The sequence below is a fragment of the Ruditapes philippinarum genome, unplaced genomic scaffold (genome assembly GCF_026571515.1).
Source record: "Ruditapes philippinarum isolate M1 unplaced genomic scaffold, ASM2657151v2 ctg6618_1_1_1_1, whole genome shotgun sequence".
Taxonomy (NCBI): Eukaryota; Metazoa; Mollusca; class Bivalvia; order Venerida; family Veneridae; genus Ruditapes; species Ruditapes philippinarum.
The window spans coordinates 1-122,918 of NW_026861810.1; the positions used below are offsets into that span (position 1 = coordinate 1).

Here is a 122,918-nt window from a genome sequence, read left to right on the forward strand (position 1 = left end):
TCTCTAAAGATTGAGTTTTCAGAACATTATCTGTTCATAATTTCAGAAAGTGTCGGGGTGAATGTTTAATGTTTGTTTGTTCTTTTTTTCTGTTTTAAGTCGTGAACATTGACTATGAACTGGCTACAGGTATGTTCAATAACACTATCATATATATTATTGAAGACATTTTATGGCATGCAATACAAAATATTCTTTACAATCTGAAATGCTTGCATCTTAGTGACAGATTTCTTTATGATCATGATGATCAATTCTGAAGCCATTGCAGTATTGTTTATAATTTAATTACACTCATTTGTAGAATTTATATTTTTACAACAAAAAATATCAAGCTAACTTCAGTCAGAAAGTATAAAAAAAAACGTTCTTTAGGGGAAAATATCAAAATTAAAGTGACATCATGCTCGGTAAGAATAGCTGAATATATCTGACTATTTATTTAAACGATTAACAATTATTATGCAGATTGACCAATATTTGTAAAAAATAATTGGGATAAAGTATAAATCTGCCTCAAAAATAAAAAGACTGCCCACGCTTTTCATGAGTTTTACATAATATGTAAATTCCGATGGATATCTATAGAAAATTCTTTACAGTATGTGAGTTATACTTTTCATGCGAAGTAAATTATAGAATAGATGAGAATTAAGTCAAATGTAATTTTTGAATGACTTTCACCTTTTCATTCACTATATACCCTTGGATGGGCATAATCTCACTTTATTTAAGAGGAGAATAATCTCACTTGTCATAGAATTAATGCTTTATTTCTGATAACTAGGATTTAATAGATAAATAAAAATAATATATGTAATAGAGGTAAACAGAATCCCTAAAGAAAGCCCAACACCGCAAAATTGAAAATATGCAGGCTCGATTTGATTGAGCCTGTTCATGGACGGTACTGGAAAGTGCAAGTTACCGTCCACGCCCCAAGTTAAACCTTTTAATTCCTGACATTCACATTAAAATAGTTGCTGCGTTTGTCTGTATTAAATTTCAGTTCTCCCTTGCCTTAAGGAGAATAACATTTTCAAAGACAAAAATATTATAAGATGATTATGTTAACACCCATAAATCGGTTGCGAGTAGAATAGCTCATTACGGTAAAATGAGCTGTGCGCTATTTTTGACAGGATTCACCTTCAGTAAGTTTTTCGTTATTCATGCAATCGATTGCTGCATAAAAGTATCTCTTTAAATAATGGCATCAAAGAATGTACCTTGTGCATCCAGTTTGAAACAAGCATACGTTGTGGCGCGTTCAATGTTTAGTTTTGGGGTTTGGGAAAAACACAATTGCAATGAAGCTATTTCACACGGAACAAAATGTTTCCTCCTAGCTTGCCAATGCCGCAACCATTTTGTTCAATCTTACCAAATATGAATATTTATAGCTCTAAGAACATTGTATTTTATTGGTAAGTATGTTGGCACAACTAAGACAAACATTATATTTTACACAATTGATGTGTTAATGTAATAAATCGCATTTAATACGTTTTTGTGTTATTTTCCATAAAAGTATATATTCAAATCAGCACGATATACAAGAGGAACGTCATCACAAGATACTTCCTTATTTCATGTCACTTTTTCAATACATAACTTTTTTTGATATCTTTAGCAACCGACTGTTGCAAGAATAACAAATATGGAACGCCTGGACTGTCGTATGTGTAGAATAACTCATATCGTTCTATTGAGTTTGAGAAACAATATGCTCCGTCGAAATCCCAATATGCTGGGTTGAAATTCCAATGTGCTCAGTTATTGAAGTGATTTGTTGTGTGCTTATTACATTTTCTTCAGCCAAGTCTATGTATTGTCGGGTTCATAAGTCGTTATGTTCAGTTCTCAAAACAAACAGGCATGTGGTAACACAATTATGTTGAGTTAAAAAGATGTGTTGTAGTGTGTAAGACTTATAATTCGGTTATAATCATGCTTATCTTTATGTTTAACCATAAAAATTTACAGTTGAGTGGTATAACATGTATCATTTTGTTTGGCTACGACAGTGTATTTTTTGGTGATAATTTCATAATTTTCAGTTGCAATGACATGCTGTCTGGTGCTTTATTCATTTTGTTTAGTCGTGATAAAGGACTGTTGAATGGTACTATCATTATGTTCAGTTAAGATGATATACTGTTCGGTGCAGAGGTCATTATGTTCAGTGGTGAACATAAACTGTTGTGTGATACCGTTGACTCATTATTTCACTACTGAACATAACGACCTCTGTACCGAACAGTATATCATCTTAACTGAACATAATGATAGTACCATTCAACAGTCCTAATAATCTTAACTGAACATAATAAAAGCAACAAGAAACTGTTTTACAGTTCTTTTTCATAACTGAATATAATGACCTTTGTACCGAACGATACGAAGGATTGACTTGACTGAAGACGATATAATCAGCACACAAGAAAATGATGGTACAATTTAACAATATTATTTCACAACTGAACATAATGAATAAAGCACCCAACAGCATGTCATTGCACTTGAAAATAATGAAGGTATCACCCAAAAATACACTGCCTCAACCAAACAAAATGATAAACTACTCAACTGTTTATGTTCATGTTTGAACATAAACAGAAGCGCACCAAATAGCATATTATTATAACCAAACATAATAACTGTAACACCTTACAACATATCTTTTAACTTAATATAATTGTGTTACCACATGCCTGTTTGTTTTAAGAACTGAACATAACGACTAATGCACCCGACAATACATTGTCTTGACTGAATAAAATACAGTCAGCACACAACATAACACTTCAATAACTGAGCACATTAAGATTTCCACCCAGCATATTGGGATTGCCACCAAGCACATTGTATCTCGGAGTCAACAGAATGACCTTTAACCAGGTATATCAGTCATTCTACATTTAAGGCAGTCCAGGCGTTCCATACAAAAACTTACGTTAGTGCAAATCTTGTCAACAAATAACGCATGTAATGAGCTGTTTTACACGCAACCGGTTTACAGTCGTGATATGATGTGTTATTTATAAATGTATTGCTAATCTTTCCTGTTTGTGCGAATTTCAGAATTGATTCTTAACCATACTGAACAAAACCTGCGTAAAGGTAGGATTTAGCATATTGTCTTGAACATCTATACCACACATGTTTGCACGGTTGAAAATGTAAAAGAGTAATAGTGCATATTTGCATTTTACACCTGATAACCTCACATAACACCCGAGGCGAAACTAGGAGTGCTTTTTCAGTTCAAGGGTTGCTTATATGCACTATTGCCCTGATCGTCGTGTTATTTTTTATTATACCGAACAAATATTTTAATGTAATTTTTCATCGCTATGCATATTTACATCGAAAGCCATTCATTAGATATTGATATTGTCTGGGGAGAGAACTAGAATATTACGTTTTCTCAAGTCTATATAGATAAACACCCCTGGGGAATATTGAAAAAAAATGACGGGTTATACAATAGATCGAAATAACACATTGTGGCGTCACATTAGGCTAAAAAAAGTGCTGGAATGCAGCCATTAAATTAACATTTTAAGATATTGTAGACAAATTTATATATTGAAAATGTAAAAACACATATACATGCACTTTTTGATAGAAAGGTGTATAGTTCTTATTTGTAATCGATCATTTTGGGTTAAATCCCTGACATGAACTAAATGCGTTGTCATATTATACGAGTTATTATTTCATTTCAGACTCATACGGATATTATCTGGACTGTCAGCAATTACTGGAAGTTGTAATAATTGAGCTGGATACTTCAAGTTTAGTAAGTATGATTATGCAAATTCTCATCCTTGGTAACCCAGGCTATTTACCGTAAACCATAACATTGAATGTGGTAAATATTGGACACGTACCGTGGGTTCCGACGATGACAAGTACTAAACATTTTTTTCTACCCTGCTATGGCCAAGCATGCAACGTTTTATGAGATACCCGTCTGAACATCTGAGCAGTCTGACCAGGCCTGTACTGTTTGAATCGAATTAATCATTTTTGGAGTGGCGGTGTGGTCTAGTAAATAACGCGTCGGACAAGTAATCGAAACATCAAAGCCCGCATGTGTTCTAGCCCCGTTAGTGGTAAGAGCAGCATGCTTTACATCCATTGATTAGTACTGGTTGATTCTAGGAATGGAATAGACAGTGTTTCAATAAGCTTTTACCTTTTAACACAATCGATCTAACATAAATTTGAATAAACTAAATCATATTGCATTAATTGACCTTCAAAACATTTGAAGAACCTGAAGTTGAAGGTTATATATATCATTATAAACTTTGCTTGTTTTAAATGATTTCACCTTATTCATGGAGAGTGGGACAGCTTCATCATGCATTGCTTAAATAATCGCATTTTACTTTCAATACATCATAAAGCAAATTTTACAATGGCAACAAATAATTTAATTTGAAAGGATGGATTACAGCAGGTTATCAACTTTTTCTGACATAAATATGTCATTCAGTGTGTTATAACCTATTTGTTAACTTTTAAAAAACTAGCGTGTATATATATATTTTGCAAAAAAAGTCTGCGCCTGCTAAACTCATTAGACTTTTATTACTTTATTGAAGAAACGGGTTAACTCCTAGTAATTTTAGAAAGACTTAACTCATTACTGTACTAATTTGACGATATCTCTATAACCCAATACATATACATCTTGTTCCGAGCTGCATGCGGCTATTTAGAAGCTAGCGTTTAATAGCCGCAAAAAACGAAAACATATTTGAAGAATGGTGGTATTGTATACAAAAGTTGTACCTTAAATATTAATTTAATCAATAACATAATTTAAGGATTTTGCTATCGAACATTCACAATCTTTTCTTGTAGCAAGCTACTATTGTCGAGTGTTATGTCAGTGATGTACCACGAGCGACCTCATTGGGGATGTCTAGCTGTAACATTGATAGCGTCACAAAAACCCGTATTCCTGGCAAAATATACCTCAGGTAATAATAACAATAATAATAATTATAACGCCAAAACTGAAATAAGAAAAGGAATCCTTTTAATAATTTGTATGAAATATACTTTTCAGAACAAGATCTTTATGAGCGATTGAACGTAAATTATGTAATTCATTGTGAGAGGAAGCTAAAGATTACACTCATATATAACGGTGTCACGTTGTTAAAGGATTTACACACCATAATTGCTGTGTGGTATTTCACTCTGAAATTGAATTTCAGCCTTAATGTTAATAAAAAAGATCAAATGTTGGTGAACGTATCGGTCTATTTAGTATAATTTGTCCAGTTCTTTTTTGAATTGAGTTTACTTTCTTGATGTATGAGTATGTGTCCTTTCCCCACACCGTATAACAATTATCAAGCACAGGAAGGTTGTAAGCGTTGTAATATATCGTTTTTACTTCATCAGTAAGGTTAAAAATGATATGTTTGAAGATAGCATTTTTTTTTGTATTTACTTTTTTTGCAAACAAAGTCTATTTGATAATGCTAGTTTTATGTATTATCTACATAAATGCCCAATAACTTTTGAACTGTAGCATTTTCAAGAGTTGTATCTTTTACTTTCAGAAGGAGTTTATTACATTTCTTCACCTTTTTTGAAGAAACAATTATCATGCATTTTGTTTTAATTGGGTGCAAAGACATATTCTTAAGGATACACCAATCATTTATATAATTTAAATCTTTTTGTAAATTAGCTTGTATTTCAAGTAAACAGTCACCGGATTGGTAAAGTGTAGAGTCATCCGCATACAAGTCTGTATTAAGATCATTTCGGAGTATAGCTATATCATTTATATAAATCAAAAAAGTAAGGGCCCAAGAATGGATCCTTGGGGAACTACTTGTTTTACCAGTAAAATGTCAGATTTTTAAAAATCTACTTGAACTGTCTGTTTTCTGTTTGATTAATAGGTACGAAAGACAGTTACAGCTTTTTCAGATCAAAATTTCATGATTGACAAGATCAAACGCTTTTCTGAATTCAAGGAAAATAGCACCTTTCATTTTACCATTATCAATATCTTTGATTTAGGCATCAATTGATCTAAGTAATGCTGTATTGCAAGAATTGTTTTTCAAAACCCTGATTGTCTGTCATGTATAATTTTTGTATTTTGAAAAAAATGTCTGAAAACGTGACGCAATATGTCGTTCAAATATTTTTGAGATGGTTGGTTGAATTGAAATTCGGCGATAATTCACAGAAAAGTCTCTACTTCCTTATTTAAACAATTGCAAGACACAAGCTTCCTTAAGTTTATCAGGAAAAATACCAAAATGAATGCTATTATTTATAATAGATGTTATGAAAAAAATAATAGTATCCCCAGAGCTTTTTAAAATTGCGGGGCCAATACCATCAAGGCCTGTAGATTTATTTGTGTTCAATTTTGAAATAATTTGCTTTACTTCCATGGTCTTTATATAAGGAATAGTTATGTATCAATCTTTTATTTTAAAGTGGAAAAAATTGTTTTCAGAAAAAACTGGTTATGGTAATGATATTTGAAATATTGATCAAATATTCGTCTATCCAAAAACCCTAAATTTCTAAATCATTTTCAAAAACTCCATCATTTGTTGTTTTTTTTTATTTTAGACTGAAGTGTTTTTCGTTTAGTTTGATTGATGTTAAAAGCTTCTTTCAAGTTTTTCCATACATACTTTGAGTCCTTATTCTCTTCAGTGGCATTATTAAAGAAATATTTTTCTTAGCCTTTCTAATTAACTCAGTAACTTTGTTTCTTAAAATTTTGTACTGATCGAAATCTCCTTTATTATGGCACTTATTGCGCAAATTTATCGTTTTTTTTAAATTTCATCCGTAAACCAACTAGGTTGGTGCTCCCGTTTTACGCGTTTCGTTTGCGCATGTTTTGCTTATATTAAAACAGAGTAAAAGAAAGTTAAAGAGTTATTTGATTTTGTAATTATTTCAGTATTATCTATACCAGATGTTAAACGATCACGTTGAAAATTTTCTTCACAAAAAGTCAATCTTTATTTTATCACCTTTTGCAACCCATTTTTTGTCAGGTTTAGTTGAATAAACCATGCATAAATGATCAATCTTAGATAGAGATGAGACGAAAGTGTCCTTCATGTTCTAAGTATTATTTGCATATACATTGTATATGATTAATTATAGATGAATTTTTTTGTTGTTCTCGGCGGATGTATTATTAATTGTATTAAACCGATCTTAGTCATTGTGTTCTTCCATTTTGTGTTTCTAAATATATCGTTTCCTGTCCTGGTAAATAAGGGATATTTAAATCGTCCATTATAAAATATTCAATTAGTGAAGTATCGACCATTTCACATTGCTTTTCGTACAAATCAATCCAGGACTGAGGACGATAAATAAAATTTAAAAGGAAGAATTTGCAGTTTGGAACCAGATTGACTCAATATCATTTATTTCAAAGTCTTTTCGACGTTTATATGTAATATCTTTAGAAATGGAAGAAATGATTCCACCACCCTTCCTATTTGATCTATCTCGTCTCTCGCAGTTATTATTTCGTATGTAAACGTAATTATTATTAATATTATCATTTACGGATGTCTCACATAAGCCAATGCTCTTTGGTGATTTTGAATTGTTTAATATTTGTTCAATTTCATCTAACTTTGGTAATAAATGCTGTCTATTGAGATTAGCAATAAAAATGTCTGATTCCATCAAAAAGTAATAAGCTGTCAACTGCATTTTGTATTACTGTTGTTTAGTTGTTTTACATACGTGTGTGTGTTTACTTATTAATAAATTGTTTTTCAGATGCTTCTCAGAACGATTGCGCCCCTGATTAGTGAATTTAGTACATGGCGTTTCTAACAATAGCTCGGAATTATTTATAATATTTGATGTTTTATCTTTATAATTCATATTTTCATCTAAAACATTTGTTGTATATAAGAAGAGTTTGTGATATTGAAAGATCGATTTGCACAAAAGCATTTATCAAATACTATTTCGCATTTAATACATGTCCTATTTTAAATATTAAGTGAGATTTGAGTTTTCAAAATAGTTTCATTAGAACCGATAGATATATTAGTTTGAAAATCGCCATAAAGATCTTGTTTCAATATAGATTTATAAGTATTTACCTCATTATAAATACAGTTGTATGTTTCAAATTGTTGATTTTCAAAATTTCAGTTCCTGTCGGATATTTCCTAATTCCTATTTATTCTAACGCTATTCTGTCCATAATAATAATTTTCACTTCCGGGTCTTCTGTCGTTTGCAAATACACTTCAGGGTCTGGTGTGGCGAACAATATTATTAAGTGAAGTTTCACTCCAAGTTTGGTCATAGAACCTACGTCTAGAAAAGTTGTCAACCTTTTCATGTCTGTTTAAATTATATTGTCTGTATCTCGGACTGCCTGCACATAAGTTTTCTTTTCCATAGTATCTCGACCGCATTTCTCCATTAGCATGATTCCATTTCCTTTTTACGATGTATACGCACCGATTTTTTGCTGCTACGAGTGCCTTGGATCAATATATATTGTGATGTATCCCATATCTAGCTAAATAGTGATTCACTATTTTACCGTCTCCATAAACGAACGATGAATATGTGTCTATAAGTTCAGCACCTGTTTTAATACAGATGTCCCGCACAATTTGTTTTGTATAACGTAAAATCAGCGTCGAGCCGCGGCAAAATCGTGCAGAGATGCACTTTGCATTTGTGATGTTGAATAGAGCGAGCGAGTTCTTAGAGTTTTGCATGTGACGTATCAGGGCGTTTTTCTGAATTGACGTCATTTTCCCAACAAAAATAATGATGTGTTTGTATCGAAAGTGTTTTTATTTACAACATTTCAGCTACTGATTCTATTTAATAAAATTATTGTATGAAAGCTGCATCGCATTTATGTATAATTATAGGTAAATGTTTTGTGTTTGTTTAAATTATGATAATATGAGATTAACATGCAAAGCTGAGGACAATACTGAATTATTTTGAACGAGTACACATCTGTCAAACTATAATTGAAGAGGCGTAAGCCGAGTGTGACTTAGTGTGACTTAGGTTTTGCAGCTGTGTATGAGTCCAATACAATCAATACTTTTCTTAACAATGTATAATGATCCCTTCACGTCACCCCACCTTTTCTGATACGTTGACATAAAATATTTACTATAGTTACAACAATGGTTTGATTTGGAGTTTTTTTACTATAACAATGAAAACATGAGTAGAAAGGGGTTGATGTTGATTTGATGAACCTTTTGAACTCTGGAAATTGAAGAAAACAAGGCTATATGGGTGTTTGTTTTTTTGTGATAAATTTACATATATTTCATATAGAACAGAACGAATATGACAGCTATTTCATGTCCGTTTTTTGTGTTGACAAACACTTTATAGGTGTAGCAAAGGCACACTGAATATTAAGTTAATGAGTGCCACCGCGAGAGCTAAATACCGATGCACGAGTCGATGCATTTGGCCCTCTGTCTCAGTATGCCACACTCTTTTTCCTTAGAAGACGTCATTAGCAATAAATTACCGAAACCAAACTATTTTGCAAGTTTGTTAAACAGGCGAGACGACCAGATGACTGTAAATGTGTATTGTTTAGCCCTTATACATACTAAACACTCTAATACTCTGAAGTAAAGGGGACACTTTATAACAAACAACAACAACAACAACAAATTTTATTAGCAAATATCGAAAAAAATTTGCCTTTGGCTTATGAACAGAAAAAATACTTCAAATATTGATCATATATACAAACATATACATCAATTTTACATGAAGCTATATTTATCAACAAATATACATAATTATATATTCATAGTGATCAGAAAAAGTGTACAATTATAAGACATCATATCTAACAGTATATGCTTCTTTAAGATATTTACACATATTCAATACAGTTTTTTAACCCATCATACGGTTGAATAAATTAAGATTTGGCCACGAAATATGAGGCATGTATTTGGTACGAATATTTGAATATATTTGACAGGTCATTAGAAAGTGGTACTCTCTTCCAATTACATTACAATTGCAATAATCGACAAATTCTATATATTCTATCAGTTCCTATGTGTCTCCCAGTTTCGATAGCTAGCGAGTGCGCTGTTAACCTGAAACAAGTAAATAGTTTCCTCAAAATTTAATAGTCATTTTCAATAAAATCAAGATATTTTTCATAACCAAATACTTTTTTGAATTTCACATAATAATCGAGTTTATACATACTACGAAAAGAACCACTCCATTCTTGCTTAAACTGATATCTTAATCTGCGTTTTAAGAAAGTCATAGAAAATTGTACCAAATATAGCCGTACCCGAGAGAATCAAGAAGCGATTTAACATGTTTTGCCCAAAATTTGCAATTTTGATTGTATGATTCTTGATATTGCAGTTGAAAAATAAATAAGCGAACTTTTATTTCTGTTTTGTCTTTCTTCCAAAGATTCAAAACTCTCTCTTTACATAAAATCGATATCGGATATCTTCTCCAAGTACTAGACATTTTAACACCTAGAATCTTTGTACAGAACTTCATTTGAATTCTATCCAGAACTTATGTCTTGTAAATACCAAAAACATCAGCACAATATAGTTGTATTGGTTCTACCATCCTGTCAAAGATCAATAGATTAGTCTTAACATCAAACTTTATTCTTGGGAAGATTGAATAAAGGCTGTTTACAGCTTTTAATGTGTGCTCTGATAAAGATTTCATTGCATCAGTCAAAGACCCATTTTACTTAAAGTTAACTCCAAGGTCACTGACCCTATAGTCTGTACCTTTCATTTTGTCATACATTGATTGTTTAATGAAACGTGTGTCAGGATGAAAGTTGAACTTCGCAACTATAGGATATTTTTGCATGCAGTATGTTTGTCTAAGCGATGTGCTCTATCAAATGTAATGGTTTCTGGCGCATTCTTAATTTGAAGCTTTGTTTGACGAACATTTCCTACCCTTCGGTCTTCAATTGTATTTTCCTCCGGGAATCCAAAGTATAGCAAATTGTCTCTCATTGACGTTGCTTGCAAATCGTCCTCTTCCTCATAAATCCACTGATTTTCATATTTAAGAGTGTCAACGTTTTTACGAACGCTGTCATTTTGGATTTTGCTCCCTCTTATCGTTTTGTCAATTTGGTCTTATTTTTGCTTAAGGGTGTCACAGAAGATTGAATCATATTAACGACTTGCTTCTGTTTCATTTAACTTGCGCCGTTGCTCAACCAAATCGGATTCAAAGCTAGATATTCGTCTTTACAAAGAACCTTCTTTTTCGTCAATGCGCGTCACCCGTTTTTCAGAATTGTCTAATTTTCTCGTTGATCCATTGATTCCAGCTTATCCATTATCATTTTGGTTATAATTAGAACTAGGGGTACTGGTGTATTGTGTATTGGCTGTTGAGCAGGTGTTGTAAACGAATAATGAGAAGACACTTGATACGACTGGTTTTGAAGACTACTGTTCATCCTCGGGATATTGTTCATTGCATACCCATTGTTCATGTTTCGATTTTGGGGACTACAGTTAATATTTGCCTGATGTGTATAAGCGTTCATAAGTACATATATCCCTGTTGAAACATTTTAGTATTGGGTGAAACTTCACACTTAGCAAATATTTTACCTCGTGAGTTTCGCTCAGTTGGGTTGGTGATATTTGCGAAACAGATCTCTTTTGTGATCTTGGACGTCCAGCATTCCTCTTCTCTGACTTTTCACCAATTTAAATCTTACACATAATATAATTCCATGTGCTCTCTTGCTTATTGACTATAACAATCCCTATTTTAATCCATCATAAATATAATAATTTCAGTTTATTTATATTTATTAACAGTTTTCTGACCACTATTTTCACGCATGCGCACTTACAACATTACACTAAAATTCAAAATTCTGAAAAGTTTAAAGAACTTTTGCGATAGCATCCAAAATACATATGTACACTTTCTTTAATCTTAAAGAAATTATGCATAACATCGTTAAATAACTACTTTATATAATATATTTATTTAAAACGGAAAAAAACCACATTACATCAATTGTTCTCTGATTGTTCTCCGTAATTAATAAATATTGAACATGTCAGACGTTTATCGTCGTTTTTTAATCATTGATATTTACCATATAATTTTGTACAAAAGTGACCGATATCAGATCTATATTCATGTTTTTCATCGCATAATATATTTGTATTGTTGATATATCGTGATGTGACAAATTGTAGATATAAACATGCAAGACTCATTTTAATATTCGAAATTCCGAACAATTGCAGATAAAACATTCGATTCGTCTTTCTTAGTTTTAACAAATATAATAAAGATATACATAATGTTTTAAATGAAAAGGGTCATGTTATTGAAGCCTAACTATAATTATGTTTGAATTATTATACATTTTCTTAGAGTTCAACAAATTCAGATTCATGACACATGTTTCAGAAAAGTCTATGTTATTAGGAATTGTTCCTTATTCCTTTAATTAAACAAAAACCATCCACACATCAAACAATTCGTATAAGCGCCCATCAGCTTTTATTTTTTGTTGGAAAAACAATTGTGTGTTGTTCAAACTAAGTATTTCAGTAACTTAATCTTTGGCAAGTGCATTATATCACTATGGAGAACGGAGGTATATAGAGATTTACCACCTTAATTCCTAACATGAAATGATTAATCTAAGAATAACATATTTTAACTTAAGAAAAGGTGAAGGCTGCTTAAACGTAACCATGTAGCATTTCAGCCAAAAATAAGACCCAACCTCAAACGAAGTCCTTCAAAAAAAGACATTTGCATATTTGTTAACTATTATATATTTGTTGCTACAGGAAAAAAGGTCCTAAAAATTGTATAAAATGTTTTAAAATTTCACGTATTGAAATCATGTGAGTTTTAACTTACTCTACGCAAATATGGTCATTAAAAAGTAACACATAATTACACAAGCATGCTTTATTTAATCTAAAACACTTAAACAAAAGTTCATTACATTAAAAAGCCGCAACACTACATAATTTATACATTATCATTCAGACTGGTATTAAACATTAATAATAAATTAATAATTTCCTCGCAAAGGGTAAATATACAATGTATGTACAAAATTTATTATAAAAAGACATTTTAAAATAAAATGAATCTTCTTCACGTTAATACACTGTAAACATACTATGTCATTACATCATATTCATAAAGTCGGACAACACTAGACATGTGCATATTGTCCTGCTTATATACAATGCTAAATTTATGTCTCAACTGTTGCGGTTGGTGCTATTGATCCCTTTTCACAGAGACACGTTGTATTGCATCTTTAAAAGTTGTTACAACATAAGATGATAATTAAAATAAGCGAACTTTCCAATCTGCCTTTTTAATGAAACAATTTTATGTCAAACTGAAAATGTAGGTACTATAGTGTAAAGTAAGCTAGGGTTGTATATTTAGATTAATACTTCTACATGTATATTTAATTATCTACAAATAAATCATACATAATTGAGGCACGTTAAGCCTTTGCAATGAATATATTTTTTCTTTAGTAATCATATATCATGTAATATTGTCATAACGGAATTAAAGCATGTAAATAATCACGTAAAAGAAGCACTGTGAGACATTATAATGTGCCAAATAGTTAGGAAAAACTGAACAAAATGGCACCTTGGCTTCCATACAAAAACTAAATCGGCAGTTTGGGTCGAGTGTTTAAGGTCCCTGACTTCAAAACACTTTCTTCTTACCACTGTAGTTTCGAGTACTGGCTAGATTTTGGAGTTTATTATGTGGCAAAGCTATCACCAACCAGTTTATTGAATATTGGTGGTTGTAGGCGCTTAAAATAACATATAAGAGACAGTTAACGTATTCCATGACACCAGTAAAGCTTGAAATGACATGAAAGCAAACAAAAAAACTGTTATCATTTTACTAATTCCTAGAATGTAAAAGTTAAAGATGAGTCATATTTCAGTCAATGAGAAATGCACTGCTTTGGGAAATTTTAAGGGTACATTAAACATAAAACACTTTTAAAAGAAAAATATTTAGCCTGTACACATGTGGATTCCTTGTAGAAAGGTTATCTATGCAGCAGCACACGAAACTGAATCTGTTACAGCAACAGTGTATCTAAAATATAAACAGTTTTCTTTGATTTACCTGTTAAAGTTTTTTAAAAAATGATAGACATTTTCAAAAAGGGTATATTTAGCTTCTCTCAACTTGGATATGGAAAACTCATGCCACATCCAATCAGCGTATCAATTTATGTTCGACAAAACGTATAAGCCCGGCATCAGGCTGTTACCTCTCGCTTATTATTGATTTCTTTGATATCAATATTCCCATATATTAATTAATCTTTAACCCTTCCTCTGAAAATAAAATATATAAAAATCCAAAAACATTATCAAAAAAAAGTATTAAAATGATATAATAGGAAACGCCTTGCCTTAGATAATGTTTGTATGAGTAAACCCTTTTGTATGTGCATCTAGTATATCGTTAATAATGCTGTGAGATAATGATGTAAATTTATGTTGGTATATCACTTTCTGTTGTATTTACCTACCTGAAAGACACCAGATTGGTTTTTTCACATTCATTTAAAAGATATAATTAAAATGCCATTTTCCTCTCAAAATCCACCCCCTTTGTGAATTAGTCACGTGCACATCCATCTTCTAACTCATTACGCAACAACTCCTCTATAAATGCTGAAAACCACATGGAAACCATTAATTAAATATATATACAACTGGCTATGGTATCATAAGGGTAGATTAAGTCCAAGAAGAGAGGTCCAAGCTAAACAGCATTCGGAAGAAAACATTTTAAACTAATTTAATATGTTTAAAAAAGAACTAAATGTTTTAAAATGGGAATGCAATTTTTAAGTCTGGTTTGTTAACACCTCATTTTATTTTTTCTCCGAATATGTCATCCTAGTATTTTAGTAAATTTTGTTTTTAAAACATTTTAGTAAGTGAAATCTATTGCATTTTGACAATAGAATTAGATTATAATACTTATCCAAATTGTCCAGATTGACTGAATAACACATAGTTACAAACATAAGATATTAAACTTTCTTAAGAAGTAAAAGTAATGTATAAAGTACCAGTCACAACCTCCTCATTAATAGGCAATATTTTTAGCTTGATAACACCATGTTTGGATACGCTTTCTATTTTCATGTAAATTACTGAAATATAAACATTTCGTTTAGAAATGCATTATGTATTACAAAATACGTTTTATTTACACGAAGTGAACATATTATTTGATTTCATTATGATTTCCACAATTCATAAAACATGACAACTCTTTGAAAAAAGTCAAATTTAACATTTCAAAAAAACCTTAGACGTTCGTGATTTTGGTCACAATATGCTTCCATAGAACAATGTAGGAAAGAAAAAAAAATAACTTGTGCATATACATACTAAAATATATGGTCATTTCTGCGTCATTTTAGATAACTGCACAAAAGGAAACAAAGTATAACAATGAGTTAAAGATAAACACTCTTTTAATCATAATCTCTGTTACAGATTGTGTTTAAAATCACAAAATCATATGATACATTTTGTCATTTGCATAATCGACTGCTTGGTGGACAATTATATTTATCCACAAACATATTTTCCCATAACATTTATAAAGCAGAATATAAAAATGTCTAAAATAACTCACCTTTGCCGGTCTAATCTTTATGATTGATTTTTCAGAACTTGGCAAGAGGAGGACCTTTTTTCTCAAAATGTTAATAATTTATCTAATCGAGAAAACATTTTTGAAGAAATAAGTTTTACCACATTTTTATTACGACTGGTCTGTATCATATAAACATCTTGAAAAAAATCGCTCTTAAACGATATTTAGTATTATATTATTAAATCGTTAAATTTCAGGAGGACACGAGGTCGATTTTTCAGGTTTAACTTCGATAAAAAGATATACGGGAACGTGTCGTATAAGATATTTATATCAAGTATAGACGCACGTACGTATACTATCTAAAATTATAAAAAGAAAAACTCAAATGTATAGAGTCTTTTGTGTAGAGTGATGTATTTAAGTACTATACCATGATTTTGCATGCTAGAACATAAGTATTAAAGTCTAATTAAAGTGGATTGGTCTGCAATGGGAACATCTTCCATAAGTACATTGGGGGAAAATATTGAAAGTGTAAGTGATATTTAGTATATAAACAGTGATACTGCTGAGATTTATTATTTGCTATGATATGTAAAATCCGATCACCAAGTGCCAGATAAACTTACCAACAACATAAATATATAATGTGTTCGTGGTTTGTTATCACGTACAATATTTTATACTATTTAAATGATTGTTTATGTTATTACATACCTTCCTTTGTTGACCAATTCACTTAAAGGCCGTTATGACTCAGAAATTATTTTAGTTTATTTTTCAAAAGTTTTGTAATATCGGTGTACTTTCATAGTATCCTAAAAGTTATTAATTGGACCATTACCTTAACCGTCTTTTTCATCTGAAGCTGTTTAGGCAATAAGTACAGTTACAGTGAATGAGTATTCTGTATTGAAGTCCAAATACTACTTTGTTCATGACACAATGATTCACATTTATTGCTATTTTCTTCAAATTTAAAGTATGTAGCATTCTCTAAACGGTTATATAGACATTATAAAATTCACGTGAATCCTTTCTAAATTAGTAAACAAATATTTGTTTCTTAAGCATAATGTGTCTTTAATACTGCTAACTGAATCACAGGGATAAACAAATGTAACCTGATTTACTTATTAGATGTTAACAACCTTTTTGCGCAATTTCTTAATGGTTTTATGTCATAAATCTGATGCTTAAATGAAAACTTATCAACATTGTATGTTTCGAAAAGCATTATTTGTTAAGACATTACCGACTAAATTATTTCATGTAAATAATAATAAAATCTAAGCCAGTTTTTCTTTTCAATAAAAAATAAATGCTTAGTTTACCATTTAATTATAATGTATAGAAACATTTGCTGTAATAATAATAATAGTAATAATGGATGTGATGAAATTGTTTAAGAAGTATAATTATAAACATATACAAAACTTCACTTAAATCCATGTTACATCCTTAATTACATCATACAGGGCACACTCGTCTGCTTCATGTTACAAACGTTTACAATCAAGTAATATGTATAAAAGAAGTTATTTCTATAAAATGGATATATTGCTTCAATAAACCATTATTATGTGATGTGACATTCTTATGGTGACAGGTGACATTTGCAGTATTATTTCATCTTGTGGCCACGACTTATTATCTTGTGTTGACAACTTACTATCTTATGGCAACGACTTATTATATTGTGTTCACCACTTATTATCTTGTTGCCTCAAGGTATTATCTCGTGGTCACGACATATAATGGTGTGACCACTACTTATTAGCACATAAAAAATTGTGGCCAAAAGGTAAAATAATACTGCAAATGTAACATCTGTGCTACCATACATTCGGATATAATCTAGTTAAGTCTATTATTCAAGTATATTTGTGAAATTGTTGTTTTTCTGATTCAGTTAATTCTTATATTTATTTCTCTAACATTTAGAAAACGGTGAGCCATGTTTTGAAAGTATTGATGTACAAGAGACCCAGGTATCCGGCAGTTATGTTTCATATTCTCGAGTGAAACGTCTATTTGTTAAGAATCATAAATCGAGGTACACGATCAGACCCACGATCAGACCCCCGATCAGGCCCACGATCACGATCAGGCCCACGATCAGGCCCACGGTCAAGCCTATAGATGAGGTCCAAGATAAGGTCCAAGATGAGGTCCAAGAGGTGGTCCAAGATGAGAGGTCAAAGATTATTTGTTGGGTTCAGGACTTAACAGACCTGACACCTTGGATACTGGTTTGTTGAATTCATTCTGTATACTTAAACAACTGAGAACAATGATAATGTATTCATAGATTAATGATTATTCATGATTTAACTTAAAAAAGTATGTCGATGTATATTTTTATCAACATAATAACTATATAAAGAAATGTTCTCAATGGCTAATTATTAGTTAATATATATTCGTAAAAGTTATGCCAGGTTGATATAATGCTTTCTAAATAAAATAACTGGATAAATTAATGTTTTCAATAATGAAATTCTCTGTGTTAGGTGACTTAAAATAAAGATATTTTCTTAAATTTTGTTGTCTGTATGAAACATGTATTTCAGAATCTATAAACTGACCGACAATTTGCTCATAATATAGCAATGCAAAAATATGTAGGTAGAATTCAACATCACCTCTTTTTAAGTTTCAAATACAAATTCATATACCATGTAGACGAATCTTTCGTTTCTTGACAATAATGTACAAACAATTCGAGCCAACTGGCGGATAATGATATGAATATGATTCCAACTTTCGTCACACGATTGTATAACTAAACAATATATTTCACAGTTAATAATTTCACAGGAATATTAACTATTTCAATGACATTCTTGCACTATTTTTTGTTAGTTGATAATACATGTAGCATATATGATTAAGGTAACGTTTCTTTTAAGTGCATTGCTCATAATTAGCACATTTTCGGTACGTGTTTTGAATATTGATTGTAAAATTTGAATAATTTCATGAATTACTTCTGGAAAATAAAATGTCGTTCTTAAGTGATTTCTCATAAATAAATGTTATGAATAATAATATTTTGTTGTAGAAATGTCAATTATCTGCTACAAATTTCCCCTCGGATCATGTATCTTACACTGACAAACAACATCCATATATAAGTATCTTGTTTTTCTCACATGCGATGCAAAATATTTTAAACATAATTATTTTATGGTATTAGATATCTTATATCATTGACCAAATTCCTTTTAAATTGAGATACATCAGCAATATTCAACACACTAATTCCAGTAAATATTATCTTAATTCATCTAGGTGGATCTTATTTCATTAACAAAAATAGAAGGAGTTGGTGTATCCTTATCCAAAGATTTTGATGGATGGAGCACTTTCAGTTTATATTTTGGCGCGGATAAGGATCGCCTCAAGGAATACAAGGACAGGGTAATCTCATATTCTTTCTAATATTCAATGTGACATGCATGTATGAATAATTTATAAAACATACTTGTACATACAATGATTTTTTTAATGAATACGTTTGCAAGGATCGTTATTTCTTGCTGCGTCCCAATTTCATAACGGGAAATTTAATTTGTGCATTGAATCGAATATGGTGAATTCAGATATTTTCTTACAAGTTATGGATGGATTTAAAGAAATAATATGCATACAAATAAAGATTCAGAAGTGTGTATTGAAGAAGAGTTGAGTTGGATAATAATTATCTACTTTTTAGTCTTAAATGAGTGAAAGTAGGTAGTGCCACAAATTAAATTGTTAAAATCCCCAACTCAAGATAAGATGGTAAACTTAATTTTGCACAAATGATAAGAACTGTTTCTGAAGCTATGACAATGTCCCAATTGATAGATAATATAGATTAAGTTAAATGATGCTTTTTGTGACTATTGACACATTGTCAATTAGATATCTAATACCTAAATTAAAAGTAGTATAAAGATATTTTTGTGTTATGCTGCACTTACCGTTTCTCACTAGCATAATTATAAAAAGACTTATTTTACCCAAAATTTTGCTTTCATTGTTAAACAGCATTTGTTTTTTGGGTTTTTCTTTCGGTGTCCTGTTATAATGTTTTGTTTCTGTTACAATTTGTCAGTTAGTATGTAAGTATTGTAAGAGTGTTCAAGTGTATTGTATGCCAATCAAAACACCGCTTTGCTTTTATTTGTGTTACTTTTATAACAAATAAGTTCACATTCACTTGACTGAGGTGATAATCACCTGACATGCTTTAAAAGCATTAATTAAGTTTATAAAAGTAATGTTGGCTTTTTCTAAAAAATAAACATTTACTTGTATCTGAGTCAAAATGTGTCGTTATGCACACAAAACAGACCACTAGTACCACAAAAAATCGACGAAGGGGAATGTTAGCAATAAAAACATGAAATAGAGATTATTTAGTTTTTTTACAATGTAACGTTACCATAAGGTTTCTCTATATGGTCATTATTCAAGTTGTTTGACAATCATGATTGTATCATTTTATTTTATTTTCAGTTAAGGGTATTTACCATCTTGTCAACTGTTTGTTTTTTAACATCAATAAAATAACAATAGCAATACTCTGTGATGAATTTGAGGAATACAATTACTGTCACTTGTGTCTCTCACCTCATTTTCTATTATAATAGGAGTATAGGGATATTTTGTCGCGTCTTGTCTATACATTTTATCCCAAATTTCTGTCTATCGTTCTGTCAGTAAGTGTATATCTATGTATTAAGTGATGGGTTGTTGACTCTAATGAATGTGCATTCAACACGACATATTGAAATCTTATCAAGTAATGACCTCACAGTGGACAATTTCCTCTTACATGAAAAAATGTACTAAATATAGGTCTCATAAACTGCCAAAAGAACGCGTGAGTAGTTCCCGGTTATTCCGATACCATCCGACATAAGTCGATGCTAAACGATTTATTAAAGTCCGTATTTTCACATTTAATTGATTAGTAATAGAAACAGCACCGAAACACGAGGCTATCTGATTTGTACGAGGGGGCGTAGCCGAGTGTTTTGGTGTTTTTTCTCTTTTGTATCATAGTCAAACATAAAAACACGTTCCCTGTTGTCACAATTTTAAACCCCGGGAAAAAGTAACCAATGATCGAGCATCTGAATATGATAGTTCTGCCGCTTTCCCTTTCTCTGCCGTCACAATATGTAAACCCCAGCAAAAATGAACCAATCAACTGGCATTATCGGGAGTGCGGGTAACTGATACCTGCACTCCAGTTACCGCACTGTGCATGTATATGTATACGATTTAACTCTGACACTTTTTCAACAGAAAGGTCCCCAAACTATGATACAATCAACATTTAGTGATCACTCCCGTATGAACAAATCAATCTATGGATGCAAATTATTTGATCGTGCTTGTCTTAAACTTAAACTTAATCGGCAAAATAACAGGTTATATGCGTTGGATTTATTGAGAATGGATCAAAACAGGGAAGTGTGAAATTACCTCTAAAATTATGAAAGAGTATCATATACCATGCACTTTGGGTTAGAGGTGAACTTGACATACATTTGACAAACAATTCACATATCATTTACAATAAGCTAGATAATCTATAAATATCATGAGATAATACATCAATAAGATTTTTTGCTTTATTATAAACAATTTCTCCAAAGTAGATAATATCTGCTCTATTTTTGCTTATAAGAATGAAATGAATATGTGGAAGTATCTGTAATTCATAAAGTATCTGTAATTCATTATTTTCAGGAATTTCGAATTTTCCCCCGAAGTTTAAATACAACAGAACAGACATTTACTTTTCCTAGTCCAATTAAAGCCAGATACGTAAAATTCAATGAAATACTTGCAAATCCAACACATAAACAACGATGCTTAAGTTTTATGTTTTACGGTTGTAAATTGACAAGTAAGTATAAAGTTTAATGGATCATTTTCTTTTGACTAATAATGTCTCCAAAGATTTGGAATTAAGCTAAAATTTAATTATAAAGATGGCCACTTTTTCAATTTTCTTGTTGTTATTTACAACGTTACTTTTTCATTTAGTTTTGGTATCTTTATGATAGATGTATATTACTGAGAACTGCTCTGTTTTGTAAACAGGTATCATTGACCAAACCAGCAGCAGTTCATCTGAAATGCTCCCTCTTGATCAAGAATTGCGATCCGGAAACTCATCTTTCATTAGCAATACAGGTGTTGAGGGATGTAAACATCTTTGTAAATCTAAAAAAGGTTGTAGTGTTGCCAGTATCAATGAAAAGGGACTTTGTTATCACTATATGGGTAGTAAACTTGGAATATGGAAAAGTCATAAAATTACAAAAGGCAGTCAGTGGTTTGTCAAGCTACAAAACAATGGTATGTCATTATTTCGTCATGAAATAATTTATCATTTTTTTAACTGTGCAATATAAGTTTTTGATATGTCTGTGGCAGTATCACTTCTCATGTGCGTGTATTGGATTTTCGTATGATGATTAATGAATTTATTTTTAATCACTTTCAGTTATTTTTCGAACGAAAGCCTCAAACAAAAATGTTTGTAAAAGAGATTATAAATATTATTTTTCTTTAAGCATGTAGTATACAAATTGACTATGATAAATTGAATAAAAAAAAGAAAAAGAAATAAAAATGACTTGGTCAGAAAGGTTAGTTTGATTATTTCTAGGTGAAGTTCGATTGTTAGTCACCTGGGTTCAAAAATTAAGTCATGAAAGAAAAAAACCTTGTCAACACTTTACAGTTTACTGTTTGATCCAAATATCCTAGAAATAGATCAGAAATGTTGTTTTGATGTTTTCAAGGTCAAATTATATGGTTTACCTAGTGAAAAACTAGGTCATACAACCTCTATATGGAGAAAGTTTAACTCTTTAGAGGCAAAGAGGGGTGTTCAAATATGGATGCAACTAGGACAATATGTCGCTTTAGACCATGTTTGCACGAACAATGTATATGTATTGCATTGATGGTTGTGTAAGCTCTCAATTGATACAATACATGTGTACATCAGTTCAGTCTAGCTTTAACAATTGCATGATTTATATTAGATGAATATTATATATTATATTATATATTAAATGAAATATGTCGTGTTCATAACAACTTTCTTTTTCTTCTGAAACACTGTGATGTTAGAAATGTAAAAGTTGTCTGGATTCAGTAAAATATGCACCCTATGCACACAGGCCTATTACTGCTAATTCGCCGAAACCAGTTGAGATAGTAAAGGATTTGATTGCTTCTTATGTAAAATTTACTAATAAGACTTTGTATATATCTTAATGCGTTGGTTTCTAAGCCGCTTATACAATTCTCCGGTGTGATTTAGAATAAGAAGGAAATGTGTCAGATGGTTACTCCATCTCCTTACAAAAGACCAAAAACTTGCTCGGGTAAGAATCTACAAACAATTGTTGAAACACTTCCCTAATACAACAACCGATCTTTGGCAATTATCATCACTGGCGATGAGACATGGGCTCACGTTTATGAGCCAAGAAAACGATACGTAACAAAATATGAGTAACCTAAAGAAGTCGAAGACCCTTTGAAGCAAAACACACCATGAACGTTCAAATGTCATGTGTGTAATTTTCTTTACCAATCAAGGTTTTGCTTTTCTATTTGCCGTACCAAATGGTAAATCTGTAAATGCCAAGTTTTACTAAGGCAAGGCAAGGTCCTTCATAAAATTAAAAAAAAAAAAAACGTCACCAGCGACTGGTCTCCGTGTTGCCAAGTTGTTGCATGACAATGCTTCGTCAAACAAAGCGGCCATTGTGCGGAAAAATCTAAAACAGGAAAGATTGTCGGTATTCCTCACCCTCCTTATTCGCAATTAATTGCCCATTGTATCTCGTTTCTATTTCCGAGGCTCACAAAACATCTTGTTAGAAGAAAATAGCAAAAGGGAATTAATCTCGGTTAGGCTATATTTCAGTGTCTGAAATTTTGGCACATTTTGTTAAGCACTACTGAAAATGGACTCAGCTGTATTCATATTTGAATAACCCTCATACTGTTTTTTATCCAAATATCCCAGACATTTGTTAGAAATGTTGTTTTTCTTCTAGGTCAAGTATGAATTTGGGTATTTTATGGGAAGTACAAGGTTGTTCAAAAGGTGACATGACTAAGGGTCTTGCATCTTCATATTCCATTTAATTAGAATAGATGCATGTGTACCGCAATCATAAAATTGTTTCTACAATTTGAGCATCTGTTTATCAAATCGTTGTCCTAAACGCCTGTTCCCTGTGATAGTAACATGCACACGATTCAGCAAATAAAAATAAAACGTATTGAAGCTAATTTGTACTTCTAATTTATTCATGTTTTATTATCTGTTGTTTTTTATCCAATATATTCCACCAACTTGTTTCATCATCTTTAAGTGAAATTATATTCAAATTTGACGTCAATCAGACATTAAAGATATGAAATGGCTAACTTATCAAGTTTTTGTCAGCAGTTGTCATCATAACGTTTTATGTAGAAATACGACGCTCGTGAAAAAGTGAAAGTTTGTGTAATTGTATTCCAAATATTATTTACCCTTGCAGGAATTACCTCACTGGTTCCAAGCATTGAATATTAAGATAGTATTTAAGTTCAACGTGGGCTGTATAATAAGTTCATAGGCACTGGCTATAATTCCCTTATTTTTAATAGGATCTTTCTAATAATGCATCGTTATGAAGCTGCATACTTAAAAAAAACAAATATGTATGGTAAAGGTATTTACAAAAATAACAATGATCAGTTAACATGTATATCTAACCGAAAACATTTCTTTTTTCTTGATTGTTCCAATTTTGAACCATAAAACGTTCTTTCTGCAATAATATTTGAAAACTCCAAGAAGTAGCGTCATTCGGAACACTCCGTTTTAAACATAATATTTTGTTAACGTTAACGTAAAATAACAGGATAGTGTTATGGCTTTGACATAAGTACTTTGACGTTCTTTTCGAATAATTTGAACGCTGTATGCTGTGAATTTAAGTTGTTGTTACAGAAACAGTAAGTAGAAGTATAGTCATGGTATCAGACACTTATTTGAAAATACGCCCAAACATTAAACTTTGTACAAAACTTGACTAAGTTTAGGTCTCACACGTGTCATTTTACACTAGGTAAACGCGCCTGCTCAATGAGCCCATTCAGCAATGTTTGAGATCAGTGTTCTTGAATTTGAATCTCTAGTTCACTCTCTTTATGATCAAGCCTCGAGTGTTTCCATTTCTAAAGCGTCAACAAAAAGGACAACGATTTAGATTTAAATGTGTTCCAGCTCATTGTTGCTATATTTTCTAAGTAAACCTTCTAGAAGTGAATCTCCAAGCAGAAAATGCATGTCCTTTTGGCTTCATCGAAATGTATTCGCAGCTTAAATGATATGACATTAGCTTGGCCTGTTATATAACGTCGTGTTACGGGGTACGTTGATGCACTGTATTTAAACTACATTAATACGGAACATGTCTGATTGATTTTTATTTTCTTTTTGTACTTAGTCATAAAAAGAACTTCATTTGTTTGAACATAAATTAATTTGAGACGGTACTACGTCGTAACTAATTCCCATTTAACCAGTCTGCTAACTTATCTTACAGCCTTCGTATGTTTAGATAACCCAACAAAAGCATTGCGGATTGGATTCCCCTGTAGGCACCCTCCTTCAGAGTTTTTGTCATTCATCTTTTTTCTTTCTTTTGGTATTAAATTCTCTATTCTGATTGCTTAGGACAGGCAATATACGGATATAAATGGCCTAATCAATTAAATAGTATATATGTAATCGAATGCGACAATAGTATAGCTATGCTTTTCTGATATATTTAATCGCAATCGATGATTTTGTGAAGTTGCATTTCTACTCGGCTCAAACCATACAAAAGATGAGAGGATTTTTTCTTTGATTCTTTGAAAATTTGTTTACTCAATAAGGGTGCGTTAACTGGAGATTTTAAGGGAAATAATGCTTTTACTTGAAATTGCGCACTACAAGTTTACTTAAGAATAGAAAAATAAAATTGAAATAAATTTTAGTAATTCATGGAAGAGTTTGAATAAAACAAATTTTTGAATTTCCATTGCTACTTTTTTCAACGGTTCATTTACGTTTCCATATCAATACTACAACTACGTAACTCAAGGCATATAAAGGTTGTATAAGGATTTCGAATGTTGCATATCATCACGATAGGAGAATTATTATAAGCTAGAAATAATTAAAACAAAATATATAAAAACTCCCAGAATGGTCGTACGCAAGGTCTTACAACCCTCGAGTACGACAAATAACCTCGTGATTTAGTGCTCAAAACCTCTCGCTTATAATTCGCTCTATATTGCATTCAATTCAAGTAAAAAGATTTAAAATATTTTAAGTGAATTGATGGCATCATTTTAACGTGTGTGCTTCATGCAATTTTGCAGTTCAATGCGGTTCTGATTGTGGAAATCCTACCAGGATTTTGAATTTGTTTTTGTTCTTTTTTATCATTTTACCAAATGTATTATCTTCTTGTTATCAACACAGTATTTACGGTATCCTTTCCGAGGGCTTACCAAAAAGAGTCGTTTTTTCGAAGCGTACAGTACATAGATAGAGCCTCTATAGTAACATCTCTCAGTTACCCTCTAACGGCAATGTTAGACTATGACATACTATGGATTGTTAATTTTGTACCAGGACGGTTTGCCAAATTTGTTTTCACAAATGTTTCACTATCTGAGGTATGCATTCGATTTTTTTATCACTGAAACCTTAAGTTCTATAATCGTTCCAATGTAAGTTAGTAAATTCATCTTTTTATAATTTGTAAGATTTACGTTTTTGAATTAATGGTTGCCTGACACATATCTTGTAATGGGGATTCTTAAATAATTTTGAGCTTGTATCACTTTGAAGTCAATTTTGTTCTATAAGTTAACATAGAAATACAACTAATTTGTTATAAATTTAATATGGGGAAATGTTTCAATTACAATTGTTGTAACGTAAATGACTTCACGTTAACAAGGTGTTGTTCTTACAAAATTATGCTGTTTTGTAGCCAAATGTCTTTTTTTTAGTTTTAAAGTTTCTCAAGTCCTACTATAAATGAAAATTTGATCATGATTTGTTAGTTCACTTTAGATTATTTTTTACTTTATGCCTTGATGTTTGTATATGTACTTAATGATAATTAACTGGTATTTTAGTTAAGTTATTTTGTTTATGAATTGCTACGTTATATATTTTATTTTTACGCAGTGTGAACTCATTGTTAAAACATCGAAAGATAGTTATAAAGGATTTAGCATTGACGCGCAGTACAACGATAGGGTATTTGTATTAGAAACAGATAAAAACTTGTTGTTCTTATCAGCAATGCCAAAAACAACGATGTCGACACCAAAGATAAAATTCCGGGCAATTGTAACTGCTGAGGGTAAATTGAATGTTACTAATTTTCTTTTTAAAAACAACTTGCACTATTATATATACGATTTGTACCCTAATTAAAAACATGGTCTATTGAGTGCTACCCTACAAGTTGATATTTGTTTTAATACTTTAGTTTAATTTAAGTTAATTTCTTTTAGTCATTAATATTTTTTTCTTTTCTGTTTGCGCTTTTATGAATTAATTTAAATTAGTTTTACGCTTTTGTATCAGCTTATCTAATCCTTAAATGCTGTCCGTTCAGTTTCGAAATATAATTCTGGTACTTTGGAACGGAAAGGACAGTAATCTCGTTCTTCATTATTCTTTTTTTAGCTCACCTGAGCTTGCTCAGGGTGAGCTTTTAGGATCGGTGAATGTCCGTCGTCCGTCGTCCGTCGTACGTCCACAATTGCTTGTGAACACTCTAGCGGTCGCATTTTTGCCTCAATCATCATCAAACTTGATCAGGATGCTTATCTAGTTAAAAGCTCGGATGAGTTCGAACATGGCTTATCTCGGATGAAAAACTAGGTCACAATAGCTAAAAATAGAAAAACCTTGTGAACACTCTAGAAGTCACATTTTTGACCCAATCATCATCAAACTTGGTCAGGATGTTTGTCTAGGTGATAGCTCGGACGAGTTCGAACATGGGTCATTTCGGATGAAAAAGTAGGTCACAGGAGCTAAAAATAGAAAAACCTTGTGAACACTCTAGTGGTCACATTTTTGAACCAATCTTCATCAAACTTGGTCAGATTGCTTGTCTAGTCAATTGCTTGGATGAGTTCGAACATGGGTCATCTCTGATGAAAAACTAGGTCACAGGAGCTAAAAATAGAAAAACCTTGTGAAACTCTAGTGGTCACATTTTTGACCCAATCATCATCAAACTTTGTCAGGATGCTTGTTTAGATAATAGCTCGGATGAGTTCGAATATGGGTCATCTCGGATGAAAAACTAGGTCACTGAAGCTATAAATAGAAAAACCTTGTTAACACTCTAGCGGTCACATTTTTGCATCAATAATCATCAAACTTAGTCAGGATGCTTATCTAGTTGATAGTTTGGATGAGTTTGAACATGGGTCATCTCGGATGAAAAAGTAGGTCACCCGAGCTAAAAATAGAAAAACCTTGTAAACACTCTAGCGGTCACATTTTTGCATCAATCATCATCAAACTTGGTCAAGATGCTTGTCTAGGTGATAGCTCGGATGAGTTTGAACATGGGTCATCTTGGATGAAAAAGTAGGTCACCGGAGCTAGAAATAGAAAAACCTTGTTAACACTCTAGTGGTCACATTTTTGCATCAGTCATCATCAAATTTTGTCAAGATGTTTGTCTAGGTGACAGCTTGGATGAGTTTGAACATGGGTCATCTCGGATGAAAAAGTAGGTCACAGGAGCTAAAAACAGAAAAACCTTGTTAACACTCTAGCGGTCACATTTTTGCATCAATCATCATCAAACTTGATCAAGATGCTTGTCTAGGTGATATCTCGAATGAGTTCGAACATGGGTCATCTCGGATGAAAAAGTAGGTCACCAGAGCTAAAAATAGTAAAACCTTGTTAACACTCTAGTGGTCACAATTTTGACTCAATTGCCATTAAACTTGGTCAGGAAACTTGTCTAGGTCATTGCTGGGAATAAATCGAACATGGGACATCTCGGATGAAAAACTAGGTCACAGGAGCTAAAAATAGAAAAATCTTGTTAACACTCTAGTGGCTACTGTTGTGATCCAAATATTCTGTTAATTGGTCTGAAAGTTTGTTTTGATGATTTCTAAGTCAGGATCGAACATTGCGTCATTACATAGTGTTGAAGTTTTCTTTCATATAATATTTATCATTAAGGATTATCATATTTAGCCAAACTATGCGAAGGATATTGGGCGTTGGCGTAACACTTTAGATTTATAGTGGACAATTTTATTTTTCAATTCTTAAATGACCAGCCATAATACATAATAGTTTGTATATTTTCAAAGTGTCACCTAAGGATCATTACGGTGAAATTTGATTAAAATGTTAAACACAGCTAAAACTGGGATGTAGTTTTAAGACATAGTAAATCACAACGTATGAATGACAATGCACATCTTACTTTCACAAAAACTTAACTTTAGTCACTTTTTGCTTAGGTGATCTAAAAGTGAAAGTAACTTTCCTTAGATTATTACAGGTTTAAATACAGTTAATAATACATGTATTTCATACATACATGTTTGGCACAAATAATTGTTCCAATTACGGACATGCACGACTTTTTCCCCATTTTGCCTAGTGCATTGGTTCATCACTATGAATAGTTTGAATAGTTTGTTCATAGATGCTTTACAACTGAGATAGCCACACTATAATGAAATATACATACTATAACGCTACAATGAACTGTCATTGAGGCAAATGAAAATATGATAAAGTGACCGGGTTTTGTTTTCTTAATTTTATTTGACTTGAAAACAATTTAGCAAAGAATTTGTTTGATGACACAAAGTGTGTTGTTTATGTGTCTAAAGAGTTTGTACCATAGTTTGACATAAATAATTATACATTTTCAAGGAGATAAATAACTGTAAGATATTCTTTTGCAACTCAAATGTTCTTATATGAATCAATCATACGTGACCAAAGTTCAACAAAACATTTAAATCTCATTGCTGCTTAAAGAAATGTGAATTGAACGAGTGGTGAAGATTAATCTAAACTACAATGTATAAGATTAGATAAGATAAGATAAGATAAAATAGGATAACATAAGTAAATTTTATTACAGTGACATTGTGTTATGTTCATACATAATGAGGATATATATTTATTTTTACAACATCCAGCAACGTTGGACCTACAAGTCACTAAATGATTTAACATTTCTTAAAATAAACAATTTTAAAATCATTTACATATTTATTAATCATATACATTCATGAAGTTATATAGATTTAAATGTTCTAGGACATACTAACAGCATCTGCGTATGTGAAATAGGAATTATACGAGCTAACACTTTTATCTAATAACTTTAGGAATTAAATCACATATATGTATATTTATAAAAATAAAAAATAAACAACAGATATGTGAAGAATTACACACATGACCATGGCTGTGCTATTTGAATATTTGCCGACAAAATCCAATGACGCTTAGATTCTATTCGCCTTTATAAACTTTTGTTAAAGGCAAGATTTAAACTAGCGCAGATCCTTTCTTTTTACATTGAATGACTATCGATCAAGTCACGACAACTAAGCGGTCAATATATTACTTAACTAAATCTGCAAATGAATGTGAGTTAAAAGCATCTCATGCAAGTTACGAAATGCGTTTCAAATACTTATTTAATTTATCAAGAACAGGTTACTAAAAAGGCGTGCCAAACAAACTTATTAAATTGCAATTTTTCAGTTTGTTTCATTTTCAATAATTTTACAAACTTTAAGACAATTTGTTTCCGACGACCATTTTGCATTGTTTTAATGAGTAGACAGACTGTATTTTTCGTAAAATAATTTGGCATAACTGGAACTAAATTTCTATCATTTCATAGCATATACAAAGTAAAATAACATCATGTCATTAAGAATGAAATAAAAAGTTTGTACCCCGACAGGGAATAAAGAAACAAATATTGATTTAATTTCAAAACAAACGAGGCGTTGCTAGCTACAGCTTTTTATCATCTGCTTTAAAGCAGCATGCCTCCAGATTCATGTTAATTTTCATAAAAAAATAAAAAATGTATTTAAAAGAAAAATATTGTGAGGTGAACAAACAAAGTAATTTACATATTGCAATCGACACTTACAATCAAAGAAAACTACCAAAAAGTGGTCAGCATATGCAAAAACATCCCGTACCGCTTTAGTAACGTAGTAGAAATATGGTGATAAAATACCTCAAAATCTTAAACCGCATGTAACCTGTGAAATTTAATGTGGATTTAAATGATTTTACCTTTCTTAAAATATTATTACATTTTTCTCAATATTGATTTTCTTGAAGTATTGTGGCTCATCTGGAGGCGTGCAGCTTTAAAATTTGACACAAAGAGCACAAGGCAAGCAAGATAGACCTAAAAGAATCATAGCTGTGTCAATTACACTTTTCTTTCATAATGCAAAGTTAAAGAAAAGTTGCTGCTCTAGTTTTAATTTTCATTCATTGTCGTAATAAATCTTGCTGTACTGTATGCCTTGTGAAATTTTGAATTTTTATACAGCGGATGTCTGCCTTTGAAACAGTATCTTATTTTACATGTCTGTGCTAGAATTATTGATTTCGATAATCTACAAAAAAAGTCTTAAATCTACCACAACTAGGCCTAATAAAACTGAACCTGCAACATTTTCAATTTTCCCGTTTGGAGTTCTTTGTCTAGGAACTTTCTTCTATTTTAGGTGATCTTGATATGTTGTCTTTATTTACTCACTCCTTTGCTGAGGAAAACTAAAAAGAGGTTATAAGTCACCTATTAGGATTCTGACTACTTGTACAAATATCAGAAGACTGACATAGTAATGATCTCATTTGCCAATACCGAGCATGGTCATTTAGTGGCTTAATTAAACAGTCTGCAAAATTGTAGACTTTGAAATTTCACATTTGAAATGATTTAAACAGTACGAATCGTATATATAAATAATTTCTTGATAGATCAAATTAATGTATTGAACCCAGTGAATTATTTCTTTACATTGCAATTCATTATGGTGGTTGATTTGTGCCAGGTCCTATTTTCGGTCCGCAGAGCGCAAGAGAAAAACACGCAAATATGAGTATGTGAACACTTTGTCGTAATATACCAACGATAACTTTGTCTATATTTCGTGCTTTCGCATTTTGCTTCCAGGTGGCGCCATATGAAATAACGAAATCACAAAAACGCAAAAAACGACAAACTGATCACTGTGTCATAATTTCGTGTTTTCGCCTTTTCAATTTAGTTCATATTAACATATAACGACGAAAATCAGAGCTTGCATTCACAACTGCGTAGAATCCTACCAAATAAAAACAAACGCCGCCATCTTGGAACTCAAGAAGAATTTTTTGTGTGTGTATTACTCTTTTTGTTGGAAATGACTGAACATCAGATATATATGTTTTAAGACGCTCCACAATTTTCGCTTTTTTCTGGTAGTTGTTCCTTGCACAACTGTTTTTGTAAAACAAAAGTTTTAAGCGAACTTGCAACTCGAAGTGGGTCAGAATTTTTATGAAGTTTTGTGGGTACGGCGCAGTTCAAATTACTAGTACTTGATCCATCGGTTTCACCTTCAAATCAATTATATACCTGTTTCAGAGATTACTTTAAACTTCGAAATATAATTTTTCATCATTTACTCAAATTTCATTATTTTTTATTTTCCAAGAAAATAATGATTTGAACGAAATGATACAGCGCAGTTGAAAAGAAAAATTGAATATGATACAACGCATTTGTAAATTCGGTGTTAGCTAAATATTGGTTCAGCTGTTAAATCATGCGCTTAATATGCTATTTACAACATTTCTTGTTTGCGAATTGTTGATCATTATGAATGCGCACATGTAATCTTGTATAATAATAATAATAATAATATAATATATAATCTTGTAATCTTTAAGCAATAGCAGTGTCCACAAAAATTGAAAATGTACTAACAACTGTATTAAGTCTTCCTTTTCGGTTCCTTTTTAAGCACCTATGATAAGCATCTACAAAGTCCAAAAAGTTTATCTAATGTTAAATATATCGAAACACTTGATCGCACACCTTTATGTTCAAATGTTGCCTTACCATGCTTGTAAGTTCCAAACATTATTTTGTCAAGTAGGTGTCAGTTTTGCAAAGGCACTTTACGCTTGGCAACGATAAACTTGATACGGGTATATGCGCGACATGCTGTTTCAATAGTATTGTAGAGTCTTTTCAAAGAGTTAGGTCAGATTATCGCATTGAGTCTTCCATAGACTTAAAACATGACATACATAAAATTTGAGCTATTATACTTTAGTACGATTTTTCTATGATAATGAATTACCTGACATATAAACAATATTCTTTTCTTCAGAAAATAATTTCAAAGGAGATAACCCTCTGTTAATATTGAAATTTCTTCTGCTCTTCACAGCACTGATACGTTTATATATTTTTTATTATTTTTTTTAAAATGTAAATATCAAATCAAAAAGTGATCTTAGAGAGCAAGGCAATATTTTATTTCAACAAAAAAAGTTATTCTTTTTCTTATAAATTCACATTTTTTTAATCTTAAAATTGTATACCAAAATTTTATAAAAAATGCTTATTTGTACAGCTGACATTATACAATAGTTCACAAATTGTGTTGAAAACAATTCTAACCCGAGGCTAAGTTTTATCTACGCTGAACTACTGTGAATTGTAAAACCACAAGGGACTTTTGATTCTTTTTTTGTGGAAAACCTAGCTAGCTTCAAAGCGTCGATGGGTCTCTGCAGGTGCAATATTTGAGGTCCTTGCCTCAAGTAGAGAATAAAGAGTGCAAAAATAAAACCACACATTACCTTGTAGAACTACAGTTTACTAAGAGTGTAGCTAGCCAAACCGAATTTTGCGATTCGAGTTCATAGAAATTTATATCTTTGCTAACAAATATAGGATGATATTTAAGATACAGGACAATAAAATAAAATTATATGAGATATTATGATGAATTGATTAAAAGGTTCATGTTTATCTGAAAAGTATCTTCTGCAATGTAAACTTTCAAAACAAGTATTATATTAGAAATGAAACATAGCACTAAGTATTCTTTATACTCAAAAGATACAAAACATTGCTTTAAACTGTGAATGATCTTTTTCATCAAGCACAAGTGATTATTCATTAAAATAGACTTATATATTGCCACAATTAACCCTGTTGAAAACACTGCCAAAACTCAACTGCTGATTATCATATTTTCTATTCAACTACGTCGTATCATATCGTACAAATCATTATTTCCTTGGAAAATACATATCTCTTTTTAATGAATGTGAGTAAATGATGCAAAATTATATTTTGAAATTTATAGTAAACTTGGAAACGAGTATATAATAGTTGGAAGGAAAAAACGATGGAAAAAAGCAATATGAACTGCGTCGTATCCACAAACTTCATAACATTTCTGGCCGGCGTCGAGTTGAAAGTTCGCAATAACTTTTGTTTTACAAAATTATTTGTGCAAGCAACATACACCGAATGAAGCGGAATAATGTGGAAAGTGTTAATACATATATCTGGATTTCAATCATTTCCAACAGAAAGAGGAATAAACCAAAACATTTTTTTTTGTTCTAAGCTTGCGCCGTTAGTTTACATTTGATAGGATTCCACGCAGTTCTGAATCCCAGACTTGAAAAACTTTACAGTTTAAGCTATCTAAATAGGTACAAAATGATCCGTTCAATTGTTTCCTCGTCGGAACCTATTAAACAGTATAAATATATTCATTTAATTAAAAATGTAATGGAAATATGACATTATTAAATTTCACCATACAAACTAAACAAAAACATAGCTTTTTATTTATTATGTTCCAGACACTCCAGCCTGCTTTTCACTAGATTTAAATGGACTCTCTAATATTAGACAAGAACTGTGCAATACACCAAGTATGTTTCTTACATCCCTTTCTTATTTGAATCACCTGTTAAAGTCGGAAGAGTTCGCAATTCAAGCCGGAAAACATCAAAACATTGAAATCACCTTCATCGATTTCTGCATTGCGTGTTTTAGATATATAGGCTTAGGTAAGTTAATTATAATATACAAATATATATTGTTGTTTTTTTTGTTTTTTTTTTTTTTTTTTTTTAATTTTGTGTAAATGAATATAGATGGATGCTTGTGTAAAGTAAATGCATATTGGTAACACAGTAACTTTTGATGTTCAATTTGTCTTTATTTTTAACTTAACGCAACAATATTTACATGTTTAAATATGTTTAAGTATTCTTTTCAGACTTTATAGTCCGTCCGTCGGTCCATCCATCCATCGATCCATCTATCCAATCCATCTATCCTATTCAATTTTCATAAAAGCAAAAACAGTATTTTTTTAAGTAATTTTGCACTTTAGGAAAAAAAATCTACATCCTTATTTCCATATTTCTATATATAAGTTTCATAAAGATGTTTTGAAAACTTTTTGAGTTAATACGGGATCCATACGGACGTACAAATAGACGTACGGAATACTTATAAATCTAATTATCAAATTTGACCAGGAATCTTTCCCTTTCCTTGGAACTGTGTCTGCTTTTCTATAGTACAACTAAGAATTAATTCACTATGAGCTACTCTTTTTTTTTTTCATTCCTATATTCTGAACATAGAATATATCTGAGAAAGTGTCTTCACCGAATACATTTCTGGATAGTTAAGCCCTCCGTCCGAGCCCCAACCTCCATGCTGATGTCAGAAAATATAGTATGTGCATGTGTTTTTTTTTTAGTTCTATTAAACAAGTATCTCAAAAAACACAAATATATGATTTTACACATGTTTCGTGTCGCTTACACAATCAAAACAAATATACGGGTGACTTTTCTAACTATGGGATAATCTTAAATGGTTATCTAGTACTTGAACAGGAATCTTAATGTCAATGTGACCTTTGAAAATGCATTTTCGCCAAAGTAAGAGGGCCTTTTCCGATAAGGGATATAATTTTATCAATATTATAGGCTACTGGTTGAATTGTTCTTTTACATTTAAGGTCATTGGGACATTGGCTTTTATGCATCGACGCCGCCTAAAACAAAAGTGGCTATTTACATAATAAAGTGATAACTGTATGAATATTGAGACTCTTGGTCGGAGGGGTTTTTGGGTATAAAGCATAAATGTTTTTTTTTACATTCAAGATGCTCACCTTAAGGCTTGCTTTTATATGTCATCGCTTATAAACAAAAAAGGGTATGTTTCTTAATAATGGTGATCATCTTATTCATAGCCTCTTTCCTAATTGTGAGGATTTTGTTACTATAGTAACCATAATAATTTTTAGAATTTGCTCATTTTATTTATACTATAGGAACACGTTGGTTCTAAAAGTGAGATTTTGGTGCACCATTAAGCGGTTCAACCCGCCGCCTATGTTCCTAAGATGTTTTACTTGTATATTGCTATCTATGACGGCACTTTTGTTTCCCTCTTTGTTTTTGGTAAGTTTAAGTCCCTTTTCCCTAGTTTTCTTTTATTCGATTCTGCCCCATCCAACCGTCTCCCCGGCCCTCTGTTCCCTTCAACTACGTAATTGTCATTTTGTTGACCTTTAAATCAAGTATTTTTATTTCGATTTCTATGATATCTTAAACTTTTAATTATAACACCCTGTCCGTGGGTTGCCATTGTATCCTGCTGCATTTCTGCCGGTGGTCCTTTGTTTCTATGTTGTGTTTCGGGATGAGTTCATTGAATGCCACTCGTCCTCGTTATCTTTGGCTTCATATTGTGACATCATTGAACTCGCCCAATAGAATTCAGTTATTGATTTAACAATGTATAGTCACTTCATATTATATAACAGTGTTGCTTTTTCTAATTAACCTGCTTTAAAACTGATTTAAAAGTATACTAGGAAGCAATTTAAGATGCTAAATATTGATGTAATCTTTTGTCTCTGTAACCGAGTTGTTTTATATAATTATATCTGCTTATGACAGATACAGGTGAACTTAATCAACATTGATTTATAATTATCAGCATATTCAATATTTTATAAATACCAATTGGCTGTCGGGTTGATAGAAGATATTGTCAACCCGAGAACTGGTAATATACCAGTTCAAAGGTTGGCAATATTCTCTATCATCCCGATAACCATGTGTAACTTATTTTGTTATATACTTACAAATGATATATTGAAAAATATTGATGAAATAAAATGCGTATTTTCATTTTCCGTATTTTCACTGTTAAATTGTTTTTTCACTGCAGTGAAACTCATTTTCCGTATTTTCACTGGTGTCTTGTCGGACTACTTTCTTTTAAATTATGCCAATACACAAAATTTAAGGGAAAGTCTTTCAAATTTTAATGTCAAAAAAAAAAAAGAAAAAGTGTATATAATACACAGAAAATTCAAGTTTTTTTTATAAATACAAGATTTATTTTCATTTTGTGGCATGAAAATTACCATATTTCACTCGTGGCTACCGCCACTCATGAAATATTTATTTTCATACCACTCGATGAAAATAAATCATGTATTTATAGACAAAATTGAATATCCTCTATATATTATACCGTACGATATTGTAACAAAGTCTAGTGGAACTTTAAAAAAATGCTAAACATGGAGTGATGCAAGAGTTATGTGCCAAAGGTGATATAAGAAATGTTCCCCGGGGTACATATCCTAGGAGGATGATATTGTAACAAACTCTAGTTAAGGTGACAACAGAAACTTTCCGTGGTACTACCATAAATGTCATTTAAACCAACATATTTAAGTAATAATTGCTATTTATTTAAATCTTGTTCTTTAAATGTCTTTGATCTTCATAAGAATTAACATATTTGAAAGCATGCCTTTGTAAATATTAAATTTTGAACAAAAATCCTATTATTTTGAATCGTCCTATCAAAGTCATTCTTTACTTTTTTGTCATCAAACATTTGCAAAATAAGCATAATTATGATATCTAGGGAAATGTGTCTCAGATTATTTCTGTCTTTTTTCAAAACAATATTACGTATCGTCAAACATATTACGTAATTAAAGATAAGTAAGTCACTGATTAAGCTAACAGAAATCCTATTCAAAGTAAGTCCGACTCGCATCAAACGAAGTGTCATAAATCGGCTGTTCTCTCTCACGCTAAATTATTGCATGACACGCAAATATCGCACCAAAGGGGGTCACAAGTTGCTCTTACATGCTCTAACAACTTTTTTATTACCCAGTCACATCTGACCAATTAAAATGTGTTTGATAAATATTATTTTAAAGCAGAAATTTCTTACAATCTTAACGTGATATACTGTCCCATCTTGTATCTGTCTCAGATGTCACGAGACTATTGGTAAAATTTGAGGCACTCTGTGGGAGAAAATGGAACGCATGTAACCAGCGCCCGCCAGCGGGATAATTTATTTGTTTCACTAACGAAGTTTATAATTATCATCATCATTACATGTATTATATTATATCAGTGTCCCGCTGCCTGTGTATTCGTGTATGGAATTACGATAGATATAAATTCATTTAATAATTAAACTTACGAATAACTGAGCTTAATTAAGAATGGGATATTATATTTTTTTGTCCGACCAATTCAAATAAATGCCTGACATATTTTAATACAAATAAAAGACATCACTCGATCAATATGATCTGACCTTGACTTTTATTATCATGAATATTCATCTATGAACGGCATAGATCTCAATTCAGTTTCTTCTGGGAAATACACTTAATAAATTTCATTCTTTGTCACACGTTTATTAGTACTGTGTTAGATTTACTGGCGAACATAATATTCAAAACATTCACTAAAAATATATTGCAATATCTGTCCGATATATTTTTCTATCGAATCATAGAGAAATATCATCCGCATATTATCTTAAAATATTTTAGAAATTTGTCATCACCAGTCATATCTATAAACGTTTACATAAAAATGTTGTTTGTTTCTTTTTATACTGTAAGAAAACTAGATTGAATGTAAAGCAAGCTATTGGATCCGTACAATTGTCCATAAACTCAATGTAATGTCTATCAGATTACTTGACAAACAAATTATTATTTCACACATTATTGATATAATAGGCAGCTACATTGTTTTAACCACCCCCATGGTCGTGCGATTTGCCGCTATTCTAAAGTGTTTATGTTACATCTTGGCCAACTATTTCTTAATTTATTAAAAGGCTAAATAAAAGGAAGACGATTAATGTCGAGATATTCATAAAAGATGTACAGTATTTGTACTATACATGTATTACGAGTAGTATTGTCCGGTATTCACGGATATAAGGCACTGCCGATTTCCCTCATTGATGCCTTAACAGGGGGCGGAGCGTCATCGATAGTTGACAGGTTGCGCGAATAGCAGATAAAAATGGTAAAGGTACCGTTTTAAAACATTTAAAACACATTTTGGGGCTAAATTCTTCCAAAATTAAATTACGAATGTGTTCATAAAAGGTTGATAAATATACTAAGCAAAACATTCTCATGTTAGGTATTTTTAGTGATAATTCACTTCGTTGTCACCTTTAACTTAAAAATATGCTGAATATGGAGTTATGCAAGTGTTATGTGCCCCAGGATTAAATAAGAAATATTACCCGAGAAATATATCCAATGAGGGTGATATTCAATCTGAACACATAATAGGCATATCGGATTAGTACATTGAAAGATATACATGTATTAAATATAATTATTTAAAATATTGAGATCTTTGTGCAGACTAACGGTTTTTAATTTTCATCAGCCGAACTTGTAAAATGTTATACCCCTGTAGTGAACATCATTTAAAGTGTCTCTATTTGCTTTCATCGACTTCTTGGATCCGTTTTATACCTTTCTATGAATTATATGAGAGAAATGTCCTGAAAGTTCAATAAGATAGACGAAGTTAAATGTGTTATGATTTAAAATTGGTTTCAAACAGTTAAGTTCAATAACCCTATGCGAATGGGTTTGCATTTTTGTCGTTCTTTGTAACCAGTCCAGATCATGAGATTCATTCAAATTCTTTGAACAACGTCTTGTATACTTTCATTAAAAATGAAATTCTTTTAAATTTATGTTTGCAAAGTTAATCATTTTATTACCCCCTTGTGACTGAGGGGTTACCTTTATCTAATTATATTTGTTTGCAAATATAGATATACATCAATTAATTTACTTCTACAAAATTACACAACATATATAAGGATCGGGCCAAAAGTTTTTACAACATTATTGTGGGATCTTCCCTATTATTGTTTAACATCAGTTCTATAAAGTAAAGATAGTTTTACAGTGACAGGCTTGCCTTTTAAGTGTTGAGGCATCAGAATTGTAGCCATCAGAATTTGTAACTTTTATCCCTGTGGGATGGTAAGAAAGGAATAAATGGGTTCGATTTCCTGGAGTCTATGCATCTCTTAGCCGCAGAACGTTAGGTGGTCTTGACCCATGGTGTTGCTTAAAGATTGTTACACCCGAGGTTTGCCAAACTCATGTTTCCATATCTAAGTTGTGTTGGTTCGCCGTAAAACAAAATTCTTTTAGATAGTATAATATTGTATTAAAACAGACGAATCAAGATCATACTTCTGGATAGAAGACCTTGGTGAAAACGTCGAAATTTGCTCTACGTATCAACCACCACAGACATACAAATCAAGAGGTTCAAAAATTTATTTGCATTACAAACCCGTTGAAGATCCAAAAATAAGTTATATTGGCAAAAGGGTAGAGGGCATTGAAGGATTTCGGCTGCAATATAAAATATCAGAGCATTCGTTTGAAAAGTATACTACTGAGGTGAAAGGAATTGATTCAGCAGGTTTAGCAGGTACATATTTCAATATATAGCGAATATAAAGCAACGAACATTGTTTCCACTGTAAACGAACTATTCTATCAAAAGCCATTTATATGTGACGAATGCGCATTTTTTTCGTTGGACTGAATTAACTATTTTATATGTATTGAAATGTCATTTATGAAAACTGCCTAAAATATTTTTCTTTATAAATTAAACTCTGTGAGTCACTTGGGTTGTTGATTATGCACATAGACTTAGAATATATAATTGAATTCAAGTGCTGTAAAAATCTTAACTTATTTGGACCTGTATGCCTTTGATTTACACTTGGATGCCACTTCAATGACAAATATAATTTTGAAAAAGGATTCTATTATTTCCTTCTTAAGTAGAGTATACGATATTTTAAGGAGAACGCTTTTTTAACAGGTAATTATTCATAATTTATTCAGGAAACAGCGTTAATTGCATGATACATATTTTCCAAGGAAAGAATGAATGAATTCTACTGTTTCTATCTTTAGCTTGTGCAAGGTTTTTCAAAAAGTGCTACTTCATATTATCTGAAAAAGTTTCATGGAATTATGCCAGCAATAAATGTCTTGAGCGCAATGAACATCTTGTCACTATAACATCAAAAAAAGAAATGAATTACATCCAGTACTTACTTCGCAGTCTACTATACAAACAACGTGCGATGCTGATGCATGGAGTAAATGAACATATTAATCCTGGAGCATTTATTGGTAAATCTTTATTCAAAATATGTAATGTTTTCAGAATAATTTAAGCATTATTTTAATTTTGATTTAAAGTTACATGCTTGAAATTTCACAACGCGGGTGATTTAGAGTTAATGACCTGTTACATGTTCACAAGTTTTTACAATTTACTTTATTCTCAACATATTCTCTTGATTTGTTTAAAACCACAAAGAAGGATTTTTTTAATCACCCAGAATAGTAATAAATGTACTTAAACGACACTGAAAGACTCTCAAGCCGACTATCACTATATCACTATAGGTATAGTATTTTCAAAAGAATTTATTTCACTTTATTATCCCCGTATTGTTGTCTGTCCGTGTGGCTGTTCTTTCAAACAAGTTTTATGTCCCTCCATCACAAAATTTTCATCACGGAATTAAATTGGGGATACAGATTAAACTTTTGAAAGCAAAAGTGATTTCTTATTGGAATTCTGTTGCTGTGTTTTTTCCTTTTATCTGTAGCATTACTGTATCTTGAAGTCATGTCTTTTTTAGTACTGCTTATATTGACATAAAGGAGACTTCCCAAACGGTTACACCGGCACTTTTACGGGGGAATAACTGTTACACGAGTGATGGAGTTCTTATAATAACTTGTTAGGAGTTCTTGTGAAAGCTGTCACGGAGTTCGTCGGAAAACTTTTGCATAAACTACAAAAACGCTCGTCAAAATGACAATTTTCATCTTTTTAAAGCGAGTTTTAGGTGTTAAATTAAACTTTAATGATTAAGCTTGCCATACATTTTGTATCATGTGTCAAAAACTTATTCATATGCCATTTTTCATCGTCCCTTGCTAAAAACCTTGTCGTCCCTTGCTAAAAACCTGATAGTTTTGAGTTAAATTTCCATATAATTTGCAAATACGCACCTATTGACTTGTTTATTTCTGGTCTTCATCCTTGCCATACATAATTACTAAATTATAATGCAAAATTGAAAACATGAAGCCACAGCTAACAAATTTATACCTCATTTATTAATTGTCCTGGAGTTATGATAACTTCCCAGCAGGCACATCAACGTTGTTTCAACGTTGAATTATGGTCAGATTTCAACGTTGAAATAAAGTTGGATTTATATTCGGATTTGAAAGTTGAAACAACGTTGAAATTTCAACGTTGATACAACGTTGCAGCTTCAACGTTGGTACAACGTTGAAGTTTCAATGTCATTTCAACGTTGAAAACCCACCATACTTTAATTTTTGGATATAAAGCAAAGTTACCAAGTTTAACAAAATATCAAGACAATATTAAATACTTCAGATATTTTATTTAAAAAATACAGTTCAAGTGCAGCTTAAATTCACTTAAATAGTTTTAATAATTAAGCTACAATCTGTTCCAATCTTTTTTCTAGATCTTTCTGGGTTTGTCAAGTGTTTGAGTACTTCTTTGGCTCTGCAAATAAAAATAAGAAGTTGTTGACTTGGTCAATCTCAAATTATACATATAATTACTCAAGTTAGTGATTTGTTAAATCTTAAAATGCTTTTCTCTAAGATTTACATCATAAAACAGCATAGAAATTGAAACATAGCTAAGTTTCATATTGACAGCAAATACTGTATATAAGACAACAAAATCTTTTTAAAAAGAAGCTATTCAAAAGTCTCACCTATGATTGGTAAGAAAAACTGCTCCCCGTCAGTTTCCTTGCATCATATTCACAAGAAATTAACATTCTAGGATCTAGCTAAGACCATTTTATGCAGCATCCTGAAATCAACAAACATGTAATTTTTTTATTAATTATGTTACAGGAATATTAAAAAATAATATATTTTAAGACAAGATAAATATCCAGTAGTTGAAAAATTTATACTTTGTATTGTAAATAAATTCAAATTTATAAATTAATAAGAATTAATTACAATTTAACAAACCTGACAGTCCTTTTCATGTTGAGTGTAAGGTACACAGGCTACAATTGCAATACTCTAAATTTCAGCCAGGACCAGGATATAAAAATATATATAATAAAATAGAAATAGATTTATTATTCCCTATAAATTTACGACTATTCAACTTTAAAGTTAAACACTCAACTTTGTTATTTAACTTAATAATATTTTTTTTCAAACTAATTAACACTGTATTATACTATCACTAAAATATAAACGTAGACATTGTTATAAATATTGTCTTGGGACGAACATTATGTGGGCCGAACTACTTAATAGGTTTCAATTTTATAATTGATTAAATTCTAATTAGGATAAAGTAGAGACAAATGTATAATATGAAAAATAAATTAAAGAAAGACAAGATTTGTAAAATCATAAATTGCCAAGGACATCAATAACTTCATGCTTACAAGGCCTACCGAACCCAAATCATTCAATTAGGTCGCGAAAACGTGTCAAATCAACTCAATCGTGTGTTTTCATCTCTCATTTATTTCATAAAGTAAATTAAAGTAGAATTTTAAGAATAAATAATAATATGTTAGAAAATAATCAGTAAACTAAAGTAAAACATTATGAATACCTTCGAAATCCAAATAAATTGCCAATCGTGTTGTTTTCAAATTTTGCACACAGCGCCACCATTTCCACGAACGATACTCATAGACAAGAAACAAAATCATAGACCGCAACAATTACTTCCCCTGACCAGCGGTATTTTATAAACGGGGGTTTGACAAATAACAATTTATTAATTAATATTATTCATAAAGAACTAAAAAATATAACAACAAACAACAAAACATATTAACTAACATTTAAAGCGTTAATATAAAGTGAAAAATTATTTCCAACTTTATTTGTTTAAGCGCTAATTTTGAATATACGGAAAAAGATTGTAACACAAATTTTCCTGACAAAAATCACTTACAGACTAATTCAATAAAGGAATAATAACATAAAATTAGTGGTATAAAGGTTTATATAATGATTAAACTAAATGTAAAACTTCGACCATAAACAACGTTGAATCAACGTTGTATATACATTGGCAATATATCCGTATGGTCGTCCATAGTTGAATATTGGTTGAACAACGTCTCGACCATATTTCAACGTTGTTTCAACGTTGAAACAACGTCAAGTGCCTGCTTGGTTTAGATACTGCCAGTGTGTTTCTTGTGCTTAATCACGACACGTTTTAGCGTTTTATATTATTCAATAAGGTTTAAAATCATTATAAAATATAGTACGCTCATCCTTTGCACAAACATATGGATGAAATGTTGGTCTATAGTGTCTGCAAAAGACATCTTTATCATCTCTAGTAAATATTGTACAAGGTAAGCTTTTAAAAAGGCTAGTAGCGACTAGTAGTGACCTCTTTTTCGGCCCCCAACCAAAAGATACATCAGGGGGTTGCCAGAAGGGGGGTGTTCCGTATTCTTTTTAGGGTTTTTGAAAGGGTCGGCAGTCTCCCTCATCGCCAAAACATTTTTGGACTTGTCACAGGCTAAAAATGACCCCAGATCGATCATAAGGTAACGTGTAACAAACGCTGAAAGCATTTGACTCTATCTCAATCCATTAAGAAGTTGCAGCACTTTGAAATCAGTTTTGATGGAACAAATCTTTTTTGTTATCAATTATGTTAAGTATATCTTATGATCTTTTCTAAAAATATATTTAAATACATGAACATAAAATTTATCCAAATATTATATAAACAAAAACTTTGATTTTTTTTCCCTATTAGGCATATAATTACTTCCTCATTTTAATTTTGTTAATAAATAGCTCTAAATATATTTAAATCTTAAGTTAATTTACCATTCATTTCATATAATAAAAAATAAAAAAGTTATCGTTCAATTGCCTTTCACTACGACAATAATCAACACAAATATAGTATAGTTTATTCCTTTTCCCTATATATCTTATACTATCACGGATCCCGGGCGTCCCGGATCCCGGGATTTCCACCGCCATGGTAAAATGACCGGAAAAAAAGAAAAAGAAAAAAAATGCACAGAACTAGATGAACACTTATGTTAATTAACCAAACGAAAACTTACTACAGAGAAAACAGGTGAAATCGCTAAATCAAAAGTCAGTGTAAATATGATTTATTAAAAAGAACTCATGAAAACAAACCTTTTAATCATTATTATGATGTATACAAATTGATAATCTCCTGTATGTTTTTACATTTATGTATTTTAATAGTTTAAATATGTTAAATTTATATTGTTCCTTGTTGAGGGCCTCATTGAAGATTGATATGTTTGTTCAAATGATTTCTCTCGTTAAATAAAATCTTTATTATTAGTATAATTATTATTATTATATCTTTGCGCTCAAAGCAATGTTTGCTGCTTTTTAAAAATAGCGTGAAATTGAAGGTTTTTGACGCTATGTAAGATTAAATTTGATTGGCTAAATAATTTTTGATTCCATCCCTGACAGATACATTTTGTAGAAAGCTGGAAGCCAAGCTTCGATTAAATTTTTGGGTGGATTTGGAGTTTGAGGTTGTTTCTCAGTAAAATCCTAACGTAATACCGGCTCGCCGTGGCGAGCCGGCATAAGCGGTCACCGATATTCAGCAGTATCAAGGCTTAAACCGCAAAACAAAACATTCTCAAAACGTACACGTTGTTTTCAGTTACCCATGTTTTAAGCAACCACCTTTCTTAAGCAGTCAATATATAGTTGTGCTTCCCTTATCTAAGGGCTTAGTATAAGCAAGTATTTAACTAGGATAATATCCATACCTATGTTTCAAAAAAAGTAAAGTGCGATACATAATAAAAACTCAACTGCGGTTAGCTCTAACTACCGATCTCTCGAACAAAATTTGCACGCCCCTCGTGTTCGAGCGAACTAAGTTTGACTAAATATTTTTGTTACCAATACAGCAAAAGTAGCAGAGTTTCATCCACTTAGATTACAAAGGGGAGATATCCATCACACATCGACAACAAATTGTATGTTAATGTTAAAATATAAGAAACGTACATGGTCTTACTCCCGCACATCTGGATAAGTATTTAAAGCAAGCCATGCTCACTCAGTTTGAAGTAGAGTAATTCTAAAGATATTGCATCCAATTTCTAGTTTACTTTGATTATGTTTAGCAAATATCTTCCGCAAGATGGAGAGTCCTGTAAGTCAAGTGATGCTACAGTGGATATTACAAAGACAGAAAAAAGTTCGATCAACAGCATGACTCCTTAGATGACTCACATCTTAAATTAAATATTTACTTTGTATTGTCATATAATTTGAGACGTGTATAATTTTCATAGAATTGTCTACGTCTTTATGGCAACAGTTGATACATTTTAGAAATTTAATTTAGAACGTAAAATACATGAAGATGACCCAGCCCATTATATTTGATATAAGTAGTGCATACTACTTCATTTTTTTGCTGCAAACTATTTTAATTTGTTTTGCTACTGCAGACCGATAGGATGGTTACTTAATGTTCTCTAAAATGCCAGGAATAATAATATATAATTTTTTAGAAGGTAACACATGGAAATATGTATTTAATCGTAGAAAACAAATAACATATCTTAATTTTAAATGTGGCCTTTTTCACAATATATAAAAACACAGAACATCATAAAACAATATTAACTATTCCATTTAGATTTGATTTTGCCCTATAACTTTGTTTCACAAACGCTCCTTTAAATCATTAAATATCATTTATACAATTTCAATTTACATATTTTTTTAACATGATCAAGTATTAAGTATCACGTAAGTTATCACGTATGCTATACATCAATCTTTTTCCCAATCAACGAAAACTGCGAAAACTGTGTCTGCAAAAATACTATAAAATGAAACATTGCACAAGAAACAGGGGTACGAACTAATATCTCTTGAACTAAAATACACTTATTGAACCGACATTGTATATCCTATTTTTGTGCAAAGGATGGGCGTATTGCATTTCATAATGATTTACAACCTTATTGAATAATAAAAAAACGCTAAAACGTGCCGTAACTTACCGCAAGAAGTACACTGGTCGTAACAAAATTATGATTAGAACTCAAGGACATGTTCAGAGTTATCACCAGAACTTAAGGACATTTGAAAAATCGGGTATGAATTTGTTAGCATGGGCTTTATGTTTAAAATTTTGCATTATAATTAATTCTGTATGGCAAAGATGAATACAAACAGGCCAATAGGTGCGTATTGGCAAATAATTTGGAAATTTTACTCAAAACTACCAGGTTTTTTCAAAAGGCGATACAAATGGTCTATGAATTAGTTTTTGACACATGATACAAGATGTGCGTCAAATTTTATCATTAAAGTTTAATTAAGCACCTAAAACTTGCTATTTTTAAAGACAAACAATTACGAGTTTTCCGACGAACTACGTGACAGTTGTCACAAAAACTCCTGACAAGTAACTATAAGAACTCCATTCTTCGTGTAACAGGTCCTCCCCGTTCATTTGGAAACCAGATTTAATCACTGCGTAGGTCACGACAGGCTCCGGAAAATGGTGCTTTTAATAAAGATGTTAAAAAGTACCGCTTCGACTAGCGCCCATATATTTTTAGTTGTACCTTACATTGCAGCAGAGGGCAAAATACAAAGCAATTGATCCGGCCCATCTACAACGAAGTCAGACAAATGAATACCTGACTTTGGCCTCCTGACGATGTAAAATTTAAATATTCAAAGAAATTGTCACACGTGAAAAATCATTCATAAATCTTTGACCTTTGTCCGTCTGTTAGTCCAGCGGCCGTCTGGATACAGTACGTCAGGGAGTTGAATCGATAATAAAACTAATACCATTTTATTTTGGAACCTAAAATTTTTATGTGGAAACATCTCAATTAGAAAAAAGATCCTTCCTTAACACTTATTACTCTGTTCCGCAAATTTGGAAAACTTTTTTGAATAGTAACTTAATTAAAATAATGTTTAAAATAATGTTTAAAAGAAAATTTGACATTGCTCTTCTGTACATAAAGTTTGACATTTAAGAATGAAGGTTCCAAACTTTTGTCAGCACTGATTATTCATGCTTTGAACAGTGACTGAAATTTACAAAGGAATGTTTTAGCTAAATCCAAGTGAAAATATTTTGACATCTAAAACAAGGTTCCGAGAATGTTTGATCTGGTTCAACGTCAAAACCATAAACTAACATTTCTTTGGTGACAATTTAGGTAACAATGTAAACATGAAGCAAATTGTAAATAAAGACCTTGATCAACAGATTAATGTAAGGGTATTAAAATGACAGGAAGTGTCAAGTTTGAAAAAGTAAATCACGTATGTATCATTTCACCGTCACTTGGGTTTACACTACGCCATATAAAGGTGCTGCAACTGAAATTGAAACTGATTGGTCAAATTTTACACCTTGTTCATATCAACTTCTTTCTGTTGAATCATGGTAAAAACGGTCAAATTAATTTCTTTTAATGCCAATCATTTAATAACAAAGGATTCTACAATTGGTAGGAATGTACCTTAGTTGGTCTTCGTCTTATTATGGAGTTTAAAATCATTAGGTTCAATGTTAAAGACATAATATTGATAAAATGGTAATAAACTATGACTTATGAATTATTTTCATGAAATTAAAAAACGTTAAAACTGTGTTGTTTCACTCAATTTATAGTTGATGATCGAAAGAGTTTCTTTTTAAAACCCTTTTTATAATGCCTATGAAAAAGAATTAAAATGTTTTGCCACTATATATTATATTGTAATTTAAATTAATTCTTTACAAATTAGCAATAATTTAAAAGATGCATTTGTACAACTTCATATTTTCCCGCACAGGCGCTTTTGAAATTACATGTATCCCTTTTCAAATTTCAAACCAAACATTTGTTTAGCGCAGGCAGCATAGATATGTACATTTGAAATTGAAGGGGTTGATGACTTCGACAATAAGAGCAAATCTTGAATATCTTGATAAAGTGTGATCCCTCGGAAATATTACTTAAAATTTGCTAACTCGGTTTAGCTGCGTCTGTACATGAGGGATTATATCCATCACGCCTATATCTAAGGCCATACATTCTATCCGAAAAATATTACATTCTAATAAACTATTTAATATTAAAGATGCCTCTGTTAATCAAAGATGTGGCCACATGATTGAATAATATAGGAGCATTGAAACAACTAAAGAGTGTTTGCTTTCGCTTCAATTTCAAATTTCCAAATAAAATTAGCTCTAAAGAAATATATTAAGTAATTAACCACAAACACACACGAATAGTATATTAAAACATTTGAAAACATTATTGTATTATAACAGTTTACTATATTTACATATAAAATTGAAATATATAATATTTTACTCTTAAATAATGCCTATTTCTAATTTCTTAAGGTTTACGGCGAGTAAAAGAGAAAAGAAGGAGGACGAGTTTTAACTGGATTAATGATCTCAACGTTACTTTCAGTGCTTGGTAATTATCTATTGTTATACTAAAAACAATTGTTGAACCAAATAATATCAAACTGTTTATAAATTGCTTCAACCCAGACATGCAAAGCATAAGCTAAATGACGTACGCTTGCAATGACAATCGTTTACCGACTGGATAAATACACGTTGTTTACGTATGGCAAAAAAACAGTGAACAATTCAAGAAATTATTCCATAACTAGAAAGGGAAGATATTCTTTTTTGTCACAGGGTGAGAAAATGTGCAGCCTAACCGGGACTTGAACCCGGGACCATCGGAATACCGTACCGCGGCTCTACTGACTGAGCTATCCGGTCACTTACACATCTTCTTCCCCTGACTAATGAATAGTTCTGAACCGTGACATACTCCCCTTCTTTATTGAAATTCGTCCTCGAATTTCAAAAAGGTACAGAGCAATGTGAATTAAACTCTGAGCTATTTTCAGTCACTGTTCCCCGTTGGGCGCCAAATGTCACAGGGTGAGATAGTTGTGCAGCCTGACTAGGACTCGCACCCTGGACTCTCGGAATACCGTACCGCGTTTCTACTGACAGAGCTTTCCAGTTGCTTCTACATCTTCTCTCCTAATTAGTGAACATTTCTAAACCGTGACGTGTTTGTTTTCAATGCTATTTTATCACTGACATATTGTTTTAAAAACTGTCTTCTGATAAAATGTACGGAGAATTCTGTGACAGTAAGATGTTTTGTGTTTGTGTGTGTGCAAGTGTATGCGAGAATTTGCGCGTGTGTGTGTGTGTGTGTGTGTGGGTTGGTGCGTGTGTGCGTGCGTGCGTGCGTGTGTGTATGTGACAGTTTCACTTAGTAGTAATTTAAAATGCTAGTTTTTATTACAAGGTTTGATATATGTGATAATTGCCAGATTTTATTTCGATGAATTGCTGATATGATATGATAATATTGAGTGAGGTTTGATTTTGATTTTGTAGGGGAATTGGACAACCTGCAACTGGAGATTGTACTTATATGTCATTCGAGCTTTTCAACACTGAAAAACTTTGGTCGACAGTAGATTGTTTTGATGACTTTGTCGATTTTTTCATCTGCGAGAAACCATTTTCTGAAGATGCGCTTCACACAAAAAGTATAATTTATAACATTTTATTAAATATGAAAGTTCAACAAGTCATACCAAGTATTTATTTTTTTAAAGAGACTAAATAAATTATAGTGTAATAAAATTCTAAACAATTAAATGTCTAGAACCGTTTTGTAGTTATATTGTTTTTGTGGATATTATAATATTTTCAAATTATGTTTTCGCTTCTTGCAAGTTTAAAATTGTTTTCTCATATGAAAACATTGCTTTGATAAGACATTCAAGTCATTAATTGTCATTGCAACAAACATGTTTATGACAAAATCTCTTTCAACATGTTCAAATTCATGTAAATCGTCCATTGTACAAGTGATTTAGAATTGGTGATATGGTGAATTGAAGTTTTTTGAAAAGTATATATCCGTTAAACATAAAAGTTTCATATCAATTGAATATAATTGGAAATATAATTTCTGAATAATTTTACTTCGCACATTAGGATTTTAAAACCCAATTTCGTGAAATTGATTGATTCTTTCTTCTACTGAGAACAACACACGGCTATCGGATTTCTCAGTGCGTGTCAGATAATCTTAAGTTCCAATGCTGTTCTGATGGATTTTAAATGCATTTAATAATTATTCATTTTAGCCGTTATCATGGAAAATGAATGTACAAGTATATATAGGAAAGAAGATTTCATTGTCTCACCATACTCTGGTAAAACTTGTAAAAGTTGGGAAAACCTGTCCGGCGAAGCTAAAATTGATTTTGACAAGAAGTTTTCTTCTTTGAAAACTTCTTTAAACGATTCGACATTGTGTAAAGATTTATCTTCAAATGGTATTCCTTGGTGTTATGTGAATGACCCGGGCAGATCTTTGCGGGAGCCGTGCTTCTTGAATGGCAAGTTATTTCTGTTTTGATTAGCATAAAAAGACAAAGGTAAACAGAGTTGATATTTTTTCTGACAAAATAGATTATTGCATGACATGAGTAGGGATTTTTTTCATTTCGATTCGGAAATATACAAATAATATTCACCTGAATATTAAAAAGCAACAAAAAAGAAAAAGAAAAATAATTTCAATTTAGCGGCACTACAATAGTTCCATGCCGATATGAAATTTCTTTTCTTTCACTTTTTTTTCGAAGACCATCAGATATACTAATTTACGTAGTGTTATTATCCAAATGTTAAATTAATCTTCAATTCGGCTACATAGAATGCCTGTATTTCACTTTTTTTTAATTGAATTTAGACACAAGTTACATCATTTTGCCCGAAAAGGAGTTGTCTAGCATGAATTGCTCCGATGGATCGTCAATACCGAAAGTGAACTGGTGTGATAGGAATTTTGACTGCACAGACTATACAGATGAACTGTCATGCCACATTGATATTATAGGTTAGTATATTATTGAATATAATCTACGTATTTATGAAATATTTCTTCATGTTAACATGTGGCCGCTTTTGCAAGATGGAGTCAATAAAATATAAGTTAAAGTATATTAAAGCAGTTGAGGCATTCTAAAATGTCAAAGAGTTAAACCACTTACATTTTGCCAATATTACATCGGTAAATGCTACTTTCGTTGACAATTTTTAGTGTATTGTGTTCTCATTTTTAATGACAGACCAATCCTGAACGAGCTTACATTTCACCATTTCTTTGAAGTCTCTTTTCTTTTAATCAACAAATACATTGACACTAGGGGCTGTTGTAGTTTAATTTGTCATTTATACAACATGACTTCTAAATAATACAATTTTCTATAATTTTGAGAAATACCTTATAATATAACTTTATATTTTCAATTTGTTCTTGTACAAAATGTTTTTTTCACGGGCTGTATAATTTCATTAAGAATATAACAATTACCATTGTGAGGAGAATTGCTAGTATTTTACTTCACAATTGCTTTTAGAATGTTCACAAAATATATCCAAAGTTTTGATAATTGTTTTGCGCCAACAGTCGGTGACTAATTTTCAACTTTCTTATATCCATTTTGAGAGTTGTAAATACGTATGAAGCATAACAAGTTCAGTTTCGATTTAATTCGAGGAATTGCTAATAATTTTCTACAAACAAAGAAGAAAGCATTACAACATAGATATATCGGAGGTTTACAGTTCCTTCAGAAAACCTTGTCTGTGGTATTTAAAAATATTTTTCACGGTAGCAATAGTTCGAATATGTCCTGTAATAAGTTAATGCTTGATTTCTTGATAAAGATTATTCAGATAAAGCATATAAATGTTGGATGGCGAAAAACATTTGAATGTCTCATTATACCAGAACTACACCCTATGTATTTGAAGTAACATAGTGGAACTACTTTCAATCTGTATTATCTCTAAGATGATTATAAATAATCAGTGAGATGATACAAACAGGTAACTACTACGCTAGTGATGAAGATGACTTCACAAAATAAGTTCAAAATAACCAAAATTTAAAAGGCACAAAAAATTCGACACTCAGTTTTTCCTTTTTTGGTTCCTCTTAGTGTATTTAAACATGAACGGTATTGTATCGGTCTATTCAATACATCAGATATATGCTTTATTGATATATATTTGGTTTTTAAAAACCACACGTCCCTTTAGTGAAAAAGCAAATATGTTATCGAATAAATGTTATTTATTAAGATGGAAGCATACAGAGAGAACACCCTAAAATGTTATTATTATTTTCATGATTGTGTCTGAAAATATTTTTATGGTCATTATTTAGATCACACTCTAACGAATACGGGAAAAACAATGATAAACACTCATTTACCAAACCGACTCAAACACGAGGCGTTTTACCGCTGTGAAAAAAGCAAGGAGTGGATATCTACATTAGCTAAATGTGATGACGTCATCGACTGTCTTGATGCCTCGGATGAAGTCATGTGTTTGCCGAGCAATAGTGATATTTCTTTGTCTTCCTATTTAGTCACTAAAGCACTAATCTTACTATTCATTTTGTCAATTGTCTGTAATTTGTAATTCGTTTAATGTTATTTAAAGTATATTATTCAAATTAACGAAAATATGTCAACACGATATGCCTTTATTATATTTGTTGATAAGTATTTATCATATTTGTTGATAAGTATTTGATGGTTCAACTGCTATTTATTATGATACTGAACTGTTACAGTACCGTAAACATTGTTTTATTGTTTTATGATTATTATCTGCTTTCGGAAAACGCAGTTGGATCTGCAATGAAATTATAAAGAACAAAACAAAACAATTCTTGTTTTACAATAACCTTATAATTCTGTAGCATGTGGTGACTATAAATTATCATGTGATGATGGACATTGTATACATCCGAATCAAGGCTGTGACTTCATAACAGACTGTTTGGACGGTACGGATGAAATCTGCGGTAAGAAAATTCAATTCAGTTATAAACATTATATAATATATAATTATGCTATATGTATTGATGGTACATATGTATCCAAACCCAAAACGAGCATTGTTGACACGGTGAAAGTTTTCAAAATATATTGTAGTAAGGCATATGGGGGTTGACTTTAAGTAATTTGCCCCTTAATTCAATGGGTTCATGTCCAGGGACGCTAAGGTGCCCGCTCATGCCTGTAGTAAACGGAAGGGCACTTGAGCTGCAACTCTCCTTTTAAAAGTAAAATGTTTCGACTTGTTCTGAAACCCCAACTAATCAATATTAAAGTATTTGAACAGTGCAGCCAAATATTCTTCCAACCAGTATGAGATAGACGGCCTCCGAAAGATTCTCAAAAATTCGCAAAAGATTAGCTTAAACCCTTGTCACACTTGGCTGCAAATTTGAGCGACACACTTTCGAACGGCATTCACCAGATAGCATGCCGTCGTTTTCTTGTCGCATGACTTTTCAACATTTTGAAAAAAGTCGTTTGACTTAATTTCTCAATGTATTCACAGAATCATAGATTGCAAACCTATCTCGTTGTGGTTTCCAGGAAATAAAGCAGCAGATGATATGAAGTTGGACACTTTAAGGCCTTTTAGAATACCGAAACTTGAATAAAGCCCTGTCCCATACGAGCCAAGTTCCTTAAAAGTTTTACAAGCTAAAGCCATTAAAAATAGACTCTTTCTTTCTTTACAAGCCCATTTGAGACATTTTCTTAAGAATGTGGACGGCACTTGGTCACAAAATTTCAAATACAGTAATATGAGCCTACCTTAATTTATCTGTGAAGAATGACTTAGAATGGCGACAAGCCCCCGTTTGATTCAAGTTACCTTCAATGGAAAGGCAAAACAAAATATAATCTTATGTTCTATATCATATGCTCACTCTTACCATGTTTTATAAGATTATTCATATTTCAACGGTGAGGAGTATCTTTATTAATTATATACAAAATTTATAAAGGGAACCTGTCAACAATTTCATTCAAAAATCGTCTGCGAAAAATTGGAAAGAGTGTCAATTATGCTTACCAAGTACATGTGTCGGGTACCAGTCCTGTCAAATTTCCTTCTTAATCTTTGTATTTCAACTCCGCTTAGGTCAAATTTTGACTTACCGAGACTCCTGTTTAGTCGAAAAGAAAATTTGGTCCCGACATATTTTTATTTCAATCAGTTGAAGTGTGAAAACAGCCGACTGATCAAAGGTCTGTGAAGTATGATATATAATGAAGATATTTAATGATGACAAGTCCCGTTTGACTAAAGCTACCTTCAATGAAAAAACAAAACAAAATAAAATAATCTATATCATTTTCTGACTCTTACTATTTATAATAGTATCATTCATATTTCACGGGTTTGCAAAACCTTATCAGTCAGTCAAGATCAAGAAATGATCATTATTTAATAAAATAATCTATATCATTATCTGACTCTTACTATGTATAATAGTATCATTCATATTTCACAGGTTTGCAAAACCTTATCAGTCAGTCAAGATCAAGAAATGATCATTTATTTTGGCAGCAACACCTTATTGTTCATCATAAATCATAATGATCTGATTGTCCTCCCATGCATCAAAATAAATATCATAAAATAGACTGCCGTACATATTTAGTATATTATTCAATAAATTAATAACTCAAGATAAATAGGTTACACAATGCAGATTATAACCTAAACGGACATTAATGGCGACATGTCCCAGATCTTAACTCTTAGTGCCTGTAACGGTAGTACGCAGTGGCGTTTTTAAAAGCAGTCAGTTTATTTCAGCGCTACCTCAACCTTCCATACAGTCTCGGGTAACTGTACATTTAGGTGTTCATTGACCACTGTACATAGTCTCTACTGTCTGCGCCTAATTAATCTGTTTGGCTATTACTCTGTGGAAATACCACGGAGTACTTCAAAATAACACTTATAAGGGATGACTGGTGACATCTACAGCCCTCCTTGCCCCAAAGTATAAAAAGAAAATTATTTTTGCGCGACCGCACACACTCAACGAAAATTAAAGGTTCGTCAATTTTCAACATTCACAGCAAATACTGTTCGTTAATTTCAGCTTATATTGTAAGTTTTTCAAACATATGTCTGTCAAAGTACGCCAAAATAACAACTGAGTCCACATTTATTTTGTTTGCTTAAGCGTGGGGAAGCTTTAACTTGTGTTACTAATTGTGTGACATGTTTATTTTTCTCTTTCAACTGATCATTAAAATGATTGTTTTATCAACACTTTCAGAGTACCGCAAATGCGATATCAATGAATTTCGCTGTAAAAATGGACAATGCATTACATTAGGCAATCGATGTAACGCTGTATATGACTGCATTGATAATAGCGATGAAACAAATTGTGGTTTGTATATGACTTCGTGGTACAGTATCGTTACATTTTTTTTAATAATGATTTGTACCTGTGCACTCAAAGCTCTGAAGTATAATTTTAATATTGATATCTATAAGATGTAAACAGCTGTATTTAATGTAATTTATGTCTGCGAGTGAGAAAAATGTGCAGACCGACCGAAAATTGAACTCCTGACACTTGGAATACCGTTCCGCACCCCTACTGGCTGAGCTATCCGGCTTCTTCCACATCTTCTCCCCTTGATAGTGCACAATTCTGAATCTTGACACTGTCATGCTATAATTAAACTCATCCTCGAACTTAAAGGGGTGCAGAGAACATTGTGAAATTAGACTAGGCATTTTATACCATCACGGTTCCAAATGTGTGCCAAAAGTGCCAAATGTCACAGGATAGGCTGAGAAATTTAGCAACCTGACCGGAAGTCGAAACCGGAACCCTCGGAATAACGTATTGTGGCTCTACCGACAGAGCTATCTAGACACCTACACATCTTTTTCCCTATATATAAACCCTGACATTTATTGAATACTTACATCGGTTATAATTATAACCAAATGTCATATGGATCTCGTAGTTGAGATTACCTGTACTATCATGCTGTAAAAACAAACATTTGCATTAATTTTACTTTTATTTAAGTTTTAAATTACATATATTATCCATTATCTAAGCCATAAACCTCTTGCCAGTGAATTTTTGCAGGCTTGATGAAAATTGGACAAACAAAATCAAAACAAAAACGTTAATGAAAACTGAGCAAAATAAGTATATTGACGTCTATGCCATTTTCGTGAAAATTTATGAAATTTTCTGGTGAAATTTATATTGAAATGAAAATCGTTCTATCTAACAGCTCATATAATTTGCAATGTGGAATGGCCTCGTGGTTACTTACTTGCTTAATTTATGTTTTTTTCACTTTGATTTCAATCAGGTGTAGGAATTATACGTGCATAATGTCCATATATAACAAAAATATACTAGATAGAAATTTGTAGTTTTTAATAAACTGTGTCTTAATATATTCAATGAAAACGTCTTTTTACTACTGCATGCATTAAAAATAAATGTTTAAGCTTTATGTATCTTACACTTCCAGACTCCTGCCGAAATTCATTTCTCTGTGTTGATGATTACAAATGTATTCCTAATCGACTGACGTGTGATAATTATCCTGACTGTAGGGATAATAGTGATGAACAGAATTGCGTAGGTTCAATTCCAACGACCGATGATTTCAATATTGAATACCTATCAGTGAAACTCTCTGATCGTAAGTAGATGTCTTCGATTAATAAGTTTTATCTATATTTAATATCTTCATAAATTCTTTATTGAGTGTTTGAAATACAAATGTTAATTAACAGCGCGAAATAAATTAAATCAGTATCAACTTGGCATAGATACTTGGGGTTATGTGCAAGGCTCCCCTTCTTGATCCGCACTTGAATACACCATGTCTATTTTATCATGCGAATCGTAAGTCAAAATAATTTTGCATATTATTATGACCTGGTCACATGTCTTGAACATAAAACTTGTTTTCCGCTATTTTTGCAACGTTTAAAACAGTCCCTAAAATATCATAATTTCATAAAGATGACAACGTACAATTTCCTTTGATGTGAGGCGACTGGAATGAGTTTCAGCACTGTTTGCGCTTTCATTTTAATGCCGAGAACCAGACATAATTCTCTAAGGATTAAAACATTTCATCCAGCCAGTTTGATAACCACGAGAAATTATAAAGAAACATAATTCAAGTAAAATGATAATTAAATAATGAATGTAAAAGTCTTAAAGTAAAAAGAAATTGGATTGTTCTATATTTATTAATGTTTACCTTTATTTTCGCTCCCGAAAATATAGGCAAAGCGCACGTGTGTAAGACGATAACAACGTACATTTTAGGTGTGGGAAACATTCCAGTCGTCATGAGTTCGCAAACAAAAATGTGACACGGTTAAGAAAGTTTAACTAAATGTACAAAGCTTAAAAGAAAGGCACGATCGGATAGTAACATATATTCATTTATTAGAAGAATATATACCTCGACTGATTTACACAATAAATAAAATGGCATGCGATAACATTAATGCTTGACATTCATGTAGGCCAATTGTGTTTACATTTCGAAGCTTGGTATCTTTAGGAAATTGAAGCTTTGGTAAGAAATTGACTTTTTTTAAAACGTTATGAGATTCGGTTCAAACTTGTTCACGTATTAGACACTTAACCGTCTCATACTAATATAAGCAAAAATTTAAAACTTATTCTTATAATAAGTAATATCTTTAGTTTTAAATATTCAGGGGCAGAGGAGGGCGGGGTCTATACTCCAAGTGTCTGTGTAACTTTGGTTGTAGATTTGTTGCATTTGGAATTTCTCTTTCCTTTATTTAAAAAAAAGATGTTCCTTTAAATGACTCATATGATTTATAAATCATTTGGTGAAAATGGGCAAGAGGAATTTTATTATTTGCACTTTTGCATTTTATTATTGGGAAACAGGTATACTTGTAAAGTTGTGGAAGACCATTTATCATCTCTTAGTGACTACTTCTAGTATTTACACAACAAAACTACTAAGTCGATAACTTGCCTTAGTAAACAATAAGGTTAAACTAACTTTTTTCTTTAGAGTCTTGTACATGGGTTTTCGTCCAGAAAGGAAACGAATCTGGTAGAATAATGTATTCTAGACAGTGTTTATTTCAATGGGATTCAGCTTATTTTTCTGGTGATTTAAATGCGAGCTATTCTTGTTTTGTTGAGGTAAGTGCATTTTAAATATGAATCCTTGTGCACTTTTTATTTTCAAATGTAGAGTGTTAAATACGAGAGTTGTTCGAAAAGTTAATATAATTGTGCGGTTTCTCTAGTAAAAGTCATTTAATATCTTTGATATTTGGTGTGTAAGAGTACTGTTATTAAAAGAAATCTAACATATAAGTTTATTTTTAAACAACATTGAAAACAGTTCAATATTTCAAAACAGTTTTATAATCAATCCGTGCTGCCAAGGCGTCCTCAATGAAATGATTTTAATTTATGTCAGGGATATAGATAAAACAGGTTTGCTTGTATGCAATATGAGTATTTATATGTGTGAAATATAGTAATTACCTCATCTCAGGTACGAAAAGATTGCAAGTTCAGATTTCGTGAAGCAGCTCTTATTGACAATAACAATAGTGATTTCGCATTCCCGTTCTGTCATTGCACAATTGGAACATTCCGCAAAGGAAAACCTTTAATAAAGTATATTCTAATTATTTCATTTTACTCAAACCTTGTAAACGTAAAAGAATAGTTTATACATGTGTTTTCACTTAAAGTATTTACCTTAATTTAAAAATTCATCATTTATTTTATTTTATTTTTTTTATCTAATAAACTCTTGTAAATTTTCAATTATAATACTATTTGGTTAAAGAAATGATCATTTCTTGCGTCGTACAATTATATATAATTATAGATAATAAGTTTGCATTATTAATAATACAGTTCATATTTTAAGATTACAATTAAACTGAGTTTCGTTAGCTGCCATTTTTATTCTTAACTCATAATTTTGAACATTCTATTAATTATCATTCTATAACTTTTTATTATAAAAGTATATATCGATCTTTAAGTATAATGCTTTCAGATCACATCAATATATTTTTTGAGAAGGCATTTAGAAACTGAAAAATAGATAACGGATAAAGTCAGTAATATGAATAGGCGTTTACAATATGTTGCAAACTCATTTTTGGCTCTTATAATTGAAATCCTAATATTTTCCTAAATGTATACACGTTCATATTCTTATTTAACGAATCCTTGATTCCTTGAGCAAGAAACTTTACATTCATTGCTTAGTACTGGTTGGTTCCAGAAACGGATTCGAGAGTGTTTCTTTAAGCTTATAGCTTCCAACACAATCGAACTAAAATAAATTTGAATAAAGTAAACGATAAGTAAATATAAAATAAGAATAATATTTCTCGAACAGTAATTCTTCGAATATAATTCTTTTAACATACGAACGGTTATTTTATATTTTTATATTTAAAAATGGGATAGGAATATTAATATTTGTTGATTTAAAATCGTTGCTGTAATATTTAAATTTTCAGATATTGTAACCCTTATCATGAGCTGGATATTGATTCGATAACCGACTGCGATGGAAGTGAAATCGCAGAATTGCATAGTTCTGATGATAGGAATGTTTATAATAATATAAAGAATACTAGTGATATAGTGACATTTATTTGGCCAAAGGTTTTTTCAGACATGGACATGACGGTTGGCCTTCCTTATTGTACTTACGGTATGGGTAAATCTTATAAATAATAAGGGCAATTGAAAAACTGCTTTCAAGATCCAAAACACTTTATTCTTAACTTTATAACTTAACTCATTGTTCACTCGGTTTATTGATCAAAATAGTCACCCTTGTGCGTTTAATCAATTTATAATTAAAGTGAGATTGTTTTATATGTTATTTTTGTCTCGATCATATCTTTACTCGGGACATTCTTTAGTATGATGAATTTTATCCACATGAAACTGCATTTTACCATGTAACCAAAGCTGCAAAGAATAGTCCTGTTAGCTCAATAAGTTATGCGTTTAACTGTATGTCGGGCGATCCTTTTTATGGTCAGGCACACTGTACCGTTTTGACTTACGAAATGTTCTTTTATTGGCGTCCGCGCCGAAGCGCGGCGCCCTTATGGAATGAAATCAGATTTTGTGAAAGGGCGACAGCAACTTCTCAAGCCTTATAGTCGGTCATAATAAAAGCCGATCATTCCGATCGGTATGAGGGTGCTTGATTAAAAAAAATTGTTCGATATGTACAATGAATAGCGAACTGGAGAATTTCGCAATGCATGAAATAACCTTTTCCGTCTCTTCGGGGTTTTTTTTTATTTATCATTTTGTAGTACACAGTGGGTTATCATGGTATGTTAAAAATAGAATGATGAGTTGATGACTTAAACATTCCGAAAATCTATTTATAGAGGGATGTACTCCTATCGGTAATTCCCGGTCTCTCCCGGTCTATTTTGACCGGGATTTACTAGTGACCGGCGAATAGTATCACAAGTTTATTGTCCGGTCTCTCCCGGGTTTGGAGTAGATGTTTGATATCGTTACAGAACTGAACAGATATTTTACAGATAAATAAGCTTTTTTTCCAAAATGAATGATTGTCACTTAGTTTGGTTACAATAATTAATAAACATAGATCAACTCTCAAATTTATTGATTATTATTATACATAAACGTACAATTCGAAAACAAAACCAACAACAACAACAAGAGCATGTTTCATTTTATCTATATGAGATAAAAACAATAAATTTGTACAATAATTGAGAAAAAGGTACATTTTTATGGTATAAATATGACACTATCAACTTTGAAACATTTTATTTATTTTGTTATTCGTGTTTAGTAAAGATGTCCAGGAATAATTCAAAGTTACAAATTAGAATGTTACAAATTTATGAATTATTCAATTGATTGATAATTTAAAAAAATGATAATGAAAAATACAAATGTACATGTACATGGTTTAAGAATAAGCAATATTATATATTGAAAGATTAAGCATAATTTACTGATTTCCAGTAAAGTTTTGACTTATAATCGTCTGTCAATATGACAATTAAATTCTTAAAAATTATTTTACAATTTTAATAAAAAAAGGAGAAGTAAACGTAAAAACTCAGTATTAAAATAGCACATAAAACACAAAAAAGAGAGGAAAACAATATTCATAAGATCTGTATTTTTTATATTAAAATAGATATTACAATTATTGTATAATAAACAATTATGCTCAACATGATCAACATGGTCATATAACCAGTGTCATATTTTTACTAAGTGTGAACAGATACCTTAAGAGGGGGTCTTCGCTTATAGCGATAACATAATAAGAGACAATTCCACAAGTGTGGTGTTGATCATGCGTTACACATATGGATTATAAATGATTGTATACATGTATATCCGTTGCTATTAATAATCACGATCATAAAGAAATAACAAGTAATATTCTAATCTCTAGCATGCCAATCAAAGTTCATAATGAACAATGTCTTTCGTCCGTTCATTCTGGTAAAAAACCAATTAACCATTGAAACGTTTATAAGAATATCTTGTCATCATATGTCTACTAGTTCATCTTCATTTTCTGCATTTCTTGCTTGGACGCCCTTTGATGCTTTGCATCAATGCTTTTCTTGTTTAATGAGTTATAATTCTACATAAATAAAATGCATATAGCTAAGTTGTCGTCTTGATTTCTTTTTTACTATTAAAGATAGATTTTGGATTTATTTTATCAAAGATTACAATGCAAGCGTGTTCGGGGATTGGTTTAAATGTGAAAGAGATAACAAGTTTATACCAGAGTCGATGGTCTGTATTTATTCCGTAGATGCAAACGGTTACATGACTGGATGTAGATCTGGGGACCATTTACAAAATTGTGGTAATTCAAATAAATATCAAATCTTTAGTTATCATATGATTCTATTTCTAAATTTTCAAAACACAATCTTTATGACGATGTAATTAAGTAAGAGTAGGAATAAGAGTATAGTCAGTTATCATCTTCTGTGTCCGTTTGTCATAGATTGAACTAAAATAAAATAAAAGAGGGTGACACAGCAAGAAATCATTCAATTAAAGCAAGCACTAATGAAATCGTTGACAGTCAGTAAAAGACAAAATTCAAAATTATATTTAAAATTGAAAACGGATTTAAGGTTTAAGATAATCTTACTTTAAAGATATTAATAATTGAAAACATTAAGAAAAAAAAAATAATTACATTAATTTCATTAAAACATGAAAAGAAATAAAAATCATCTGCACGTCTTCCGAAAAATAATCTTCCATTTAGACAATTCTATACTGTAACCGGAAAGCTCGATACTGTAACACGGTGGAATTGCAAGCATGCAGTTTCCATTCAGGTATGTTCTTGACCGCATGGTATATGGGCTATATCTAAAACTAGGTTAATAGTAATTTCATTGTTAGTACTTTCCTTTCTCGCTCGGCGATTATCATTTGTATGCACGGATCAAAAGGGGATTTAGAGGGACATGACGCCGCCATCCCTCTGAGATTTGGATAGCAAGGTTCGTTTGATAACAAACAATGACGCTAAAATAGAAAAATTAATCAAACGTTTGACTCATGAGCTATTGTGGTAAACAAGAAAAATATCATCTTTCGTGCATCGCATTCCCGCACCCCTTAAAATATGCATTATCTCTCGTCGACTTATTGCGACCTCTTTTAAAAATCCTTACGATTCTCGAGTTGTATGCGAAAAACACACACTGAATCTTTCTGAAATTGCTTATCAGTTTAAGCCTTTCAAGCAAGAAGTTGCTTTTTAAAGTTAAAAGTGCAATAGGTTCAAGCATATAAATCAAGGCATTTTGAGTGCTCATCAAATATTGTCTTGTGCGAGATAGATGTTTAATGTACTGAATTTATTGAACGAACTGAATATCATTATATTACGAGAGCCTGTGGCGAGCATAATATTGTGTTATTCATAACATTTAGTATTGAATGTACATGAATATTATATTCTATTTAACACATATTCGAATATGAAAGATTAACAATTACAAATAGTGATTTTTCATTGACGCGCCTATAGTGTAACCATAGCATAAGCGTGCTTTAACGCTACGTCAAGGTGTTATTTAACTAGAGTAATATCGTTTTACTTAAATTGCCTTTTTACATTCCTGCGCTTTATTACATTCCTGCGTCGTGGTGTATGTGATAGATATCATAACTATTCTATCCATTATTTTTCTGAAGCCATTCGCAATTTTTACATTTTGATAGTTGATTCAACCGAGTTATCTTCATTTCATTCATGGTATCTTTAGGGAAAGCGTAAGCATTATAAATTGCTTTCCTCGGCTGCTTTTAAATTACTGGCAAATTACTCCCTTAATTTATATCTGTGTTTGATAACTAAAACTTTTTTTGATATTAAGGTATAAATATTATCATGTATAACATTTTTCATAGTCTAAATGCAATCTGTCGTGTTTTCATTTCACATGTAAGAAAGATTGACAAAAATATATGTCATTTACAACTTTAATAAATAGTACGATCAAAGGTAATTGCTTAAGATTTTATCACAAAATCTCGTTTTCAGAAAAATTCCTCTGCCCTGAAAATACAGTCAAATGTCCAGACAGTTACTGCATTGAACAGAGATTACTCTGTGATGGACATATTGAATGTCCTGGAAGAGAAGATGAACAAGATTGTAGTAAGTGATCAAGATTTATAATTACTAAATTCAACATCATTTTTGTTTTTTCTGTTAAATGGCTTTTTATACGGTCGAAATAATTTCGGACGTATAATATCATACCCCTGGTTATCCGTTCGTTCGTTCGCTAATTATTTTGTATCCGCTGTGTATTTTTAAGAAATTAAAAGAAATGGAAACTACATTGCAAGAATTTAAATAATAATGAGAAGACGTTTTAAAAACCGGTTTTGGGGCTTCCTCAGATATATGTTAACTATTAAGTTCGCATAATGTCATTAGTCATTTCAATATATTTCAAAGGAATGGAGGCTATTTGTTGATAAACATCCGGCCTTTGAAACTTGGCAATGCATACTTCGGAACTACTAAACAGATTAGTAAAAATCTAATTGTCGATTCGATAGTTACATACTGTACTGGTATTAAGCGTAATGATTATCTTGATTTGACAAAATGGAAGCTGGTAACATGCAACTTAGATAAATTGCAAACTGTATTTAGGAATGTACAACTTCAAATTTGCGAAATGTTGGCGATAGAACGTACACAACACGTTTTATGCCGTACATGATGACGCTAAGAGTGTAACTGCACCAGTTATCACTCTAAAGTTGACAAAACCACACTTTCCTTTTTTATTTTTAAGCGATTAACATTTGTAGACGATTTTGCAACTTCCATATATGTTAATATCACGGATAAAGACGAAGATAAAAAGGCGGAGCCAATTTTCACGAGAGCAGAATATAAAGAGAGGCAACTGTTACTGTGCAGTAATAATGAGTACAAGATATTTCAAAATAAATGAAACTGTTATATATGTCACATGCATCAAATGTATTAAAGTTGACTTTGCATTTAAAACGTATTATAGCACATGATATTCAAGTAATACAAAAGTGGTTAAAATATAATGTAACAATGTAACGAAGTTGGTAGAACGTCATAATACTGATTGTAAGCGTAATAATATGCAGGGAATGTTTCCCATCTATAAGGAAGCAAACCACTCCTTAAAGTATAAATTGTTGAATTCTTTTACAGTATCCATTTGCTTTACATTCAGCAGTCAGTACTAGAATGCGATACATGGATTTTACTTTTGGCAAACTTAATAAAGACAACTGAACAGTAAGCATAGGCCTCCTTTTCTTGAAGGACTGTATTTGGTTGTAAAAAACCCAAATTATTAAGTGTATGCAACGGAACTATACATTAAGTAGAGAAAGCAAGAATCGCTTAAGAAGGCCCAACACGGCAATATAGAAAATGTTGCAGGCTCGGTTTGATTGATCACATTCGTGGACGGTACTGTCAAGTGCAAACTACCGTCCACGCCCCTAACACCGGCTTAAGCAGATTTAAACATTTAAACATGAAATGGTAAAATTTTGAATTTAGAAACACCCACAGATGTGTTCATACGGCGGTTATAATGGAACCTTCAATGTGACATAGTAGTGCCATTCCATTAGAAGCGGCGTATGGTCCCCAAGTAAAAAAAAGCTTGTGCCCTAAACGAGAAAACAATGGGCGGGACTAAACAAAATCGAATTTTGAAAGGGGATCAGAGGTTATGAAGCCTGCATATCACAGATAACACGCCAAAAGACAAAGTTAAGGAGCAGACAACATATCCTAAGGGTGATTCAATATTATTCAATTAGGAATAATGGAACCACCCAACTAGAAAATGCCAAATAGTTAAAACTAGAAATACCACAAACACAACAATAATGTCGTGCTGAACGATCTTTAAGGCTCGGATATATAACATCTCTGATTGAATATACGGGCGACTTTTTACCGCCTCCACACGGCACAAACAACGCTGATGTGGCGAAAAAATAGAGAAAATAAGAATCCCAACACGTCACAATTAAAAATGTTGCAGGCTCGGTTTGATTGATTCTGTTCATGGACGTACTGCCAAGTGCAAAGTACTGTCCACGCCCCCTAGCACCGGCTCAAGCAGAATTGAACATTTAAAATTTTGAAAGTTTACTATTGATAATTCCACTATATAACCAAAAACTTGTGAATTTGTCCCATTTTAATGTTGAAATATATATTCAGTGTATCCTAGCATCTATGTTTACCTCCATTTCGAGATATTTTGAGTCACAGGATTTGTTAAGTCTCTATGGAAGCTGACGTTGGCGAACCTCTTTTATGCATTTTAATAAATCAATGACAGTTCAAAATCTGTGTATGCATGCTGCAAATAGCTGTTACCTAGACTTGCTGTCTTTCTGATCAAAAGCAGAGAACTATCTTTATGTACAGGAAATACTACAAAGAATACGTAACTATGTATTAAGTTTGAAAAGTGATGGCCTTGTTAGAAATAGAATAAAAAAGGGTATACATAAATCAATAACTAGCATAACTTACATTTTGACTCATTTAAATAATATTATTGAAAACAATATATAGTGAAAATGGTAAAAATCTATACAGTATGGTAAAAAAAAGATATGTTCCAAGGGGTACATACAACTTTGGCTTTTTTTTTCTATTGTAAAAAAGCTTTTTTCTTGTCAAGTCATAAGCTAGTATTAAGGATATTAATGTAAAACTAGGAAAGACAGACAGCCGGAACTTTGTCTGTCTTAGTATTGGGTCATAGCAAAATCTCTGTCGGATATTGACTCGACAATTTGAAAGTGGTAAGGAAGCAGCTTAACTGGCAATGTTACGCAATAAAATGTTCTATGCAAATTGGAATTCTTACAGTAAAATTTATTTATCTTTAATAAGAACATGTTGAATATATTCTTAACAATAATTTCAAGTTCCGTTCCTTGAAAAATATTTACCATCCAACAACCCCATTAAATGTTTGATTGAGACGGTTACCTGGTGCGCTTTTCTAGTTGCTTTTTCTAGGACATGGGCTATCTACAACATTTCAAAACTATTAGACCTCTAATCATTTCAAGTCCGCTGATGTTGACTGAATAAAGACATAGAATGGTGTTCATGAATGAATTATGTTTGGTGAATAACTGTCATGATTTGCAAACACATAAAAGGCTCCAAAATGTTTTAACTTGAAATGTGTGATTAATTTATACTACGCCTGTGTGTGTTCTTGTTTCCTTGCTTCCTTGTGATCTCAGATCGCAGAAGGAGAACCAGGCGCTGACGGTAAATACCTAAAATGAGCGAATACATATGTTTATCTACGATGATGTAGTGGGCGTGAAAAGGGGCGAAGATTATTTTATATCCTATAGCAAAACGTGTTCAGCTGGATTATGCTGATTCGATTAATGATGATTTGACAATGTGAAATCTGTTATTGTCGGCGTATACACGACCAATGAATATCCCGCATGTTATGATGAACATTTGGTAATGCTACTCTCAGAAAACCAGTTAATGTTTTGTCATTTGACAAAATGTATTTTGTTGAAATACATATTTACAATGTCAAACTCAATCCGAGAATGCAACATTGGAGTTTACAAACAAAGAAATACAATTGTATTTTATCCGTAAACAAACAGTTCAATTCAGATCAACTAGGCTGGATCTTTGGCAACGAATAGCCTCCATACAAAAGAAGGTTTCTCTGTTATTACCATTTATCTAATATGTATTTTAACTGAAAGTATTATATGTCTTTTTAGAAGATGAAAAACGTTCCCATAAAAACTATTTACTTGTATATATTATAATTTGTCTTTAAATTCTTCGAAAACTTTTTTATTTTAAGTAAATATAAGTCAGGGTCGTTGTATTATACTTATTATAAAATCACAGGTACAAAATCCATCATGGCAATTTGTATTATAATGATTTTATTGAAACATTCATCGAGCGTTTGTTTAAAACTATTATGTACATGGATGGAAGTAAGTTCTATATTCTTACACAATATAAGAGAATAAGAAATAGCAATTCTTTGAAAACGGCTTACAAAATAAACCTGTCACTATGGTCTACCCGGTGCACGTCATTTCTGATTTTAAAACGTTGCAGCTGATATCTTCACGGTGTTTAGTGGATAAACATTTTTTTTCTTCACTTTTTCTCAAACCAATGTCCTTTGAACTCTATAGAACGTCGGTGGCAATAAACCAATGATTGGAAAATAACTTCAATTACTGTTAATAAAGCGTGACACTCACTCCTGTTTGTAGCTGCAGTAAGTATACGGATCTGCATTTCCCCGTTATTATTTATATGTATGAATTTGTTATATGTAGATAATAACACCAAGAAATCAAGTTTTCCATGTTAACTTGTAATGATATATCGCAGAGTTAAAAAACTTTAAACAAAGTTTCGTATGCTTTATTCTTGGTATCTAGAATATAGAGTAATACAACGTATTCTTACGATTTAAGACGGTACAATCACGTTGTATTTATTTTTGAATTTAGTCTAAATAAAAACTTTTTCGGTTAATAACCGTATGAATTATATTTTAACAGCTCAGAAAATTTTATACAAAATATATGCTTACAAAAAAGTAAAATGTTCTAATGCTCCAAAACATGGAGGGACATAATTATGTGCTCCTTCGTACGCCTGCCCTTCATATATATTCACTCACATACAACTAAATTACCCTCTAAATCTCCAAGAGTCTCATTGAATTTTCCATATCATTAAAACAAATATGTTTGGTCCTAGATTTGTTCGGAGTTAATGAGTGTATGAAAATTTGTGTTTTTTTACCTTAATTTATAATCAATAAAAGTGTATGTAACAAAATCGTTTGTTTGATTTATACAAATGAATTCAAATGCCTATAAGTAAACATGAAAACATATTCCTCGTGCGGTAACTATTCCGTACAGAAAATCAACAAGAACCTCATCAGGATTATTGCGTTTAAACCTTTACTTTAAATGACTTGTCAAAGACAAATGAGGGTAACAAGGGACTAAAAATTCTTAACTTTTAGAAATGCATCTTCTTTCATCTAATTTCAAGTTTGTATATATCTCATGGTTTGGCCGCATCTATCCCTGAACAATCTTTGACATCCCAGCATCCACTCAAAAGTTAGTTAGGTCAATTTAACATTCTATTACATTTACTTTTGTCCAAACAGCTCGAGCCTAGATTTAATAATGGGCTGTCCTACAATAAGGACAAACTTTGAAATTCTACAAAAAATAATAATGTAATACTATGTATTTAAGTTATCCGTTCAAAAATCCCCCCAAAAAAATAATAAAAAAATAAAACTACTAATATTGAGATCGTAAATCATTAATATTTTTGACCATTCATTCCATAATTTGCTTTGGAGTAAGTCTAAATTTATAAGGCTTCTAACATAATACTGAAATCACGCTTGTCTATATCAAATATATTTCTTGTCTAGTTTTTTAATTTTATGTCTTATTTCAGCCTGTAAGCATTCGGATAGAGAAGTTATCTTATTTGTAGAAGATGGTGATCCTGAGACCGCGGAAACAGCAGAACATTTAGCTAAACAATTTTTTACAAACGCCAAGGATAGTATTGTAAGATTATTTTATTTTAAGAGTCTGAATATATCAGTGGAGTTTGACATTACATATAGGTTGTTGGAAATACGAGAAGAACGTGTAAATCAATTAAGAAAAACTGAATGCAAATATACAACAATGGCAAGAGATTTTCTTAAAAGGCTGCACTTTACCAAATCAGAAAGAAGAGGTGTTATTGTGATTGAGAATAGTAATGCATCAGCAGTTGTTTCCAGTTTAGCATTGTCCAATCTCTCACAGCCAGAGTTTTCAATATATCGGGTGGTAAAAGATTTCAGTTCTTCCCTTTATAGGAATAATAAATACAAATTTGTAAAAGACATTCATATCAGTAAATGGAGGTCTCTGTATTGGACTGGATTCAGGAGATTTCCAGAAATATGTACAGGTGAGTGAAAGAGATAAAATATTCTTTAAGTAAGTAGAAAATACATTTAAACCCTCATGCAGTTGACAAAATAACTAGATTGGATGTATACATATTATACATATTTAACTGCAGACATACGAAGAAGATGTAAAGATAAATGAAAACAATTACGGTATGTCCCTTTTAAGGGACATTATAAGGAGCTAACAATTGACAACATAAGTCAGGTGTATACCTTCACCTGTATGCAATATTTGCCATTCGGTTTACGAGTAATAGAGACTTTTATGAACTTAAGTTAGGGTATTGTCGCAAATGTTGAAACTTCTAACTTATATCATCCCCACGAAAAAATATGTTTCTAATGATTATTGTTTAAAACACATAATAGCATTCAGCCATCAAATCATACTAGCAAAATTAGTTTTTCTTCTCAAAATATTTGAGATATTCATAAAAAGAGTGATTGTGTCGCCTAGTGGTTAACGCATCGGACTAATAATCTACGATTGCTGAGCGCGCGGGTTCAAACCCTGTCAGGGGCACGTTGTTGTTTCTATGAACAAGAACCCTTTAATTCATTGCTTTTTACCGGTTGGGTCCAGGAATGACTTCGAGGGTGTTTCAATAAACAAAGTCGAAACTAAAATAAATGTGTACACATTCAATATTTCACTCTACCTTAAACCGTTTTAAACACTTGTTTGACATTTTTCCTACTTAGAGAACATAATTTAAAATAGTTTCGATTGTATGGGGCTTTGAAAATATTTGGTACCATATTTTTTTATCAAATTTTAAAAAGTTTAGATTTATTTAGCCAGCAAATACCTTAAAATTTAAAAAAAAAATTAACATTTTTTTCTGTAACACAATTAATTTGAGAGGCTGTGCATAACAGTTACTAATGTTAAACAAAACATTATTTAACCTTATTCTACGAAACCCCCAGTTTTAATGCAGTTGACAGTAATAATAGCTTTTTGAAAATTCTTCAATTCGGAGGCTATGCATTAGGTGGGTTTTATCTTAAGATGACACTTTTGATCATTATATATAATTTTAGTTTATATTTTTCTGTGAAACATCCTTTATCTTTGTTCTTTTCAGAGGCTTCATACGTTCCTTGTGCTGGGAAGTTCAGGTGTTCCTCAAGTAAGCAATGCATACCATTTGAACAAGTTTGTGACAATGTTGTGCATTGTAGAAACGGTGACGATGAGAGACTTTGTAACTCTGTGTGTCCTCAGAAATGTAGTTGTGTTGGTGATGTTATAATAAATTGTAGGGAGGCCAACATATCTTTGTCCGATTTATCATCACTGACAATACATGTCAGAAGTGCTGATCTAAGTAAAAACCCATCAATTAAAGAAATACACGAAAACCATTTAAATTTTCATAACATGTTACGTTTAAATATTTCGTCGTGCGGCATTGATCATATTGACAACAAAACATTTTTTAACTTAAAAGAATTGTTGTTGTTAGATCTTAGTCACAATAGAATACAGCAGTTACCAGTTGTGTTTAGCAAGCTCCGTTATCTTAACATTTCATCGTGTGACATTCGTAATATTGATAAAAATTCTTTCGTAAATTTACAATATCTTTTTTCGTTGGATCTTAGCGGCAACAAAATACGACTATTACCTGATATGGCGTTTAGCATGCTCCTTTATCTTACCCACTTGAATCTAGATAGGAACTTTGAATTGACAGTGATTTCACCGACAGCTTTTACAGGCTTAAAAGCAGTGAAAAACATACAAATAACAGGCACAAGCTTAAAAAGGATAAGCTCCCTTACATTTTCAGATTTAAATTTGGACAGTATAGACATTTCTAACAACAAAATTGAGGAGATTGAAAAAGATGCCTTCAATAATTCCCAAGTACGTAAAATCAATTTTGAAGGAAATAATGTGATAAAGTTTGGAAAAGAAATGTTTAACGGCGTAACATTCCTTCGAGAGCTTCATACACCTGCATTTAAATTCTGTTGTATCCGCCCTTGTTATGTCCCTGAAAAAGATTGCAGTCCTTTAAAAAATGAGTTTTCTTCATGTGAAGACCTGATAAGAAACTCTGTACTTCAAGCAGTTCTTTGGATAGTCGGAATAGCTTCATTATGTGGAAATCTATCTTCAATCATATACCGTCTTGTCTATGATCGCGAACGGCTAAAGATAGGTTATGGCATATTTGTCACTAACCTTGCAGTTGCAGATTTTCTGATGGGTTTGTACCTGATAATGATAGCAGTTGCTGATTCATTCTATAGAAACAGGTAATTATTTCTACATGAAACTTGCATTTTCTAACTGATTAATCATCAAACTACTTAACTGATTTACTCAACAAATCAGTCAATTGTTTCTTCAAATTTTCTTTTAAAACAATACAAGTACTGATTCTAACAACAATCTCTTCACAGAATCCAGATACTGTTTCCTATGAATCTCTTCCGCAATACATATTACTAATTTTCTTTTCATTTAGTTTCAGCAACAGATATAAGTATCGACTTATAGTCTACAAATATACTCACTGTATAAGACAGAATATATGTATGACAGTGTCAGAGTTATTTTTCTCACGCAAGTGCTGATTTACCGAAACCTGATATGCCGTAAAGTCTTGTTGTAGCGATGATTTACTATAATATAGAATATTTTGTCCTGATATGTCACTAGTATTGCTTTTTGTTTTGAAAGTAATATGTTATCCTTATTATTAATGAATTTTGAAATAACAAATGTTGGCATCGATCTTTATTAACTCGTCAAACGAAATTATATCATGATTATGAATTATTTCAGAAAATGAAATACATAAATACCTGATAAGGAGTGATATAATTTGTTGACATTTAAGTATATAACACATTATTGCAAACAAAATAAGACTCACTCCTAAAACTTAAAAGTATTGTTCAATTTATTTTCAGATACACTTTTGTGGATGAGTATTGGAGAAACAGTAATTGGTGTATTACCGCAGGGATTCTGTCTACAGTTTCGTCTGAATCCAGCGTTTTCTTTCTTTGCTTCATAACCTTAGACAGACTTTTAGTGATCAAGTTTCCATTTGGCACTGTGAGGTTAACACCTAATAAGGCGTACATCTGCTGCGGAATATGCTGGTTAATTTCCATAGCCATGTCGATCATCCCAATTCTGTACACAGGTCACTTTAAAAACCAATTCTACTCTAAAACCGGAGTATGCATTGCATTGCCTTTGACGCGAGATAAACCTCCAGGATGGATGTATTCCGTATCAATTTTCGTTGGTTTAAATTTCTGCACCTTTATTTTTGTTGCTGTAGGCCAATTAGCAATATTCAAAGAACTTCGACGAGCGTCAGTTATGAAGAAGACACAACAATCCAGAAAACGTGATTTGAAAGTTTCTAGGAATCTTATTCTCGTTGCAACAACTGATTTTTTATGTTGGTTTCCGATAGGGGTGATGGGTAATGTCTTATTTAAACCATAATTTGATATGATCATTTATTTGCAAAGTCTGAATTGCGATTAATGAATAAAATGTTATGACGAACCTTTGACTTACATAGTAGTGCTAAAAATATTATACCGTTTAATCTAGAGAATTATATATGTATGCTCCATGTTCGAGTACAGTATTAAAAACCAAACTTCTAAAGATAAATTAATCAAACATATTTTTCAAAATATTGAAGCATCTGTTTATATTTACTTGCCTCACACCGTCTGATCTTTTCAATTCAATTTTACACAAAACTGGCAAATTACAATATTCTCTCCTTCAGGAATTTTGTCATTAATCGGATTTGCGATTCCAAGTGATGTTTATGCATGGACAGCCATTTTTGTGTTACCAATTAACTCTGCCCTGAACCCGTTTCTGTATACAGTGTCAGCAATACTCGGAAAGAAGGTAATTTAAAATATTGTTTTTCTTTCTTGCTTATATTTATATTGAACTGATATTATGTGCGCACAATTATCAGATGTGAGTTTCTGTGAAATTATGATATTCGTCACGCATGATTCGTCGTAATCTTGATTCTTTTTCAACATAAATTCCGCCTTAACAAGTAGGTAGATTGCGACCAAATTTCACAAAAATAACTGTTAGACATCCCTCATATAAATGGTGCTAGCCTGGTGCACCAAAAATAACAATAGCTAAATATACAGGTGAGGATCGAGGATGTTTTATTAGAAAAGTTGTAAAATTGATGAAAAGGGGTAATACTTATTCAAAGATGAGGTAAGATATCGATATTTAACTAGTTTACCAGAGGGATAATGATTGAAAATGCTGCATTTTTACTTTTGCCAGACTTCTACTGACTTTTGAGCTTTTGTGATGGCAATGCGTCTATCATTTGTCGATCTCAATCTCCTGACTACATCTCCTAAACTACAAATAGATTTTGACCAAACCTAATAGGAATGACTTTTAGGCGGCTTTCTAAAATGTTTCACTCTGAAAATATGTTACAATATCAAATTTAGAATTAGAAAAAAAAATAGAAAAAAAAGTAATATTAACCGATGTAAATCATGCCCCAAAACTAAAATTGCTCCTGCTCTGGGGTCATTAGGTTTCCATAGATAAAAGTTCTCCCTTAAAGGTGTATGTCCATGAACATAGATATTTCCCCCAAATTCTTTTGATTGTGCTAAAGGAATCTTGATTTTACGCTATTACTGCTCTTGATAGATGGTGAATAATATTTTGTCCCATTATTAAATCTCGTATAAGCAATATGATACAAATTACTTAATTGGAACAAATTTGGTTATTTGTGCACGTGTAGCTTTTTTTATTATTAACCTGAAGTGTTCGGAGCATCGAGCGCAAAATATCTTGTGTCTTGTAAATGTTCTTACAATATGTGATGAACAGACCCAGCCTATTAGATAAACTAGTTGTTAAAAATTAATCAGCTTTAAATTTCTTGTATCTTCTAAAACTTTATATATATATATAAGGGAGCCGTAATTACCAGACACTTTTCACTATATTAAGTATCATTCATTGAAACGACCATGATATCCAAAATATTCCTACAGGTAAACCAAATAACGTTCCTTGCACTGTTTAATCATAAGAATGCGCATCAAAATGAATAAGCGCTACTAAAAAAGGAAAAATACGCCACACACGGCAAAAATTAAAATGTTGTAGACCTGTGTTAACCACCCCACTCACCCCCACGTTCATAGAGAGTATTAGATAACTCAAGCTACCGTACACATCCCAAGCACCGGCTTAAGCTGGATTCATCACTTAAAACTAATATGGTCAAATCTTGAATTTAGAAAGCAACAACCAGAGTGCTATGGCGATTTTTTTTTAAAATCTCTTTATGAACGAGAATGTTTTTTTAAGAATCAGGTAACGTTTTCCTCTTTTTATTTTTAGAGTTTTAATCCAAGCATTGATGAGCAGAGTCGAACAATGGTTCAGAAAGGTAAACATTGAACACTACTGTAGTTTTATCGTTCATGTTTTTTTTTTTTTGTATCACTGTCATGTAATAATTTCACATTGATCTATTGTCAATGACAGTATGCCATATATTTAAAATCAAATCGTTTAACCTTAAATATTCATGTTGTTCATGGTGAGTAAAAATATCACACTTTATGTAGCGATATCAGTATAATAGTTTGTTAACATTTATATTGCCCAGAGCTATGATAATAGTACATGTAAGCCTTAAGACAATGAATGTTTGCTCGAGGTTTTTGATTTATAACGAAATATCATCCCATGCTTATGTAAACTTTATTGTTTGTACGCATCAAGCTTTGTGACGTTTGATTCAGAACATAAAAACTTTTTTTGCCACTTAAATGCATACATAGTACCTATTCTACTATACGGTTCAAAATATTAATAGTAGTAAATTTCTAAATGATATATATGTTATAACTGTATTGCGTAAATGACGCTTGTTTGGTGTCATTTATATTGATTGCAATTGCGATAACTTGTTAATATGTTATTTTACTTGATCTGTATTATTTTTATTGCAATACCTTACAATGCAGCTCACTGGTTATTACATCTGAAATTTGACTGAAAATTTGGTCTTGATAAATTATGCATGTATATATATTTTATATATTAGTTTGTTTCTGGTATAAATCATTTACAGTAATGTACCGTTTAATATTTGTTTGCAGAAATTGGCAGCGCCATTTTAAGATATCAGAAATTTAGCAGATCTGTCCGCATGAAACAAGAAGTTCTGCCAGTAGGAACAATGCGTAGTATCCAAGACATACTCAATGACGATAGATGTTTGTCAGTCAGTATTGTTGCAGCAGTATCCAAACAACTTGCCGAATATCTTTGTCTATTAGATGAGTCTTTCATTGTCATAGACGTGATATGTGAGACGAATGTGTACATAACAAAGGTATATACCTAATTGTAAAATTATCATATCACTCCTTATCAGGTATTTATGTATTGTAAGAAAACAGTCTAGGTGGCACTCATAAGGATAAAATGGAAAACAAAACACATAATTTAAATGAAAATTGGGAATTTATTTAAAATACCATGAACTATCCTTTTTATACTAAATTCACAAATTAATATGATTTAATAAATGATTCCCGAAACAATCTTACTTGTGACAGGTTATGTGTTCAGCTCCTTCAGGCTTGATTAATACATTTGATAATTTTCTTATCCATAGGCTAAATATCCAATTTTTTGTAATAATGCAAAATTTTGATACTCCGAAAAAGCTCTACAGGAAAATTTTGCCAATATGGGAAAACTTTTTCAAAATTTTTTCAAAATGTTTATGAAATTTTAAATAAATAAAAAAAAAACCCCTTGTTTTAACTTTTTTTTTTCTTATTTTTTGACACAACATTTTTTTCTATTTTATTTTTTAACTAGATTTTTCTGAAATGGAAATTATAGTATGTTTTCTTTAATTGTGTTTAGAAAATTTGAAGTATTTTTTGTCTATTCAGTATACATATATGTTCAATAAATTTTCTCGACGTTAATATTTCATACAGTGAAAAATCATTGCTTATATTTAACGTTTTTTTTAATTATTTTTGTTGTTGATGTTTGTTGTAGTTTTTGTTGTTGTTGTTGGTTAGTAGGTTGGTTGGTTGGTTGGTTGGTCGGTTGACATTAACTTGTGTAATGATATTACTTTTCTATATCAATTATATTCACATGATATTAAATTTTATGAATTTCTTGACGTTGACCATGTTTTTTTAATTAATTTTTAGTAGATGTTTCAATAATGTATTGACGACTAGATAACTCGTTATTTGTAATACTTGAATCATTTTTCATTTTAATTGTATTTATCATAAAAATGTTATTGCCTTTGACAAACAGATAGCCGTCACATATAATACTTGGATTCTTTTTTATTTAAATTGTATTCATTATAATGTTGTTTTTTTTTTAAACTTATCAATGTGTTTAACATTTACTTCAATAAACGCCTTTCAATCACATAAATTCAATCATTTATGCATTTTTATGTCCTATTGTAATCAGTGTTGTTTTAGTTACTATTTATTGATATTTTGTGAAGGAAGAGTTAACCTATTTGGTAAGTTTTCCGCTTTTCAGTCTTTGGATCATGGAATCGAGCCCTATTCTGATCAGAAACATGCATCATTATTTGGCATTTATATAGTTATTTCCAAGAAGCGAACTTGAGAGGGTTCAAAAGCTGTTGTCACAATTAAGTTAAATAAATAATTGTGTTGATAAGAATAAAGTGTGATTTTTTTTTTGCATACATGTGGTTAAATAAGTCTTTGTATATAATTTTTAAGAAAAGCTTTCCCTACAGTTTTTCTGTCAGAGAAACATGATGTTAATAAGTGCGAGATAAAATGTAAAACAGCCTACAAACAGCAAATTGCAGTCAGATTGTCTTAAATTGTGATTTTGTGTAATTTGAATTTTAATAATTTTGATTTTTTTTGTTTGTTAAAGGTTGGTAGTAATGTTGTTGTTGTTGTTGATAATGCTGTTTGTTTGTAATAATGACATAGATATTTGATATCATTATAATAATAATTTGTCATTGATTATCCCACGCCGAAATGCGGCGGGGGATATAGAAAAAGTCTCCGTCCGTCCTTCCGTCCGTCTATCCATCCATCCGTACAAACCAGAGCTACATTATGGGGTTTGGTCTAATGTTCTCATAACAATAGATGCCTTTGATGTCATTCATTCCGTTTCTCTTGTGGGGTTATTTTCTGCATTGTGGGTTTAAAAAGAACAAAAGAAATAACAAAAGAAAACCCCATAATGTAGCCCTGGTAAGAACGTCTGTCCGTCCTTCCGTCCGACATTTTCGTCCGGAGCATATCTCAAAAGTATTTGAGGTATCAACTTAAAACTTTATAGGTGGATAGATCATATTCAGGAGGTGTGCAGGGTGTAAGAATGATAACTCTACCCTTCATAATATTTTAGCTATTGCCCTTTGTTATTTTGCATACTTTATTGTTCACCTGAGTGGAGCATAACTCAAAAACTCTTTGAGATGTCAACATGAAACTTCATGTGTGGATATATCTTACTGAGGAGGAATGCTGTGCACAAGAACGATAACTCTACCCATTGTAATTTTTGAGTTATTGCCCTTTGTTATTTTTCATACTTTTTGTCCGGAGCTTATCTCAAAAAGTGTTAGAGGTATCAACTTGAAACTTCATAGGTGGAATGATCTCATTGAGGAGGAGTGCATCACATAAGAATGATAACTTTACCCTGCATTTATTTCAGTTATTGCCCTTAGTTATTTTTCATGCTGAATTTGTCCAGAGTATAACTATAAAGGCGTTTGAGATATCAACTTAAATTTTCATTGGTGGATAGATCTTATTTAGGAGGAGTGCAGCACACAAGAATGATTACCTACCTTTTTTTTAAGTTATTGCCTTTTGTTATTTTCAGCAATATACTCACATATGTTTCAAATCTGTAATCACTTCAGCCATCAGTTTTCATTACCAAAAGACCTCTTAAAATTGAATTATTCTGCTCTACTGCATAAATATTCTTCCAATGAGCAAACACATTCGGCGAGGGATGGCCACGTTGACATGGCTCTTGAGTTTTTTTTTGTAACTGTTGTTGTTTTTATTGTTATTTAATTTTAGTTTTAGTAATGTACTTTTATAATCAGCATCTTTTAAATCTGAACATCATTATACGATCTGTAAAACTACGCTAATCAAAATTTTTATGCAACTTGATAACGAGCACTTATGTTGCGATCCTGATACGGAACAACTTCCGAAACATAATAGATTCATTTTTTATTAAAATAACTTGTAAGCATATTAACTGAGAATTTATAGATTTTAATAAATTTGCGTGATTAAGATTTTTTACTGAAGGATGAGTTTATTATAAGATTATTTTTACAATTCTGAGAAAATGACCTTAAACATGGAGTATAAAGCACTGTTTGATAAGGGGGCATAACTTTGCATCCGGTAATTTTTGGAATATTTGCCCTTTTTAAACGCGTTCTTTTATGACATTAAAAATATTTACTAATAAGAATTGAAAACCTTTTTCATTTTCTTGAAAAAATGGACCTTAATGAAAGTTGATACCAATGGAGATGCCGACGAAGGGTCTTGGCAATAGCTCCTCTTTATCCTTTGAAAAGTGGAACTCAACCTTAAAGTGTGTAGCAATGTATTGAATATCATAATTTTTGTTTAAAAACTACGAATTTCATTAACTGTTTGTTCCAACAGGAACTTTACTTTTGTTGAATCTAAAAAAGAAATATCAGCAGCCGTTATGTTTACCCTTGCAAGTACAGTGGCAAGTTCAATGTCATAGCGTAACATACTCACTAAGAATGATTAGGACTTAAATAGTTTCCCTCAGCCTGAGGATTCATTTCACGTAAATAATATCATAATTGGTATTTAATAACTTTGTTTGATACTTTGCAATACATTTTTGTTTTTTCTGTGTGCAAACGTTTTTATAGTTTGAAACGAAAAATGTGTTGGATAAAACCTACATTTTCCCTCGAAAATGGCGGTTTTTATTCACAAAATGAAGGGTACGACTCACCCTGATGAAGAATAGTGTGGTTTAATAATGGATTGAAAAACGTTGTTTTTTATCATTATTTATTTATTTATTTATCTATTGTATAAAACAAAAAGGGATTATTGTAATAAGGATTACGTAAGTTAACAATAAAGCAATGTTCTTACTACCTGACTTGTTTTATTTTGTCAGTTCTCATTGTCAAGGTCTTTCTTAATACCTTATTCTAAATGAGTTTCATAAATCATTCTAAATGAGTATCATAAATCATTTGATATATGTCTAAAATTAAAGTGTTGCAAAGTGCATCACCCACTTTTACTGCTAAAACTCTATACATTAAGATTTCTGATGAAACTTTTATCTACGATTATACTTTAAAAACAGTGCGCCTGAAAAGAATATGACGGACTTCAGCCTTCCGGGTCATTCGGACAACAATTAGACTATAAACTGAACTTTGATAGGCTGATAAGAGAACCAAAATAATTAGGTGAAATCTGCAAATTATTAATTAATCATTTATTGGTTTTAACAAGAAATGTGTGCACAGTAAACTTATTCCCCTACTTTAATACAGTCACGGTGGCACATTTACATACTTATACATATCTAATAAAGGTCCAGCGTTATATTAAAAAGGTAATATTTATAACACATTTTGTTGTATAATCATTGTATGGTTTCATAAACTTAGGAAAGTCTTGTTCTTGATAAGACATTATTCCATGCGTCAACGTGACTTGACCTTGTGACATCGACATTAATTTCTCAATAAAGGTAACACTTAGATTATTTTTTATTTCTCTTCTCATGTCGATCGTCATTGATAGGACAAAGACTTTACGCAGAATTCATTGTGATTGTGACCTTACAACTTATTGCATGACAATTGTAGAGTTCGCAGTAACAAAGCCCTGTGTGTGCAAAAGCGTACTCAAACTATTTGTAGGACAATTATTTTTTTCAATTTTTCAAAATTAAGATGGCCTTTGAACGTCTGACTTTAAACTAAACTGAATTTATCAAAATTGAGTTCATGCATGTTCATACGATGCTTGGAATATTGTGGACACTAGCAATCAATTTAAAGAAGCGGAATACATAGCAATCATGACCATTGATATCTTATATGAAATCTATGGTCTTCATCAAACAATTTAAATGTAATTTTACTTGACAATGTGATACACAAATTATCTTAGCTTAAATCCGTCTGCAGAAGAGAAGAATTTGACAAGAGTTTTCCTTCTATGAGTATATGTGGGCTTTATTTACCGAGGAGTTATGATTTGTTTCAAATATCAAGCGCATTTATTCTACAAGATATGGTAACAGAGTGCCAACAAATAGCCTTATAGTTACATTCTCTACACCCATTCTTCCATCATCGATTCGAGTAGGTTACCTTAACTTTCGCGTTGTGGTTTACATTCCAAACCCTATGCAATGTTACAAATGCTTCAAATTTGGTCACAATGAATCAAATTGTGCAAGGCAGACTATTTGCCGCAGATGCAGTTCAAACCATGGCAAAAATGAGACTTGTTACGTCCCTGTTAAATGTGCCAATTGTGGTGGAGAGCATTACGCCACCTCCCGGTCATGCCCCTTGTGGTTAAAGGAAAAAGAAATTCTACGTCAGAAGTATACGCAAAATATTTCCTCTCAAGATGCACGAAAGCGTGTTGAATCACAAGGACCAAAACAACTGTTGTATTCAGCTGCAGTTACAAAGTCTGTTAAGATCGTTGACTCTGCAGTACAGGTCAACTTATGTCAATGCCCCCAAATTAAGTTACCATTACCTTCAAAGCATACAGCTTCACAAAGTAAGCAGTCTACCTCTGTGCAGACTCAGTCACCATTAAAGTCTTCTCCAAAGAAGCAAACCGCAAACATTCAAATAGCATCTTCTGAGAAAGTTATTCAAAAACAATCGCCTAAAGAGCGGTTGAAAAAAGCAATGCAGAACCTGATCAACACAGAAAATCGGTTCGATCCACTTCACGACACCCAATTGATGGAGGATGAGGATCTATACCTCTCCCCTCCTCCAACTCCGAATAGCAGAAGTCCAATAAAGTTTCCTAAATGATATAAATATTCTTTAAGATGGATAATAGAAGTCATTCTATCCTACAATAGAATTGCCGTGGTCCAAAGTAAAATTATAATGATCTACTTCTACTTTTATCAAAATTATCTCCAAATGTGTTATGTCTTCAGGAGACCATGTTATCTCCTAAAGATAATATCTCTATAAAAGGTTATACACTATATAACTATATATGCACTAGTAACGCCAGAACATCAGATGGTACAAGCATTGCTATCGCAAATTGCGCTCCACAAAAAGAACTAAAACTTAACACAACCTCTAACAATTTGTTCTCTATACATTTCTCTAAATAAAACGGTAACAAGTGATGAACTTGAGAGTATTTTTCGACAATTACCATCACCTTTCCTTCTCTTAGGCGACTTTAATGCTCATAATCCTATGTGGGGCAGAACATCTACTAATAACAAGGGAAATATAACTGAAAAATTGATAGATAACTTTCAGATTTGTTTATTAAACAATCGGTCACCTACATATTTACATCCAGCTACAGGTACGTTTTCTTGCATCGACCTCTCGATTGTCCACTCTGCTATATTCTTGGACTTCGATTGGAAAGTGTTAGATGACCAGTACGGCAGTGATCATTTTCCTTTGTTACTTACATCAAATGACTCTATACCAGATGATTTTTAATTTAAGAAAGCAGATTGGGAAACATTTTCAAGGCTCTGTTCCATTGATCTAACAAAAAATGAATTTAATTTCACTTCTGCTGATATAGCTGAAACGTTTTCTTCAGCATTACATACTATTGCCTGCAAAGTTGTTCCATTAACAAAAAATAATAGTAACAAAATCAAAAGCCATGGTTTAACGATGAATGTAAAAAAGCTGTTCGCATACGTAAAGTTTCACTAAAAAAGTTTGAACATCGCCCTACAATAGAAAACATTGAAAATTATAGAATCTTTAGAGCTTAAGCTAGAAGATTAATTGGTTTGTCTAAACGCCAATCCTGGCAATCATATGTTTCAAATATTAATTCAAATACTCCTATTAAGAAAGTCTGGGATGCAGTACGGAAAATAAGTGGTAAGTATAAAAAGAGTCCAATTGTTCACTTAAAAACTGGTGATGGCCAATATGCCAAAACAAAAACGGATATTGCAGAAACTTTGGCTAAAACATTTGCAAAGAACTCTTCTTCAAACAATTATTCAAATGAATTTCAACAACACAAATGTAAAGCTGAGAAAGAACATATATATTTTACTTCAAGAAATGACGAAGACTTCTCTATTGATGACTTAATTTATTCAATTAAAACTGCAAAAGACAGTGCTGCAGGCCCGGACGAAATTTACTACCAGTTTCTTAAACATCTACCGCCCCAATCTCTTGACTTGCTTCTTGAAATTTTTAACAGAATTTGGGTTTCTGGTGAATTTCCTAACACTTGGAAAAATGCGTTGGTTATTCCTATCCCTAAACCTGGAAAAGATTCAACTGACCCTACAAATTATCGCCCAATTTCACTAACAAGTTGCCTCTGCAAAACATTCGAGAGGATGATAAATAATCGGTTAGTTTGGTATCTAGAAAATAATGGAATTATTTCTAATTTTCAGTCAGGTTTTCGTAAACAGCGAAGTACAAAAGATCATCTTGTACGACTTGAAACTTTTATTAGAGAAGCCTTTGTAAATAAACAACACCTGGTATCAATTTTCTTTGATCTTGAGAAGGCTTACGATACTACTTGGAAATATGGTATCCTAAAAGATCTAAAGGATGCTGAACTTAAAGGCAGACTTCCTCTTTTCATATCTGGATTTTTAAACGATAGGCACTTTAAACTAAGACATGGTTCAACTTTTTCTGAGGATCAAAAACAAGAACAAGGTGTTCCTCAAGGAAGCATGCTTTCTGTTACACTTTTTGGCCTTTAAATAAACAATATTGCTAGCGCTCTTACACCAGGCATAGATTGTTCTCTATATGTAGATGATTTTCTTATCTGCTATTGATCGAAAAGTATGAGAACAATTGAACGGCAACTTCAACAAAATTTAGATAAAATCCAAAAGTGGGCAATAGAAAATGGTTTTAAATTTTCAAAGTCAAAAACTCAATGTGTTCATTTTTGTCGATTGCGGAAACACCATAATGACCCTGAACTTTACATATCTTGTTCTAAAATTCCAATAGTTGATGAAGCTTAGTTTTTAGAAATTATATTTGACAAAAAACTTTCTTTTATACCACATATTAAACATTTGAAAACTAAATGCCTTAAAGCTTTAAATTTAATTAAGGTTTTATCAAGTACAAATTGGGGATCAAATTCTTCCACATTACTGAAATTATACAGAAGTTTTATCCGATCAAAATTAGATTATGGTTCTGTTGTATATGGGTCTGCAAGAAAATCATATCTTCAAATGCTAGAAACCATACATCACCAGGGTTAACGTTTAGCTTTAGGTGCATTTCGCACCTCACCTGTAAAAAGTCTATAAGCGGAAGCTGGGGAACCATCGCTTCAACTTCGTCGAAAAAAGCTATCACTTAAATATGCAACTAGAATTTCATCAAATAGCAAAAATCCAGCCAAAAATATAATTTTCAAACCAAATTATATTGAAAAATTTGTTAACAAACCAAAGGAAATTAAACCATTAGGCCTTCGTTTAAAAGATGATTTAGATAAACTTAAAATTAATCCTGTCAATATCCTTCAAATTGACGACGAGGATGTTCCACCTTGGACTTATAATTCCCCTGAAATAAATATTAACCTTTCAAATATAAAAAAGTCATCAAATTCACATGAACATTTCAAAGAGAAGTTTCTAGCAATAAAGGAAGAACATGAAAATTTTATACATATTTATACGGACGGTTCAAAGGAAGGTTGCAAAGTAGGTGCGGCTGTGTATGAAAATGATTATACATCTATTATGAGGTTACCAGATAATTCATCAATTTTTACTGCTGAAGCAAAAGCTATAGATTTAGCATTGTCATACATAGAAAAGCATACCCATGATAAATTTGTGATATTTTCTGACTCGCTTTCTGTTTTAATATCCATTAAAAATAAAAAAATCTGATAAAGAAATTTATTTTACGATTTCATGATATACTTAAAATAAAATCTGTTAAATTATATTGGATTCCAAGTCATGTAGGTATACGAGGAAATGAAAAAGTAGATGCTTTAGCTAAACAAGCATTAAATTTTCAAAAAACTAACTTATTGTTACCTGCTTGTGATTTTAGAACGGCTATAAATAAACTCGTTTCGTCTGAATGGAAAGCAAATTGGGACAATGCCGTCGTTAAAAAACTTCATGATATACACCCATCTCTTGATGTGTCACCATCTCTTTCTTCGATGCTGAATTGGACACACTAAAGTTACCCATTCTTATCTCCTCACGAATGACAATGCCCCTTTCTGTGTAGGTTGAAATGAAAATTTTACTGTCAAGCATTTTCTTCTGGAATGTCATGATTTTTCACAGGCCCGTAACAGATTTTATAATGTAAACTCAGTCAAAGAACTCTTTAATACAATTCCATCAAAAAACATCATCGATTATTTGAAAGAGATAAACTTGTACTCAAGGATCTGATTGGCTCTTTTTTATTATTATTTACAACGTTTTACATAATATCTTAAGCCTATTATAGCATTCGGCACAATATGGCCATTTATGTGTTGACGTGCCGTAAAATCCAAACAAACAAATAAACTTAACATTTGATAAAGGTTAACTACTCATTGTTGCATAGCAAATATCTTAAACTTTTGGTTATGCAGTATCAAAATATACGATTTTATTTTAAAGGTTGTTCATATTAGACTTTGTTAAAGTATTGACACTTGAGGTGCAACAATATTATCTTTTCTAATTTCAGTTATCACTTTCGCTTTGTTTATCTATAAACAGCCCTAAATAGGTCGGTATCCAAACAATAAATCAAAGTGATGTACCGCATGGGAAAAATCTTTAGAAGTAGTCTCATTTTTGAAAAGTGTGAAATTATATTATGGTAATTTTCACTGTGAATATATCAATTATAGTTTTTTCAAGGATAAATCATTTATCCACTCAAATGCATAAAATAAAATACTATACCTCGTATGATCTTAAAAGGTGACTAACTCTACACATCAAATATCTGAACTTTTCCCATTGGAGTTTGGCAGAAGAAGAATTGTAATAACAATCTTCAAAAGACTCACTGATAATTCAAGTGATCCCAGCGGGAAGTCCAACTATGATGTATAATTGTCAACTATATAGTACTACGGAAAAGGATTTTTTTTTTAAATTTTAATGAATTATTAGAGTCTATGCATCTTTTAGCTGCAGCAGGCGAGGTGGTTTAACCCTTTGTGTTTTGCTTTTAAGTTTGTAACAGCCGATGAAAGCTTATATCGTCTTTGTTTTTTGTTGTTGTTGTTGTTTTGGTGTTGTAAATCTAAACCAAACAAAAAAGTACAAAAAAAGAAAAACATCCAAAACGTTTTTTTTTCTGTATGACTATGTTACATAATACGATATGTTAGGGTGACATCACGGCCATGGCTTGGTTAACTCTTCACATAAAATATCTGAACTTTTCCTATTGGAGTTTGGCAGAAGAAGAATTGTAATAACAATCTTCAAAAGACTCACTGATAATTCAAGTGATCCCAGCGGGAAGTCCAACTATGATGTATAATTGTCAACTATATAGTACGACGGAAAAGGATTTTTTTAAATTTTACTGTAAAAGACTATTAGAAGCATTAATTACTGACAGGCAAATGTTGACACCAGGACACGAATTGAATAATATAGCAGTGGTCAACTTTACAGTGCTGGTTACCAAACATCACACAGCTAAGCTTAACTTTTTAAGAGGAGACAATATATAAAGGTTTTTTTTATATGAAGTATAAAACTCAATTGACCCTGTGGTAAGCCAAATTCTAACAGATCACCTGAACCAACTTGGTAGAGTTTATAGTCACCAACTATCTAAGCTTTGTTAATTGCCTTTTTGGTGAAATATTATTTCTAGAGATTTTATATGACATTATGTTAAAATCGGGCGTGGCCAATTAAACCTCAAGGTAATGATTTGAACTTGCTTAGTAGTAGTCATCTAGACAATGCTTTCTCGAATATCAAAGCTCTTGACTTTGTCGTTAGAAGGCTTTTATCTTTATCAATATCAGACTATCTAAAATTAAGTTGAGACCGGCGGGCCGTTTTCGTTCTTTACGCATAGTATATCAGCTCTAGACATTAAGCTTTGTTTCAAATTATTGTGTGACCTACATATGTTAATTAAAAACATTTGCAAAACTTCATGCAAAGAGTATTTCAAGCAAGTTTTGTCACATTTGGCCATATGTTACAGACGAGATGTCATTTGACGCAATTGTAGACAACGGACAGATGTCGGACATCTACAGATAATTAAATATTACCATAAGTACAATATGGTATGGTAAGATAAATACTCAATTTTAACAAATCTAACTTATTTTATAGTTTGTGAATTACATATTTATTTATTTTTTGTTTCGTTTCGGTTTCATGGTTTCATGGTTACTTTTATTTTATTTTTTTTTAATTTTAATGTGGCATATGGTTGTTTCATCTGCTCTTTATGTTTATACCGGGAGACAATTCAAAGATATATTCAACCTTCTCTTTATTTTTGTACCGGGAGAACATTTCAAAGATATATTCAACATACTCTTTTTGTTTGCACATGGCATTTCAAAAATATATATTGAACATTTTCTTCATGATTGTACCGTAAGAACATTTCAAAGAAGTATTATCTTTATATTTGTACCGGGAGAACAGTTCAAGATATATTTAACATTCTCGTTATGTTTGTCCCGGGAGAACGTTTCAAAATATGAAATTTGATAAATTTGATTTCAGGCACAGCCCTGGAGGTTGCCACTGCCTTCAAGGACATTCAAGTGGTCAAGTCTGTCCTAGAGGAGTACAGAGTCAACATAGAAACATTTTATCATGAGATATATGAAGCTGTAACCTTGGCAGAGAGAGTAGGCATCTACCCTTCAGTCCTCCGGCGCTGTGACCGTCAAACACAAAGAGGAAATATCCCTAGATCAAGTGTGGGGGAATTATTTAGACGAACAATAATTGTGCCATTCTTTGACTATCTGAAAGGGAGATTGCAGACTCGGTTTGATTGAGTCTGCACATGATGGATAATGAAAAAGTGCAACATCCCTTTTGTCCCCTAGCATCGACTTGAGCGGATATTTTCAACACTTAACGTGTTGGATTAGATCAGAAAAATAAAACAACATTGAAGTGAAAATACGGGCAACCGTTTTTACAGGTACAACATGACACTTGACATCAGCTGATTCAATTATTTGAATGTATATTACGCATTATGCGTATGAAATATGCGTTTATCATGGGATAATATTTCATAAATTTTATCAATTTCATCGTTCATTTATCAGATAAAAATTTCAAACAATTTAACAATTTTATCTTTCATTTTTCAGATAACTACTACTTGCGTATGCTTACTGCAGCAGTTGCGGCAGATAGACAGTTTTGTACATAATATTGATTGCAGCAGATGTTATCGTAATATGTATATAATAATAGACCATGTTTCAAAAGTAATCCATGATTTCGTAATGATGTTCAAGACAAAAATAATACCGTGTTGTTTGAAAAGTTATTGCAGTTTCAATTAAAGTTTTCTAACTATTATATGGAACAATAAAACAGATATGTTTTCATTTATTAAAACATATATTTATTTATTCATTTTTATCTATATCTAACAGTAGAAGTAGTACTTTAGAAAGGACCATAGTTTTATAATTATAAAAAAACAAAAGTAAAGAAAGAACATTTAAATAAGGATAGTTTATATAAACCAGTATGTCTCAATTTTGATGAAATAGAAAAAGGGTGTGTCCGTTCAGAAAACTGATTAGATTTTTTAAATATTATTGGAGCATTGCTTTATTTTAAATAATGCTCTATAAGCTAAATACATTACTAAATATATGTACCATTTGGATTAAGACAAAGTGTCATATTAGGTTGTAAACTACTTTATTTGCATGCATTTTACATTTTAAAGTATAATTAATTATCATCATTGATTCAAATATTTTAATCACAGACATTTATTGAAATCTATCAATTTCTTACTGAATGTGTCCAATTTGAATAAAATTATGAATAAACTATGTATTATATTTCGTAAAAGAAATGTCAGTTATTTTAGTGACACTCATACAATATAATTTCTTTAATTACTTAATGTTCAAAAAATAATAATAAACAGAACAACATAATTTGGCCAGACAAAAAGGTATACCAAATGTGGAGAAAAAGGTTTGTCCCTTTTAGGGTCATGGAAAATTGATGTCCTTCTCAACAAAAAAGAGGTTAAATACATTAACTTAATGAAAACTATACATGACTCAAAATACTAATAATGTGCAATTGGAGGTATTGATTTACTTGCATGTTTTTATGACTTCAATGAACTGCTTGATAACAAATAACTTCCTTTTCTTATTGAAGGAGGAAAACATAAATATATCGGCGTAATTAATTATATTTTTGGATTTAATAAACATAACAAAATTGAAAACATTTATCATATTTAAGAAATTAAGAAATTGGAAAAAAAAGTAAATATGGATTTGTTCTTATAGGAGACTTTTTTTCTTCTTTGCTATTGGTTCTAACATGTTTCTTTTCTTGTGTTTTTCATCATATGTACATTTTTCATATATATATTTTCCGTTTTAGACAAATATTGATACATGTTCTTGAAGGTGGATTGTTGATTGGCTGCGCTTTGGTGTTTGTTGTTGTTATATTTTTTGCTCCACCAAAGGTAAAATCAACGGGTGATATCATAACAACTTATACATTACGCCGCTAAATATCTTAAATGGACTCTTTTATCTTTCAATCTGGACAAGCCCTTTCCTTATTTTGGCGAAAATGTTCAAGACATTGTCCTTCTTGATAGTAAAACTAGATCTGAAATTGCTTAAATTTCTTTTTCCCCGTAAAAAAAGTTGATTTAAGCTTTTTCCAACGATTGTTTTTACTATCTTCTGAATGTCTTAAATGGACTAGTCCAGCCAACTCACATATTCCTGCAATAATATTATATGCGATAAACTGTTAATAATATATGTAACATTTTGTACGATTTTAATGAGTTCAAAATTCCAAACTATAAATTATCAATGGAAAACACTATACCGACATTTAAAGTTAGTTCAATTAATGAAAAATCGTATAAATTGTGTATGTATAAGAGGTTTGTGTGTGTCTTACATGTGCGCCAGCGTATTTGCGTGGTGTTGCTTGTAAGCTAAGTTACATGGGCTTACCTTTTATTGTTAAATTTAAGGGGACATGGAAAATTCCAATACCATTATCACTAATGTCCGACTTGATATACGTTAAATAGATATCAAGTCAGACATTTATGATGACTGTTAAGGATTTGTAACAAAACACTTGTACATACAAAACAAATATGTTTTGCCATTTATTAAACTCACTCCAATTTTCGGCATAGTCATTTTCGTTTATATTTTGTAGATAGAAAGTTTGAAACTTACAAAATCATAGTTTTCTTTTGCTCATAATTATAACAAATTAAATGTCAAAAACCTAACCCTCGCAATTTCTTAATGGGTTTCATTCTCGAAAAGAAAACAGAAACAAAATACTTGTGTTTCGAACATAACAATCCTGGATTAAATAATTATGTTAGTCGTGTTTAAAAAATAAAATTTTGAACAATTATTTAGGGGTATGATAATCATTTGCCAGTAATTGTTTTTAATGTTGCTGTAAGTTTTACAATGTCACAAACTCCCTTGACATGAGAAATAAAAAGGGAATACCACATAATAAGCAAGGGAGTCCACTTCACCTATCTGAATTTTAATTCAAGATTTTAATCTACAAAAGTTTTTTTGTTGTTGTTGTTTTAGGGATGACTTAAACTTCATGTTGAACAAAACTTCGTTTTGGCATTATTACATCTTTTTTTACACAAAGACTACATATTTGCATGAAAAATGAAGCCTGCTTGTGCCCATAAATGAAGTGGGGCATATAATTGTTAACGTGATACTGTATTCAAAATGCATTACTAATTTATTACAAGTTTGTAATGTTAATTTAATGTATTGATGATTATTTTGTTGCTTGATTTTTTATGATTATGTACTCAGTACAAGTCAAAATGTTCTGTTCTGTTTTGTATTGTTTTTTTAGATAGGGGTTCTAGTGGTATGCTCTTTAGGTTGCTTATGTTTTAGACGTAAGATTGTTGTCGTTTGGGTCCGCTAGGCCAACGTAGCAGAAATCTAGAACGCTGGACCACCTCCGCTTCCCAGATTTGCCCGAGCGGTGAATTAACGTTTCACAAACGCTGTAGGACTGGTTGTAAGCGTTTGACGACCGGACACGGGATTGCTGGAACCGTGTCCGGCGTTGAAGCAGCGATCAATTGTGGCGATGAACTTTGGTTTGACGTTGGTATGGAGGTGTCGGAGCGGGACAAGAATTTGGCTATAAATACAGGGCGAAAATAGACCAGTGATCGAGCTGCCTTGGAGTGCAGACCTCATTTACATCTAATTTGCTTGAAGTTATAGTAAAACTGTACTAACATGGATGCTGGGAGACTTGCTATGATTGGTGCACTAGTCCAGCAGCAAAATCAGAACCTCCTCAGATTGCAACAAGTTGTTGACAGAAGAAGAAGAGAGAGAGAAGAAGGAGAGACAGAATTGTGTTGGTCGGACAGTGGATACAGAGAATGCCTGAACACGGACTGTATGGCAAGCTGATGGTAGGGCTGAGGAATAAGGATCCACGAGCCTTCCAGCACTTTATGAAGATGCCACCAGCCAAGTTTGATAAAGTTGTACAGAGGCTCAGCCCCAGATTGACACCAATTACCTAGCAAACCTGGACCCTGGTCTCAAAGTGGCAATCATCCTAAAGCACCGGGTCTCTTGAAAAAGAAAAATGCATTTCGCCTGAAGGGTTTCTCAAAACACCATCAGTGTGCTGCCTTTCCTTCTCCAGCGTTTCTCTTCTTTTGTCCACGTGGCATTATGAACATCAACTATCGACTTCTATCAACAAGAACCGGTTGAACCGGGTGAAGCTCCCCGAGTAGGGTCTGGACACAGGAAAGTATAAACAAAATGAACAAAGGGCAAAAAACTCCAAAATTAGGCAAAGCCGAGTTATGTTTTTTTGTTCTGCACTTCTATTCAATGAGATCTATCTATCTATAAAGTTTCCTGATGATAACAGAGTTATGTCCCGGGTAAAATTCAAAGTGTAAAAATGAACAAAGGGCAATAACTCCAACATTAGACCAGGCTTTGTTTAGGTTCTTTAAGCATTGCAGTTCTATCTAATTATATCTAGCTACCTACAAAGTTTCATGTTGATATCTCTAATAGTTTTAAAGTTATGTCACGGACAAAAGTCAAAAAGTAAAAATAAACGAAGGGCAATTACTTCAAAACAAGGCAAGGCAGAGTAATGATTCTTAAGCACTGCACTTCCACCCAATGAGACCTATCTATCTACAAAGTTTCATGTTGATATCTCTTATAATTTTAAAGTAATGTCCCGGACAAAGTTCAAAGTGTCAAAATGAACAAAGGGCAATAACTCCAAAAGTAGGCAAGACAGTGTTACAGTTCTTGTGCACTGCAAACTTACTCAATGAGATCTATCTACCTACCAAGTTTCATGTTGATATCTCTTATACATTTAGAGTTAAGTGCCAGACAAAGTTCAAAGTGTAAAAATAAACAAAGGGGGATAATTCAAAAATTAGGCAATGCAGAGTTAAGGTTCTTGTTCACTGCACACATACTCAATGAGATCTATCTACCTACAAAGTTTCATGTTGATACCTATTATAGTTTTAGAGTTTTGTCCTGGACAAAGTTCAAAGTGTAAACTAAACAAAGGGGGATGATTCAAAATTAGGCAAGGCAGAGTTACGGTTCTTGTGCACTGCACACTTACTCAATGAGATCTATCTACCTACGAAGTTTCATGTTGATACCTCTGGTTGTTTCAAAGTAATGTCCCGGACAAATTTCAAAGTGTAAAATAAACAAAGGGGAGTAATTCAAAAATTAGGCAAGGCAGAGTTACGGTACTTGTGCACTGCACACCTACTTAATGAGATCTATCTACCTACAAAGTTTCATGTTGATACCTCTTTTACTTTTAGAGTTATGTCCCGGACAAACTTCAAAGTGTAAAATAAACAAAGGGGGGTAATTCAAAAATTAGGCAAGGCAGAGTTACGGTTCTTGTGCACTACACACTTACTCAATGAGATCTATCTACCTACAAAGTTTCATGTTGATACCTCTTATACTTTTAGAGTTATGTCCCGGACAAACTTCAAAGTGTAAAAATAAAAAAAGGAGAATAATTCAAAAATTAGGCAAGGCAGAGTTACGGTTCTTGTGCACTGCACACCTACTCAATGAGATCTATCTACCTACAAAGTTCCATGTTGATAACTCCTGTTGTTTCAAAGTTATATCCCGGACAAGAAAAGGGGACGGACGGACGGAAAGACGGACGGACGGACGGACGGACGAACGGACAAGGCGGCAACTATATGCTCCCCAGGAAATTTTTCGGAGAGCATAATAATATATCAGAACTTCTTTTTAATCGATCCGTTCAGCTCCGTAGTCAAAAGCAGTATGCCGCTTAATCCCCGCCGAGTCAACGCCGCATGTGCAAGAGCGTTGTCGAAATTCGGTCCCCTATCCCTACCATTCAAAGAACGCTCCAACAAAGTTCAGGCGGTGTGACCAGGCCTTAATCTGTGTTAACAACGCGCAGCTATACATAAAGTAGGTAAATGACTGAATTTGTAAGACAAATTAAAATCCATGTCTATTCCTTCAGCTGTTTTATTTTTGTAAAATGAAGTTGAATGGGTCCGACGCGTTAACCTTAATCAAATTTAATATTAGATCTACAGTCATACAATATACTCTCTTGCACGAAAACAAAAGTGTTGATCATTTATCAGATTGTTCGAACAAAATGGTGCCGGCAATGTGTCGGTTTGCAAATTAAGAGGGCGGACAAACTCCTCGCCGCGGTTACTTCCATTTATAAAAACATCTATGCCGAAGAACTGGGGGGAGATCACTGCGTGAAGATTGAAGGGAGGAAATAAGAACGACGAGTGAATTGTTTTGAATTATAACACGCTTCTGGCCTTCTTTGTTTAAATAAGAGAAATCTCCGATAGTGTTAGAATGTTGACATAAGCAGTGTTTATTCGTGAATACGAAATAAAAATTAAACTTTCTTACAAATTTTCACTTAAATTGGTTTAATTTTGAATATGCTTCTTATGCAAGTATTTTTTTAAAGAAATATTAAGTTTAGGTATATATTGATGCTTCAAATAAGGAACTATTTTCTGATTGCTGGCACATATATACAGACTGGCTATTTTGAATCTTAATTTGGTTGTGCGTGAATGGCGACCATCGTTTCATATACAGTAAATAGCTTATTATGCATTGACTTGTTATGATAAATTCTATGCTTACTGCATCGTTGTTTTGAAATTATCTTGGAATTTCTGCATTTGCGGGATATAAAGACTTTAGAGTGTAGTTCAGTCAATTTGCTATATAACACAATGCAATTGTGTTTACAGAATTGTTGGTGCATCGGGCACAATGTGAAAATACTGGATTCAGAATTTGATGCAGTTTTTAATACTTCTTTTGTCTTGACGCATCAACTTGTAAAGGAGAAGAATAATTATATATTTCTAGGATAACTGGTAGGACGTTTGCTTACTATTGCACATAAATGTAATTTTGTGATTTAATGGCTGCTGCTCCCAGCATTTTCCAAACTCACCTTGATTGAATGCCTCTGCACCCAACTTGTACTGGGAAGAGCCATGTCTATTATCCTCTATCTCTACGAGTGACTGCTTAGTCTTGGTATCTTCACTTCTTGATCCATACGACTTTTCTACTTTCTCTTCCCTAGGGACCACCATTACCACCAACTTCTGAGACCTTGACAAAACTTTGTCTAGCTGGAGGGATGTGTGAGTCACTTCCTCCGGGAACGTTACTTTCTTTCTAATGTGTACCAACATTTCTCACTTCTTGTAATCATATTAATTGCTAGTACTTGTTAATTTTGCAGGCTTCCTCTCCCTCTATCTAACAAAGTTGATAAAATAAGGTCCTGTCTGGTTGAACAGTCTTTCTTTCTCCAGGATGTCCGCCATTTTACGGAGAACTTGGTCATGGCGCCATCTACATAGTCCTTGGGAAAGTGCGGTTTTATATGATAACATGATGTGGCATAATGATCCTTCATCACCGCAAAGTGTACAAATGGGATCTTCTGACATCTTCCACAGTTTAAGATTTGTCGGAGAGTGTAGTAGGTCGTTTACAGATCTAGGGTGAAAACACAAATTAAGTGGCTCACATCGCCGCAGCTCCTGCACGGTAAACTTTTCTTTTGTTAAGTTCCACTTCATCCAGTTTGCCTGTGTACCAAGTTGAACTGATCTTGATGACTGTGTTTTATCTTCTGCTCTCCTTTGTTCCTAGACTGCGCCATTTATCTTCCCTCCACTTTGTCAGAATCATTCCACCGCTGTTTGTACCTGATACCTAGTCCTCTACGCTTGTTCTTTTCATAAAGGATCCTGGAGCTTTACACTTCTTTAAACAGCAGCTTATTCTACAGCCTGCTTCACTGACCATTGAGTTTAGTTACATATGTAGACAGGCTATATAAAACTACACTGTTGAATGTTGGAGTGAGACCTAGCCATCTCCTTAGATACTTGCTAACCGACTGCCCCGTCTGCTCGAAGTAGTGTATTTCAATCTAAACACTGCGAAAAATACACTGATTTACGGGAATATACGGTCCCGTATTTTTAACATATTCGGGCGTGTACGGGACGTATATGTCTTATATACAGACCAATTATACAAGGATACGAGTCCGTAAAGGGAACTCCGTGTATACGAGAAGTCCGTATAAGCACCAGGCATGTACGGAATTCCGTATTGGTTACATATACATATCTAATCGTGATTTTGTAGTATACGGAAATAAAAATCCCGTATAAGGACTTTATTCAGGCATTTTTCTCTAGTATACGATAGATATATAGTGGATATAACAGCTTTCAAAATAAGTTTAACTCAGCTACCATGTCTTAAGTATTTAGAGCATAAATAAAGAGTTCACTTAACAATGGGTAAAAAGTTAAACAAAAACTGGTCTTTAAATTTCTATGGAACAGAATTAATGCATTCATTCTATCTTGCTTGATGACATTGGAACTTGCATTATGCTTAATTCCATCTTGCTTGATGACATTGGAACTTGCATTATGCTTAATTCCATCTTGCTACATGACATTAGAACTTGCATTATGATTGATTCCATCTTGCTTTATGATACTCAAACGTTGCATTATTCTGGATTCCATTTTTGTGTCGCCTCTACGGAGTAGTGGCGACATATAGGGATCACTTCTCCGTCGTCTGTCTGTCCGTCTGTCCGTCCGTCTGTCCGTCAAAAAACTTGTCCGGACTACTCCTCATAAACTACTGGTGCAATTTCATCCAAACTTTACAGGAATGATCAGTACCAAGTCTAGTTGTGCATATTGTCAGCATTTTCCGGTTCAATGATTTTTGTCAGAGTTATGGCCCTTTAATAATTTTATTTTTAAAGTTTGTCCGGACTACTTCTCTTATACCACTAATGCAATTTCAATGCAACTTTTCAGGATTGATCTGTAGCTCAAGTCTTTGCGCATATTGCACGGGTTTTCCGGTTGAATGATTTTTGGCCGAGTTATGGCCCTTTGATAAAAAGGTTTCTTTTTCTGTGTGTTGCCAGATACACAAAAGCTTGTCCGGACTACTCCTCATAAACTACTGGTGCAATTTCATCCAAACTTTACAGGAATGATCAGTACCAAGTCTAGTTGTGCATATTGTCAGCATTTTTTGGTTCAATGATTTTTTGTTTGAGTTATGGCCCTTTAATAATTTTTATTTTTAAAGTTTGTCCAGACTACTTCTCTTATACCACTAATGCAATTTCAATGAAACTTTACAGGATTGATCTGTAGCTCAAGTCCTTGCACATATTGCACGGGTTTTTCGGTTGAATGATTTTTGGCCGAGTTATGGCCCTTTGATAAAAAGGTGTTTTTTTCTGTGTGTTGCCAGATACGCAAAAGCTTGTCCGGACTATTCCTCATAAACTACTGGTGCAATTTTATCCAAACTTTACAGGAATGATCAGTACAAAGTCTAGTTGTGCACTGTCTGTCTGTCTGTCCGTCTGTCACAAAATTTGTCCCAACATGAAATTGGCCATCATGAGGCGACACATGTGATTACTGATCGCTCTTGTTCATTATTTCATTCAAACATTTCGTAGTGACCAATTCTTTCATTGAGTGATAACTATTAAACTGGAACAAGCCATTTGGAATACTAATATGTTAACGTCATATACCTTTATGTATAAGCTACCTTTCTTCATGCTCTATGCAAACCATTTACGGTTTAGATTTTTGTATTACTTTTATGTAGAAGTCATTTAAAACTGACTTTTTTTGTTCCCTGATGGATTTTGTTAAAATGCGACTTATTTGATTTACAGCTCGCATGGCGTGATTACTATTAGCTTTCGCATTCAGTGTTTATGCTTAATATAGGTCGGTGTCTGAGGCGTTGTGGATTATGTTTGAAATACGACAATGCTATAAATACGTACCAAGCGCTTAATACATAAATTGCAGTGGAAAGAATATAAATACAAGTAGTTAGGATTATGCAATATAATTTTATACATGTATATGAATACAGTCTAATAGAAAAAATATGATCGTAAACAGTTATTCAATGGGGCAGTTATACGTACAGTGGCGGATTCAGGCCTTGCCTTAAGGGCTGCACCTACCCCTAAAGATACGTTTATGAGCTGGGATGGAATATATAGGTGTAAATTTCATGCATGCAATAGTGGTCATAGTGTACTCCTTTATCAAAACATATAATGCTGTCATCCAGTTGTTTAGCACATGCCTAGGTACTCCGATTGCGAAGGTCTTTATCTAATGACTTGGACATTAAAAGCAAAACTTATTAATTGGCCTTTTAACTTAATAAATGTCTCAGTCACTTATAGTGGCGAATAGGCATGTAACACATTAAAATATACATGTATAATAAGGAAAGAAGGAAGTTGTTTATTTTTGTGACATGTGCATAGTCAATTACAAATGTTGGGCATATGTGTGTCTGATTATAGATCAGACATCCCGCACACTGCACCACATTCACATACATTTGTGCTTAAAGATAAACTATGCACATCTTTCAGTTATATATTTTTATCCAAAAAAAATTATTGAAATCTATAAAATTCATACTAAATATGTTTTATTTAAATACAAACACATACACATAATGTATAGGAATCTGCTTTCCTTATTACGGGTCAAGTAAAGTTGTGCCTGCCTTTAAAAGAAACTTTTATATATATTTTTGTAATAACACTATACATGAATATTCATACTGCAAACTACAGTGTAAAGGATTTAAAGCACAATGTTTGTGTGAAGCCAAATTATATTTATTTTATTTTACAAAAAAAAATCAAGTTTGTACTGTACTAAGTCGTGGCCACGAGTTACTAAGTGACATGTGTGTGTTTTTATTTATCTCGTGCGCACGAGATACTGTGTCGTGGCCACAGGTTACTAAGTCGTAGCCACGAGATAGTTAAGTCGTGGGAACGAGATACTATATCGTAGCCACGAGATACTATGTCACGGCCACGAGTTACTAAGTCATTTAAGTCGTGGGAACGAGATAACTAAGTCGTGCAGACGAGATAATTAAATCAGATTACACCATGGTTTTTTAAACTTAGAAAATGTCTGTTTAAAGATTTACGTGCAACATTAATCTTTGAAAATACTGAAGTGTTCACTTTGAACTTAATACATGTCTTTAGGATCATAAGGCCCATAAATCAGACATTAATTTTGACTAAGTTATAGCCCTTTGTTGGGACAATTCTATGATAAAATTGGTCATTTTGTACGTACAAATGCCTGTTAACATTGTTTATACTATAACTTGAGAGGGACTTAGTCCTGGTTTATTTTCTTGGGAAGGGACATTGCCCATGGACAGTAAATATTCTATAAGGATGTTTGAGGTCACAGGTCAGATAAACATGACACTTCATGTAAAATCCTTGTCTGATGAATGATTTAGAAAGAATAAGCCGTAGTTTATGTAACCTAAAAAGATCTGTAGATGACACATACTAATTTTAGGCAATTTGGTCAGAAATCAGAGTTACAATGACGCTTAATCTTTGACCAATCAATACTTGTATAAATGGCACTTTTATGGGCAAGTGAAGTAGGGACATTCCTGATAGGAAAATTCATGTAAATAGTGTAATTTGATTGGTTACTTATCTCGTTAGCACGACTTAACTTTCTCGTGGCCACGACTAAACTTTCTCGTGGCCACGACAAAGTGACTTGTTCCAACGACTTATTTATCTCGTGGCCACGACTTAGTAACTCGTGGCCACGACTTAGTTATCTCGTTCCCATGACTTAATTATCTCGTTCCCACGACTTCGTAACTCGTGGCCACAACATAGTATCTCGTTCACACGACTTAACTATCTCGTGGCCACGACTTAGTAACACGTGGGCACGACACAGTATCTCGTGCGCACGAGATAAATAAAAACACACACATTTCACCTTTGTGCCTCCGTAAGTTTGATAAAATTCAATTTCACTTATCACAAATGCTCAAAAAGAAGTGTAAACAATTGCATAAGAGGTGAGTTGCCACTTGTAGGATGAGTTATTAGAGACATATATAACTTTTTTTTCCACATGCTGGCGGAATCTTCAAAAACACGCACTTTTCGTCTGTCGTATCGTGTTCTCTTGTTTTCAGTACATTTACATGTCAGTCCCCAACTAACACTGTTCTGTATACGCCCCTATATAAAGTGGACGTAACTTTGTTTACCTCACGTGCCAAAATACGGGATCATCCGGAAAATAACGGGATGTACCGACAAAGCGACACCTGCTGTCATAATATGAACACAAATTATTGCAACTCGCATTATGCTTACTGCCAACTGCTTAGTGCGTACTGTCACATGCGACTATGATATCGCTATCATTGTCATCTTCGTTGTCGATGCGCAGTGATCATGTATTGCATTATATTTGTAATCAGCGAATATATTGAAGCATATGAATGCTAAGACACATCAAATTCGCCAATTATTGATCTAAATGAACAGTTTGTTTTGACATAATGTCGACAATATAAGTGGCAGATTTATAGCAGATTAAAGATACATCTACCATGTAACATATAGTTATAAAGAATGTTAACTTAAACACCAAACATAATACGTTGATGCAATTAAACATATAGCATATTAAAATATGTGAGTTTGATGGTTTAGTAGGGAACACACAAGGTTGCAAATACATGAAAGTACATTCAGTTATCATAAGACAAGATTTAAATTAAGCAAAACGCAGGTTTTCATTGTCATAAAGAAGTATAGAAGCAAGCATAATGTAAGTTCCAATATCATAAAGCAAGATGGAATAAATGCACTAATTCTGTTCCATAAATTTCACATACCCCTAACAATGAGTGCTGGTGAGACAATCAAAGTTGAGTCCCCCATGGTGTTTTATCATTCTCCCACTGGGGTTTTGCTATCCCATATAAGGGTTTTACCCCCATTTTATAAAAATTGGAGATGAAAATAATTAGATTGGAAAAAATAAACTATTAACTTTTATTCAAGAAAATTATTATTATAGTCTTCAAATATCTTACTGTGTAAATAAAAACATAAAAATAATGTTTTAAAATCTTCTCATTTTCGTCGCGGGGAAAATCCACTCTCTCTGTCTCTCTGTCTCTCTGTCTCTCTCTCTCTGTCTCTCTCTCTCTGTCTCTATGTCTCTCTCTGTCTCTCTATCTCTCTGTCTCTGTCTCTGTCTCTGTCTCTGTCTCTCTCTCTCTCTCTCTCTCTCTCTCTCTCTCTCTCTCTCTCTCTCTCTCTCTCTCTCTCTCTCTCTCTCTCTCTCTCTCTCTCTCTCTCTCTCTCTCTCTCTCTCTCTCTTCCTCTGTCTCTCTCTCTGTCTCTCTCTCTCTCTGTCTCTCTCTCTCTCTCTCTCTCTCTCTCTCTCCCTCTCTCTCTCTCTCTCTCTCTCTCTCTCTCTCTCTCTCTCTCTCTCTCTCTCTCTCTCTCTCTCTCTCTCTCTCTCTCTCTCTCTCTCTCTCTCTCTCTCTCTCTCTCTCTCTCTCTCTCTCTCTCTCTCTCTCTCTCTCTCTCTCTCTCTCTCTCTCTCTCTCTCTCTCTCTCTCTCTCTCTCTCTCTCTCTCTCTCTCTCTCTCTCTCTCTCTCTCTCTCTCTCTCTCTCTCTCTCTCTCTCTCTCTGTCTCCCTCTCTCTCTCTCTCTCTCTCGTTACTTTCTGAAAATAGTGATACGGATAGGTCCATGTTGGCGTCAGTGAGTCTGGAAGTTGTAATTATGCAAACGATTTTGTGGACCAAGTAATGTAGGTGGTTATATATGGTATTGCTGACAATAATCTTATCTGTTCTTCATGTTCTTGGTAAGAATCCGACGGCATCTGTAGTTCAACGTGGCGTAAGCCGGGATCTGTTTAATATATGGTAGTACACTCAAATAAACCTTATCCTAAAAAACACAGATTATAAAAATGTATGTAGTGTGTTGCAAAATGGTAGTAGCAAACAACTATTGCAAGAGATTGCGCGAAAGGTAGAAAATTTGAGCGATGATAAACAAATAAATTTACAGTATCTTTGGTTGCCAAGAAAAGGTAACTTTGAAGTTGATTTTCTGAGCAGATGTACAGACGTTGACGAATGATCAGTCCTTTACTGGCTTTCAATGTATTAGATGAAAAATTGGGAAAGAATATTTTTTACCGTTTTGCGTGTGATAATAACACTAACTGTAAATTTTATTCAAGTTATCGGTGTCCGGGTACAGCCGGTATAAATGTTTTGAATAACTTTGTGTCGGTGAGAAGAATTGGTTTGTTCCACCTCCGAGTGAGGTGCGTTGAAATTAATAGCGACACATGTAGTGGTACTTTAGTGGTGCCATTTTTGCTTTGCACCATTTTGGACATGTCTATATCCTGCATGGGAACTAGCGAGCTTTATGAAAGATGTCTTTTTGTTTCAGCATGAACATCTTACGAAGGGTGGTTTTGCCTGAAACGGCGTTTTTGGTTTGAAGGTTCGAACTTGGCACGATGTATAAAGAATAAGGTACAAAGAACAGGCGTTTCAGGCAGTTCTTTTAAAGAAGGGGAGATAGCAGATTATATTGTTAGCTCTAAAAGCGGCAGTTCAGTTAAAAGGTGTTATTATTATTTTCTGAAATGCGAAAATTATATTAAATCAAAGGGAGGCAACAGTGTTCCAGCATCATAGGAAATTGTTATAGCTATGTACTTAACCGATTTAATACTTATTATGCCATGACTACGGAGTTAAATGAGCGAACTCTCTCCTTAATCTACCAGATCCTACCGACAACTTGTTTATAAAAAACTTGTTAAAACGTCTTAGCGTATGTTTTCTAATCCAGTCAACAAAAAAGCCAATATTCACGGAAATTATTACTGAACTCTTCGCAACGTATGCAAACAGTATTGACATTTTTGTTGTTTGAAGATTTGTGTATGATTTTATTGTGTTGTGTTGCATTTTAAAGGTTTTACGAGATAAGAAATCTTTCTTGTAATAACATTACTTTTCATGACAATTATTCAAAAAAATTAAATTAACAATAGCGATACTCAGTATCGTTTTGTCACATTAATTATTGTAGCGAAAGGGGTTTCTATCTAAACATGTTCATACATAATGCTGCCGAGGTATTTAGAATTTCAAAACAAAGTATTAGTAGTCCGAAATTTGTATTAAGTCCTTGTCAAGATGTAATAGAGTCTGAATTATAAGGACAAATGTTTGAGTTACATTCGAGCATGGAAAACCTTGTTGCACAGGATGAGAGAAGTATTTTAACTTGAAATTGCATTCCTAACGGTCTGGACAGTAGTAAATATGACTATATTTCTGATTCTTTAAACATGAGACAAGACGTATCTAAACTTTCAGGTTTATTATATTTTTGTCTTATAATCCGATACAGCACTAGCCTTTCTTTTTGATTTTCTTAAGGTTCGAATGGCCTTGCATATGGTGTTGTGTTTTATTTTAGTTAAGCGTAGATTCAATTTTCCAATTATCTTATCATAACATTAATTATTATTCTGTATGTAAGTGAATGAAATTAGAGAGTACTTCCGTATTTCAAATTGATGTCTTTATTACTATTAAGATTGACAAATAAGATATAGACAGATATTTTTGGGGGCATTTCTATTACCCGATTGACTGTATGTATTCACAATTAAATGATCAATTGATCTCAGAACCTTGTTTGTTTGTTTGTTTCATTTTACGCCTTTCCCCAACAGTATTTCAGTCATATAGACGGGTAGTTTCCTAACCATCGTTCCTGGAGAGTTACACCAGTACTAGACTACCTTCCTCGCGCTAAACTACCGAAGCATCTCCCGGGGATCGAACCCACGCCAGAGAGGTAACTGGATTAGGAATCTTCGAATCTAACCCCTCGACCACGCAGGCGGCCTCAGAACCAACTACAGTTAGTATTACAAGTGCAACTATTATTGACTTCATATTTGTGTCTGATAATGATAAACTTTCACAGTCAGGTGTTATTCATACTTCATTTAGTGATCATAGCTCAATATTTTGTACAAGAAAAGTCAGTAAAATTCCTATTTGTTTTCATAACAATGTCACTTTAAGATCTTTGAAAAATTATAACAAAGATGACTTTCAAGCAAGTCTTCATGAAACTGACTGGTCTCCTGTTTTGCTAAGTGATGCCTGGAATATATTAAACAGTTACATTTATCTGTGATAGACAATATAGCACCTGTGAAACAGACCAGAATTAAACAGAGAACAGAACCATGGATTGACTTAGACATTCTTAGTGTAATTAACGAAAGGGATAAAGCTTTTAATAAATATAAATGTGATAGAAACTGTGATAATTATGACTGATTTAAGACTCTCCAGAACAAAGTTCAGTATCTTGATGCGAAAGCAAAAAAGGAATATTTTACTAATACACTGGAGGAGAACAAAAATGACTCAACCTCTTTATGGAAAACTGTTAAAAATCTTAGTTTGCCTTCCAAGAAGGGTTCATCTTCAACCAGTTCAAATATTTGTTTAAATATCGATGATAATGTGTGTTTTGAAAAGAAACTTATTGCTGAATCACTTAACAAATTTTATACAACAGTTGCATGTAAACTTGTTGAAAAGTTGCCAGAAAGTATGCATAAATTTGGTACGAATTTTGTTAATACTTTTTATGCAAACAAGAGTGTTTTGCAAACAGTTTTTCTTTTTCCATTGTTTCTGAAGGTAAAGTTCTTAAATACTTAACTTCTTTAGGTGTCAAAAAAGCTACTGGCTTAGATGGTATACCTTAACGTTTTATCAGAGATGGATCCTCAGTTATTGCTAGTCCATTAGCTCATATCATAAACTTATCCCTTATCCAATATCAAGTCCCTGATGATCTTAAATCTGCAAGAGTTGTTCCCCTCTATAAAAAGAACGACAAATTGTCTGTTGGTAATTACCGGCCTGTGTCCATTTAAAATGTTGTATCTAAAATCCTTGAAAAGGTGGTTTATGACCAGGTTGAAGCTTATTTTAAGGATAAGGATCTGCTGTAAAAATTCAGTCAGGTTTCAGGAGAGGCTTCTCTACTGATACATGTCTGATTCACCTTACAAACTTCATCAGGTATGAAAATGATAAAGGTAATGTTGTTGGTATGGTGCTGCTGGATTTGCAGAAAGGGTTTGACACAGTCGATCATTCCATTCTTTTAATGAAACTGCAAGCACCAGGTCTTAGTATTGACGTCCTAAATTGGTTCAAATCATATTTATCAGATAGACAGCAGCTTGTAGATGTTTCTAGTACTTATTCCAATTCCAAAATAACATGTGGTGTACCTCAGGGCTCAATCGTTTGATCCTTCTCTTTTTAATTTATGTAAATGATATGTCAGCTGTGGTCAAAAATAAATTGCTTTTGTATGCTGATGATCCTGGTATCCTTGTATCTGGTAAAAGTTTATCTGTTGTTGAAAAGGCATTGACAGATGATATGGAATTGGTCAGCAAATGGTTAGTGGACAATAAGTTGTCATTGCATCTGGGATTACTATACACCAAAATCTGTCATTTTGCGCCATGGCCGAGTCTGTTCTTAAGAAAGACAACTCTCGGTTAAAATATTTTTAACGCAAGAAAGAGTTTCTTACTCAGCATACCAAGAAACTTCTGGTTATGTCTCTTATTCAGTGTCACTATGATTACACATGCTCTGTTTGGTATAATGCATGTAATAGCTTGACACAGTTTTTTAAAAAATATGTTACAAACTTGTCAAAACAAAATAATGAGATTTGTACTTGACTTGGACTCCAGAGCCCATATCGACCTATCCCACTTTAAGTCCCTTAACTGGTTACCGGTCCACAAAAGTTGAAAAGATAATGTTGTGTCATGTGTTTAAGATAAAAAAATGGCTTGTCTCCGGATTACATGTCTGAACACTTTATTTCGCAAGATTAAATACATAATTATAGTACAAGATTTAGTCATAAGGGTGGGTATTGTCTACCTAAGGTCAAAGGTCGGGGTTCTAAATCCTTTGCTTTCTCTTGTATTAAATCAATGTGGCCATAACAGGTAATTTTTCGGGTACGGAGCACGCCGATTTTTCAACCGATTCAGGTATGTTTTTTATTCATAACTTATTTGTTACTCAACCGATTTTGATCAGATAAGGCGCAGAGTACCCGTAATTATATCAGCTTTCCACGGTATGTCAAAATTCTGAAAACCCCTGAATGGTTTTTGAGAATATTCGAGTACAGTTTTCTTCTCATAGCCGGGGCCGAGGGGAACGGTTCACACTCATATGTTATAACAAGCGATTTCTAGCAAGTCATATGTTTTTTTTCACTATTTCATAGAAAAATACACGTTAAATCTGATATATTTACTATGTCCAATGTATCAAGCAAATGCAGTGATGTTTTAGCATATTTTCATAAAGTTGTGTTGAAATGGTACGGAGCACACTGTTATTTAAAAAGATACGGTACACACACAATTTCTGTCTTCGAAATAATTTTAAACTAAAATATATGAAAATTTAATTCAAATTATAATGCGTGATTTTTTTAATAGTTATACATTTTATTAATTTAAACAAGAACCCTGGGACCTGTTTTGCAATGTATCATTATACTTACTTTAAATATTAATATGTATTTGGACATTATATTTCAAGAGATCACGCTAAACATTTACAACCTCCATGTAATTGTCCTATTTAAAATCACCTAGGGTAAGTTAAACACTTCGATCTTCACAGAATCAGGTAGTTGCGTTTAAAATGATTGTTCTATAGAAAAAAATGTTGTTATAATGCTTTGTTTATTGTTGTTGTTTTTTTGTTTTTGTTTTTGTTTTTTTTTATTTATTTCTTTTAGTTTTAGTGAAGTGTAAGATAGGTCTTTTTGCTTCATCCTGAAAAAAATAAAACAAGGTCATGACCTAAATCGCTGAAAAATATCATTACTTGATAACACTATATATATCTAAAATTTGTTAATAATAAGAAAGTCACTAGGTACAATTTTGCAATGGTCATGTTTAATCAAATCAAAGCACAGAGGGCGCTGAATTTGTTTGGGTCTCAGAATGTCAGAAAGGTTAAGGTTGTGAGATTATAAACCAATTTGTTTTTGTATAGTGCCACCAATGCTGTTTCCAGTGTTATAACTGTAGTTAATTGGCTTTAAGGCTTAATGCAACACTGATATTCAATTCAATGTTTATTTGGCTTAAACAATTAAAGATGAAAACAAAAACATGAGTTGCCTTGGGATTTGAACTCAGGACATCTATATTCCTAAACGAGCGTGTAACCCCTCGACTACGGGAGAGTTATAAGATAACAGTCTGAAGAAAACTATATCATTCTTAATTAGGGATTGTAACCCTTTTTAATTTCGTTTAACACTGATGTAAATAATCACGGAGCTTAATATTACATGCATATCTAAAAAGAATTACACAATATTTAATACCTTTGACCAATCGGAAACTACTTTTTCTTCCACAGAGAAGGCTTAAAAAATAATGCACCTGTCATTTGACAATCTTTATGCAATGATCTCCCCTTATTTTTTCGGCGTTAGAGTACTTATTAAGGTAAGTAACCGCTTCGACGAGTTCGGACTACTTTCTGATTTTGCAAATTAAGCATATCAGAGTCTGAAATTTTGCTACCATTTCGCTAAAATGTAGTCTCATTTTTGGTTTGATTTCACGGCTCATCAAAACTGACATCACCATGTGGCAACTTTCCAGTTTTACAAGTGCCCCTTTGGTTATAAATAAAGGTACGAATGGGCAAATGAGTAGAACGACCGACGTTCTTTACGGTAGAAAGAAACGTTTCTCACATAAAAAATCAAAACATCGAAGTCACATGTGGTCTCGTACCTACTTCATGTAGTATATTAAACAGAAAGCAGCCACCAAAATCCATAGCATTTTATTGACAAAATGGGTATTATTAAAATATCATTTTATTTTTAACACAAACACGCAAGCACACATATCCATGAACTCATGTTTTAAAGCATCCTTAAATGAAAGTCCAAGATAGCCATAATTTTTGGTAAAATTATGCCAATGGTACAAGGTTACCTTGTATAAACTACGTTACGTCATATAACAGGCCTTGTTCCCATTTTGTAAGAAATTTTGGTAAAATTATGCCTATGTAACAAGGTTACCTTGTATAAACTACGTTACGTTATATAACAGGCCTTGTTCCCTATGATTTTTTTCAAATTTATATCCGGCTTTTAATTTGGATTGCACGTAAAACTGCGGAATATCTGTGTCCATATGTAGATAATTTGATAATTTAAATACATGCAGTTAGTTTGGGATCCTGGCAGATGATTCATACCAAATATCATGTGGCAGAAAAATACTTTAAACTTTCCGTGATTTAAAAAAAAATCACTTGCATCAAAACCAGCGTTTTTTTCTCCAAATTCGATTATTTAAACAACATTTTGCAAGGAACATGTATTCAACTTACTCCTAACTTCTTGTTTGTTTTTATATTCATACTAGGTTTAGACAGTCATTTATATATTCGAACAAATAAATTAAATGAAAGAATAATCGCACATAACAGATGTTCATGTATTTCACAATTCGTTTTATAATCTGAAAAAATATACATAATTATTTCAAATGAAAAACAAAACAAAACAAAATTTTGAATGTTTTCAGTATCCCTCCCTAAAATATTAACATTTTATAGCCAAATATTAATTGCTCAACAAAACATATCTTACACTTCACTAAAACTTAAAGAAATTAAAAAAAACAACAACAATAAACAAAGCATTATAACATTGTTATTATAACCTTTTCATTTGCATTTTTATCTGCTATATATATTGATGCTACTTTACCGATGAATTATTGGCATAATTAATAGGTATTGATAATGTGACATAAAAGATAAGGGAATTGACTGTGGAACATATATGGTTTTCAAGATTGTACGGAGATACAGAGTGTACGGAATATCAAAGGATATACGGGTAAAAATAAGGGTTACAGGTTCGGATCCATCGGGGTGGAGCTTAAAGGACTGAAGCCCCAAAGACAGCCTGGCCAAATTAGAAAAATTCTATCATAGACGGCAAAAACTGGCTTAAGGTGACAACGGAGTCAATTATCACTGAAAATGCCTTAAATGATTTTTTGCTTAGTAGATTTATCAACCTCTTCTGAACAGATTCGTGATTTAATTTTGGAAGCAGTTAGTCCAAACAATGTGTTTTTAAAAGTTTTAAAACGGTACCTGTACCATTTTTATCTGCTTTTCGCGTAACCTGTCAATTATCTATAACGCTCCGCCCCCTTTTGAGGCACCAATGAGGGAAATCGGTAGTTCCATATATGCGTGAATTACCGGTCCATACTGGTCCATACTACTCGTAATTTATGTATCGTACAAATAACGTACATCTTCCATGAATATCGTCTACCTTTTATTTAGCCTTTTTTATAAAATAAGAAATTGTCGGCCAATGTACGTAAAATAATGTATGAAACATAAATAATTAAGCATAGCGGCAAATCGCACGACCACGGGGTTGATTAAAGATATAGTTGCTAAAATATCCATAATGTTTGAAAATAATTTGTCTGTTCCGTTAATCTGATAGATATTACATTGAGTTATGGATTTTTGTACGGATTCAATGGCTTGCATGACATTCAACCTCGTTTTCTAACAATGTCAAGTAAAACAACAACAAAAACAGACATTTTTTATGTGAACGCCTATATGACTTGTGGTAAGGTGTCCCTGACAAATTTCTAAACAATTTTAGATTGTTTAAGAATAATTATTTCTCTATGAATCAATAAAAAGGATATTAATATATCAGTGAATGCTTTGAATAAATTGTTCGCCAGTAAATCGAACATACTTCTAATTAACCTGGGACAAAGTATGGAATTTATTGTATATCCCAGGAGAAACTGGATCTCTATGCCATGCATAGATGATTTTCATGATAATAGATGTCAAGAAGGTCAGATCATAATGATCGAGTGATACCTTTTATTTCTATTAAAATATGTGAAGCATTTATATCGATTTGGAGGAAAAAATATATTATATCCCTTTCTTGTTTGTACATCTACTATGGGCTTTAAAAGACCGTCAGAAGCTCAGTTTTTTGTTATTTTAATTTACATTTTAACAGAAATTCATACACTAATACATAGACAGAGTGACAATGGTATAACATAATAATAATGCTGATGATAATAATAATAAACTTTAAAAGTGAAACAATTAAATACCCCGCTAGCGGTGCGCAAATACGTTTCATTTCCCCCACCGATTGCCTCAAATTTTACCGAAAGTCACGTGACATGTGCGACCGATACCAGACGGACAGTAAATAACGTTAAGATTTTATAAACTGATATTTATCAGCAGCTTTTTAATTGGTTAGATGTCACTGGGTCATAAAATGTTGTTAGAGTATGGTACCGTAACTTGTGACCCTCTCTGGTGCGATATTGGTGTATATTGCAATTATTTAGCGTGAAACGTAGGGGTCCGAGAGAGAACAGCTCGATTTATGACACTTCGTTTGATGCGGGTCGGACTAACTTTGAATCGGCATAACTTTTTTAATAATCAAGCGAAATAAGGCACCATGTCCTGCCAATAATTTATTAAATGAGTTTTTATTGAGACGTCCGACACACTTACCGGTCATATCACTGACTGTTTAAACACTATATTTAATTCCGTTCATTTCCCAACAGTATGGGCCTATGGTTATATAATACCATTATATAAAACGGAAAATAAGAGGGTACCGAATAATTATAGAGGAATAACATTAATTAGCAATTTTGGTAAATTATTTACAAAGGTATTAACAAAACGGGTTGAAAATTGGGCGCGTGATAACAATATACAGTCTGACGCACAATTCGGTTTTCGTTCAGGTGTAAGCACCGTTGATGCAAATTTTGTTTTGCACTCTTAAGTGGAACGAATACAATCCCAAAATTCACGTCTTTATTGTTGTTTTATTGACATTAAAAAGCCTTCGATTCAATCTATCGTAATGCTCTTTGGTATAAACTTTTTAATCTCGGACTAGATGGTAAATTGATCAGGATTTTTAGAGATATGTACTCTTCGGTGTCTTCCTGTGTTAAGCACTGTAATACTTTGTCAGACTTTTTTGATATTTCTATTGGTCTAAGGCAGGGCCAAAATAATTCACCGATTTTGTTTGCTTTATTTCTGGAAGATCTGGAACAATACTTAAGAAATGATGATAATAATAAGGGTTTCACTTTTTATGATATATGTATGATTATTTTACTTTTTGCCGACGATATGGTCATATTTGGAAAGTCAATTGAAGAATTGCAATCTAATCTAAATAATTTAAAGCTTTATTGTGATAAATGGGGCCTAGAGGTCAACACAGATAAAACTAAAACAATGTTTTTAAGGAAGAGGGGAAGCATCAGAGAAAATGAAAAATGGTCATACGATAATACTTTATTAGAGACTGTTGATAACTTCAACTATTTGAGTGTAGTCTTGAATTATACGGGGTCTTTTCAACTTCATAATCAGTATGCTATAGGAAAAGCTATGAAAGCCCAAAACGTTTTACTTCGTAATATTAACAAATATGATGTGACCCCTTCCGTTTCACTCCAACTCTTTGATGCATTTGTTTCCTCAACATTAGATTATTCTTGTGCAATATGGGGTTTTACAAAATCTAAGAATATAGAAGGGATTCACTTGAAATTCTGCAAGTCATTGTTAGGCGTAAAACACAGTACATGTACTGCAGCAGTTTATTCGGAGTTAGGCCGATATCCTCTTTATGGTCAAAGATATGTTCAAATAATAAGATTCTGGTTACATATTCTTCATTCAAATAATAATATCTTAAAGTCTGCTTTTTATTCATCAATAAATCTTCATGATAATGGATATAACTCTTGGGCAGGTAAAGTTCCTTCTATTTTAAATGAATATGGATTCACAGATGTATGGCTCAACCCATTGCAATACAGCCCAAAAGAGTTTGTTGAAATATTCAAACGTAGATTAGTTGATTGTTTTATACAAAAGGTAAACGCAGACATTCAGTCTAGTCCACTTTTGGTTAATCTGTATGTACATTTGATTGACAAATTTGAACCTGCATTTTATCTTGATAATTTATTCATTAAATCCTACAGACAAAATTTATCTCGTATTAGATTATCTTCTCATAAATTAAAGATAGAGGCAGAAAGGTATGGTCCTAATAGAAATCCACGTTCTGAAAGAAAATGTGAATTATGTAATCTTCAAGAAATTGAGGACGAATTTCAATTTATTATCATTTGCAATTGTTTAACTGCATTACGTAGGGAGTTCATTAAGCCATATTTTTACAGAAGGCCGAGTATGTTTAAATTTTTGCAGCTTTTGAAGTCAAAAAATAAATCCGAATTAATTGGACTGGCTAAATACATCATCTTTGCTACTAAGCGTCGATATGACCTTATTTATATTACCATTTAAAGACTATTTTTACCAGTATGCGCATGATAATTTTGCTCATTAAAAAGCGACAGTATGGTATTTATCATGTAACTTTAATCGTTGATTCACTACATATTAAATATATGAAAGTCATTTTTGCAACTTTTTAATAAGAGTAATGCCAACTTTGTATTGTTTAAATATGGATTTAAGAACATTCTCCATAAATACTTTTGTTTAACAATGTTTGTTTTCAATATGATCGTACCATGACTTATGATTTATGTATTACATGTTTTGTATTATGACTATGTACAAATATGTATACGTCAATAAATTATATCTATCTAATTAACATGCAGTTTAAAGCATATGAAAGGGAATTCATTTACGGAGAGAACCGTGTCAGGGATTTTTGGTTTGCTCAATCAGCGACTTAATTATCTTTAATTACGTAATATGTATGGTGAAAAAGTAGCATAAAATGTTTGACGTTACGTAACATTTTTTTTTTTTTAGAAAATATTGAAAAAATTTGTTCCCCAGATATTATAAGTATGTTTATTTTCCAAAAGTTTTATGACAAAAAAATAAAAAATGACTTTGATATGACGATTTAAAATTTTAGGATTTTTTTAAAAAAATCAATCATTTACAAAGGCATTTTTTTAAATATGTTATTTTTTATGATGATCAACGACATTAAATGCACAAAGATTAAATAAATTAGAATTATTACAAAAATAAGTTGGTTAAAATGACATTTATGTGAGTACCACGGAAAGTGTCTGTTGTCACTTTAAGATAAATGTACGTCACTTAGTGTATATTTGAGCCTGGACCCCTGCTGAGTTTCCTGTCAGTAAAAACACTGTATGTCTTTAGGCATTTTTTCAAAATAGTGTTTTTGACTCAGGTCATGCAGACTCTTTCATAGATAACTCTTGATCAGTGAAGAGGCATATTAAGCGTCTACATGATACTGAGTAAATTAACTTAAGAACTCTTAAAGCAGATCAAAATATATGTGCAAGTAAAATTAGTAATAGCCCCCTCGAATGTGATGATGTTTTATTTATGTATTTGTATTTTTTTGCCATGTCATTCCATGTATGCTTTGTTTTATTGTTTAACGACAATAGCAACGACGAATAAAATATATGTGTTATTTCATTTTAAAAATTATTCAGCAATACTCGCAATAAATTTTAATTCAATTGGGATATCGTGGCTGATATTAGATAAAGAATATAGAATAATGCTGTATTTTTTTTTAATATTGAGAATAAACATTAAAAGGTTAAATTATTAAATAAGACACCGTACAGAAAAAACAGATCAAACTTATAAACATGTTAAAGTATGTATAGTGAACGCACACTTAAATTTAAGTTAAAGAGCCCCGCGGTGCGATTGGTCCTTATCCGGTGCGGCACATCATAAGGTTGTTACGCAATATTACGTTGTGAAAAGAGTCTTTCATAAGTGCGCTTAGATATCAAAGCAATGAAATATATTGTTGCCGATAACATGCAGTAGTGAGATTTGATATATATTGAATACATATCTATTGATTTAAATGTCACGATAGATAGGAGGAAAAGGCGAAAACATTGTCGATAAGATAATTGTCGAAAAAACGATTAATATCAATAATGTATAAAGATAAACTTTATCTATACCTACAGCGCTTAAGTATTTCTCGAAACTGTTGTGTTGAAAAACTTGAATTCCAATCAAGAAAATTCTGTAAATATCATTTGGGCAGTCTTGTTATATTTCGGAAGATTTATATCTTATCCTAAACATTACCAATACCGACCATTGGTCAGTCACAGTTAGTATAAAAACCATAAATCTTTTGAATTATGCAGTTCATACAGCTAAACTTGATAATGAAAACATGAGCATAATGTTACTTTAGCTACACGGAGAGCAGTCTCCAACTCTCCATATCACGTAATATTAGATAGAAAAAATCAGACATTAAAAAATTCCGATGTATTGAACCTCGAATGTCATTCATTTATTCTTTGCTAATTTGTAATATGCAGTACTTAATCGGTACAAAAAAGGCATATATTCAGAATATTTCACCGCCATTGGTAACGTATTTTTGGCATGCGTTTCAACTTTTATTATTCCTTAATTTACATAATATTTATTTCTGCATATTGTTTTATGCATATCTAATCAAAGTAAAGACTGAAAATACTTTTATTTGCGCAGTCTTCGCCGTTGAAAGTTTTATGTGCGCTTCGATGTATCCGCCAAAATGCGGTGTTCCTGAAATAAAACAAATTTGCATTTTTTCCACGAAATAAAATAAATCGTGTAAATTATAATATCATACTTTTCTTTTAAACACCATAATAAGCATTTAAAGTCTATCATCATTTAAAACACCAACAACTTTTTCTATGATACAAGAGAAGATTAGACTCCTTTATTCTAGCGGGTATGATTTTCTATTTATGGAGTGAATTCCCTGGAGATACATGATGCTGGATTTACTTTTTTTCTTTTCTAGATCACTCCAAAAAGCAAATATTGCTCGACATATCCTTATGTTGTATTTTTAATACCTTGAGTAAAAATAAAGTTGTCTGTCCGCCTGTCAGACTGTCTGTTTTCAGTTACTTCATTAAAAAAAAACACAAAAAAAACAAAACAAAAAAACAAAACGGAACGTTGAAATATATATAATTTATATTGTTTAAGGAATACATTACAATTGACATTTTACATTAGTTGTACAATCAGGTAATATACCTATAAACAGCAGACGACGGGACCATCACTGATAAACGGACAGGTATATGTTTATCTTAAAATATGCCCGTGTCCCTACTATAGGGTTTAATTTTGTTTTGATAAAGATATCTTAATGAATGCAGCAAAACCGACTTTATTTGTATTGTCTTAGATATACATGTACTTGTTTTTATTATGACTGACAACCGGCCTGAGGTGTCAAAAATTTATCTTTAAGTTTATATTCGTCTCTACACTGTAGTGAATATCTTATAGATACATCTTAGTGACTAACGTCCAGTGTAAGAATTGAACATTTCATTACCGCGCGCTTTTCACCTAGAAAGGCATGTATTATGTTCACTATAGCGAATAAAGTCACAGATATATCTATGAATACATTTATTTATCGTAAAGTATACATGTGTCCATGTTTTCATATAGATAATCTAGCAAATAGGGCTACTCTTAACAATTAAACATTATAAAAACACCAATTTTATTTGTTTTTGTCCGAATTTTCTAAAGCATACATTATAAACAGGAAAGGCACATTAAATGCATTTGTATCCTGAAGTATACATTCATCCCTACAGTAAAGTGAATATTTCATAGAAATACTCTAAATTATAAATAACGTTTTGTATAATAATTGAAGGACATGATAAAAATACTGCTTTTATTCGCCTCGCGCATTTTGATCTATACATCATGTTTGTACAAATGTAAATCTAGACATCATAATAACTTCTAACATGAAAATACCAGTTTCTACATGAGCGACTAGCTTTATTATAAGACCAGAGTGCCAAACGTTTATTAATTCTTGCCGAACTCATAAATGATAGCTTAGACCAGTATAAAGAAATACATTTCCATTTTCGGACAATTGGGGGTTTCCAACCCATATCGCCTGCTACACCATCATTAGGGGAATATTTCCCGACACCAGGAAAGGAACGCATAGCTCTGTTATGAACGGCCTCGATACAAGAATATGACCGGAAACCCCATAATGGAGGGCTGTAATTAATAACTGGCCAAACGACGGTGTCGTATAATTTTGTAAAGGCATCGTATGGCACACCACCAATGACTTTGCATTTAGCAATTAGCAATCCTAAAGCACGACTGGCACTCTGGGCAACAGATTTTACAGTAATATCATAATCTAAATGTTCATTAAGTACTACGCCTAAGTAAGTATATCTATCAACAATACAAATCTGATTCGTTCTGTAAGTAAACAAAAATTGGGTACATAATTCAGAATAAGTATGTGTAAATTATGATAAGTCCGATAATCCAATTATCGCATTAGCGCATTGATTTCTGTCGATAATCATGTGTGCGTGACACTGCGTGTGCCATACGTAACATTATTTTTCCCTCTCTCAAATAGAAAGACTATCTAGTTAAAGCAATAAAGTTATAAATTTATAAACTCGTTTGTTAATTTCTTTTTCAAAATATCAATATTAAATATTTCACATTAGTCTTATTTTCATTTATCATTTATTTTCGTATAAATTATTTTCATATGGACCTTATTTTCGTATAGTTTTTAAATATTATACGGACATTTCTTTAATATAGATACCTAATTTTCATACAAATGTTATTTTCGTATAAATCTTATTCTAATGCAGACATTATTTTCATAAGGATTATATTTTCGATTAGAATATATTTTAATACAGATCTTATTTTCGAACACGTATTATTTTCTTACAGTTCTTATTTTCGTGTAGATAGCATTGGATGTTATTTTCGTACATATAGTATTTCACACAGATATTATTTTAATACAGCTAACATTTGCTTACAGATCTTATTTTCGTAAGATTGAAGAAAAAAATGCCATTAATAAGCATATAATCGGCCCTTTCCGATCATGTCAAGTCCTTTTCGCGGAAAGTGGCCCTTTCCGATATCTAGTCATACCGTCATGTTTGTGTAGAAACGATTATGGGCAAACGGACAGATATACCTTTGAATATGAGATATACATATTTTACAATATTGGCTATATTTGAAGCGATATTGTTATGCCTTTTAATGAAAGAAAGTAATAATATTTCACCTTCTCCATTTGATGTCGGTAGTTAGCAGACGACTCTTTTAGCAATACTATATTATAGTTTAATTACTAAACAACAGCAAAAATCACGGACAATTAATCACACGAAAATTATCGCAACTTACTATACATCTATTAACACTTATATCATGAATATTCAACATTCTTCATTTTTACACTTTGAATTTCGTCAAGGACATAACTCTGAAACCATAAGAAGTTTCAACATGAAATTTTGTAAGTAAATAAATCTCATTGAACAGTAATGCAGTGCAAAAGAACCTTAACTCTGCCTTGCTTAATTTTTGAGTCATAGCCCTTTGTTATTTTTTTTACACTTCGCACAATATGTGTGACATAAGTCACTAAAAGAGGTATACTTTCCTGTGTCCGAAACTTTTTCGGGGAGCATCACCCGGTTCAACCGGTTCTGGTTTTATTTACTTTTTTGCAGTGTTTGAGAACAGTTATCGCTTTTAAATGCATTCTGTTTTGTTATAGTTAGAATACTCTTTTAGTTCTTCTATTCTGCCGATACAAAGATGTAATACAGGCGAAATGAACTTTTTACTAGTAAATCAATAGATACCATGTGAATAACTGTTGACCTTTTCATTTTTGCTTCGCTCGTAATACACAGATACGAACGTAGTATAGCTGCAGTTCATATAAGGTCTGATTAAAAAAATATATATAATTTTATAATTGACTTGTCAATAATGCGCTTTTTGATTAAACTGAGTGTAGCATTGGATGATCTTCTCTCTTAAAAAGGGAACAGTTTTAAACCTTTATGTTGATTAGATAAATTTATTTTATGTTTATAACAATAATCAATGTCTACATATTTTCATTTTAACCGGACATGGTTAATTCTAAAGCATTGGAAGTAACAAAGAAAATAATGTAAGTTTTAATAGATTGCTCAACGGAGACATACCTGAATTAAGACTGTGACGAAACTTAATTTTCTTAATGAATTTGAAGGCGGCCAATTTCCGCTTTATTCATTTATCATTTTTCTTTTTAAAGCGGAGTCATATACAACAGGGATTTTACTCAATTCAAGCATGTTTTTGATGTTACTTCAATAACATTTTTAAAAATAACGCAAGGTACCCTGAATTCTTAGCTATGCCAGATGGTTTTATCGTCCATTAAAATACTATTGCACGAGAATGGCGTATTGTAAATAAATGACCATGCATAGTTACTCCCCTTTAATAAATGATCGTCATTTACACTTCCCCTTATTTTGGAGGGGTGGGGGTGTTATGAATAAATATATAAATATTAGGTAAAAGGTTTTTACACTTATAAATTTAGCTACATTTATTTTAAGTTTTTGTAAATTAAAATGAAATGTAAACATTTGTCGATAAGCACAAACATTTATAAATTTAAAGCTTTTTATTAAAATGTTCGATATACGTTCATTATCGGTATTATAGTTCAGTTCACGCTCATTATTTGAAATGAAACGGTTTAATATCGTTTAAGACGCTTTTTAAAAGATAAAGTATAGAATAGTGACATAACCTATTATGGAATTGTCTATGTACATAAATACCCGTGTTTTATTGTAGAAGGCGTCGAGTTTTGGTTTCGGAGAGAAGAAATAAATATATAAGTTTTGTAACTTTGATGTTAGAACTTACTAAGAGCTCCCTTCCCGTGGAGAGGGAATAGGTAAGCAGTTGTCTGCATAGGCCTGAAATAATGCTCGGAATGCACAAGAAAAGATGGAAAGCCGCCATGTAACCTTTACTTTGTTTGTGCGACGTAAAACCCAACAAACAAACAAACAAACACACATCCCCAAAATCTCACAATGTATATACAATTAGAAAATTATAGCAAATTGACAAGTATATTTGATCATAACGCAAGTCAAAAAAGTGTATGGTCCTTTGAGAACTTTGTACGGAATTCGATGATAAACGTTTAGTGATTCGATAGAAAATGGTACCGTAAGCACTACAAATCTGATCAAAATGCCGAAAGCAAATGGAATCCATACGCCTGAAAATAGCAAATTATTGAGTCTGTTTACGTACGGTACTGGAAAGTGCAAGTTACTTCCCACCACCTAGCAACGGTTTAAAGGTCTGAGGTAAAGAATTGCCATATTTTTTCTGTTTTAAATAGATTTAACGTACGTAGATTACAATGACACACAACAAAAAAGTGTTTAAAGATGTCCTTTGATGAAATAAAAAACAGGTTTTGGAAAGTCGGGTTTTCCGTAACGCGATCAGTAATTTTAAACACGCCGTTTTTAACACAAATAGCCATTCAATTATTCAACTGGTTTGTAAACAAAGAAAGAAAGAGATCAATGAAACAAACAAAAATCATCTTAAACGCTCTAATTTCTGTTACATACTAAGCGATGTACGGCGTACATGTATATATAATTTGTTAAATTACATTATTATATATGAACTATTCATTGTCAAATGACCAACATCCTCAGATTCTTCTTTCTTTATTTTTTATCATTCTAACAGTGTTTTATTTCTTTTCTTTTATTCTTTTTTTTGTGTGTGTTTGTGTGTGTCTCTTATGAAGGTTTGCTGTTGTAAAAAAGCCCCATCATGTATAGTAAATTGTTTCTTTGTATGGAAGTTAAAATACTACTTTATTTATTTTACAACTTATAAATGACAAATTATACCACATTTATAGCTACTTTCTCCTTGTAATAAATATCTTACATTCTATTCAAGCAGTATTTAAATGTTGTAAAATTCAAGTTTGCACTTTCTTAAGAAGTTAAAAAAATTCATTCTAAGGCAAAATATGCAAAAAATTAAATAATATGTAAAAGATATAATGATATTATTTAGTAAATGTAGTCTGATCTATATTTGTATAAATGCCTCGTTAAACATTTTTACATTATCCTCATATTACATGTTGTATGTATGTTTGAGTGAATAAAAGCTGTGTTGTTGTTGTTGTTGTTGTTGTTGTTGTTGAGGGTAAAAGAAACTTAATTGATTTCTGTGAACAAAAAATGTGTAATATGATACGTAATTTATGACCTTCGATGTTAATGTTTTTCACACATTCAAGTGGTGTCAACATTCTTTTAGGGGGCAATCAGACTTGCCAGTCTTTTATGATGCAATCCAGTCAAGTTATAATTCAAAAGATAATTCCTTTCTTTACATTGGTAATTAGAACTGCACTGACCACACCCCGCCAAAATTTAATGTACAGGTGACTCTCATTAAGGTAATCATTCAATCGAAATCATAATATTTAAGTTCTTTTCTAATTCAATATCAGACTAATTGGACATTGGTAACAATAATAATTAGTTAATCAATTAATTAATCGAATGTCAGACATAATCCCCTTTGGACAAAATCCCTTTCGCATACCCGGACAAAATCCCCTTCATGGGTGGACATAATCCACTTCATGTTTTTGCAAGGCTGGGAAAAATCCCCGTCACAAAATCCCCTTGTTTCATAGGTTTCTAATGTATTATTAATTAAATATGGCGGACAGTGGTCAAACAAAATTCTAACGTCAACTGAAAAATTACGATAAATAATTCTGTAAGAGAATTATCAGTGTTTAAAATTCTAACTATTGGACTATTAACTTATATGTAACTATTGAAGTGAAAATAAGGTTAATCGGTAATCAGAAAGATGTCAAAAGATGATTTTGTTCACAATAGATTTCAAATTCTGCAGGAGCGGTGAACATTTTCAAAATCCGGTTTCGAGACACAATTTTGCAGAATCTCACTGGATGAAAAGATGCTTATGATGTTTGACGAGCTAAGATACAATAGACAAGAACAGGTAAACTGTAGCAGAGGTGTTTTATCACTTCAAAATTCAATTGGAAAAATGCACGAAAAACTAGGCCATGTTATTGACGTGACTAACAATCAAACATGTCTCATGAAAGCATTAGCTTATAAATCGATCGATCTTGAGGCCAGATCAAAGAGAAACAATTTGATTTTTAGAGGATTTGTCGAAAATAGAGTAGAACATTGCAACACCATTATTACAGATTTTCTTGTAAACAGACTCGACATCAGACCCACTGAAATTTGTATAAATAGGACCCATAGGTTAGGGGTGAATCGTCAAAGAGGTAACAGACCCATAATTGTGAATTTCTGGGATTACAGTGATGTAGAAAAAGTTATGAGTAGAGTGACTATGCTGAAATCTGTACCCAGTATTTCCACTGACTTGGATTTTCTAGCGAAATCCAGGAGGCCCGCTGTCGAATATACAAGGAATACAAACATTTAAATCCAAGATCGAAAGTCAAAATAGTTTATCCTGCAAAATTACTTGCTGATAGACGTATAATACACGATGAATTGCCAGAATGGAACAAATTTGTACAAGGTAATCGATTACAAAATATAGAGAATGTCAACAACTGTAGAGTTTCAAACATGCAAAGTCATCACCAAGAGGATCGTATCCATCCAAACACACACGAATCTACATATAAATCATGGTCACGGAATCAGAATGTGCCTGATACATGTCAACAGAAACGAACTCAAACAT

General features: G+C 32.1%; 2 protein-coding genes across 2 annotated transcripts; both read left to right on the forward strand.

Moving 5' to 3' along the window:
* Positions 1–99: 99 nt before the first annotated feature.
* Positions 100–51,803, forward strand: LOC132716900 (uncharacterized; the record flags this gene model as incomplete). Its single annotated transcript, XM_060700235.1, has 17 exons — positions 100–129; positions 3,085–3,123; positions 3,732–3,805; positions 4,879–4,997; positions 15,963–16,054; positions 17,653–17,960; positions 19,003–19,131; positions 21,457–21,616; positions 21,814–22,071; positions 26,264–26,460; positions 26,981–27,158; positions 34,715–34,924; positions 40,433–40,693; positions 41,191–41,412; positions 49,736–49,814; positions 50,768–50,922; positions 51,529–51,803. Coding segments are annotated over 17 exons (2,786 nt in total), but the record flags the coding sequence as incomplete, so codon positions are not given.
* LOC132716899 (G-protein coupled receptor GRL101-like) lies at positions 51,533–93,051 on the forward strand. Its single transcript, XM_060700232.1, has 20 exons — positions 51,533–52,286; positions 53,622–53,801; positions 54,165–54,269; positions 56,559–56,675; positions 57,790–57,963; positions 59,332–59,465; positions 59,827–59,951; positions 60,815–61,011; positions 63,046–63,189; positions 64,894–65,010; positions 70,387–70,896; positions 71,989–73,168; positions 73,829–74,355; positions 74,674–74,801; positions 76,299–76,347; positions 77,066–77,301; positions 78,870–78,909; positions 88,986–89,256; positions 90,864–90,951; positions 92,842–93,051. The coding sequence occupies exons 1-20, from the start codon at positions 52,181–52,183 to the stop codon at positions 93,049–93,051; spliced, it is 4,638 nt and encodes a 1,545-aa protein (XP_060556215.1). The 5' UTR covers positions 51,533–52,180.
* The last annotated feature ends 29,867 nt before the right edge of the window (positions 93,052–122,918 follow it).

Excerpts from the sequence above, each read along its gene's own strand:
- LOC132716899 (XM_060700232.1), top strand. The coding sequence starts at position 52,181 with ATGAATTGCTCCGATGGATCGTCAATACCGAAAGTGAACTGGTGTGAT. Across the intron at positions 61,012-63,045 it reads CCTTCCTTATTGTACTTACG|ATTACAATGCAAGCGTGTTC; the intron begins GTATGGGTAAAT and ends ATTTTATCAAAG. Across the intron at positions 77,302-78,869 it reads CGAATGTGTACATAACAAAG|GTTGGTAGTAATGTTGTTGT; the intron begins GTATATACCTAA and ends TGTTTGTTAAAG.